Raw genomic sequence first — 104,827 nt, 5'->3', positions numbered from 1 at the left:
ATTGTCAGGGCCCAAGTCTGGCTGTACGACTCCAGCAGGTCCAGGTTCTGCTGTAGACCCTCCTTAGTTGGTGACAGCAGAACCAAGTCGTCTGCATAGAGGAGGAATTTAACCTTGGATTCATATAGGGTGAGGCCGGGTGCTGTAGATTGTTCAAGTAGTTTTGCCAATCCATTAATGTAAATATTAAAGAGTGTCGGTGAGATTGGCGAGCCCTGCGTCACCCCCCGCCCCTGTGGGAAGTATTTTGTTTGTTTGCCTCCAATTTTAACAGCACATTTGTTGTTTGTATACATTGATTTAATTACATCATATGTTTTCCCTCCTACCCCGCTTTCGATAAGTTTCAGGAATAAACCGTCATGCCAGATGGAGTCGAAAGCCTTCTGGAAATCTATAAAGCATGCGTAGATTTTGCTTTTGTTATGGTGAACGTGTTTGTCAATTAGGGTCTGTCGGGTGAAGATATGATCGGATGTTCTATAGTTTGGCAGGAATCCAATTTGGCTTTTACTCAAGACATTGTGCTCCTCAAGGAAGTTTATAAGTCTTTTGTTTATGATGCTACAGAATACCTTCCCCAGGTTACTGTTTACACAGAGGCCTCGATAGTTGTTTGGGTCGATTTTGTCCCCACTTTTGTATATGGGCTTAATGAGTCCTTTGTTCCAGATGTCAGGGAAATAACCGACACTCAGAACCAAGTTGAAGCTTTTAGGATAGCCAGTTTCATTTTGTCGTCTGTGTGTTTAATCATCTCATTTAGTATGCCGTCTGTCCCGGAAGCTTTTCCTGTTCGCAGGTCCTTGAGTTTTTCAAGAAGTTCTTTTTCTGTTATTATGGCGTCTAGCGGGTTTTATTATCTTTTATGGCCATTTCTAGCTTTTCCAGTTTTTTGCATATTTGGTGTTGCTCTGGTCTTAGTGTGTTTTTCTGGTATAATTTTTCAAAGTGGTTTACCCCATGTGTCCCCATTTTGAATGGCCAAATCGTCGTGTTGTTTTTTGTGTAGTGTATTCAAGTTGTCCCAGAAACAATTGGAATCAATGGATTCCTCCATGGAGCTGAGTGTGTTCTTAATATATTGCTCTTTTTTGGTTCTGAGTCTGTTTCTGTATTGTGTTAGTGTCTGACAATAAGTAAGGCATAATTCCTCGTTTTCTGGATGTCTGTGTTTTTTGGTTTGATATTTTTGTAAGTTTTTTCCTCATGTTATGGCAATCTGGGTCAAACCATTTTTTCATAGTTTTTAGTTTTGGGGTTTGTTCTTGCGAGGCTTTCAAGTTTGCACTTGTTGCCAAATTATCAAAAATATTGTTTAGGTTAATAACTGCCCGGTTTACGCCTTCTTTATTGTGAGTGTATATGTTATCCAGAAAGGTGTCTAAGAGAGCTTGAGTTGATGCATTGCTAATTGTTTTCTGGTATTTTTCCGTGTCGTTTTTGGCCCATCTGTACGATTTTTTGGTGTTGTACAGTTTACTGGGTTGTGTTTCTATGTTGTTTGTTTCTGTCTTTTTGAGGTACATAGTAATTTGACTGTGATCTGACAGTGTTGTTTGTGGTTTGACTGTGAATGCTCTGAAAGAGGATGGGTCTAAATCTGTAATCATATAGTCTACTGTGCTGCAGCCAAGAGGTGAGCAATAGGTCGATCTTCCTAGGAGGTCTCCTATGGACCTACCATTGACAATGTACAGACCCAGGTTTCGGCAGAGCTGTAGTAGCTGTTTTCCGTTGGTATTTGACTGCTTGTCGCAGTTATGCCTGTATGAAGGGAAGGGATGTCAAAGTGGTTATTCCCGAATACGTAATTGTTTCCCTGATTATTGGTGAAGTCTGGTTCTCTCTCCACAGTCTCTCTCTCTCTCCTCAGTCTCTCTCTCTATCTCTCTCTCTCTCCACAGTCTCTCTCTCTCTCTCTCTCTCTCTCTCTCTCTCTCCACAGTCTCGCTCTCTCTCTCTCCACAGTCTCTCTCTCTCCACAGTCTCTCTCTCTCTCTCTCTCTCCACAGTCAATTCAATTCAATTCAATTCAAATGCTTTATTGGCATGAAAGTTTACAGGGAACCATATTGCCAAAGCTTACATAACAAAAAGTACAGTTTTCCAACATTTTGTAGGTGTCAAACAATTCTGACCTTCGTTGGGTACATACAATGTTACTTTAAACAATATTAATTTAAACAGTCTTTGTACATCAGTGGGTACATTCAGTATTAATTTTAAACAGTCCTCAGGTTGTGACATGTTGTTACATATTTGGCACCAAGGTATGGTCTGTCTCCTTCTCCCAGGACTAATCTTAATTTTGACAGGTCATCCAATTCCTTGAAATCTGGTGTTGTTTGGCTGAACTTGTCAAATAATATGTTTCTTGATGTGTTGAATTTTTCGCATTTTAGGAGGAAATGCATCTCTGTCTCAACCTCGCCGGCCAGACATTGATCACATATTCTATTCTCTCTAGGCTGCCAGGATTTCTTGTATCTTCCTTTTTCAATTGCCAGTTGGTGGTCGCTTAGTCTGTACCTGGTGAGGGTCTGTCTCTGTTTTGTGTCTCTGATGGTCGAGAGATAGTCTGCCAGTTTATATTCTCTTTTTACCTCTCTCTCCCTCTCTCTCTCTCCACAGTCTCTCTCTCTCTCCACAGTCTCTCTCTGTCTCCACAGTCTATCTCTCTCCACAGTCTCTCTCTCTCCACAGTCTCTCTCTCTCTCTCTCCACAGTCTCTCTCTCTCTCTCTCCACAGTCTCTCTCTCTCCACAGTCTCTCTCTCTCTCCAATTTTTCCAATTCCAATTCAAATGCTTTATTGGCATGAAAGTTTACAGAGAACCATATTGCCAAAGCTTACATAGCAAAAAGGTACAGTTTTCCAACATTCTGTAGGTGTCAATCGATTTGACATTTGGGTACATACAATATTACTTTTCTCTCTCTCTCTCTCCACAGTCTCTCTCTCTCCACAGCCTCTCTCTCTCTCCACAGTCTCTCTCTCTCTCTCTCTCCACAGTCTCTCTCTCTCTCTCTCCACAGTCTCTCTCTCTCTCTCCACAGTCTCTCTCTCTCTGCACAGTCTCTCTCTCTCTCTCCACAGTCTCTCTCTGCACAGTCTCTCCACAGTCTCTCTCTCTCTCCACAGTCTCTCTCTCTCTCCACAGTCTCAGTCTCTCTCTCTCTCTCTCTCTCCACAGTCTCTCTCTCTCTCTCTCTCCACAGTCTCTCTCTCTCTCTCTGCACAGTCTCTCTCTCTCTCTCCACAGTCTCTCTCTGCACAGTCTCTCCACAGTCTCTCTCTCTCTCTCTAGTCTCTCTCCACAGCCTCTCTCTCTCTCCACAGTCTCTCTCTCTCTCCACAGTCTCAGTCTCTCTCTCTCTCTCTCCACAGTCTCTCTCTCTCTCCACAGTCTCTCTCTCTCTCTCTCCACAGTCTCTCTCTCTCTCTCTCCACAGTCTCTCTCTCTCTCTCTCTCTCCACAGTCTCTCTCTCTCTCTCTCTCCACAGTCTATCTCTCTCTCTCCACAGTCTCTCTCTCTCTCTCCGCTGTCTCTCTCCCCCCGGTCTCGATCTCTCCAGACTCTCTCTCTCTCTCTCTCCCCAGTCTCTCCCTCCCTCAGTTACTCTGTCTCCCCTGTCTGTCTCTCTACCAAATAACTCTCTCCCCAATCTCTCTCTCTCCCCATTCTCTCTCCCTCCCCAGGCTTTCTCTCCCCAGTTCTGCTTTCTCCCCAGTCTCTCTCTCCCCAATCCCTCATCTACTCTGTCTCTCCCACTCCACCAGTCTATCCCTGATTCCCCCAGACTCACCCTCTACCACCAATCTGTCTCTCTCCAGTCTCTCAAACTCGCCCAGACTCTCTCTCACCCCAATCTCTCTCTCACAGTATCTCTCTCTTCCACCTCTCTCTCCCCAGGCTATCTCTGGCCAGCCTCTCTCTCCCCAGTTTCTCTCTCCCCAGCATTCTCTCTCTATCTCCCCAGCAGTCTCTCTATCCCCAGTCTCCCTCAGCCATTTTCTCTCTCGCCAGTCTCTCTCTTTTCCCAGATTCTCTCTCACCGTCTCTCTCTACCCAGTCTCTCTTGTCAGAATCTTTCTCCCCAGTCTCTCTCCCTCCACCACTCTCTCTCTGCCTCCTGCAGTTTTTCACTCCCCCCCCGCACTCTGCTCTCTCCCCCAGTCTCTCTCTCTCGCCCAGAATCTCTCAACCACATTATTTCTTTGCCCCCAGTCTCTCTCTCCCCCAGTCTCTGTCTCCCCATTCTCTGTCTCCCCAGTCACTCTCGCTCTCCCCAGACTCTCTCTCTCCAGTTTCTCACTCACTAGTTTCTCTCACCCCTTTCTCTCTCTCCCCAGCCTCTCTTTCCCCTGTCACACTCTGGCCAATCTATCCCCCAGTCACCGCCTCCCCACTCTCTCTCCCCAGCATTCTCTCTCTCACCAGCATTCTCTTTCCCGAGTCTCTCTCTTCCCAGTTTCACTGTACCCAGTCTCTCCTCCCAGGCTCCCGCTCCCCGTCTCTTTCTCCCCAGTATCTCTCTCCCCAGTTTCTCTTTCCCGAGTCTCCGTCTCTCCAGCCTCTCTCTCTCCACCTGTGTCTCTCTTTCCCCAGTACATCTCTCTACCCCAGTCTCTCTCTCTCTCTCACCAGTCTCTCTCTTTCCGCAGTCTCTCTCTTTCTCGCTCTTCCCAGTCCCTCTCCCTCTCCCCCATCTCTCCCTCTCCCCAGTCCCTCCCTCTCTTCTCCCAATCTCGCTCTTTCTCTCCCTCAGTATCTCTCTCTCTCCCCAGTCTCTATCTCTACCCCAGCCTTTACCTCTCTCACCAGGCTCTCATTCTTTCCCCAGTCTCTCTCTTTTTCACTCTCCACAGTCTCTCTCCCTCCCGCATTCTCTCTCTCGCCACAGTCGCTCTCTGCTCAATCTCTCTCTCCCCTATCTCTGTCTCGCACCAGTCTCTTTCTCTCTTTTCCAGAATCTCTATCTCCACCAGTCTCTCTCTCTCTCCCCCAGTCTCGCTCTCTCTCTCTCTCTCACCCAGTATCTATCTCACCAGTCTCTATCTCTACCACAGTATCTCTCTCTCACCAGTCTCTCTCTCTCTCTCTTTCCCCAGTCTCACTCCCCAGTCTCTTTCTCTCTCTCCAGCCACTCTCTTTCTACACAAGTCTCTCCCTCTCCCCCAGCCTCTCTCTCTCTCCCCAGTCTAACTCTCTCAACCAGTCTCTCTCTCTCCCAGTCTCTCTCTCTTTCCTCCAGTCTCGCTCGCTCGCTCACCCAGTATCTCTCTCTACCCAGTCCCTCTCTCCCAAGTCTCTACCTCTCGCCCCAGTCTCTCTCTCGCCCCGTCACTCTCTCCCCAGTATCTTTCTCCATTCTCCCTCACTCTCACCAGTCTCTCTCTCCCTAATTTGTATCACTCCCCAGTCTCACTCTCTCTCCCAGTCTCTTTCTTTCACCAGTTTCTCTCTCTATTCCCCAGCCTCTCTCTCTCCCCAGTCTCTCTCTCTCCATAGTCTCTCTCACTCCCAGTCTCTCTTTCTCCCCAGTCTTGCTCGTTCTCTCCCGCAGCATCTATCTCTCTTCCCAGTCTCTCTCTCTACCACAGTCTCCATCTCCCATCAATCTCTCTCTCTTTCCCCAGTCTCTCTGTGTCCTCAGTCTATTTCACTCTCCACAGTCTCTCTTTCTCTCCACCAGACTTTCTCTCCCCTGCTCTCTCTCCTATTGTCTCTCTCTCCCCTATTGTCTCTCTCTCCCCAGACACTCTCTCACCAGTCTTGCTCACTCCCCAGTCTCTCTCTCTCTCTCTCTCTCACTCCCCATTCTCTCTCTCCCTCTCCCAGTCACATTCTCTGTCTTTCCCAGTCTCTCCCTCTCCTAAAATGCATCCAGGATAATATTTTAGCCAGTATGCAGCTAGCCCAACAATGGAGGGGGCGATTCTTGACTTCGTTTTAGGGAATTAATCTTGGCAATTAGTAGGCGTGTCAGTGGGGAGCAGGTTCGTGCTAGTGATCATAAATATGTTAGATTTAAGGAAGATGTGAAAAAGCACAAGGATAGAAAAGGAATAAAGATTCTAAATTGGGGAAAAGCAAATTTTGCTATGCTGAGAGTGGATTTAGACAGTGGACTGTAAACTGCTCCTTGAAGGTAAATCATTGTCAGAACAATGGGAGGCATTCCAGGTGGAGATCGGAGGGTTCAGTCCAAATATGTGACCTTAAAGAAAAAAGATGGGACTAATAAATCTAGACCCCACTGGATGTCTGGAGACGTACAGTGTAGGATAAAGTAAAAACGTGAGGCGTATGTAAGATACCGAGCACTAAGTACTCCAGAATCTTTAGAGGAGTACAGAAAATGCAGGATTGCAGTTATAAAAGATATTAGGAAAGCAAAGAGAGAGCATGAAAATTTCTTTCGAAGTAAAGTCAAGGAAAATCCAAAGATGTTTTATGTATATATTAAGATTAAGAGGATAACTAAAGAAAGGATGGGGCCTATTAGAGATCATGAGGGTAATCTGCGTGTGGAGGTGGGAGACGTCGGTAGGGTTGCTAATGGAAACTTTGCGTCGGTTTCAAAAAGGAGTTGGGTGAAACAGACATTGCTATCAGGGGTGAGGAGTGTGAAATTTTAGATGAAATTAACATAGTGAGAGAGGAATTATTGAAGAATTTAGCATCTTGAAAAGTGGATCAATCACCAGGTCCGGATGAAATATAACCCAGGCCGTTAAGCGAAGCAAAAGAACAAATTTCAGAGGCCCTGACTATAATTTTTCAATCCTCTCTGGCTTCAGGTGTGGTGCCGGAGGAGTGGAGGACTGCTGATGTGGTAGCCTTGTATAAAAAGGGTGAGAAGTATAGACCAAGTAATTACAGGCCAGTCGGCCTAACGTTGGTGATGGAAAAATTATTGGAAATAATTCTGAAAGTATTTAGAAAGACACGGATTAATCAAGGATAATCAGCATGGATTTGTTAAGGGAAGGTCGAGTCTGACAAATTTCATCGCATTTTTTGAGGCGGTAACAAGGGGGTAGATGAGGGTCGTGCGCGTGATGTAGTGAATATGGACTTTAGCAAGGCTATTGATAAGATTCCACGTGGCAGACTGGTCACGAAGTTAAAAGGCCATGGGTTCCAGGGCAAAGTGTTAAGTTTGATTCAAAAGTGGCTCTGAGACAGGAAGCAGAGGGTAATGATTGATGGGTGTATTTTTGACTGGAAGGCTGTTTCCAGTAGGGTTCCACATGGCTCAATGCTGGGTCCCTTGCTTTTTGTGGTATTTATCAACGGTCTAGGCTTGAATATAAGGGGTATGATTAAGAATGTTGCAGAATATAAAAAATCGGTTGTGCAGTTGATACTGAAGAAGGAAGCTGGAGACTGCAGGAAATAACAAGAAAGAGAAACAAAGAGCAGGGATAAACGGGTCTTTTTCAGGATGGCAGGATGTGACGAGTGGGGTACCAGAAGGATTGGTGCTTGGGCCCCATCTATTCACATTCTATATTCAATGATTTGGATGAAGGGACTAAATGCAACATTTCCAAATCTGCTGATGGTAAAAAGCTAGGTGGCAGTGTCAGATGCGAAGAGGATGTGAAGACGCTTCAAGGGGATCTCGACAGGCTCAGTGAGTGGGCGAGAACATGGCAGATGGAATATATTGTGGATAAGTGTGAAGTACTTTGGTTCAAAAACACAAAAGCAGTGTATTTCCTAAATGGTGAAAGTTTGGGGAATACAGATGCTCAAATGGACCTGGTTGTCTGTGTACATGAGTCACTGAAAGTGAATGTGCAGGTGCAGCAAACCATTAGGAATCAAATGTTATGCTGGCCTTCATTACCAGAGGAGTTGAGTAGAAGAATAAAGAAGTCTTATTCCAATTATATAGGGCCTTGGTGAGACCACACCTGGAGTACTGTGTACAATGTTGGTCTGCTTACCTAAGGAAGGATATACTTGCCATAGAGGGAGTGCAACGAATGTTCACGAGATTGATTCCTGGAATGGTGGGACTGTCGTATGAGAAGAGATTGAGTAAATTAGGCCTGTATTTTCTTGAATTGAGAAGAATAAGAGGGGATCTCATTGAAGCATACAAAATTATTACATGGCTTGATAGGATGGATGCTGGGAGAATGTTTCCCTTGACTAGGGAGTCTAGAACCAGGGGCCACAGCCTCAAGATAAAGGCTAGGCCATTCAGGACTGAGAAGGGAAAAACATCTCCACAGAGGGTGGTGAATCTTTGGAATGCTCTACCCCAGAGGGCTGTGGAGGCTCAGTCATTGGGTATAATCAAAACAGATGTCGATGGATTTCGGACTCGTAAGGGCTTCAAGGGATATGGCGATAGGGCCGGTGAATGGAGTTGATGCAGAAGATCAGGCATAATCTCAATGAATGGCGGAGCAGGCTCGAAGGGCCGAATGGCCGACTCCTGCTCCTATTTCTTACGTTCTTATCAGATTTCTTTCATTACAGGTGGAAGTGGAAATAACTAATTTCTTATGTCAATTAGCTAATGTAAAGTCTGTGGGTTATCTGGTGAATTAATGCACAGACTACAAGAGTAACTTTAACAGGACTTTACTATTTGAAGGTCAGGGCGAATCTGCCCAATAAATCCTTACACAGCACTTATATACTGATGTGGTCACTCCCGGTATTACAGTATACAGCAGCCAAGATAAAGTAGTGCAACACCTAAAATAGTTCTCTTAAAGGTGGACGGTTACATACAATAGTTCTCTTAAAGGTAGAACGGTTACATACACTACAATCCTCCCTTTTTAGCTTACAACATACTTATTCCCCATTAAACATAACATATATCCAACTTCATGTAAAAACAGTTCACAGATGTAGTCTCTGCGGAAACAGTTCACAGATTCAGTCTCTGCAGGAAACAGTTCACAGATTCAGTCTCTGCAGAAAACAGTTCACAGATTCAGTCTCGGTGTAGTCGGTTCACGTTGCTGGAGTGACTCATCCAATAGTCCTTCACTGGACTTAACAGCTTGAACTTCCGTCACTTCTGAACCAGCATTGTTGACTTCTAAAAGCTTGAGTACCTTGGGAAGTTTTTCTACTTCCAAACTGATTTGGCTCCGTACGGAGAGACCACGTGCGTGACCTGGTAGAGGTGATAATGGTTCAGATGGTCATCATCTTCTGCTTCATCTTTTCCTTTTCTGCTTCTTGGAGACTCTCTGGGCTCCACTGTCAGCTGCCAGCTGCATGCACCGTACCTCCTTCTCGTCCTCCTTTTTCCGTAGTAGCGCCACCATCTCCCGATGTTCCTTAGACTTTAGGTGATTCTTCATGCTTTCTGCACTTTGGGAGTTTTCATCACAAGCTGAGCAGAGCAGGTCATCGTAATATTCGGTGTCGTCCAACAGGTCATGGTAATATTCGGTGTCGTCCTGAGCTAGGCCAGCGAGAGGGTCTTCTATTTCCTCCATATCCAGCTCGACGTTAGCCAGCTTTTGTTCCAAATCCAGACATCTTTCCTGAAGAGACTTCTTCATGCGTTCAGTTTCATCCAGCTTTTTCTGGGCTTCCTGCAAGTCTTTTACTAATGACCTCATTCGTGATTTCAATACTTCAACTTCATTGGGAGATTGATTGATTGTATTATTCAATCCCTCTACTGGAGCAGCTGTTTCAGCATTCTGTTGTTCAACATTGACGTGAATCAGCGTACTTTTGGCATCCAAGGGTTGCTCTGCTGCCATCTTCTCAGTCTGTGTTGCAACCTCAGCTATTCCAATAACTTTTGGGAGCTCCAAACCCCTCTCCTTTGAAGATTTAGACTCATGTCCAAATTGTTCCCATTTCAGAGTCTTGTCCCTCAGCATATGAAGGAGTTGACTGACCGTTGACTCTTCTGACCTCATCCGTTTCCCAGTAGCTGCAGGGCTGCTTATAACCTTGCCCTGGGGCTCCTTTGCTGTTTCTACTTCGCCATCATCCGCAGCCTCCACCATTCGAGTTTCCACAAATGAATCGTCCGGTGATGCTGCACCCAACTTCAGTAGGAGCTCGGAATTCATGGCGCTAACTCAGCCTTTTCTGCCTGCAATCTGCTTTCAAGCGCCTTCAGTTGCTGAACATCTTGCTCCACCAGATTAGAGCACGCACCTTCAGAAACCGAATCAGCTTTGATTCATTTGGCCTCCTTGCGCAGACGGTTTGTGTGCTCCTGCTCCCTTTTCTCCCTCAGCTGTTCCTGTTGTCTTTCCAGATTCTCCCACTCTGTCTCTCAAAGAACGTTTTCATTGCTTTTATCTCTTGCTCGAGACGGCAACTCAATTGTTCTAATTGCTGTTGTAATTTGAAATGGAGTTGAATTCGAGCCCGGTGTTCCTCAGACTTGTGCATGTCTGTAAACTGGATAGACTCAGAATTCTCTGCCAAACTATGTTGTTGTTGTTCAGTGGAATTCTGTTCTGAAACTTTGTTCTCCTTTGAAGCATCAGTATTTATGCACTCCTTCGTTTTTCCAACCTTAGTCAGCAAGTCCATTGTAGACTTGTCTTTCGCACCTGGGCTGGTCTTGTCGTCATCCGTTTCAGAGTCTGAGCTGATTGTCTTCACCGAGTTCTCACTCGTTATTGCTTTTAGGTAGTGCCATTCCATGTTTATTTCCCTGATCCACTCCTGTCCCAGAAGTGGTGGACCTCCCTGAGGTAGTACATATATGTCTATTCCTTGGTGTTCCTTGCCCCTGTCTCTCACCTTGACTTGTATCTTTCCCATGGGGTATACTTTATGCCCCGTGTATGTCTGCAATACGATCTTGGTATCTCTCAAGGGTATATGTGAGAATAGCCGGTTGTAATCCCTTCGATTTATGACTGATAGGGCTGATCCTGTGTCCAATTCCATTTTCACTTGGACTCCGGCTACTTTTAGTGTGACCCAGATAGTTTGTAGGTCCGCTTCCTTACTCCCATTGTGAATTCTCAGACTTCCCAGTTCCTGGCCGTTCGGGTCTGAATCCGAATTCTGTTCATCTGAACTCTTCTCAGCCACCTTGTGTACCTTGCTGTACTTTTCCTGCGGTGACTTTTTTCTGTTGTTGGTCTTCTTTCCTGACTGGCATACTTTAGCTATGTGACCAAGCTTGCCACATTTTCTACATTCCTGGTTTTTAAACCAGCATTGGTTCTGGTCGTGTTGTCTTCCCACAACGATAACATTTTGTTGTACCCAAAGTCATTTGATCCACGCTGAGTACCGCTGCATTTCCGCAGTGCCTCTCGCGGCTGCTTCGTGTGATGCTGCAATAAGGACAGCCTTGTCAAGTGTAAGATCGTTCTCTTCGAGCAGTCGCTTTTGTGTTCCTTCCTTCGACAACCCGCACACGAACTTGTCTCTCAATGCCTCGGTCAGATTTTCCCCAAACTGGCAGTATTTCGCTAGTCTACGCAGTTCGACCAAGTATTCCGCGTTGCTTTCCTCTTTCCGTTGCGTTCTCGCATAAAATTTGAATTGTTCCGCCAACATCAGCGGTGTGGGGTTCAAATGATCCTTCAGGACAGCAACAATATCAGCGAAAGTCTGATCCGCCGGTTTAGCTGGTGATAGAAGATGCTTCAATAGCCCGTATGTCTTTGCCCCCATTGCGTTTATTAAGGTGAGAGCTTTATCATCACCTGCTATTTTATTGGCCTCACAATATATCTCGATGCGTTTTACGTACGTGGCCCAATCTTCCACCTCGGAATCGAAGTTGTTGATGTTACCATGCTTAGGCATCTTCACTATCTTTTTGAGAAACCACAACGAATTTGTTCGTTACTTTTTTTTTCTTCAAAAATGGCGGTTTCCCGCGCTTGTCTTCTTCCCCGCCCACTTTCAAAATGGCGGTTTCCCGATTCTGTCTTCTTCCCCGCCTACTGGCGGCTTCCCGCGTTTCTTCCCCTGGCGGAAGGGGTAAGCTTTCCTTCGGCCGACGACCGCTGGCTTTCGGATTTCGCAGCCTGCGCGCCAGCTTCAGTGTGTTCCTTGTTCCCTTTTCTCAGCCGGCAACCGGCGCTGGGGACAACCCATTGGCGGCGAACAGTTCCAGCTGCTGGGCGGAATCTCGTTCGGTCTCCCTCGCTCGGTCCCGTTCCCCCTTCACTCGGGCTCTGTCTCTCCCTCAGCGGCTTCCAATCGCGCCTCCCAGCCCTCTCGCAGTCCGGTCCTTTCCTCCCCCGGCTGCGGCTGAGTTCTCCGCGGTTTTATTTATTTTTATATCTTCCCGCGCCTTACAATCCCGGTCACAGCACCTCGTGGCCTCGGTAGCTGCCCGGCCTTTTGCGCCAGTCGCGGTCTAGCTGCCTCACAACGCTGTTGCGTCTCCCAGCCCACTTGTAGCCCGGTCTCTCTCACCGGCTGCGTTCCCGCTTGTAGCCCGGTCTCTCTCACCGGCTGCGTTCCCGCTTGTACCACGGCTTCCATGCCCTACGCTGCCCAGTCTCAGAGCCTCTGGGCCCGACTTCTGTCTGGCTCCTTTCCCCCGACCGTGGTCGAGTTCACCGCCATTATCCTCCGTTTCTTTTTATTTTCCCCCTACTCACAGTCAACGTGGCCGACTTGCTTCTCTTGGCTGATCGGCTCACTCACTGCCATGGCAGAAGGCACAATAACAGCCTGTTGCTGATGGAAGGCTTCGTGTCTGAATCCTTCCTTCTTCCTTGCTCTGCAGACTCGAGTCTTCTCTCAGCAGAACGACGAGGGCGGGTGCCTCTTCTCGATGCTCGTTAACTGCTTCGGATGTATCGCTGCTGCAGGGTAAGATCAAACCCGTCGCCACTGTAAAGTCTGTGGGTTATATGGTGAATTAATACACAGACTACAAGAGTAACTTTAACAGGACTTTACTATTCGAAGGTCAGGGCGAATCTGCCCAATAAATCCTTACACAGCACTTACATACCGGTGTGGTCACTCCCGGTATTACAGTATATAGCAGCCAAGATAAAGTAGTGCAACACCTAAAATAGTTCTCTTAAAGGTGGACGGTTACATACAATAGTTCTCTTAAAGGTAGAACGGTTACATACACTACAGCTAATTCCATGGGATTTATATATAATTTTGAAACCGGTATCTTCAGAAGAGATTGAGTAAACTAGGCCTGTATTCTCTTGAATTCAGAAGAATGAGAGGTGATCTCATTGAAGCATACACAATTATTACAGGGCTTGATAGGGTGGATGCTGGGAGAATGTTTCCCATGGCTGGGGAGTCTAGAACCAGGGTCGACAGCCTCAGGATAAAGGGTAGGCCATTCAGGACGGAGATGAGAAGAAATTGCTTCACAGAGGGTGGTGATTCTTTGGAATTCTCTAGCCCAGAGGGCTGTGGAGGCTCAGTCATTGGCTATATTCAAAACAGAAGATGATAGATTTCGGACTAGTCAGGGCATCAAGGGATATGGCGATAGGGCTGGTGAATGGAGTTGAGGCAGAAGATCAGGCATAATCTCAATGAATGGCAGAGCGGCCTCGAAGGGCCGAATGGCCGACTCCTGCTCCGATTTCATATTTTCTTATGTGCTCATGTCAGGTGGGCAGATCAGTGGCAAATGCAAATTAATCTGGAGAAGTATGATTTAATGCATTGGGGGAGGTCTACCAAGGAAAGGGAATATATATTAAATGGAAGGACACTGAGAAGTGAAGATGAACAAAGGGACATTGTAGTGCATGTCCACAGATCCCTGAAGGTGGCAGGCCAGGTAGATAAGATGGATAAGAATGAATACGGAATGCTTGCCTTTATCAGCCGTTACATAGAATACAAGAGCAGCGTGGTTATGCTTCAACTGTATAAAACGCTGGTTAGGCCTCAGCTAGAGTACTGCTTGCAGTACTTGTCACGACATTACAGAAAGCATATGATTGCACTAGAGAGCGTACAGAGGCGTTGTACAAGGATGTTGCCAGGAGTAGAGAATCTTACCTATGAGGAAAGACTGCATAGAATGGGCCTATTTTCCTTGGAACAGAGGAGGCTGAGGTGAGGCCTTATTGAGGAGGGATGAATTGTGAGGGGCATAAATAAAGTGGATAGAAAGTACCTATTTACCTCTGCAGAGTGGTCAAAATGCAAGGGGCACAGATTTAATGTAACTGATGGAAGGTTTTGAGGGGATTTGTGTGGGAATTTCTTCACCCACACTTACAAATTCTTGGATGTGCACTTGGGATGTCTAAATTGCAGGGTCACGGACCAAGAGCTGTGAAGTTGGATTAGGCTGGATAGTTCTTTGTTGGCCGGCATGGTCACAATGGGCCGAAATGGCCTCCTTCCGTGCTGTAACTTTCTATGATGCTATGGTTCTATGATTCTCTCCCCATTCTCTCTCTCCCCACCCCCAGTCTCTCTCTCCCCAGTTTCCCTTTTGCACCCCGAGTCTCTTGCTTTACCTCTCTCCCCCATGTCACACTCTGTCTCTACACCAGTCCCTCTCTCTCCCCCGTCTCTCTCTCCCCAAGTCACTCTCTCATTCCACAGTCTCTCTCTCACCCCATTCTCTCTCGCTACCCAATCTCTCTGTCTCTCCCCAGTCACTCTCGCTCTCCCCCATTCTCGCTAGTTCACCCCAGTCACTCTCTCTCCCCAATCTCTCGCTCTCCCCAGTCTCTCTCTCTCTCCCCAGTCTCTCTATATTTGCCCCTGTCTCTGTCTCTCTCCCCAAGTCTCAATCTCTCTGGCCCATCACTCTCTCTGCCTCTCCCAGCCTCTCTCTCTCCCTCGCCAATCTTTCTCTCTCTCCCCGTCTCTCTCCCTCACCAATCTCTCTCTCTTCCCATCTATCGCTCTCCCCAATCTCCCTCTCTCAACCCCAGTCTCTCTCTCACTCTCTATCTCCCCGTCACTCTCTCTCGCCCCCCAATCTCCCTCTTTCTCCCCCAGTCTCTCTGTCTCTCCCCTGCCACTCTCTCTCTCAGGTGTCACTATCTCTCTCTCCCCAGTCACTCTCTTTCTCCCAGTCTCTCTCTCCAGTCTCTCGCTCTCGCCAGTCTCTCTCACGCTCTCCAGGCGCTCTCACTCCCCCAGTCTCTCTCTCCCTCCTCCAGCTTCTCATTTTCTCTCCCCAGTCTCTTTCTCTCCCCAATCTATCTCTCTCTCTCTACCCCAGTATCACTCTCTCCCCAGCACCTCCCACATCCTCAGTCTCTCTCTTCCCCAGTCTCGCTCACTCCCCAGTCTCTTTCTCCCCCAGTCTCTCTCGCCCCCAGTCTCTCTCTCTCACCTCCAGTCTCTCTCTCACCCAGTCTCTCTCTCTCGCCCCCAGTCTCTCTCTCTCGCCCCCAGTCTCTCTCTCTTGCCTCAGTCTCTCTCTCGCCCCCCAGTCTCTCTCTCTCTCCCCCAGTCTCCCTCTCTCCCCAGTCTCTCTCTCTCGCCCCCAGTCTCTCTCTCGCCCCCAGTCTCTCTCTCCCCCAGTCTCTCTCTCACCCCCAGTCTCTCTCTCTCGCCCCCAGTCTCTCTCTCGCCCCCAGTCTCCCTCTCGCCCCCAGCATCTCTCTCGCCCCCAGTCTCCCTCTCTCCCCAGTCTCTCTCTCTCGCCCCCAGTCTCTCTCTCTCCCCCAGTCTCTCTCACCCGCAGTCTCTCTCACCCCCAGTCTCTCTCTCCCCCAGTCTCTCTCTCCCCCAGTCTCTCTCTCCCCCAGTCTCTCTCTCCCCCAGTCTCTCTCTCCCCCAGTCTCTCTCTCCCCCAGTCTCTCTCTCCCCCAGCCTCTCTCTCGCCCCCAGCCTCTCTCCCGCCCCCAGTCTCTCTCTCGCCACCAGTCTCTCTCTCTCCCCCAGCCTCTCTCTCGCCCCCAGTCTCTCTCTCGCCCCCAGTCTCTCTCTCGCCCCCAGTCTCTCTCTCGCCCTCAGTCTCTCTCTCGCCCTCAGTCTCTCTCTCTCCCCCAGTCTCTCTCTCTCTTGCCTCAGTCTCTCTCTCTCCCCAGTCTCTCTCTCTCTCCCCAGTCTCTCTCTCGCCCCCAGTCTCTCTCTCTCGCCCCCAGTCTCTCTCTCGCCCCCAGTCTCTCTCTCGCCCCCGTCTCTCTCTCTCTCCCCCAGTCTCTCTCTCCCCAGTCTCTCTCTCCCCAGTCTCTCTCTCCCCCAGTCTCTCTCTCCTCCAGTCTCTCTCTCGCCCCCAGTCTCTCTCTCGCCCCCAGTCTCTCTCTCGCCCCAGTGTCTCTCTCGCCCCCAGTCTCCCTCTCTCCCCAGTCTCTCTCTTCCCCAGTCTCTCTCTCTCGCCCCCAGTCTCCCTCTCTCCCCAGTCTCCCTCTCTCCCCAGTCTCCCTCTCTCCCCAGTCTCCCTCTCTCCCCAGTCTCTCTCTCTCCCCCAGTCTCTCTCTCGCCCTCAGTCTCTCTCTCCCCCAGTCTCGCTCACTCCCCAGTCTCTCTCTCTCTCCCCAGTCTCGCTCTCCCCCAGTCTCTCTCTCTCGCCCCCAGTCTCCCTCTCTCCACAGTCTCTCTCTCTCACCCCCAGCCTCTCTCTTGCCTCAGTCTCTCTCGCTGACTCCCCAGCCTCTCTCTCCCCCAGCCTCTCTCTCCCCCAGTCTCTCTCTAGCCTCAGTCTCTCTCTTGCCCCCAGTCTCCCTCTCTCCCCAGTCTCTCTCTCTCTCTCCCAGTCTCTCTCTCTCCCCAGTCTCTCTCTCTCCCCAGTCTCTCTCTCGCCCCCAGTCTCCCTCTCTCCCCAGTCTCTCTCTCTCTCCCCCAGTCTCTCTCGCCCCAGTCTCTCTCTCGCCCCAGTCTCTCTCTCGCCCCAGTCTCTCTCTCGCCCCCAGTCTATCTCTCGCCCCCAGTCTCTCTCTCGCCCCCAGTCTCTCTCTCGCCCCCAGTCCAATTCCAATTTTTTTCCAATTAAAATGCTTTATTGGCATGAAAGTTTCCAGAGAACCATATTGCCAAAGCTTACATAGCAAAAAGGTACAGTTTTCCAACATTCTGTAGGTGTCAATCGATTTGACATTTGTTGGGTACATACAATATTATTTTAAACAATATTAATTTTAAACAGTCTTTGTACTTCATTTGGTACGTTCAATATTAATTTTAAACAGTCTTAATTTTAAACAGTCCTCAGGTTGTGACATGTTGTTACATATTTGGCCCCAAGGTATGGTCTGTCTCCTTCTCCTAGGACTAATCTCAATTTTGACAGATCATCCAATTCCTTGAAATCTGGGGTTGTTTGGCTTAGCTTGTTGAATAATATGTTTCTTGATGTGTTGAATTTTTCGCATTTTAGGAGGAAATGCATTTCTCTTTCAACCTCGCCAGCCAGACATTGATCGCATATTCTATTCTCTCTAGGCTGCCAGGATTTCTTGTATCTGCCTTTTTCAATTTCCAGTTGGTGGTCGCTTAGTCTGTACCTGGTGAGGGTCTGTCTCTGTTTTGTGTCTCTGATGGTCGTGAGGTAGTCTGCCATTTTATATTCTCTTTTTAGGGCCCGGTAACATTCTAATCTGCTTTGGCTTTCGGTTATTTTGTTCCAATGTTCCAGGTAGGTTTCTTTGCATTTTTTAATGATTTGGTTCACTCGGATTGGTGTTTGGACGGCTGTGTTGGTCTGGGGCTGGTCAGGGTCCGGCTGAGTACTTAGTTTCCGTAACAGCTGACTCAGGGGACTCTTTTCTGGGTTTAGCTCTTGGGTCTGAAAGGCTTTGAAATGAAGGGTGTCTGGGGAGCTAGATTTGAGGTGATTTAGGAAGTTTAGTGCTCGTTTTTGGATGTTTATTATCAGTGGGTATCTGCCTAGTTCGGCTCTGCATGCATTTGTTGGCGTTTTTCTTTGGGTGCGAAGGATGCTTCGGCAGAATTCTGCATGTAGGGCTTCTATTGTATGTTTTTCCCATTTAGTGTAGCTTTGGTGATTTAGCGGGCCCCATACTTCACTACCGTACAGTGCAATGGGCAGGATTATGCTGTCAAATATTTTGAGCCAGATTTTGATTGGGATTTGGATGTTGTAGAATTTTCTTTTTATTGCATATAGGGCTCTTCGGGCTTTTTCTTTTAGTGCATTCACTGCTATGCTGAAGCTCCCTGATGCTGTAATAGTTAGACCAAGGTAGGTGTAGCTCATAGTGTGTCCTATAGTGATATCACTGAGGGTAAACTGGTATTTGTTTTCCTGACATCTGGGCCTTTTTTGAAAAATCATGATGTTGGTTTTCTTTAGATTTACTGTTAGAGCCCAATTTTGGCATTATTTGTCGAGTAGGTCTAGTTGTTGCTGTAATCCCTGTTCTGTGGGAGACAGCAGAACCAGGTCGTCCGCATAGAACAGGGATTTCACTTCTCCATCCAGGAGACGGAGACCTGGTGACTCGCTTTGCTCCAGCATGTCTGCTAATTCATTTATGTATATGTTGAACAGGGTCGGGCTCAAATTGCAGCCCTGCCGGACGCCTCTTCTCTGGGTGAAGAAATCGGTGCGTTTGTCTCCAATTTTGACCCCGCATTTGTTTTTCAGATACATTGATTTAATAAGGTCTCTCTCTCGCCCCCAGTATCTCTCTCGCCCCCAGTATCTCTCTCGCCCCCAGTCTCTCTCTCCCCAGTCTCTCTCTCTCTCCCCCAGTCTCTCTCTCCCCAGTCTCTCTCTCTCTCCCCAGTCTCTCTCTCGCCCCAGCCTTTCTCTTGCCTCAGTCTCTCTCTTGCCTCAGTCTCTCTCTCTCCCTCAGTCTCTCTCTCTCCCTCAGTCTCTCTCTCTCCCTCAGTCTCTCTCTCGCCCCCAGTCGCTCTGCGCCCCCAGTCTCTCTCTCTCGCCCCCAGTCTCTCTCTCTCGCCCCCAGTCTCTCTGTCGCCCCCAGTCTCTCTCTGTCCCCAGTCTCTCCCTCTCTCCCCCAGTCTCTCTCTCGCCCCCAGTCTCTCTCTCTCGCCCCCAGTCTCTCTCTCTCTCCCCCAGTCTCTCTCTCGCCCCCAGTCTCTCTCTGTCCCCAGTCTCTCTCTCTCTCCCCCAGCCTCTCTCTCGCCCTCAGTCTCTCTCTCTCCCCAGTCTCTCTCTCGCCCCCAGTCTCTCTCTCTCTCCCACAGTCTCTCTCTCTCCCACAGTCTCTCTCTCGCCCCCAGTCTCTCTCTCGCCCCCAGTCTCTCTCTCGCCCCCAGTCTCTCTCTCGCCCCCAGTCTCTCTCTCGCCCAGCTCTCTCTCTCACCCCCAGCCTCTCTCTCTCACCCCCAGTCTCTCTCTCGCCCCCAGTCTCTCTCCGCCCCCAGTCTCTCTCTCGCCCCCAGTCTCTCTCTCGCCCCCAGTCTCTCTCTCGCCCCCAGTCTCTCTCTCTCCCCCAGTCTCTCTCTCTCCCCCAGTCTCTCTCTCTCCCCCAGTCTCTCTCTCTCCCCCAGTCTCTCTCTCACCCCCAGTCTCTCTCTCGCCCCCAGTCTCTCTCTCTCCCCCAGTCTCTCTCTCGCCCCCAGTCTCTCTCTCGCCCCCAGTCTCTCTCTCGCCCCCAGTCTCTCTCTTGCCCCAGTCTCTCTCTCGCCCCAGTCTCTCTCTCGCCCCCAGCCTCTCTCTCTCACCCCCAGTCTCTCTCTCGCCCCCAGTCTCTCTCTCGCCCCCAGTCTCTCTCTCGCCCCCAGTCTCTCTCTCGCCCCCAGTCTCTCTCTCGCCCCCAGTCTCTCTCTCGCCCCCAGTCTCTCTCTCGCCCCCAGTCTCTCTCTCTCCCCCAGTCTCTCTCTCTCCCCCAGTCTCTCTCTCTCCCCCAGTCTCTCTCTCTCCCCCAGTCTCTCTCTCGCCCCCAGTCTCTCTCTCGCCCCCAGTCTCTCTCTCGCCCCCAGTCTCTCTCTCGCCCCCAGTCTCTCTCTCTCGCCCCCAGTCTCTCTCTCGCCCCCAGTCTCTCTCTCGCCCCCAGTCTCTCTCTCGCCCCCAGTCTCTCTCTCGCCCCCAGTCTCTCTCTCGCCCCCAGTCTCTCTCTCGCCCCCAGTCTCTCTCTCGCCCCCAGTCTCTCTCTCGCCCCCAGTCTCTCTCTCGCCCCCAGTCTCTCTCTCGCCCCCAGTCTCTCTCTCGGCCCCAGTCTCTCTCTCGTCCCCAGTCTCTCTCTCGCCCCCAGTCTCTCTCTCGCCCCCTGTCTCTCTCTCCCCCAGTCTCTCTCTCCCCCAGTCTCTCTCTCTCCCCATTCTCTCTCTCTCCCCCAGTCTCTCTCTCGCCCCCAGTCTCTCTCTCCCCAGTCTCTCTCTCGCCCCCAGTCTCTCTCGCCCCCAGTCTCTCTCTCCCCCAGTCTCTCTCTCTCCCCCAGTCTCTCTCTCGCCCCCAGTCTCTCTCTCTCCCCAGTCTCTCTCTCGCCCCCAGCCTCTCTCTCTCGCCCCCAGTCTCTCTCTCTCCCCAGTCTCTCTCTCTCTCCCCCAGTCTCTCTCTCGCCCTCAGTCTCTCTCTCTCCCCAGTCTCTCTCTCTCCCCCAGTCTCTCTCTCGCCCCCAGTCTCTCTCTCCCCCAGTCTCTCTCTCCCCCAGTCTCTCTCTCCCCCAGTCTCTCTCTCTCCCCCAGTCTCTCTCTCTCCCCCAGTCTCTCTCTCCCCCAGTCTCTCTCTCTCCCCCAGTCTCTCTCTCCCCCAGTCTCTCTCTCGCCCCCAGGCTCTCTCTCTCTCCCCCAGTCTCTCTCTCTCCGCCAGTCTCTCTCTCTCCCCCAGTCTCTCTCTCTCCCCCAGTCTCTCTCTCTCCCCCAGTCTCTCTCTCTCCCCCAGTCTCTCTCTCTCCCCAGTCTCTCTCTCTCCCCAGTCTCTCTCTCGCCCCCAGTCTCTCTCTCTCGCCCCCAGTCTCTCTCTCTCGCCCCCAGTCTCTCTCTCTCGCCCCCAGTCTCTCTCTCTCTCCCCAGTCTCTCTCTCTCTCCCTCAGTCTCTCTCTCTCCCCAGTCTCTCTCTCTCCCCAGTCTCTCTCTCCCCCTCAGTCTCTCTCTCTCCCCAGTCTCTCTCTCGCCCCCAGTCTCTCTCTCTCGCCCCCAGTCTCTCTCTCTCGCCCCCAGTCTCTCTCTTGCCCCCAGTCTCTCTCTCGCCCTCAGTCTCTCTCTCGCCCTCAGTCTCTCTCTCTCCCCCAGTCTCTCTCTCCCCCAGTCTCTCTCGCCCCAGCCTCTCTCTCTCCCCCAGTCTCTCTCTCTCCCCCAGTCTCTCTCTCTCGCCCCCAGTCTCTCTCGCCCCCAGTCTCTCTCTCTCTCCCCCAGTCTCTCACTCTCTCTCCCCCAGTCTCTCTCTCTCTCTCCCACCGTCTCTCTCTCTCGCCCCCAGTCTCTCTCTCGCCCCAGTCTCTCTCTCGCCCCAGTCTCTCTCTCGCCCCAGTCTCTCTCTCGCCCCAGTCTCTCTCTCGCCCCAGTCTCTCTCTCGCCCCAATCTCTCTCTCGCCCCCAGTCTCTCTCTCGCCCCCAGTCTCTCTCTCGCCCCCAGTCTCTCTCTCGCCCCCAGTCTCTCTCTCGCCCCCAGTCTCTCTCTCGCCCCCAGTCTCTCTCTCGCCCCCAGTCTCTCTCTCGCCCTCAGTCTCTCTCTCGCCCTCAGTCTCTCTCTCTCCCCCAGTCTCTCTCTCTCTTGCCCCAGTCTCTCTCTTGCCCCCAGTCTCTCTCTCTCGCCCCCAGTCTCTCTCTCGCCCCCGTCTCTCTCTCTCTCCCCCAGTCTCTCTCTCCCCCAGTCTCTCTCTCGCCCCCAGTCTCTCTCTCGCCCCAGTGTCTCTCTCGCCCCCAGTCTCCCTCTCTCCCCAGTCTCTCTCTTCCCCAGTCTCTCTCTCTCGCCCCCAGTCTCACTCTCTCCCCAGTCTCCCTCTCTCCCCAGTCTCTCTCTCTCCCCCAGTCTCTCTCTCTCCCCCAGTCTCTCTCTCGCCCCCAGTCTCTCTCTCGCCCTCAGTCTCTCTCTCCCCCAGTCTCGCTCACTCCCCAGTCTCTCTCTCTCTCCCCAGTCTCGCTCTCCCCCAGTCTCTCTCTCTCGCCCCCAGTCTCCCTCTCTCCGCAGTCTCTCTCTCTCACCCCCAGCCTCTCTCTTGCCTCAGTCTCTCTCGCTGACTCCCCAGCCTCTCTCTCCACCAGCCTCTCTCTCCCCCAGTCTCTCTCTTGCCTCAGTCTCTCTCTTGCCCCCAGTCTCCCTCTCTCCCCAGTCTCTCTCTCTCTGCCCCAGTCTCTCTCTCTCCCCAGTCTCTCTCTCGCCCCCAGTCTCCCTCTCTCCCCAGTCTCTCTCTCTCGCCCCCAGTCTCTCTCTCGCCCCCAGTCTCTCTCTCGCCCCCAGTCTCTCTCTCGCCCCCAGTCTCTCTCTCTCTCGCCCCCAGTCTCTCTCTCGCCCCCAGTCTCTCTCTCGCCCCCAGTCTCTCTCTCGCCCCCAGTCTCTCTCTCGCCCCCAGTCTCTCTCTCGCCCCCAGTCTCTCTCTCGCCCCCAGTCTCTCTCTCGCCCCCAGTCTCTCTCTCGCCCCCAGTCTCTCTCTCGCCCCCAGTCTCTCTCTCGCCCCCAGTCTCTCTCTCGCCCCCAGTCTCTCTCTCGCCCCCAGTCTCTCTCTCGCCCCCAGTCTCTCTCTCGCCCCCAGTCTCTCTCTCGCCCCCAGTCTCTCTCTCGCCCCCAGTCTCTCTCTCGCCCCCAGTCTCTCTCTCGCCCCCAGTCTCTCTCTCTCCCCCAGTCTCTCTCTCTCCCCCAGTCTCTCTCTCCCCCAGTCTCTCTCTCCCCCAGTCTCTCTCTCTTCCCATTCTCTCTCTCTCCCCCAGTCTCTCTCTCTCCCCAGTCTCTCTCTCTCCCCAGTCTCTCTCTCGCCCCCAGCCTCTCTCTCTCGCCCCCAGTCTCTCTCTCTCCCCAGTCTCTCTCTCTCTCCCCCAGTCTCTCTCTCGCCCTCAGTCTCTCTCTCTCCCCAGTCTCTCTCTCTCCCCCAGTCTCTCTCTCGCCCCCAGTCTCTCTCTCCCCCAGTCTCTCTCTCCCCCAGTCTCTCTCTCTCCCCCAGTCTCTCTCTCCCCCAGTCTCTCTCTCGCCCCCAGGCTCTCTCTCTCTCCCCCAGTCTCTCTCTCTCCGCCAGTCTCTCTCTCTCCCCCAGTCTCTCTCTCTCCCCCAGTCTCTCTCTCTCCCCCAGTCTCTCTCTCTCCCCAGTCTCTCTCTCTCCCCAGTCTCTCTCTCTCGCCCCCAGTCTCTCTCTCGCCCCCAGTCTCTCTCTCGCCCCCAGTCTCTCTCTCGCCCCCAGTCTCTCTCTCTCGCCCCCAGTCTCTCTCTCTCGCCCCCAGTCTCTCTCTCTCTCCCCAGTCTCTCTCTCTCTCCCCAGTCTCTCTCTCTATCCCTCAGTCTCTCTCTCTCCCCAGTCTCTCTCTCTCCCCAGTCTCTCTCTCTCCCCCAGTCTCTCTCTCTCCCCCAGTCTCTCTCTCCCCCAGTCTCTCTCTCCCCCTCAGTCTCTCTCTCTCCCCAGTCTCTCTCTCTCCCCCAGTCTCTCTCTCGCCCCCAGTCTCTCTCTCGCCCCCAGTCTCTCTCTCGCCCCCAGTCTCTCTCTCGCCCCCAGTCTCTCTCTCGCCCCCAGTCTCTCTCTCGCCCCCAGTCTCTCTCTCGCCCCCAGTCTCTCTCTCGCCCCCAGTCTATCTCTCGCCCCCAGTCTCTCTCTCCCCCCAGTCTCTCTCTCGCCCCCAGTCTCTCTCTCGCCCCAATCTCTCTCTCGCCCCCAGTCTCTCTCTCGCCCCCAGTCTCTCTCTCGCCCCCAGTCTCTCTCTCGCCCCCAGTCTCTCTCTCGCCCCCAGTCTCTCTCTCGCCCCCAGTCTCTCTCTCGCCCCCAGTCTCTCTCTCGCCCCCAGTCTCTCTCTCGCCCCCAGTCTCTCTCTCGCCCCCAGTCTCTCTCTCGCCCCCAGTCTCTCTCTCGCCCCCAGTCTCTCTCTCGCCCCCAGTCTCTCTCTCGCCCCCAGTCTCTCTCTCGCCCCCAATTCTCTCTCTCTCCCCCAGTCTCTATCTCGCCATCAGTCTCTCTCTCTCCCCAGTCTCTCTCTCGCCCCCAGCCTCTCTCTTGCCTCAGTCTCTCTCTCACCCCAGCCTCTCTCTCAGCCTCAGTCTCTCTCTCCCCCCAGTCTCTCTCTTGCCCCCAGTCTCTCTCTCGCCCCCAGTCTCTCTCTCTCCCCCAGTCTCTCTCTCTCCCCCAGTCTCTCTCTCTCCCCCAGTCTCTCTCTCGCCCCCAGTCTCTCTCTCGCCCCCAGTCTCTCTCTCGCCCCCAGTCTCTCTCTCGCCCCCAGTCTCTCTCTCGCCCCCAGTCTCTCTCTCGCCCCCAGTCTCTCTCTCGCCCCAGTCTCTCTCTCGCCCCAGTCTCTCTCTCGCCCCCAGTCTCTCTCTCGCCCCCAGTCTCTCTCTCTCCATCAGTCTCTCTCTCTCCATCAGTCTCTCTCTCTCCCACAGCCTCTCTCTCCCAGAAATTCTCTCTCTCTCCCAGACTTTCTCTCTCTCGGCAGTCTCTCTCTCTCCCCCAGGCCCTCTCTCTCCCCCTTGCCCTCTCTCTCCCCAGGTCTCTGACTCTCCCCAGTCTCTCTCTCTTTGCCCAGTCTTCCTCACCCCAGTCTCCCTCTCTGTCCCCCATTCTCTCGCTCACTCTCGCACAGTCTCTCTCTCTCCCTGTCTCTGTTAACCACAATCTCTATATCTCCCCAAGTCTCTCCCTCTCAATCAGTCACTCTCTCTCCCCGTCTCTCTCATTCTACCCCAGTATCTCTCTCTCCCAAAAGCTCTCTTTCTCCCCCAGTACCTCCCTCTCTCCTAGCCTCTCATGCTCTGCCTGATTCTCTCTCTACCCCAGTCTCTCTCTCTCTACCTGTAGTTTCGCCTGGCTAGATTGTCTAGAACTGGCGGGCATAGTCTCAGGATAAGGACTAAGCAATTCAAGACTAAGATGAGGAGGATTTTCTTTACCAGTGGGTTGAGAATGCTGAGTCTTTAAGTATATTAAACTCTGAGATAGATATATATGTTGGCTCTGGGGGATTCAAGGGATATGAGGATCGGGCGTGGAAGTGGAGTTGAGGTCGATGATCAGTCATGATCTTATTGAGGCTCGAGGGTTTGTAAGCCCTACTCCTTTTCTTATTACTTATTTTCTTATGTTCTTATATTCTTGTACACCCTCTCTCTCTCTCTGCAGTAAATCTCTCTCTTAGTCTCTCTCTCTCCCCTGAGAGAGCGTGAGAACGTGAATGAGATTGAGAACGATACTGAGAGATAGTGAGACCGAGTCTGAGAGGGAGTGTGACCGAGACTGAGAGTGAGTGAGACCACGACAGAGAGAGAGAGACCGTGACTGTGTGACAGAGACCGAGACAGAGAGAGAGAGACCGAGACATAGAGAGTTAGAAAGAATCTGAGAGTGAGACCGAGACTGAGAGAGAGTGAGATCGAGATTGAGAGTGAGTGAGACCACGACTGAGAGAGTTAGACCGAGACTGAGAGAGAGTGAGACCGAGACTGAGAGAGAGTGAGACAGAGACTGAGTGAGAGACCGAGACGGAGAGAGAGAGAGACCGAAACTGAGTGAGAGTGAGACCGAGACTGAGATAGCGAGAGACCGTGACTGAGAGACAGAGACTGAGACAGGGAGAGAGAGAGACCGGGACTGAGAGAGAGTGAGACCGAAGCTGAGAGAGAGTGAGACCGAGACAGAGTGAGACCGAGACTGAGAGAGAGTGAGACCGAGACTGAGAGAGAGTGAGACCGTGAATGAGAGAGTGAGACCGAGACTGAGAGAGAGTGAGACCGAGACTGAGAGAGAGTGAGACCGAGACTGAGAGAGAGTGAGACCGAGACTGAGAGAGAGTGAGACCGAGACTGAGAGACAGTGACACTGAGACTGAAAGAATGCGACAGAGACAGAGAGAGAGGAAGACGGACAGAGTGACAAAAATAGAGTTGAGAGATAGATGGAGATAGAGCTGGAGATATTAAGAGATAGAGAGGGAGAGGACGGGGTAAAATGAGAGAGGGAAGAATTAGATGGAGATAGAGAGAGAGGAGAGGTTATTAGATGTAGATGTGGGAGTGAGAGGGGCGACAGACATAGAGGAGAGATCGATACAGATAGAGGAAGAGGAGAGATTATTAGACATAGATAGGGAGAGAGAACATAACGGAGATAGAGGACACATAGATAGAGATGGAGAGAGGAGAGATTATTAGATATAGATAGAGAGAAAGAGAGAAAAACGCGGAGTGAGAAGCAGATTATAGACAGAGGGAGATGTGTTTCTCTCTTGTTTCTGTCTACAATTGTGTGTGCTGTGGGCCTTTGAGCTGTTAGTGATCCTTTTGATAGAATGTGTTTTATTACTGGGTGTGATCCCAGATTTGTTATCTGAATAATGGCACAAATCTGATCTGTTGTCAGCTAAACAGAAGCCACTTGTTGCAAGGACAGTAGTGTTATTACAGGAAGAAAGTGGATTAATTTAAACACACTTGGATGACAGAAGCAGGAATTGATACACGACACTGATCCGACAGAGAGACTGGAGCAGAGCATCCCAGGGAAGAGCATTTCTGAGAGTGTTCATTGGGAAGGCCCACGCTCCATCCCCGGCCTGTGCTGAGTAAACCTTATCAAACCCGCTGTGGTATTGTGCCCCACACACAAACACAGAGCAGGAAAGGTCCAAACTCCATTCTCGACCTGTGCTGAGTTAGCCTTATAACACCCGGTGTGGCACTGAGCCCCACACATACAGAGAACAAGCAAGGAACAGGCTCCATCACCGGTCTGTGCAGAATTAGCATGAAATCACACCTCGTGTGGTACACATACGCAGAGAATGGGACAGTTTAGAGGGACTTTTACTCTATATCTAACCCATTCTGTATCTGCCCTAGTAGTGTTTGATGGAGCAGTGTAGAGAGTGCTTCACTATGTATATAACCCGGGCTGTATCTGCCGTGGAAGTGTTTGACAGGACAGTGTAGAGGTAGCTTTACTCTGTATCTAACCCGTGCTGTACCTTCCCTGGGAGTGTTTGTTGGGAGAGTGTAGAGGGAGCTTCACTCTGTATCTAACCCGTGCTGTACCTTCCTTGGGAGTGTTTGATGGGACAGTATAGAGGGAGATTTACTCTTTATCTTATCCGTGCTCTACCTGACCTGGGACTGTTGATGGGAAAGTGTACAGAGAGCTTGACTCTCTATGTAATATATGCTGTACATGCCGTGGGAGTGTTTGACGTGTCGTGTAGAGGCAGATTTACGCTGAATCTAAACGGTGTTTTATCTGCCCTTGGATTGTTTCATGGGACAATGCTTTACTATTTTTCTACACCTTGCTATATCTACCCTGGGAGTGTTAGATGGGATAGAGTAGATGGAGGTTTATTTTCTTTCTAGCCCGTGCTGTTCATGCCCTGTGAGTGTTTGATGCGACAGTGTAGAGGGAGCTTTACTCTATATCTAACCCCGTGCTATACCTGCGCTGGGAGTGTTTTATTTGACAGTGTAGATGAAGCTTTACTCTGTATCTATCCCTTGCTATACCTGCCCAGGGATTGATGGTGGGACAGTGTAAAGGGAGCTTTACTCTGTATCTTACCCTTGCTATACCTGCCCAGGGATTGCAGGTGGGACAGTGTAAATGAAGCTTTACTCTGTGTCTAACCCTTGCTATACCTGCCCAGTGATTGATGGTGGGATAGTGTAAAGGGAGCTTTACTCTGTATCTAATCCATGCTATACCTGCCCAGGGATTGATGGTGGGATAGTGTAAAGGGAGCTTTGCTCTGTATCTAACCCTTGCTATACCTGCCCAGGGATTGATGGTGGGACATTGTAAAGGGAGCTTTACTCTCCATCTAACCCATGCTGCCCCTGCCATGGAAGCAGTTTCAATTAAGATGGTTGTCATTACCCATGCCTCACATTTATGAGCATTAATCAAAGACTGTGTTTGTGTTGGTCAGTCCTGTTATTACAAAACTCCTTCTGTTTACCCTGTAAGGTTCAGTCTATCTCTGTCGTCCGGTTTTCTCCGGCACTGCCTTCATGGGTCAGTGCTGAGTGTTGCTATTGAACGTGGGAGGCGCCATGGTTAGTCTCCAGTGTTATTTCCACTTCCATAACAAAGGCCGCCTCCGCCCCGGCCACAGCTCATCTTCTGCTGAAAACCTCATCTACATCTTGGGTAACTCTAGACATGATATCATGATAATAAATATATATAAATCATGTAAAAGGAATATAATCAATGATTTTAATTCACTTATTGATACCAGCAAGGTCTGCGATCAGAGTGGGGCGTCATGCTCCGCTAAACAAATTACATAGCATGTACAACACAGAAAGAGGCCATTCAGCCCAACTGCTCCATGCCGGTATTTATGCTCTGCAAGAACCTCCTCCCACAACTCTTCATCTTACACTGTCAGCATAACCTTCTATTCCTTTCTCTTTCATGTTTCCATCACGCTTCCCCTTAAATGGATCAATGCCATTCACCTCAACCAATCTCTGTGGGAGCGAGTTCCACATTTTCCCCTCTCTCTGGGTAAGGAGCTTTCTCCTGAATACCTTATTGGATTTATTGATGGCTATCTTACATTCATGGCCCCTATTTTCGGACTTTTAATTATTTCATGAATTCAGTTTGTTTAACCTCTATGATGAATTTGTCAACACACCTTGTCTCACAGGCACATTGTGTTTGCTGTTCCACTATCGCTTTTATCGGAGTAGAAGCAATGATTAGAATCTGGATCAAAAACTGCAGGACGCTGATTCTACATAGAGCTAATCAGTTAATCCTACTCCCCTGTTCATTTCCCGTCGTCCTGCAAAGCCCTCACTTCCAGTATTAATCCCGCTCACTTTTCAAATTAATATTGAATCTGCTTCTAGCACCTTTTCAGCAGCGCAATCCAGATCATAAGAACTCGCTCCGTAGAACAAATTATCCTCATCTTCCCTGTGGTTCCTTTGCCAATTATCTTATATCCTTGTCTGCTGGTTACAGACGCTTGTGCCAGTAGAAACATTTGCTCCTTATTTACGCTATCAAAGCCGTCATAATGTTGAACATCTCCAATATATCTCCCTTTTATATTGCGTGATCCCTGGAGAACAATTCCAGCTTCTCTTGTCTCATCCGATAAATAAGGTCCCTATTTAAAAAAGGTGGTAGAGAGAAAACGTGGAATTATAGACCAGTAAGCCTGACATCTGTAGGGGAAAATGCTGGAGTCCATTTTAAAAGATGTAATAGCAGCGCACTTGGAAAACAGTGACAGGATCGGACAAAGTAAACATGGATTTACAAAAGGTAAATCATGCTTCACAAATCAACTGGAATTTTTTGAGGATGTGACTGGTAGAATAGATAATGGAGAACCAATGGAGGTGGTGTATTTGGTCTTTGAGCAGGCTTTCGATAAGGTCCTGCATAAGAGATTAGCGTGTAAATTTAAAGCACTTGGGATTGGGGGTAAGGTAGTAACTTGAATAGAGAACTGGTTGGCAGACAGGAAGCAAAGAGTTGGAATAAACGGGTCTTTTTCCGACTGGCAGGCAGTGACTGGCGGCGTACCTCAGGAATCAGTGCTCGGACCCCAGTTAATCACAATATATATTAATGATCTAGACGAGGGAACTAGATGCAGACGACACAAAGCTGGGTGGGCGTGTGTGCTGTGAGGAGGATGCCGAGAAACTCCAGGATGATTTGGACATGTTGGGTGATTGGGCAGATGCATGGAAGATGCAGTATAATGTGGATAAATGCGAGGTATCCACTTTGGTTGCAAAAATAGGAAGGCAGATTATTATCTGAAAGGCAACTGATTGGGAAAAGGGGAAATGCAACGAGACCTGGGTGTCCTTGTGCACCAGTCGCTGAATGTAAGCATGCAGGTGCAGCAGGCGGTTCAGAAGGCAAATGGTATGTTGGCATTCGTAGCGAGAGCAGTGGATTACAGGAACAAGGATGTCTTGCTGCAGTTGTACAGGGCCTTGGTGAGACAACACCTTGAGCACTGTGTGCAGTTTTGGTCGCCTTATTTGAGGAAGGATGTTCTTGCCATGGAGGGAGTGCAGCGAAGATTCACCAGACTGATACCAGGGATGGCAGAAGTGACGTATGAAAAGAGATTGGGTCGATTCGGCTTATATTCGCTAGAGTTTAGAAAAATGAGAGGGGATCTCATTGAAACTTATAAAATTTTAACTGGACTAGACAGACTAGATGCAGGAAGGATGTTCCCGATGGCGGTAGAGACCAGAACCAGGGGTCACAGGCCAATGATAAGGGGTAAGCCATTTAGGACAGAGATGAGCAGGAATTTCTTCACCCAGAGTTTGGTGAACCTGTGGAATTCTCTACCACAGAAGGCAGTTGAGGCCAATTCATTAAATATATTCAAGAAGGAGTTAGATATGTTTCTTAAGGCTAAAGGGATCAAGGGATATGGGGAGAAGGCAGGGACAAGGTACTGAATTTGGATGACCAGCCATGATCGCATTAAATGGTGGTGCCGGTTCGAGGGGCCGAACGGCCTACTCCTGCTACTATCTTCTATGTTTCTATGTTTCATCCCTGAAACCGTCGTGGTAAATCTCGTCTGTGCCCATTCCAACACCTTGACATCCTTCCTAAAGCTGCCAAGAATTGGACACAATACGCCAGCCTGGACTTAACCAGTGATTTATAAAGGTTCAGCATATCTCTATTGCTTTTGTGCTCTGCCTCTGTTGATCAAGCTAAGAATCCCATGAGTTGTTTTAACAATCTTGTCATCTTGTCCTCTCATCTTCAAAGGCTTGTGTACGTGAACACTCAGGTGTCTCTTTTTCCAGCACCCCCTTTTAAATTGTACAATTTAGTTTATATTGCCTCTCCTCATTTTCCTCCCAGGTTTATCCTACACATCTCTCTGCATTAAAATTCACCTCTCTTTTTATCATTTTTATTAATTCCAGGGATGTGCCCATGTCTGCCATGGCCAGCAATTATTGCCCATCCCTATTTGCCTTCTTGAAACGCTGCAGTCCGTGAGGCGAGAAGTTTCCCACAGTGCTGTTACGGAGAGGGTTGCAGGATTTTAATCCAGTGACATTGTAGGAACGGCAATATATTTCCAAGTCAGGAAGGTGTGTGGCTTGGAAGGAAAGTTGGAGGTGGTGATGTTTCCATGTGTCTGCTGCCCTTGTCCTTCTAGGTGGTAGATGCCGCTGGTTTGGAAGATGCTGTCGAAGAAGCCTTGCCGAGTTGCTGCAGTACTTTTGTAGATGGTATACACCGCAGCCACTTTGTTACAACGGTCGAGGGGTTGAATGTTTAAGGTGGCAGATGGGGTGCCATTCATTCGTGCTGCTTTGTCCTGGATGAAGTCGAGCTTCTTGTCTGTTGTTGAAGCTGCACTCATCCAGACAAATGGAGAGTATTCCATCACACTCCTGACTTGTGCATTCTTGATTGTGGAAAGGCTATGGGTTGTCAGGAGGTCAGGCACTCACGGCAGAATATCCAGTTCCGAACCCGCTCTTTTAGCCACAGTTTTTATGTGGCTGGTCCAATTATGCATCTGGTGAATGGTGATCCTCAGGATATAGATGGTGGGGAATTTGGCGATGGAAATGCCATTGATTGTCAAGGGGAACTGACTCTTTTTGGAGATCATGATTGGCTGGCACTTGTGTGGAGCGAGTTTTACTTGCCACTTATCAGCCCAAGCCTGAGTGTCACCCACGTCTTGCTGCATGCGGGCACGGAGTGCTTCATTATCTGAGGAGTCGTGAATTGAAGTAAACACTGCAATCTTAAGCGAACATCCCGACTTCTGACCTTATGATGGAGGGAAGGTCATTGATGTAGCAGCTGAAGATTGTTGGGACTCGGACACTGCCCAGAGGAACTCCTGCAGCGATGTTCTGGGACTGTGATGAGTGACATGCAACAACCACAACCATCTTCCTTTGTGATAGGTATGACACGAGCCAGTGGAGAGCTTTCCCCCTGATTAATATTGACTTCAATTTTACTAGGGCCCTTTTATGTCACACTCAGTCAAATACTGCCTTGACTTCAAGGGCAGTCATTCTCACCTCACCTCTGGAAATCAGCTCATTTGTCCATGTTTTGACCAATGCGGTAATGAGGTCTGGAGCTGAGTGGTCCTGTCGAAACTTAAACTGAGCGTCAGTGAGCATGTTATTGGTGAGGAAATGCCAATTAATAGCATTGGCGACGACACAATTTATCACTTTGCTCATTTTACCAGTCTATATCCTCCTGAAGCCTACTACTGTCCCCCTCAGTGTTTACTACATTGCCGATTTTTGGGTCATCTACAAACTTCAAATTATGCCCTTCATCATATACATATAAAACTATATCATTAATATTTATCAAAATAATCAGTGGTCCGAATAGCGACCACTGGGGGACAACACTGTATACTTCCCTCCAGTCTGAACAACATCCATTCACCATTCCTCTTTGTTTTCTGTCGCTTAGCCAATGTCTGATCGCCACTGCAACTGCCCCTTTGGTCCTAACAAGATTAATCAATGAACTTTATTAAATTCAGTTTTAACGTCCATATAAACTACGCCAACCACACTACACTCATAAACCCTCTACCTTACTTCATCAAAAACTCAATAAAGATTGCCAGACACACTTTGCCGTTGTCATTTATTAATCCATGTTTTCTTTTCCAAGTGACAGATAATTATCTCCGAGAATATGGCCTCTAGAAGTTTCCCCACAACCTTCGTTAGCCTGACTGGCCTGTAGTTACAGGGTTAATCTCTCTCTCCTTTTTTAAACAGAGTTTAACATTTGCTTCCCTACTATCATCTGGCACCAGTCCAATATCCAAGGAGGATTGAAAGATTCTGGCCAGATCCTGCGCTACTTCCACCACTCCTTCCCTCAGCAACCCTCATACATCCCATCCGGACTGCGGAAATGTTCTACTTTACTGTGGTACAAAACGTGCTGGATTGAAAGGAGTTAACTGAAGTTGTTTGTTCAGTTACTATAAATAATGCCAGTCTCCATGGGTTAACTGAAGCTGTTTGTTCAGTGACTGTAATTAATGACAGTCTCCATGGACCCTAATTGCATCAGTTCAGGGTTTCCCTCTTCTATTAATAGGGGATTCCTTTCAAAATGTTATCCCGTAGTGAAAGTGAGAGCATCACCTCCTGCACTAACAGGGATCAGCACGCTGCTGCACAGAGAGGTAGTCAGAATATGACAACAGTAGACTGGAATGTTACAACACTGGATCAGAATCTGAGAACAATAGATTGGAATGTTACAACCATGGACAGGATTTACATCTGGGAGTTTCACCACCTTTCTGCATCTTATGATAGACTACCATTAGAATTGCGGATTTATTTCACACTTAAGATTATTCAACACTTTTACTATCCGCTCATTGCTGCTGTTGGTGTTCCTGGTAAGTTTTTCTATCCAGCTAGTATACTAACCATGTTTAACTGCATTACTGTTCTTGTCATGTACTCTCCCCTCCTTGTTGCTGTTGTTCCCGATAAGTCTCTGTATACAACTATTAACTCTGCAAACTGTTGCTAACTGCATTACTGTTCATTTAATTTACTTTCTCATCTTTGCCTTGTTATTTCTCTATATCCAGCAATCAGAACTGTAATCCTCTGAATCACCACCTCCACAGTATCAGCCGTCTCTACCTGTCTCAGACATTCCACTGCAATAACCCAATTTGCTAAATCTAGACTCAACTATCCCTAATCTCTCCTGGCCGGCCTCCCAGTTACAAGCCTCCATAAACTAGAGCTCATCCAAAACTCTGCTGTCCATAACCTAACATGCATCATGAGCCGTTCACACATCTCCCATGTGTTCACTGACCTACATTTACTGCCGATCAGGCAACACCTCGAGCTTAATTTTCTCCTCCTTGTGTTCAAATCCCAACATAGCCTCACCCCTCCTATTAATATCAGTCCCCTAGTCTTTTCCCATTGTCATGCAAATTGTTCCCTTCAAGAGTTGATCCACTTCCCCTTTTAAAGGTAATTTACTTTTTCTCTGTACCTCTCCCAGTCTTTCAGTCTCTTTTATTCTTTCTCTCCTTCTCTCTTTCTCTCTCTTTCTATGTCTCCTTGTCATATAATCTTAAAATGGTTTACCACAGTAGGACGCCATTCGGCCCATTGTGTCCGTGCCATCTTTTTGAAAGAGCTATCTAATTAATCCTAATCTTTAGCCAGAGCCTTGTAAAAATGTCCCCTTCAACTGCTAATCCAATTCCATTTCCAGACTTACTTTTGAATTTGCTGCCATCACGTTCTCAGACAGTTCATTGCAGATCACAACAACTCACTGCATGAAGAAAATTCTCCTCATCTCTCCTCTGGTTCATTTGCCAATTACATACAATCTGTAACTTCTGGTTACCCACCATTCTGCCACTGGAAACAGATTCGACTTATGTACACTATTAAACCCATCATGATTTTGACCATCGTTATTGAAGTTCCCATTATGGAAAAGGACAAAGATAAACCATGTGTATAATTTCTCAATTGGGGAAAGGCTGATTTTACAAAGCCACGATCTGATTTACCAAGAGTGGAATGGAAACAGTTACTTGAAGGAATGTCAGTGCCAGCAGTGGGAAGCATTCGAGGAGGAGGTATTGAGGTTACGGAGCAATTATGCATCCAAAAAAAAAAAGGATGTGACCCCCAATTCTAGAGTCCCCTGGATGTCACGTATCATACACGTTCGGATAAGGAAAAAAAGGGAAGTATTTGACAGATACCGAGAGCTCAATACTAAAGAAACCCTAGAGGAGTATAGGAAGTGCAGGGGCACAATTAACAATGCAATTAGAAAGGCAAAGAAAGGGCATGAAAAAATATTGCCAAGTAAAATTCAGGAAACCGAAAGATGCTTTATAAATATATAACGAGCAAGGGCATAACTAAGGAAAGAGAAGGGCCTATTAGAGACCGAAAAGGTTACCTGTGTATGGAGGTGGAAGACGTGGGTATGGTTCTTAATAAGCACGTTGCCTTTGTCTTCACAGCAGAGAGGAATGCTGCGGACATGATAGTTAAAGAGGTGGAGTGTCAAATATTAGACGAGATAAACATAGTGAGAGAGGAAATATTAAGGGGATTAGCATCTTTGAAAGTAGATAAATCACGAGGAATGTATTAAATGTATTTGAGGCTGTTAGTAGATGTAAGAGAGGCAATAGCAAAGGCTCAGACTATCATTTTCCAATCCTGTCTGGCTACTGGCGTGGTGCCAGAGGACAGGAGGGCTGCTCATGTTGTAACGCTGTTTACAGAGTGAGAAAGGGATAAGACAAATACAGGCCAATCAGCCTAACCTCGGTGTTGGAAAATAATGGAAAAATTCTGACAGCCAGTATAACTCGGCATTTAGAAGGCACTGATCAATCAAGGACAGTCAGCATGAATTTTTTAAGCGAAGGGCATATCTCAGTAAGTTGATTGAATATGTTGATGGGGTAATGAGGAGGTTTGATGAGGGTAGTGCATTTGATGTATTCCACATAGATATCAGCAAGGCCTTTGGGAAGTTCCCACATGATAGGTTAGTCAAAAAAGTAAATGTCCATGGAACCTAAGGGAAAGTTGCAAGTTGGATCCAAAATTGTTTCATTGGCAGGAAGCCAAAGGTAATGGTCGACAGGTGATTTTGTGACTGGAAGGCTGTTTCCAGTGGGGTACCACAGAGCTCCGTAGTAGGTCCCCTGATCTTTGTGGTATATATCAATGAATAATACTTCAATGCTGAGGCCATGTTTAAGAAGTTTGTATATGATACAACAATTGGCCATATGTTTGATAGTGAGGAAGATAGATGCAACCGGCAGGAAAATATCAATGAACTGGTCAGGTTGGAAGAAAAGTGGCAAATGGAATTCAATCCAGAGAAGTGTGAGGTAATGCATTTGGGGAGGGCTAAAAATGCAAGGGAATACGCAATACATGCTAGGGTAATGAGAAGTGTAGAGGATCAGAGGGACCTTGGCGTGCATGTCCACAGATCCATAGAAGTAGCACGACATGTAGCCTAGGCATAGAACATAAGAACAGGGAAGTTATGCTGGAACTGTATAAAACACTAGTTAGGACACAGCTAAGTGCACTGCATATCGTTCTGTTCAGCACATTACAGGAAATATGTGACTGCACTGGATAGTGTACAGAGGAGATTCACGAGGATGTTGCCATGATTGGAGAATGTTAGCTGTGAGGAAAGATTGAATAGGCTGGGGTTGTTACTTTGGAACAGAGGAGGCTGAGGGGATATTTAATTAAGCTGTATTAATTTATAAGCAGCCTCGATAGAGTGGATAGATAGCATCTATTCCCCTTAGCAGAGAGGTCAATAACCAGCGGGCATAGAATTAAATGTAATTTTTAGAAGGATTAGAAGGGAGATGAGTAGATTTTTTCACCCACCCATAGGGCAGAGCGGGAAAGTGGGATTAGGCTGGATAACCTTTTCAGCTGACGCACACAAGATGGAAAAATAGCCTCCTTCTGTTCCACAAATTTCTATGTTTCCATCTTTTTGTTTCTTAATCTTCCCTGCTCTAAAGCAACAATCCATGTTTCGCCAGTCTCTCCACGTAACTGATGTCCCAGAGCCCTGGTACCATTCTGCTAAATCTCTACGCCTTCTCTAATCCTTGACATGCTTGTCAAAGTTTGCTGCGCAGAATTGGACACAATGCTCCAGCAGGAGCTTAACCAGAGATTTGTAAATGGTTAGCATTTATTGCTGGATTTTGTTACACTGTGTCACTGTTTGTAAACCCAATGACTCAGTAAACATAGAAACATAGAGATAGGAACAGGAGTAGGCCATTCGGCCCTTCGAGCCTGCTCCGCCATTCAATGAGATCATGGCTGATCTTCGTCTGAGATCTTAGCTGATCGTACCAGTTCAGTACCCCGTCCCCGCCTTTTCTCCGTAACCCTTAATCCCCTTAGCCTTCAGAAATATATCCAATTCTCTCTTGAAAATATTTATTGAATTAGCCTTCACAGCCCTCTGTGGCAGGGAATTCCACAGGCTCACCACTCTTTGAGTGAAGAAATTCTTCCTCATCTCTGTTTTAAATGATTTGCCCGCTATTTTTAGACTGTGGCCCCTGGTTCTATGCTCCCCTGCCATTGGAAACATTCTCTCTGAATTCAGCCTGTCCAGGCCTGCCATAATTTTATATGTTTCGATGAGATCCCCTCTCAATCTTCTAAACTCCAGTGAGTACAAGCCCAAACTATTCAATCTCTCCTCGTAGGTCATTCCCGCCATTCCAGGTATCAGCCTGGTGAATCGCCGCTGCACTCTTTCCATGGCAAGAACATCCTTCCGCAGATGGGGCGACCAAAACTGTACACAATACTCCAGATGCGGTCTCACCAGCACCTTGTACAGCTGTAGTAAGGTATCCCTATTCCTATACTCGAACCCCCTTGATATGAAGGCCAACATACCATTTGCCTTCTTAATCGCCTGTTGCACCTGCATGCTCTCCTTCAGTGACTGGTGCACAAGAACACCCAGGTCCCTCTGCACTTCCCCATCTCCCAATCTATTGCCATTTAGATAATAATCTACCCTCCTGTTTTTACCCCCAAAGTGGATAACCTCGCATTTATCCACATTATAGTGCATCTGCCACGTATCCGCCCATTCCCCCAACCTGTCCAAATCGCACTGTAGCCTCCTGACATCCTCATCAGAGCCCACCCCTCCTCCTAGTTTAGTGTCGTCAGCGAATTTGGAAATATTGCATCCAATTCCCTGATCCAGATCATTTATATATATTGTGAACAGCTGGGGTCCCAGGACAGATCCTTGCGGCACCCCGCTGGTCACTGCCTGCCACTCCGAAAACGAGCCGTTTATTCCAACTCTCTCTTTTCTATCCGCCAGCCAGTTCTCTATCCACGTTAATACTTTGCCCCCACTCCAATGAGCCTTAATTTTGCATGATAATCTTTTGTGTGGAACCTTATCGAAGGCTTTCTGGAAGTCAAGGTACACCACATCCACTGGTTCTCCCCCATCTATTTTACCAGTTACTTCCTCAAAAAATTCCAGCAGATTAGTCAAACACGATTTACCCTTTGTAAATCCATGTTGACTCTGTCCGATCCTTTCCCCATTTGTCAAGTGCTCCGCTATTTTATCCTTAATAATGGACTCTAGCATTTTGCCCACAACCGATGTAAGGCTTACTGGTCTATAATTCCCTGCTTTCTCTCTACCCCCCTTTTTAAATATTGGGGTAACATTAGCTACCCTCCAATCCACGGGTACTGTTCCCGAGTCAATGGAGTTCTGGAAGATGATCCTTAGAGCATCTGCTATCTCCAGGGCCACCTCCTTAAGTACCCCAGGATGTAGTTTATCAGGCCCCGGGGATTTGTCGGCCTTCAGTCCCCTCAACTTACCCAACACCATATCCCTAGAGATATTAATTTCTGTCAGCTCCTCCCTCTCATTAGTCCCTATGTTTGCCGATATTCCTGGGAGGTTATTTGTGTCCTCCTTTGTGAATACAGAACCAAAGTATGTGTTTAATTGGTCTGCCATTTCCTTATTCTCCTTTATATATTCTCCCGAATCGGACTGCAAGGGACCGACTTGGGATTTTACCAGTCTTTTCCTCCTGATATACCGATAAAAGCTTTTGCAGTCTGTCTTTATGTTTGCTGCAAGTTTACTTTCGTATTCTATTTTCCCCTTCCTGATTAATCCCTTTGTCCTCTTTTGCTGTATCCTGTACTGCCCCCAATCTTCCGGTCTGGTGCTTTTTTTTGCCAGTTGATATGCCCTTTTTTTTGATTTTATGCTGTCCCTAATTTCCCTCGTTATCCACGGTTGAGCCACCTTTTTAGGTTTATTTTTATGCCAAACCGGTATAAACATGTTCTGGAATTCTTCCATTCTATCTTTGAATGCTTGCCATTGTCTATCCACTGTCAATCCCCCCAGAAACACCACCCAATCAATCTTACCCAATTCCCGTCTCATACCCTCATAATTCCCTTTATTTAAGTTCTGGACCTTAGTCTCTGATTCAATTTCCTCACTCTCCATCTCGACTGAGAGCTCGATCATATTATGATCGCTCTGACCCAAGGGGCCTCGTACAAGAAGATTGTTGATAAGTCCCTTCTCATTGCACAATACCCAGTCTAAAATGGCCTGATCTCGAGTCGGCTCCTCGACATATTGGTCCAGATAACCGTCCCGAAAACATTCCAGGAATTCCTCCTCCTCAGAATTTTTACTAATTTGGGTAGTCCAATCAATATGTAAATTAAAGTCACCCATGATGACAGCTGTGCTCTTATCGCACGCTTCTCTAATTTCCCTTATTATGCCTTCCCTCACCTCCATATTACTATTTGGAGGCCTATATATCACACCCACTAACGTTTTCCTCCCCTTGCTATTTCTCATTTCTACCCATACAGATTCCGTTTCATCCGAGTTAATATCCTTCCTTTCCATTGCATTAATCCCCTCCTTTACCAGCAATGCTACCCCACCTCCCCTACCTTTTTGCCGATCCTTCCTAAATATTGTATATCCCTGGATGTTAAGTTCCTTTAACAGACGTCGCAACTTGTCCTGCCAGCATCACAGATTTGTGTAAGTACAGCCGAGGTCTCTCTGATCGTACATCCGTTTTAAATTGGTACCTTTTAGCTTACATTGCCTCTACTCATACCAGCTACCAAAATGTATCACTTCACCCTCCTCTGTGTAAAATGGTATCTGCCATATATCTGCCCATCTCACCAGGCTGTCTGTGTCCTCCTCACGTCTGTTGCTACTCTTCTGATTGTTTATTAACATTGCTGACTTTGCTGACATCTGCAAACTTTGAAATTATGCATTGTATACTCAAGTCTATCGCATTGATGTACATGGAAAGAGCAATGCCCCCAACACCGAACCATGGGGAACACCACTGTGTATTTCCTTCCAGTCTGAAAAACAACCGGGTAGTACTACTCTCTGTTTTCTGTCTCTTAGCCAAAATCCGAAACATGTTGCCACTGCTACTTTAATCACATGGACTTCAATTTTGTTATCATGTGATACTTCATCAAAAGCTTTTTGAAAGGATAGCGAAATCGGGAAAATGTGGGCAGTAGCAATCTTAGAATCATAGAATTGGTGAACCAAGTTGTATTGACGCCCTGCCCTGATCATAGGCCACGCCTGGTTTCAAACAATGAATTACAAAATCATTAATTTTAATCCCATTTTCTTATTTATATTAATTTATTCTCAGGATAAAATAATGCTGTCAAGGCAGGTATTACTTGCCCATCCCTAGTTAACCATGAGAAAGTGCTGGACCTACATCTTGAGCCGCTGCAGTCCGTGTGGGAAGGTGCTCCCACAAAACTGTTACAGAAGGAATTTCAGGCGTTTGATCCAGTGACGATGAAGGAACAGCGGTTTGTTTGAAGGGTATGGTAGCATAGTGGTTATGATGCTGGACAAGTAATCTACAGATGCCTGGACAAATGATCCTGAGTTCAAATCCCACCAGCTGGGGAATTTAAATTCAATTAATTAAACAATTCAGGAAGAAAAAGCATTGTGACCATGACAATACCAGATTGTTGTCAAACACATCTGGTTCACTAATGTCCTTTAGGGAAGAAAATATGCCGTCCTTACACATTCTGGACGATGTGTGACTCCAGACCCACAGCAATGTACTTGAGTATTAGCTGCTCTTCTGAAATGGCCTAGCAGGCCTCCCAGTTGTATACACCCGCTCACCATAACCTTCACAATGGCAGTTAGGGAAGGGCAATCAATACTGGCCTTGCCAGCGATTCCCACACCCCAAGAATGACTTTTTTAAAGTCAATTTCTGGAAGCTGTTTGAGTTGAAGAGAGACATTGGAGGTGCTGATCATTTGAGCTACAGTCCGATCCGAATTCTACCCCCTTGCCTGTGCCTTGACCCCTGATGCCAATTGTAGGAATCCAGCTGCAGCTCTGGGGTGAAAGGTACTTACGGTAAAATACTAAACAGAAACAATCTAACGTTTGGCATTTTCAGGATACAACTCCTTTACTGGACACTTGCCAAAGCTTTGGGGCTGAATACGTGGATGAGAATTTTAAAATCGAGGCATTGCCGAACCGGGAGACAATGTAAGTCAGCCAGCACAGGGGAGATGGGTGAATGGGACTTGGTGCGAATTAGGACACGGAGAGCAGAGTTTTGGATCAGAATGAAATTATTGTTATTAATTTTGGATATAACCTTGTATCTCCATACCCCTGGTGCAATCTGTCATGGAAGGTAACAAATGACTCTGAATGGGTTCATGCCGAACCTTTCAGAGGCAAAGTTGAAGCCCAATTCGTCAGCACGCTGTGACAGTTAATATGTGCCGATTTCGGCAGACAAGGACCGAGAAATTCATCTCAGGCGGTGGCGCTAAATATGCAGTGGCGTTAAACGGGCGGTAGAGCATCATAACAACATAAGGAATAGGAGCAGCAGTAAACCATTCGAACCTGCTCCGCCATTCAATTTGATCAAGGCTGATCTTGTAGCTCATCTCCACTTTCCTGCACTATCCCCATATCCCTTGATTCCCTTTATATTCAAAAATCTATCGATCTCTGTCTTGTATATACTCAACGACTGAGCCTCCACAGCCATCTGGGGTAGAGAATTCCAAAGATTCATCATCCTCTGAGTGAATAAATGTCTCCACATCTCAGCCCTAATTGGCTGACCACTCATTCTGAGGCTGTGACCCCTGGGTTTAAATTCCCCAGCCAGGGGAAACATCCTCCCTGCATCTACCCTGTCAAGTCCTCTAAGAATGGTGTATCTTTCAATGAGATCACCTCTAACTCTTCTGAACTCTAGGGAATATAGGCCTAGTTTATTCTATCGCTCCTCATTGGTCAGTGTCCAATCCCAGGAGCCAGTCTGGTGAACCTTCATTGAACTCCATCGATGTCAATTATGTCCTTCCTTAGGTAAGGAGGCCAAAACTGTCCACAACTTTCCAGGTATGGTCTCACCGGGGCCCGATATAATTGCAGCAAGACGTCTTTACTCTTATACTTGAATCCACAGAAACCACAGAAACCCCACAGTGCAGATAGAGGCCATTGCGGCCCATCGAGCCTGCACCGACACATATCCCACCCTATCCCCGTAACCCCACGTATTTAATCCCCCTAACACTAAGGGTCAATTTATCATAGCCAATCATCCTAACCCGCACATCTTTGGACTGTGGGAGGAAACCGGAGCACCCGGAGGAAACCCACGCAAACACGGGGAGAATGTGCAAACTCCACACAGACAGTCACCCGAGGCTGGATTTGAACCCGGGTCCCTGGCACTGTGAGGCAACAGTGCTAACCACTATGCCACCATGCTGCCCTCTTGCTATAAAGGCCAACGTACCATTTGCTTTCCTTAATTGTTGATGTACTTTCATATAAACTTTCAGTGATTCATGTACTAGGATGCCCAGGTCCCTCTGAACACCAACATTTCCCAATCCCTCGCCATTTTAAAAATGCTCTGCTTTTCTATTTTTCATACCAAAGTGGACAACATCACATTTCTCCACGTTATATTACATGTGTCATGTTATTCCCCACTCACATAGCCTATCTCCATCCCCTTGAAGCATCCTTGCATGCTCCTCACAACTTGCATTCCCACCCAGCTTTGAATCATCTGCAAAATTGGATATATTACATTTGGTCTCCTCATCCAAATCATTGACGCAGATTGTAAATAGACGAGGCCCCAGCACTAATCCTTGCGGTCCCCCACTACTTACAGCCTGCCAAACCGAAAATGACCCGTTTATTCCTACTCTTTGTTTTCTGTCCGTTAACCAATCCTCAATCCATGCTGGTATATTATCCCCAATCCAATCAGCCCTAATTTTGTTTATTTACCACTTGTGTGGCACATTATCGACTGCCTTCTGAAAATCCAAATACACCACATCCATGGTCCCCTTATCTATACTGCTAGTTACAATGTAAAGATTTGTCAAATACAATTTCCCTTTTACAAATCCGTGTTGACGCTGCCCAATTCTATTATCATTTTCTAAGTGCCCTGTTATGACGCCCTTAATAATAGACTCAAGCATTTCCCTACTACTGATGTCATGCTAACTGGGCAGTAGTTCCCCATTTTCTCTCTCCCTCCTCTCTTAAATAGTGGGGTTACATTTGCTACCTGCGTTACACGGAGCACCTGATATTCAGTTCCACCACAGTCAATGACGGATTTCTAGGCCTATGTCTTCAATTCTTAATACTAATTTTCCAGCAAAGGTTTCACCGTGACTCTTTGAAGCCACTTCTGTGTCAAAGAACTAGTCTCAGTAATCCTGCAGCATCAAAACCCGTGTCTCTCAAAATGCATGGTTCCCTCTTTAAAAAAACAAAATCCATTCCGGCTCTTCGTAACTTTCAATGAACACCTAAGCAAGAGGGAGGAGCCACAGCCAGTGTCTCAGAACCATTCATAATGTCTTTTTTAAGAGACTAGCAGTAAAACAGACTTTCTAAAGAAACGAAGCCAGTCCGAAAAGCTTTTTGAAGAGAAATGACTAGTCACTCAAGCTACTTAAAGAGACAGGACCAGTCACATAAGCTTTTCAAAGAGACAGGCCCTATCTAACAGGATTTTCAAAGAGGACCATTCACACATGCTTTTTAAAGAGACTAGACCTAACATTCAAGAATTTGAGAGAAAAGACCAGTCACACATTGTTTAAAGAGAAACGACCGTTGACACAGGCTTTCATAGAATCATAGCATGGTTACAGCAGGGAAGAAGACCTTTCGGCCTGTCGAGCCCACATCAGCTCTCTGCAAGTTCATCTCAGCTAGTCCCACTGCCCCACTGTTTCCACGTGCATTGTTTTCTTTCAGTTACTTATCTAACTCCCTTTCGAAAGTCGTGATTGAGTCTGCCTCCACCAGCATTTCAGCCAGTGCGTTACAGATCCTAACCACTCGCTGTGTAAAAAAGTGTTTTTCTTATGTCGCCTATGGTTCTTTTGTCAATCACCTTACATCTGTGTCCTCTGGCCCAAGATCCATCTGCCAATGGGAACAGTTTATTTCTATCTGCTCTGTCCAGAACCATCATGATTTGAACCCCGCCATCAAATCTCCTCTCAATCGTCTCTGCTCCAAGGAGAACAACCCCAGTTTCTCCAGTCTATCTACATATCTGAAGGTCCCCATCCCTGGAATCATTCTCGTAAATCTTTTCTGCACCCTCTCTAAGGTATTCACATCCATCCTGACGTGCGGTGCCAAGAATTGGACACAATATTCCAGTTCAGGCCAGACCAGTGTTTTATACAGATTCATCATAATTTCCACACTTTTGTACTCTATACCTCCATTCAGGAAGCACAGAATCATGTAAGCTTGTTTACCCACTTTCTCAAACTGCCCTGCCACCTTCAATGATTTCTGCACATATACCCCGTAGGTCTACCTGTTCATGCACCACCTTTTGTGAATGTATTCTTTAGTTTATATTTTCTCTCCTCAATCTTTCTACCAAGATCTATCACTTCGCTTTTTACTGCGTTAAACTTCATGTACCACGTGTCCGCCCATTCCACCAGCCTGTCTATTTCCTCTTGAAATCTATCGCTATCCTACTCACGGTTTACTACATTTTTAAAGACACAGGACCAGTCACACAGATTTTGTCAGGAGACATACTCAGTCATACAGGCTTATTAAACAGACAGAACCAGTCGCACATGCTTTTTAAAGAACCAGGACTAGTCAGACAGTCTTTTTAAAGACACAGGACCAGTCACTCAGGCTTTTTAAAGTGAAAGGAACACTCACAAAGGCTTTTTCAAGGAACATGATCAGACACACAGGCTTTTTAAAGAGGCAGCACTATTCACACAGTCTTTTAAAAGAGACAGGACCTGTCACACAGGCTTTTTAAAGAGACAGAACCAGTAACACAGGCTTTTTAAAGAGACAGAACCAGTCACACAGGCTTTTGAAAGAGACAGGACCAGGCACACAGGCTTTTAAAAGAGAAAGAATGGTGTAAGCAAAAGGGCCCAGAAATTCCTTCTCGGTCGTCGACACGAAACAGATGGTTTTGTATCGGAAATTCCAGGCCCCCATATCTGTCCTTACAGATTATTAGACCATTGCTGTTCGTTCACAAATTCTAATCTGGTCCTGAATATGACCCCTTAGAACCTGCTTAGTTTGCAGACTATTAATTTTAATAGTTCAGACCAAGAAACGAGGTGAGGCGGAACCCGGTATAAAAACTGGCGCGAGCAACGAGGCCTGACGAATTCGGACCAGGGAGCGAGGTGAGGCAGAGCCCGGTATAAAAACCAGTGCGAGCACCGAGGCCCGACCAGTTCAGAACACGGAGCGAGGTGAGGCAGAGCCCGGTATAAAAACCAGCGCGAGCACCGAGGCCCGACCAGTTCAGAACACGGATCGAGGTGAGGCGGAGCCCGGTAGAAAAACCGGCATGAGCACCGAGGCCAGACCAGTTCAGACCCGGGAGCGAGGTGAGGCGGAGCCAGGTATAAAAACCGGCGCGAGCACCGATGCCCAACCAGTTCGGACCAGGGAGCGAGGTGAGGCAGAGCCCGGTATAAAAACCGGCACGAGCGCCGAGGCCCGACCAGTTCGGACCAGGGAGCGAGGTGAGGCGGAGACCGGTATAAAAACTGGCGCGAGCACCGAGGCCTGACCAGTTCGACCAGGGAGCGAGGTGAGGCGTAGCCCGGTATAAAAACCGGCGCGAGCACCGAGGCCTGACCAGTTTGAACCAGGGAGCGAGGTGAGGCGGAGCCCGGTATAAAAACCAGCGCGAGCGCCGAGGCACGACCAGTTCGGACCAGAGAGCGAGGTCAGCTGGAGACGGTATAAAAACTGGAGCGAGCACCGAGGCCTGAGCAGTCCAGACCAGGGAGCAAGGTGACGCATACCAACTCAGCAGCGGGGAGAGAGGTAAAAAGTAATCAGAGTGTGACGTCAGCAGGGAGCAGGTAAGTGATTGGTTGGTGAGCATTTCTCTTTTTTAAATTTTTAACTCTGTGGTTTATAGATGCTAAGATCTTTCTGATGTAGCGGGGACTGTTGGTAAACCATACAAGCGCCTTAGAGTTATCTTTAATTTGTGATTGTGAATTAATTTAAATTAATTAAAGGGTAAGTCATGCCAGGAGAACCCAGCCCCGTGTTATGCTCCTCCTGCTCTCTGTGGGAATTCAGGGACACTGCCGGTGTCCCTGATGACCACCTGTGCCAGAAATGCATCCAGCTGTGGCTACTATCAGACCGCATTGTGGTGCTGGAGCTGCGGACAGATGGGCTTTGGAGCATTCACGATGCTGAGAGGGTCGTGGATAACACGTTTGATGAGGTGGTCACACCGCAGGTAAGGGCTGCACAGGCAGAATGGAAATAGGTGACCATCAGGCAGTGCAGTAGAGGCAGGCAGGTAGAGCAGGGGACCCCTGTGGCCATCCCTCTCTCAAACAAGTATATCGATTTCGATACCATTGAGGGGGATGACTTACCAGAGGAAGGCAGCAGCAGCCACCTTCCCGGCACCAGGGGTGGTTCTGCTGCTCAGGAAGGGAGGAAAAAGAGTGGGAGTACAATAGTGGTAGGGGATTCTATCTTAAGGGGAACAGATAGGCGTTCCTGTGGCCATAGACATGACTCCAGGATGGTTTGTTGCCTCCCTGGTGCCAGGGTCAAGAATGTCACTGAACGGCTGCAGGGCATTCTGAAGGGGTCGTGGTTCACATTGGGAACAATGTCATGGGTAGGAAGAGGGATGAGGTCCTGCAGCAAGAATTTGGGGAGCTAGGTAGCAGATTAAAGAGCAGGACCTCAAAGGTTGTAATCTCTGGATTATTCACGGTGCCACGTGCTAGTGAGTATAGGAATAGGAGGATAGAGCAGATGAATGCGTGGCTAAAGAGTTGGTGCAGCAGGGAGGGCTTTAGTTTCCTGGATCACTGGGCCTGCTTCTGGGGAAGGTGGGACTTGTACAAGTCAGACGGATTGCACCTGAACCAGAGCGTGACAAATATCCTTGCGGGGAGGTTTGCTAGCACTGTTCTGGGGGGTTTAAACTAAAATGGCAGGGGTTGGAAACCTGAGCAGGGAAACAGAGGAAAGGGAAACAGGGATGAAAGCAAAAGATCGGAAGGAGATAAACAAAAGTGGCAGTCAGAGAAATCAACGGTTTAAATCAAACGTGGCCACAGTAAACAATAATTCTAATAGGTCTAAGAGCGTTCAAAAAAAAGCCTGAAGGCTTTGTGTCTTAATGCAAGGAGCATTTGTAATATGGTGGACGAATTGGCTGTGCAAATAGAGGTAAACGAATATGATTTGGTTGGGATTACGGAAACGTGGCTCAAGGATGGCCAAGACTGTGAATTCAACATCCAGGGGTATTCGATATTCAGGAAAGATAGGCAAAAAGGAAAGGGAGGTGGGGCAGCATTACTGGTTAGAGAAGGGATTAGTACAATCGTAATGAAGGACATTAGCTCTGATCATGTGGAATCTGTATGGGTAGAATTGAGAAATACTAAGGGGAAAAAACATTAGTGGGAGTGGTATGTAGACCTCCCAACACTAAGGCAGAGGTTGGGGGTGGCATTAAAAGGGAAATTAAAGAGGCGTGCAATAAGGGCACAGCAGTCATCATGGGGGACTTTGATCTACTTATAGATTGGGTCAACCAAATTAGTAACAACACCGTGGAGGAGGAATTCCTGGAGTGTGTACGGGATGGTTTCCTGGAACAATATGTCGAGGAACCAACCAGAGATCAGGCCATCTTAGACTGGGTTTTATGTAACGAGAAAGGATTAATTAGCAATCTTGTTGTACGAGGCCCCTTGAGTCTGAGCGATCATAATATGATCGAATTCTTCATTAAGATGGAGAATGAAGTAGTTGACTCAGAGACCAGGGTCCTCAATTTAAATAAAGGAAACTACAATGGCCTGAGGAGCGAGTTGGGTAGGATTGACTGGGGAATGGCACTCAAAGGGTTGACGGTGGATAGGCAATGGCAAACATTCAAAGACCGAATGGATGAGTTACAGGATTTGTTCATCCCAGTTTGGCATAAAAATAAAACAAAAAAGGTGACTCAACCGTGGCTAACAAGGGAAATTAGGGATAGCATAAGATTCAAGGAGACGACATATAAATTGGCCAGAAAAAGCAATAATCCTGAGGATTGGGAGCAGTTTAGGATTCAACAAAGGAGGACAAAGAGATTAATTAAGAAAGGGAAAATAGAATATGAGAGTAAGCTAGCTGGGAACATAAAAACTGACTGTAAAAGCTTTTATAGATATGTGAAGAGAAAAAGATTGGTGAAGTCAAGCGTAGGTCCCTTAAGTCAGAATCAGGGGAATTTATAATGGGAAACAAAGAAATGACAGACCAACTAAATTCATACTTTGGTTCTGTCTTCACAAAGGAGGACACAAATAACTTCCCAGAGCTGCCGGGGAACATAGGGCCTGATGAAAGTGTGGAACTGAAAGAAATCAGTATTTGTAGGGAAATGGTGTTAGGAAAATTGATGGGACTGAAGACCGATAAATCCCCAGGGCCTGATAATCTACATCCCAGGGTATTTAAGGAAGTGGCCCTAGAAATAATAGATGCATTGCTGGTCATCTTCCAGAACTCGATAGACTCTGGAACAGTACCCATGGATTGGAGGGTAGCTAATGTTACCCCACTATTCAAAAAAGTTGGCAGAGAAAACGCGGCAAATTATAGACCGGTAAGACTGACATCGGCAGTGGGGAAAATGCTAGAATCTATTACAAAGGATGTAATAGCAGTGCACTTGGTAAGCAGTGACAGGATCGGACAAAGTCAACATGGATTTACAAAAGATAAATCATGCTTGACTAATCTACTGGAATTTTTTCAGGATGTAACTGGTAAAATAGATCAGGGAGAACCAGTGGATGTGGTGTATTTGGACTTTCAGAAGGCTTTCGATAAGGTCCCACTTAAGAGAGTAGCGTGCAAAATTAAGGCACATGGGATGGGGGCAAGGTATTGACTTGGATACAGAACTGGTTGGCGGACAGAAAGCAAAGAGTTGGAATAAATGCGTCATTTTCTGAGTGGCAGGCAGTGACGAGTGGGGTACCGCAAGGATTGGTCCTAGGACCCCAGCTGTTCACAATATATATTAATGATCTGGACGTGGTAATTGGATGTAATATCTCCACATTTGCAGACGAAACAAAGCTGGGTTGGAGGGTAAGGTGTGAGGAGGATGTCGTGAAACTCCAGTACGATTTGGACAGATTGGGTGATTGGGCAGAAACATGGCAAATGCACTTTAATGTGGATAAATGTGAGGTTATCCACTTTGGTGGCAGAAACAGGAAGGAAGTTAATTATTTGAATGGCAATAGATTGGGAGAAGGGGAAGTGCAAAGAGACCTGGGTGTTCTTGTGCACCAGTCGCTGAAGGTAAGCATGCAGGTGCAGCAGGCGGTTAAGAAGGCAAATGGTATGTTGGCCTTCGTAGCAAGAGGGTTCGAGTACAGGATCAAGGATATCTCGCTACAGTTGTACAGGGCCTTGGTGAGACCGCACCTTGAGTATTGTGTGCAGTTTTGGTCGCCTTACCTGAGGAAGGACGTTCTTGCCATGGAAGGAGTGCAGCGAAGATTCACCAGGCTGATACCTGGGATGGCAGGAATGACGTATGAGGAGAGATTGTGTCGATTGGGATTATATTCACTGGAGTTTAGAAGATTGAGAGGGGATCTCATCGAAACGTATAAAATTCTGTCAGGCCTGGACAGATTAGATGCAGGAAGGATGTTTATGATGGCCGGGGAGTCCAGAACCAGGGGTCATAGTCTAAGGATAAGGGGTAAGCCATTTAGGACTGAAATGAGGAGGAATTTCTTCACCCAGTGAGTGGTGAACCTGTGGAATTCACTGCCACAGAGGGCGGTGGAGGCCAGTTCATTAAATATATTCAAAAAAGAGTTGGATATATTTCTTAAGTCTAAAGGGATCAAGGGATATGGGGAGAATGCAGGGACAGGGTACTGAATTTGGATGATCAGCCATGATCTCATTGAATGGCGGAGCAGGCTCGAAGGGCCGAATGGCCTACTCCTGCTCCTATCTTCTATGTTTCTTTATATGTATAATTCATGGTTTGTGGGTATCGCTGGCAATGTCAGCCAATCCCTAATTGTCCTTGAGAAGCTGGTGTGAACCACTGCCTCGAACCGCTGCAGTCCTTGTGGTGAAGATACCGCCCAGTGTCTGGCTATGGTAAAGCTGAATGTCCTGCTCGGCCATGTCAGACAGCAGTTAAGATCAACTGGATATGGGCAGCCCAAGTAAGGGAGGCAGGTTTCCATCCTTAAAGGACGTTATCGAACCAGTTGTGTTTTCCGGACAATCCTGTGCTTTACTGATACTAGATTTTTAACTCTAAATATATTTAGTTAACTGAATTTAAATTCCCCAGCTGTCGAGGTTGGATTGAACTCACGTCTCAAAGTTTATTGGTCCAGGCCTCTAGATTACTAGTCCAGTAACATAACCACCATGCTGATGTACTCGGTGTCTACAGATAGTAGTCCGTAACATTATTGACTTCTAGATGTTGGAGATGCTTTGGGGAATCAGGAGATGAGTTACTCACCGCAGAATACCCAGCCTCTGACCTGCTGTAGCAGACGAGGCATTTATGTGGCTGGTCCAGTTGATTTTCTGATCAATGGCGACCCCTAGGATTTCGATGGTGGAGGATTCGGTGATTGCAGTGCCAATGACTGTCAAGTTTAGACTATGTCTTTTTGGAGGCGGTCATCGTCTGGCGCTTGTGCGGAGATAATTTATCTTTTATGACACCAGGGATGTGGGATTTCAATTATGTGGGGAAACTGGAGAAGCAGGCATTCTTTGCCATGGAGGAGAGAAGTCTAGGGATCAATGCGATCATGGCTGAACATCCAAATTCATTACCCAGTCCCTGCTCTTTCCCCATACCCGTTGATCCCTTTAGCCTTAAGAAAAATATCCAACTCATTCTTGAATATATTTAATGAACTGGCCTCCACCGCCTTCTGTTTTAGACAGTTCCACAGGATCCCCAATCTCTGGGTGAAGAAATTCCTCCTCATTACTGCCCAAAATGGACTACCCTTTATCCTTAGACTGTATCCCCTGGTTCTGGACTCCCCGACCATCGGGAGCTTCCTTCCTGCATCTAGTCTGTCCAGTCCTGACAGAATTTTGTAAGTTTCAATGAGGTCACCTCTCATTCATCTAATCTCCAGCGAGTACGAGCACAATCGACCCAATCTCTCCTCATACGTCATTCCTGCCATCCCAGGTATCAGCCTGGTGAATCTTCGCTGAACTCCTTCCATCGCAAGAGCATCCTTCCTCAGATAAGGCAACAAAAACTGCACACAATACTCAAGATGTGATGTCACCAAGGCCCTGTACAACTGCAGCAACACATCCTTGTTCCTGTACTCAAATCCTCTTGCTACGAAGACCAACGTACCATTTGCCTTCTTAACAGCCTGCTGCACCTGCATGCTTACCTTCAGCGACTGGTGCACAAGGACACCCAGGTCTTGTTGCACTTCCCTTTCTCCAAATCTTTTGCCATTTAGATAATAATCTGCCTTCCTGTTTTTGCCACCAAATTGGACAACCTCACATTTATCCATGTTATATTGCATTTGCCATGTTTGTGCCCAATCACCCAACATGTCATAATATCCTGGAGTTTCTCGACATCCGCCTCACAGCACACATGCCCACCCACCTTTGTGCCCCCTGCAAATTTGGAGATATTACATCCAGTTCTCTTGTCTAGATCATTAATATATATTGTGAATAGCTGGGGTCCAAGGACCGATTGCTGCGGTACCCCACTAGTCACTGCCTGCCACTCGGAAATAGACCCATTTATTCCAGCTCCTTGCTTTCTGTCTGCCAACCAGTTCTCTAGCCAAGTAAATACCTTGCCCCCAATCCCATGTGCCTTAACCTTATACGCTAATCTCTTATGCGGAACCTTATCGAAGGCATTCTGAAAGTCCAGATACACCACATCCACTGGTTCTCCCTGATTTTTTGACCAGTTACATCCTCAAAAAATTCCAGTAGATTAGTCATGCACGATTAACATCTTGTGAAATGATAGCAAAATACTGCAGATGTTGGAAATCCGAAATAACAACAGAAAATGCTGGAAAAACTCAGCAAGTCAGGCAACATCCGTGGAGAGAAATTTGAGTTGACGTTTCGGGTTTGACCCTTCTTCAAAACTGGAGAGAAAAGGAACTAGATCGAAGGCAGGGCTGCGATCGGACAAAAGAATTAAAGATCCAAAAGAAGTAAAAGAGATTAGAAGCTGGACGAGATGGTAATAGGCTGTGATTAGGTGTAAAGTGTACTGGCAGGGCAAAAGATAGCTGCCAGGTGTGAGAGAGAAACAAAAGGAAAGGGGGGGGGGAAAGGAAAGGAGTGGAAAAATATAAGTGAAAATGAAATAGGGGCCGAGGTTATGATCTGAAATTGTTGAACTCGATATTGAGACCGGAAGGCTGCAGACTGCCTAATCGGAAGATGAGGTGCTGTTCCTCGAGTTTACGTTGAGCTTCCGTGGAACAGTACAAGAGGCCAAGGACGGTGAGGTCCGAGTGGGAATGGAGCGGTGAATTGAAATGACAGGCGACCGGAAGCTCGGGGTCACCCTTACGGACTGAACGGAGGTGTTCCGCAAAGCGATCACCCAATCTGCGTTTGGTCTCCCCAATGTAGAGGAGACCGCATCGTGAGCAGCGAATACAGTATACTAGATTGCGAGAAGTACAAGTAAATCGCTGTTTCACCTGGAAGGGGTGTTTGGGGCCCTGGACAGTGGGGAGGGGGGAGGTATAGGGGCAGGTGTTACATCTCCTCCGCTTGCACGGGAAGGTGCCAGGCGAAGGGGAAGGGCTGTTTGGGGTGATAGAGGAGTGGACTAGGGTGTCTCGGAGAGAGCGGTCCCTGCAGAATGCTGAAAGGGGAGGGGAGGGGAAGATACGTTTGGTGGTGGGATCACTTTGGAGGTAGTGGAAATGCCGGAGGATGATCCGTTGAATGTGGAGGCTGGTGGGGTGAAAGGTGAGGACAAGGGGAACCCTATCGTGGTTCCGGGAGGGAGGGGCAGGGGTGAGGGCAGAGGTGCGGGAGATAGAACTGACACGGTCGAGGGCAGTGTCAACCACGGTAGAGGGGAATCCTCGGTTGCGGAAAAAGGAAGACATGTCTGAAGCACTCGTGTGGAAGGTGGCATCGTCGGAGCAGATACGGCGGATGCGGAGAAACTGGGAGAATGGAATAGAGTCCTTACAGGAAGCGGGGTGGGAGGAAGTGTAGTCCAGGTAGCTGTGGGAGTCAGTGGGCTTGTAGTAAATATTGGTCGATAACCTATCCCCAGAGATGGAGATGGAGAAGTCGAGGAAGGGAAGGGAAGAGTCAGAGATGGACCATGTGAAGGTGAGGGAAGGGTGGAAATTGGAGGCAAAGTGAATGAAATTGTCAAGTTCGGGGCGAGAGCAGGAAACGGCACTGATACAGTCATCAATGTATCGGAAAAAGAGGTGAGGGAGGGGACCCGAGTAGGACTGGAACAAAGATTGTTCCACATAGCCCACGAAAAGGCAGGCATAGCTAGGACCCATGCGGGTACCCATGGCAACACCTTTGATTTGGAGGAAATGAGTGGAGTTAAAGGAGAAGTTGTTCAATGTGAGAACAAGTTCAGCCAGGCGGAGGAGGGTCGTGGTGGATGGGGTCTGGTCGGGCCTCTGTTCGAGGAAGAAGCGGAGTGCCCTCAGGCCATCCGGGTGGGGGATGGAGGTGTAGAGGGATTGTACGTCCATGGTGAAAAGGAAGCGGTTGGGGCCAGGAAACTGGAAACTGTTAAAGTGGCGGAGGGCGTCCGAAGAGTCGCGGATGTAGGTGGGAAGAGACTGGACAAGGGTAGAAAAGATAGAGTCAAGATAGGAAGAGATAAGTTCCATAGGGCAAGAACAGGCTGAAACGATCCGTGTTGACTTTGTCCGATCCTGTCACTCGTTTTTCAAGTGCTCTGCTATTACGTCTTATATAATGCACTCCTACATTTTCCCCACTACCGATGTCAGGCTTACTGGTCTGTAATTCCCCGTTTTCTCTCTACCACCTTTTTTGAATAGTGGGGTAACATTAGCTACCCTCCAATCCATGGGTACTGTTCCAGATTCCATCAAATGTTGGAAGATGTTCAGCAATGCATCGACTATTTCTAGGGCCACTTCCTTAAGTACCCTAGGATGTAGATTATCAGGCCCTGGGGGTTTATCGGCCTTCAATCCCATCAATTCATCAATTTCCCGAACACCATTTCCCTACAAATACTGATTTCTTTCAGTTTATCCCTTTCATCAGACCCTATGTTCCCCGGCATCTCTGGGAGGTTATTTGTGTCCTCCTCTGTGAAGACAGAACCAAAATATGTATTTAATTGGTCTGCCATTTCTTTGTTCCCCAATATAATTTCCCCTGTTTCTGACTGCAATGGACCTACGCATGACTTCACCAATATTTCTCTCTTCACATATCTATAAAAGCTTTTACAGTCAGTTTTTATGTTCCCTGCAATTTATTCTCATATTCTACTCTCCCCTTCTTAATTAATCCCTTTGTCCTCCTTTGTTGAATCCTAAATTGCTGCCAATCCTCATTATTTTTGCTTTAGCTGGCCAATTTATATGTCCTCTCCTTGGATCTTATGCTATCCCTAATTTCCCTTGTTAGCCACTGTTGAGTCACCTTTTTTGTTTTATTTTTATGCCACTCTGGGATGAACAAATTCTGCTGTTCATCCTTGCGGTCTTTGAATGTTTGCAATTGCCTATCCACCGTCAACCCTTTGAGTGACATTCCCCAATCAATCCTACCCAACTCGCGCCTCAGAACTTCGTAGATTCCTTTATTTAAATTTTGGACCTTAGTTTCTGAGTCAACTACTTCATTCTCCATCTTAATGAAGAATTCGATCATATTATGCTTTCTCGGACCCAAGGGGCCTCGTACAACAAGATTGCTAGTTAATCCTTTCTCGTTACATAATACCCAGTCTAAGATGGCCTGATCTCTGGTTGCTTCCTCAACTTATTGGTCCAGGAAACCATCACGTAAAGACTCCAGGAATTCCTCCTCCACAGTATTGTTACTAGTTTGGTTAGCCTAATCTATATGTAGATTAAAGTCACCCATGATGACTGCTGTGCCCTTATTGCACGCTTCTTTAAGTTCCCTTTTAATGCCATCCCAACCTCCGCCTTACTGTTTGGAGGTCGGTATACCACTCCCACTAACGTTTTCTGCCCCGTGGTATTTCTCAATTCTACCCATACAGATTCCACATCATCAGAGCAAATATCCTTACTTACAATTGTGTTAATCCCTTCTTTAATGAGTAATGCTACCCCATCTCCCTTTCCTTTTTGCCTATCTTTCCTGAATATCGAATACCCCTGGATGTTGAGTTCCCAGCCTTGGCCATCCTTTAGCCACGTTTCCGTAATCCCAAACAAATCATATTTGTTTACCTCTATTTGTGCATCCAATTCATCCAACTTATTACGAATGATCCTCGCATTAAGAGACAAAGCCTTCAGGCTTTTTTTTTAACGCTCTTAGATCTATTAGAATTATTACGTACTGTGGCCATGTTTGATTTAAACCGTTGATTTCTCTGAGTGCCACTTCTGTTTTTCTCCTTCTTTTCTTTTGCTTTTATCCGTTTTTCCTTTTCCTCTGTCCCCCTGCTCTGATTCCCAACCCCCTGCCATCTTAGTTTAAACCCTCCCCCAGAGCACTGGCAAACACATCCTCTAGGGCATCGGTTCCAGCCCTGCACAGGTGCAAACCGTTCGGTTTGCATTCGTCCCACCTCCCCCAGAACCGGTTCCAAAATCCCATGAACTTGAATCCCTCCCCCTGGCACCATTCCTCTAGCCACGAATTCATCTGAAATAAGAACATAAGAACATAAGAAGTAGGAGCAGCTGTAGGCCATACAGCCCTTCGGGCCTGCTCCGCCATTCAATAGGATCATGGCTGATCCGAATCTAGACTCACGTCCACTTCCCTGCCCTCTCCCCGTAACCCCTAATTCCCTTATCTGCTAGGAAACTGTCTATCTCCATTTTAAATTTATTTAATGTTGCAGCTTCCACAGCTCTCTGGGGTAGCAAATTCCATAGATTTACTACCCTCTGAGTGAAGAAGTGTCTCCTCATATCAGTTTTGAAAGCGCAGCCCCTTATTCTTAGATTATGCCCCCTTGTTCTAGTCTCACCCATCAGTGGAAACATCCTCACCGCATCCACCCGATCAAGCCCCCTCACAATCTTATATGTTTCGATAAGATCGCCTCTCATTCTTCTGAACTCCAATGAGTAGAGTCCCAATCTACTCAACCTTTCCTCATACGTCAACCCCCTCATCTCCGGAATCAACCGAGTGAACCTTCTCTGAACTGCCTCGAGAGCAAGTATATCTTTTCTTAAATATGGAAACCAAAACTGCACGCAGTATTCAAGGTGTGGCCTCACCAATACCCTGTATAACTGAAGCAAGACTTCCCTGTTTTTTTACTCCATCCCCCTGCAATAAAAGCCAAGATTCCATTGGCCTTCCTGATCACCTGCTGCACCTGCATACTAACTTTTTGTGTTTCATGCACCAGGACCCCCAGGTCCCTTTGTATTGTAGCACTTTGCAGTTTCTCTCCATTTAGATAATAACTTGCTTTGATTTTTTCTGCCAAAGTGCATAATTTCACACTTTCCAACATTATATTGCATCTGCCAAATCTCTGCCCACTCACTTAGCCTGTCTATGTCCTTTTGCAGGTTTTTTATGTCCTCCTCACTCATTGCTTTCCCTCCCATCTTTTTTATCATCAGCAAACTTGGATATGTTGCACTCGGTTCCTTCCTCCAAATCGTTACTATAACTCTGACTAGCAGCAAAAGAGATGAACTGGTCGTTATTGCAATGCTGTTTGTGGGAACTTGCTGTGCACAAACTGGATGCCGTGTTTCCTAAAGTACAACACTGACTTCACTTCAAAAGTACTTCTTTGGCTGTGATGTGCTTTTGGGACATCCCAAGTTGGTGAAAGGCGCTCTTTCTAAGTAGTAAGATTCAAAAGGTAATTCGATATATACTTGAAAAGGAGATATTTTCAGGGAGGAGCAAAGAGCGGCGGGACAGTGAGTATTTAAACTCACTTTCGCGGGCTTTATTACAGAGGCCAATGTCAGGAACCGAGAGAGCATCAGTACAGTGAGTACTTAATCTCACTTTCGCGAGCTTTATTACAGAGGCCAGTGTCAGGAGCGGAGGGAGCGTTGGTAGAGTGAGTACTTAAACTCACTTTCGCGGGCTTTTTTTACAGAGGCCAGTGTCAGGAGCGGAGAGAGCGTCGGTACAGTGAGTACTTAAACTCAATTTCGCGGGCTCTGTTAGAGGCTTACCAATCTCAGAGCAGCAGTAGTTCCAGAGCCACGTCATGATTCAAAAAGTGATGCGGACAAAAGGAAGCAGCTGATTGTGTGAGTATGTCCAGGTGAGTATTTATACTACTTTATAGTTTGACAGTTAAGATTAATAATTTTAAAAATTCAGAAGGTCTTAATTTTTATGGTTATAGTTTCTAATGTCCCTGTTGCGTATCAGGGAGTGCGAGCAAGCAAGGGTCCTTGAGATTATCTTTAATTGCAGTGTAATTAGTGGTATTGAATTAATTTAAACTAATTGAAAGTTAAGTCCTGGCAGGACCGCTCGGCCCCATGGCATGCTCCTCCTGCGCTATGTGGGAAATCAGGGACACTTCCTGTGTTCCTGACGACCATGTGTGTGGGAAGTGTATCCAACTGCAGCTACTGACAGACCACATTGTGGCGCTGGAGCTGCGAATGGATACATACTGGAGCATACCCAATGCTGAGGACATCGTGGATAGAATTGTTAGGGAGGTGGTCTCACTGCAGGTAAAGGCTGCACAGGCAGGAAGGGAATGGGTGAGCAACAGGCAGAATCGTCGACACAGGCAGGTAGTGCAGGGTTCCCCTGTGGCCAGCTCCCTTTCAAACAGTTATGCCACTTTGGATATTGTTGAGGGAGATGGCTTATCGGGTGAAGGCAGCAGCAGCCAACTTCCTGGCAGCATGGGTGGTCCTGCTGTGCAGGACGGGAGGCAAAAGAGCAGGAGAGCTGTAGTGATATGGGGTTCGATTATAAGGGGAATAGATAGGCGTTTCTGCAGCCACAAACGAGACACCAGGATGTTATGTTGCCTCCCTGGTGCAAGGGTCAAGGATGTCTCGGAGCAGCTGCAGGGCATTCTGGAGGGGGAGGGTGAACAGCCAGTCTTCGTGGTGCATACAGCTACCAACGATATAGGTAAAAAAACAGGATGAGGACCTAAAAGCTGAATATAGGGAGTTAGGAGGTAAATTAAAAATTAGGACCTCAAAGTATTAATCTCAGGATTGCTACCAGTGCCACGTGCTAGTCAGAGTTGAAATGGAAGGATATTTCAGCTGAATATGTGGCTAGAGGAATGGTGCATGAGGGAGGGATTCAAATTCCTGGGACATTGGAACCGGTTCTGGGGGAGGTGGGACTTGTAGGGAAACGTTGCTTGGGAATTGACGGGATTGAAGGCCGATAAATCTCCAGGGCCAGATAATGTACATCGTAGGGTATTAAGGAAGTGGACCTAGAAATAGTAGATGCATTGCTGGTCATCTTCCAAAATTCTATAGACTCTGGAACAGTTCGCATGGATTGGAGGATAGCTAATGTAATCCCACTATTTAAGAAGTGTGGTAGAGAGAAAACGGGGAATTATAGACCATTAAGCCTGACATCTATAGTGGGGAAAATGCTGGAGTCCATTATAAAAGATGTAATAGCAGCGCACTTGGAAAACAGTGACAGGATTGGACAAATTCAACATGGATTTACAAAAGGTAGATCATGCTTGTCTAATCTACTGGAGTTTTTTGAGGCTGAAACTAGTAGAATACATAAGAGAGAACCAGGGGATGTGGTGTGATTGGACGTTCAGAAGGCTTTCGATAAGGTCCCGCATAAGAGATTAGCGTGTAAAGTTAAAGCACATGGGATTGGGGGTAAGGTATTGTCTTGGATGGAGAACTAGTTGGCAGACAGGTAGCAAAGAATTGGAATAAATGGGTCTTTATCTGAGTGGCTGGCAGTGACTTGTGTGTTACCACAGGGATCGGTGCTAGGACCCCAGCTATTCACAATATATATTAATGATCTAGACGAGGGAACTAGATGTAATATCTCCAAGTTTGCAGACGACACAATGCTGTGTGCTGTGAGGAAGATGCAGATAAACTCCAGTACGATTTGGACAGGTTGGGTGATTGGGCAGATGCATAGCAAATGCAGTATAATGTGGATAAATGCAAGGTTATCCACTTCGGTGGCAGAAACAGGAAGACAGGTTATTATCTGAATGGCAATAGATTGGGAAAACGGGAAGTGCAACGAGACCTGGTTGTCCTTTAATCACCAGTCACTGAAGGTAAGAATGCAGGTGCAGCAGGTGGTCAAGAAGGCAAATGGTATGTTGGCCTTCGTAGAGAGAGGATTCGAGTACAGGAACAAGGAAGTCTTGCGGCAGTTGTACAGGGCCTTGTTGAGACCACTCCTTGGGTGTTGTGTGCAGTTTTCGTCGCCTTACCTGAGGAAGGACGTTCTTGCCATGGAGGGAGTGCAGCGAAGATTCACCAGACTGAAACTTGGAATGGCAGGAATGACGGAGGAGGAGAGATTGGGTAGATTAGGCTCATATTCACTAGAGTTTAGAAGAATGAGAGGGTCTCTCATCGAAAGCTATAAAATTCTGTCAGGTCTGGACAGACTAGATGCAGAAAGGCTGTTTCTGATGGCCGGGGAGTCCAGAACCAAGGGTCATAGTCTAAGGATAAGGGGTAAGCCATTTAGGACTGAAATGAGGTGGAATTGCTTCACCCAGAGAGTGGTGAACCTGTGGAATTCTCTGCCACAGAGGGCGGTGGAGGCCAGTTTATTAAATATATTCAAGAAAGTGTTGGATATATTTCTTGAGGCTGAAGGGATCAAGGGATATGGGGAGGAGGCAGGGACAGGGTACTGAATTTGAATGATCAGCCATGATCTCATTGAATGGCGGAGCGGGCTCGAAGGGCCGAATGGCCTAATCCTGTCCGATCTTCTATTGTTTCTATGTTTCAGTGGCTCTCTCAGTGAGACCCAGAGTGATTCTCTATTGCCTCCTGCTGTACTGCAGGATAAATAATCCCAGCTGATTGTGACTGAAGGACTGAGGATAAGAAAATCCTTTCATATTTTCTCGACTAATGTACTCTGCACAAGTTGGAAACAACAGATGAAAAGTACAAGGATAAATCTCTTCCAATTGTGTTCAGATACTTTACAAAAGCATTCCGCGTGTCATTGCCTGTGAGATAAGTCGCGTGATTATGAAGATAAAAATTAGATTTAATGGGATATTATCTGGTCAATGATAACTCTTTTGTATTAGAATCCAATCTTTGCAAAGTTATTTGGAAAATCTTCCTTTCAATGAGCTACAATTTGAGTATTTCCAAAAAACTGCTTACATCCCAGTTATTTTTTTAACTGCAGTGCACTTGTATTTATTATCTTACATTTGCATATTACTGCTGTTCATTTTAAATACAATTGCCTGTAATTATTGCACGCTAATATTTCAGTTTCTCTATTTTGCCGTGCATTCATTTTCAGTTCTAACTATAATGGCTATTCTAACCAGGACCAGGAATCCAATCGGGAGTTTCCCCTCCCTAACACAGGGGCACAGAGGGAATGGCACCGCTCCAAATGCTGACTGATCCCGGGACACAAAGGCTTCCTGAGAGGTTCTGGTCCTTTATGTCCCTGGTACCTCGGGCGGTGCTTTTGTCTGCTGGGCCAAAGGTAGATCTACCATTTAATCTCTCATTGAACAAACATCTGTAATTTTCATGTTATTTTAATCACCATTACATTTATTAATTCCACAGTGTATAACCAAATACTCGAACAATAAACCCTGTATTCAACTCCACGGGTATTAGAATTAAATTACATCAGTGAATGTCACCATTGAGTTGCAGATTTCTCCCCGAATTCCTTCAAACTGCTGCTCTTGCTCCGAACCTGATGTATAATCGCCCTTTTTTTCTCTTCCTCACAGTGAACTTAGTGACGATTGTGATCCTGTTTCAGGGAAAGTGCGGTCTCTCCAAATGTGTCACTCGCTACCTGGTGGCCATGGCAGCGGCGGATCTACTGGTCGTTATACTCGACCTGATGTTGAAGCAGATTCCAATTGTTTATATGGAACAGTTTCTTTTCTTGCCGTCACTCCCCGTGTGTAATATCCACGCCATCCTGCTTTATGCAGTCACAGACTGTTCTGTCTGGTTCACCGTCACTTTCACCTTTGATCGATTTGTGGCCATTTGTTGCCAGAAGCTGAAAGCAAAATATTGCACTGAGAAAATGGCGGCTGTGGTGCTGGGAACAGTGAATGCACTGAGTGGGTTAAAGAACATTTTCTGGTATTTTAAGTTCACAGGTCGGTATCGGCTTCTGAACCTCCCCTGGTTTTGTTTTGAAACAATGGATGTGTTGTCACCGGTCTGGCGAAAAATCGAGCTTCTTCATTATATATTCACCCCGTTTGTCCCATTCGATCTGATTCTGCTGCTCAATGCTCTCACTGTCAGACACATACTAGAGGCCAGGAGAGCCCGCAGGAGACTCCGGGGTCCCAGCAGTGGGGAGAGTCCCAGAGACCCAGAGATGGAGAGCCGCAGGAAATCCATCATTTTACTGCTTGTTTTCTCCGGCAATTTCATCCTGTTATGGGCAGCGTTTATGGTGTTTGCTCTATGGAACTGGATGTGGTTTGTGGGGTTTAGGTCTGTAGCTCCACCACTTTATATGCAGGAATTGGGATTGATGCTGCAGATGCTGAGTTGCTGCACAAACACTGGGATTTATGCCGTCACCCAAACTAAGTTCAGAGAGCAGTTGAAGAATTTGGGGAAATATCCCTTCACTCTGATTGTAAAACACATTAAAGGATGATGTGAAGCAGAGACTTTGCAGCCTGAGAGCTCCTTGGGCCTGATATTGTGGCGAGCAGCTCTTCCCCGGGCCGGGCCACACGCCTGCGGGAAAATTCACATTTTAAAGATGGGACCCAGGCGCCCCGCACAAAGATGGCGGTCCCGGTTCAATGCACAAAGATGGCGGCCCCGCTGCACTGCACAAATGTGGCGGCCCCGGTGCCCAGCACAAAAATGGCGGCCACGGCATCAGCACAAAGATGGCGAACCCAGCGCCCCACACAAAGAAGGCCCCCCCCCCGGGGTCCCGAGCAATGATGGTGGCGCCGTTGCCCCGCACAAAGATGGCCGAACCAACGTCCCGCACAAAGATGGCAACTCCGGTGCCCCTAACAATGATGGTAGCTCTAGCGTCCCTTACAATGATGGCGGCTCTGGTGGCCCGCACAAAGATGGCGGCTCTGGTACATCATTATAACCCTTTTATAAATCATTATGAAATCATTCTTTTATTCATTCTTGGAATATGGACGTCGCAGGCTATTCCAGCATTTATTGTCCAACACTAATTGCCCTGCAGAAGGTGGTTATGAGCCACCTCAGACAACAGAATGGATGGCTAGGCCATTTCAGAGGGTCGTTATTAGCTAACCACATTGCTGTGGGATTGGAGTCAGATTTCGTCCAGAATGGGTAACAATGGCAGATTTCCTTCCCTGAAGGACATTAGTGAACCAGATGTGTTTTAAACAACAATCCGGTAATTTCATGGTCATCGTTACTTACAATAACTTTTTATTCCAGATTTGTTTAATTAAATTATTTTAAATTCCCCAGCTGGTGGGATTTGAACTCAGAATCATTCATCCCGGCATCTGGTTTACTAGTCTAGCAAAACAACCACTATCCCACTGAACACTTCAAATATATCGCCGTTCCTTCACCATCATTGGGTCAAAAGCCTGAAATTCCTTCCGTAATGGTATCGTGGGAGCACCTTCACCACACGGACTGCAGCGGTTCAAGTTGAAAGCTCACCATTTTTTCATGGGTAACTGGGAATTGGCAAGTAATACTGGCCTTGCCAGCACCACCCATATCCTGAGAACAAATACATATAAATATTAAAATGGGAATAAAATCACTGATTTTGAAATTCACTGATTGAAACCAGGCGAGGTCTGTGGTCAGAGTGAGCATTCATGTTCCGCTAAACAAATTGTCACCAATTCTATGATTTTATGATTGATATTACTCACATTTTCACAATTTCCCTGTACCTTGAAAAGCTGCTTGATAAAGTAAAGCATATCAAAATTGAAGCCCATAGGATTAAAGTGGAAGTGGCAACAGTGAGTGGTGCGAGATAAATTAGTATTATAGTGACTGGTGTGGGTGTAACACTCCAGAGTGTGGTATGTATCAAAGAGTTAACGTGAATGTTGTGAGGTAAAGCAAATTGTTACATTGAGGGTTGTGGGGTATATCAGAGTGTTACAGTGAGGGGTGTGGTGTTTATCAGAGTGTTACAATGTGTGGTGTGGGATATACCAAATTGTGAAGGGTGTGTGGGATATTTAAGAGTGTTAAAGTGATTGGTGTGGGGTGTATCAGAGAGTGGTAATGTGAGTGGTAAGTGATATAACAGAGACACAGAGTAAAGCTCCATCTACACCGTACCATCAAACACGTCCAGGGCACATGCTGCACTGGTGACACACAGAGTATATTCTCCTCTGGACTGTCCCACCAAACAATGCCAAGAAAGGTACATCATGAGTCAGATAGCGAATGAACCGCACTCTACACTGTCCCATCAAACACTCCCAGGGTAGGTAGAGCATTGTTTAGATACAGAGTAAAGCTCTCTCTGCACTGTCCCATTAAACCTCCCAAAGCAGTTAAACCACTGGTGCCATTAAGAGTAAACCTCCCTCTACACTGTACTATCAAAGACTCCCAGGGCTGACACAGAACGGGTTAGATACAGAATAAAGCTTCCTCTGCACTGTCCCAGCAACCACACCGGTGATAGGTACAGCATGAGTTAGATACAGAATAAATCTCACTCTACATTTTCCCATCAAACATTCCAGGACAGGTACAGAAAGTGTGAGATAAAAAGTGAAGCTCCCCCTATGTTGCCCCATCTAAAACTACCAGGGCAGGTACAGCACAGTTTAGATACAAAGTAAAGCTCCCTCGACAAAGTCCCATCACACACACCCAGGGCAGATACAGCACAGGTTACATACGGAGTAAAGCTCCCTCTACATTGAACCATTAAACACTCCCAGGGCACGTGCTGCTCTGGTGAAACACAGATATATCTTCATCTGCACTGTCCCATCACACACTCCCACGGTATTTACAGCACAGCTTAGATACAAAGTAAATCTCCCTCTATTCTGTCCCATCAAGCACGCCCAGTGCATGTAAAGCAATGGGTGGATAAAGTGTATGCTCCCTCCACATTTTCCGATCATCACTCCCAGGGCAGGTTACAGCACGGGTTCGGTACAGAATAAATCTCCCTCTGCACTGTCCCATCACGCAATCCCAGGGCAGGAACAGCACGAGTTCGATACAGAATAAATCTCCCTCTGCACTTTCCCATCAAGCAAACCAAATATAAGTAATGCACTGGTAAGATACAGATTCAAGCTTCCTCTACATTCACCCATCAAACATTCCCAGGGCTGCTCCAGCACGTGTTAGAAACAATGTAAAGCTCCCTCAAATCAATCAAATCAAATCAAATCAACATTTATTGTCATTGTTAGTGCACAAGTGCAGTACAACGAAATGTAGGCTTGCGGCTCCAGAGAGTGTACATTTAGATTAAGACATTTAAACATTCAACATACTTTTGGCTTGTAATACATTAACATAAACATAACCATAATAAAGTGCATTGGCAGATGTGCAGGCTTTAGAGTTTATTTGTGGAGTTCAGTAGGATGACAGCCCTGGGAAAGAAGCTGCTCCTAAATCCGGTCGTACGGGTGCGAATGCATCTGTAGCGTTCCCCAGATGGCAGGAGGGTGAACAGACTGTGGCTGGGGTGGGTAGGGTCTTTGATGATGGTCCGTGACCTCCGTAAACAGCGTTTCTGGTATAAGTGCTCTATGGTCGGTAGCCGGGTGCCGGTAATGTGTTGGGCAGTTTTGACTACACGCTGCAGGGCTTTCCGGTCATAGTAGCTACATCTGCCATACCAAACTGTGATACAGTTCGTCAGGATGCTCTCTATTGTGCAGCGGTTAAAGTTAGAGAGGATCAGGGGTTACAGGTTACATCCCTTCAGCATCATTAGGAAATATAGGCGCTGCTGGGCCTTCTTCACCAAAGAGGAGGTATTGAAGGACCAGGAGAGGTCTTCCGTGATTTGGACTCCGAGGAACTTAAAGCTGTCCACTCTTTCCACCACAGCCCCATTGATGTGGATGGGGGTGTGACTTCCGCCTTTAGACTTCCTGAAGTCCACAATGATTTCTTTGGTTTTCTTGATGTTAAGGGCCAGATTGTTATCGACGCACCACTTCACGAGATGCTGGACCTCCTCCCTGTAGGCTGACTCATCGTTGCTGGTGATCTGGCCTACTACCGTGGTATCATCCGCAAACATGATGATGGTGTTGGAACCATGAACAGCCACACAATCGTGGGTGAAGAGAGCGTAGAGGAGGGGGCTCAGCACACATCCTTGTGTGGCCCCCGTGTTCAGGATCGGGGGGGGGAGGTGTGGTTACCTAGTTTGACAGACTGGGTTCTGTTTGTTAGGAAGTCCAGGGGCCAGTTGCAGAGGGAAGTGCTCAGGCCAAGAGTTTGGAGTTTGGTGGCCAGCTTTTTGGGGACGATAGTGTTGAATGCTGAGCTGTAGTCTATGAACAGTACACTGTCCCAGCAAACACTACCAGGGCAGGTACAGCACGTGTTAGATAAATATTGAAGCTCCCTCTACACTGTCCCAACAAACACTCGCAGGGCAGGTACAGCACGGGTTAGTGACAGAGTAAAGCAACCTCCGCACTATCACATCACACACTCCCAGAGTCGGTACAGCACGGGTTAGATACAGAGTGAAGCTCAATCTGCACTGTCCCATCGAACACTCCCAGGGCTGTTAAAACATTTGTTACATAGAGCTTAAATCTCACTTTGCACTCTCCCATCCATCACTTCCAGGTCACATATAACACTGGTAAGATACAGAGTACAGCTCCCTCTACACTGTCCCAGCAAACACTCCCTGGGCAGAGTCAGCACCGGTTAGGGACAGAGTAAATCTTCCTCTGCACAGACCTATCAGACATTCCCTGGTCAGATACAGGACGAATAAGATATAGAGTGATTCTTCCTCTACCCATCAAGGCCGGATTTGATCGAGTGTGCCATGAAGGTGCACTGGTAAAACTGAAGTAACTGGGAATCGGGGGGAAAGTTCTTCACCACTGCCTGGATCCATACATAGCACAAAGGACTATGGTTATGGTGATTGAAAGTCAATTATCACAGCCCCAGGACATCGCTGCAGGAGCTCCTCAAGGCAGTGTCCTAGGCCCAACCATCTTCAGTTGCTTCATCAATGATCTTCCCTCCATCACAAGGTCTGAAATGGGGATATACACTGATGCCTGCACTGTGTTCAGTGCCATTCACAACTGCTCAGATAATGAAGTATTCCATGCCCACATGCAACACAGCCTGGACGATGTTCAGGCTTGCGATGATAAGTTGCAGGTAACATTCGGGCCAAAGAAGTTCCTGTCATTGACTATCTCCAACAATGAGAGTTGCGTTACCGCCCCTTGACATTCAATGGCATTACCATCGCTGAGGCCCTCACCATCAACATCCTGGGGGCACCATTGGCAAGTAATCTAATTGACCAGCCACATAAATACTATAGCAACATGAGCAGGTCAGAGGCTTTTCATTCTTCGGCGAGTGTCTCACCTCCTGACTCCCCAAAGCCTCCCCACCATCTACAAGGCACAAATAAGGATTACGATGGAATATTTTCCACTTGACTGGATGAGTTGTAATTTACAGGGTTCTCAAAATGTCTGCACTCCCCAAGTTACGGATCAAGCGACCCTGTTTTTGGACATGTTATTAACACAGGGCTACCCAAACTGGCTTGTGTATACCTCGTGACCGATATTGACAGGATTTTTTTAAGCAAGGCTTTGCCAGCAAGCAGACCTGCAGACGAAACATTAAAATGCAGGAATTTGTGATCAGAGAATCGTTGCAGCCCAGCCAGACAAAGTGAACACAGAATACGCATTTATTTGAATCGAATCGAATCAAACTAGATGGGCCCATAATGGTGGCCATTAGCTTCCTGCATGTTTAATCGATAACAGCTCACAGTAGCCATCAAGGTAGGATGGGCACAATCAAATCTCATCATTGAAAAAGCAACCAGGACATCGGGGCCATTAGATCCGGGGACAACCACTCCTAAAGTCGTTAATACAAATGGTTGCAATCATTGAAAACAGCTCGCCAAAAGTTAAACAATGGACTGACCTGATTTGGTGCGCAGATAAGGAGTGGAAGAACGGGTATAATTGTAGGCCCATCAGTAGCAATCGCTCTCTTGACTCTGACCTCTTGTTTGACCTTGGGCTGCAGCCACTCGTACTCATGCCCTGGCCTCATGGCGGGTTCTCTTCTCACTCCTCGCATTTTGTAACAACCAAGGACATCCATACCAACCACGGGTGGGGAACGAGACCCGAGTTCAATGTCAAACGGGACACATGGTTCACGAAACACGACAAGAGGAGACGAAGAAGAAGGTAAAAACCGACAAGAAGAGAGAAGTGCAGCAAAAGACTCATTTCCCTCGTAAAGTTAAGGCACATAGGATTGGGGGCAAGGTATTGACTTGGATAGAGAACTGGTTGGCAGACAGAAAGCAAAGAGTTGGAATAAACGGCTCTTTTTCCGAGTGGCAGGCAGTGATTAGTGGGGCACCGCAGGGATCGGTCCTTAGACCCCAGCTATTCACTATATATATTAATGATCTAGAAAAGGGAACTAGATGTAATATCTCCAAATTTGCAGATGACACAAAGCTGGGTGGGCCTGTCTGCTGTGAGGAGGATGTCAAGAAAATCGAGGATGATTTGGACATGTTGGGTGATTGGGCAGAAACATGGCAGATGCAATATAACGTGGATAAATGTGAGGTTATCCACTTTGGTGTACAAAACAGGAAGGCAGATTATTATCCGAATGGCAAAAGATTGGAAGAAGGGGAAGTGCAACGAGACCTGGGTGTCCTTGTGCAGCAGTCGCTGAAGGTAAGCATGCAGGTGCAGCAGGAGGTTTAGAAGGCAAATGGTATGTTGGTCTTCGTAGCGAGAGGGTTTGAGTACAGGAACAAGGATGTCTTGCTGCAGTTGTACAGGGCCTTGGCGAGACCACATCTTGAATATTGTGTGCAGTTTTTTCGCCTTATCTGAGGAAGTATGTTCTTGCCATGGAAGGAGTTCAGCGAAGATTCACCAGGCGGACACCTGTGATGGCACGAATGAAGTATGAGGAAAGATAGGGTCGATTGGGCTTATACTCGCTGGAGTTTAGAAGAATGAGAGCTGATCTCATTGAAACTTATAAAATTCTGACAGGATCGAACAAACTTGGTGCAGGAACGATGTTCCCGATGGACGCGGAGTCCAGAACCAGGGGACACAGACTAAGGGTAAATGGTAGGCCATTTAGGACAGAAATGAGGAGGAATTTCTTCACCCAGAGAGTGGTAAACCTGTGGAACTCTCTACCACAGAAGGCGGTGGAGGCCAGTTCATTAAATATATTCAAGAAGGGGTTGGATATATTTCTTAAGGCAAAAGGGATCAAGGGGTATGGGGAGAAAGCAGGGACTGGGTACTGAATTTGGATGATCAGCCATGATCGCATTGGATGGGGAACAGGCTCGAGGGGCCGAATGGCCGACTCCTGCTCCATTTTCTATGTTTCTATGTGCTGTGTGCTCCCCATTCCCTGTTTTAGTGTAATTGTTTATGCCTGTATTTTATTCCAGTAATTCTCTTAAGAATGTGTTTTATTTCTGTTTTAATAAAATCTTGGTTTTCTTACACCAAACCACTTGTGTATCGCCGCCTGTACTTAAGTCCAGTGTCTAGAACCCACGGGTGTGGGAACGATTCGAAATGCTCACGGGACGGTCAGAGGCGAAGCTGACTGGGTGCACGCGCCACACGCCACCCCCTACAGTGTGCAACTCCAACAACACTCAAGAAGCTCGATACCATATAGGACAAAGCAGCCCACTTGTTTGGCACCCCATCCACCACCTTAAACAATCACTCCACCACCACCGCCGTACCGGGGCTGCAGTGTGTACCATCTAAAAGATGCAATGCAACAACTCACCAAGGCTTCTTCGGCAGCACCTCCCAAACCCACGACCTCTTCCACCTAGAAAGACAAGGACAGCAGGCGCATGGGAACACCACGACCTCCAAGTTCCCCTTCAAGTCACACACCATCCTTACTTAGAGGTACATCTCCGGTCATTCATCATCGCTGGGTCAATATCCTGGAACTCACTACCTAACAGCACTTTGGGAGTAACTTCAGAACACGGACGGCAGGGTTTCAAGAAGGTGGCAGACAACCATTTTCAAGGGCAATTAGAGATGGGCAATAAATGCCGCCATTGCCAGCGATGCCCACGTCCCATAAGTAAATGAGTAGAAAATAAACTCTTTCCCATCAAACAGTTCCAGGGCAGGTACAGCACAGGTTAGATACAGAGTAAAGCTTGCACTTCACTCTACTGTCAATCACTCCCAGCGCACATTCAGCACTGGTTCGATACAGAGTAAAGCTCCCTCTATGCTGTCGCATGTAACACTCCCAGGGCAGGCACAGCATGGGTTAGATAAAGAGTAAATCTCCTTTCACACTGTCCCATCTAACTGTCCTAGGACTTGCAACGCAATGGTTAGATTAAGTGTAAAACTTCCACTACATTGTACCATCAAACACTCCCAGGGCATGAACAGCACCGGTTAGATACAAAGCAAAGATCCGTCTGCACTGTCCCAACAAGCACTCCCAGGGCAGGTACAACAAGGGTTAGATACAGAATGAAGCTCCCTCTACGCTACCCCATCAAACACTCTCAGTGCAGTTAGAGAACGGGTTAGGTACAGAGTAAAGCTCCCTCGAATCTTTCTCATCAAACATTACCAGGGATGGTACAGCACGGGTTAGATACAGAGTAAATCACCCTCTGCACTGTTTCATCAAACACTACCAGTGCATGTGCAGCGCTGGTGAAATGCAGAGTAAAGCTTCAACTGCACTGTTCCATCAAACAATCCCAGTATAGATACAGCATGAGTTGCTGGAGAGGAAAGCTCCTTGTACACTGTCCATTCTAACACTCGCAAAGCAGATAAAGCACTGGTTAGATACAGAGTAATGTTTCATCTACACTGTCCCGTCCAGCAGTCCCTGGGCAGGTACAGCACTGGTTAGACACAGAGTAAAGTTCCCTGTAAACTGTCACTTCAGACACTCCCAGGGCAGGTGCAGCTCGGGTTAGATACAGAGTAAGTCGCCCTCTGCACTACCCCAACAATCACTCCCAGTGAAGCGAAAGCAACTTTGACTCCGGACCACATGAAAACACATAGCTTCAGTTCAAGCATGGACAAGGAAATAACCTGCTGATTTCCACATACCGCCTTACCTCAGCTGATGGATCAGTACTCCTCCATGTTGAACACCACTTGGAAGAAGCTCTGAGAGTAGCAAGGGCACAGAATGAATGCTGCTTGGGGGAGTTCAATGTCTATCACCAGGAGTGGCTCAGTAGCTCCACTACTGACTGAGCTGACCAAATCCTGAAGGACATAGCAGTCTGGGCCTGTGACAGGAAGTCAGAGAACCAACATGAAGCAAAAGATACTTCACCTCGTCCTCACCAATCTATCTGTCGCAGTTGCTCCTATCCACGACAGCCTTGGTAGATGTGACCATCGCCCAGTCATTGTGGAGAAGAAATCCCGTCTGCCACTGAGGACACCCTCCATAGTGTTGTGTGTCACTACCACCGTGCTAAATGGGATAGATTCAGAACAGCTCTAGCATCTCTAAACTGGCCATCCATGAGGCAGCAGCAGAATTGCAATCCACCAAAATCTGTAAACTTATGGCCCGGCATATCTCTCACTCCACCATTACCATCAAACCAGGGGATCAATCCTCGTTCAATAAGGAATGTAGCAGAAGATGCTGTGTGCATCACCAGGCATACGTAAAAGTGAGATGCCAACTGTAGTGTATGTACCCGTCTACCTTTAAGGGAACTATTGAATGTAACCGTTCACCTTTAAGAGAACTACTTTAGGTGTGGCACTATTTGTTTGGCTTCTGTATACTGTAATACCGATAGTGACCACACCAGTATATAAGTGTTGTGGCCGGATTGCTGGGGCAGATTCGCCTTGACCATCGAATAGTAAAGACCTGTTTGTTTGTTATTCCTGAAGTCTGTGTCGTTATTAACTGTACAACCCACAGACTTTACAGTGGCGACGAGTCCGATCGTACCCTGCGGCAAGACTACCAAAGCAATGAAGAGCGTCGAAGAGAGGCAACCGCCCTCGGCGTGCTGCTGAAAGAAAACACGAGGCTGCAGCAGGAGGAAGGAGGAAGACTTTAGCAACAGAAGCTTCCATTAGCAACAGGCACTGACTACCCTTCTACCACGGTGCGGAGTGAGCCGATCAGCAGGGAACAAGGCGGCCACGGAGACTGTGAGTAGGGGAAGGTGTAGAGAATATCCGGAGGATACGGGCTGTGCACTCGACCACGGTCGAGGGGGAACGGAGTCGGTCAGGAAGTCGGGTCCAATGGCGTCGTGAGACAGTCGGACCTCGATCGGCGGGAAAAGCCGGGCAGCGACCGAAGCCACGAAGCGCTGAGACTGGGAGTAGGCGCGGGAAGAGAGAAACTCAGCCGCAGCCGGGGAGGGAAACACCGGTCTGCGAGAGGGCTGGGAGGCGAACAGGAACCATGCGGGTGGGAGAGAGAGACAGAGCCGACCAAAGGAGGCTGCGCGAGAGCCAGTCCAGCGGCTGAGCTGTTCTCCACCAACGGGGTACCCAGAGCCGGTAGAACCGAACGTGCGGGAGAGGGAGAGACAGAGCCGAGCAAGGGGAGAGAGACTGTGCGAGAGCCAGTCCAGCGGCTGAACTGTTCTCCACCAAAGGGGTACCGAGGGCCGGTAGAACCGAACGTGCAGGAGAGAGAGCGACAGAGCCGGGTATGGAGAGAGAGACTGCACGAGAGCCAGTCCAGCGGCTGAACTGTCCTCCGTTAACGGGGTGTACCCAGCGCCGGTAGAGCCGTGCGGGCAGGAGAAAAGACAGAGCCGAGTAAGGGGAGCTGTGCGAGAGCCAGCCCAGCGGCTGAACCTGTCCGCTGTGGGGAAAGCGTACCCCTTCCACCAGGAAGAAATGCGGGAAGCCGCCATTAGGCGGAGGAGACGACAGAAGCGGGAAACTGCCATTGAAGTGGGCGGGGAGAGAAGGAAAGAGCGGGAAACCGCCGATTTTGCGGGGAAACCGCCATCTTAGAAATAAACAAATAAATAAGAATACTTAAAGAAATACTGGTGCTGCTCCCAAGGGAAGAAAGATGCCTAAGCGAGGGAATATTAACGACTTTAATTCTGAAATAGAAGACTGGGCCACGTACGTGGAACGCATAGAGATCTTTTGTGAAGCCAACAAAATAGAGGAAGACGACAAGGCGATAACATTGCTAAACTCGATGGGGGCAAAAACATACGGGCTCTTGAAGCATCTAATAGCACCAGATAAACCAGCGGATCAGACCTTCGAAGAGATTGTGGCTGTGCTGAAGGACCACTTGAACCCCACACCGTTGATGCTGGCTGAACGATTAAAATTCTACGCAAGAAAGCAGAGGAAAGACGAAAGCAATGCGGAGTACTTGGTCGAACTGCGTAGGCTAGCGAAATACTGCCAGTTCGGAGGGAATCTGACAGAAGCACTGCGGGACAAGTTCGTATGCGGATTGTCCAAAGAAGGGACGCAGAAGCGACTACCGGAAGAGAACGACCTCACACTGGACAGGGCTGTCCTTATAGCTGCATCGCACGAAGCCGCAGCGAAAGGAACGGCGGAAATGCAACTAAAGGCGGCGGCACTCGGGGTGGACCACATTACTTCAAGCACAACAAAATGCTACCGTTGTGGGACGACAACGCATGACCAGAATCAATGCTGGTTTAAGAACCAAGAGTGTAGGAAATGTGGCAAACTGGGTCACATCGCGAAGGTATGCCGGTCAGGGAAGAAGACCAACAATCAAAGGAAGCCACCACAAGAAAAGTACAACAAGGTACACAAGGTGGCTGAGAAGAGTTCAGACGAACAGAATTCAGACTCAGACCCAAACAACCAGGAGCTGGGTAGTCTGAGAATCCACAATGTGGGTAAAGAAACGGATCTACAAACCATCGGGGTCATACTAAAAATAGCTGGAGTCCAAGTAAGGATGGAGCTGGACACTGGATCAGCTCTATCAGTCATCAACCGAAGGGACTACCATCGGCTATTCTCTCACATACCTTTAAGAAATACCAAGTTCGTATTACAGACATACACGGGGCATAACGTATACCCCATGGGGAAAATAAGAGTCAAGGTGAGAGATAGGGGTAAAGAACACCCAAGAATGACCTTGTACGTATTACCTGAAGGAGGACCACCACTTCTAGGACGGGAGTGGATTAAGAAAATAGACATGGAATGGCATTACCTAAAAGCCATAATGAGGGAGGACTCGGTGCAAGCTATTAGCTCAGATTCTGAAATGGATGATGATAAGACCAATTCGAATATGGAAGAAAAGGCTAAAAGGGACTTGCCGACGATGGGGAAGAAAACGAAGACATGCAGAAGGACTTATGGTACCAAGAATAATAAAGCTGCAGAGCAGAACTCCAGGTTGACAGAGAATTCTGAGCCTGTTCAAGCAAAGGATTCATCCACGACGGAAGAACACCGAGCTCGGACGCAAACTTATGTCAAAGTACGACAACAATTAGCACAGTTGAGTGACCATCTCGTACAAGAGATGGAAAATATGGAAAAGTTCTGGGACACCGAATGGGAGAACCTGGAAAGACAACAGAGACAGCTAGCTCAAGCAGAGAGCGACCATAGAGCCATCGTGGCCAAATACCAATCACATTCCCCTGATGTTGTTCAGGAACTAGAATATTTACAGAACGAACCAAAGGAAGAGGAATCTTCAGGAAGCCAGGATTTTATTCCAGTTCTTCTCTACGACTCCTTACAAGCAGAGTGTGAGATGTTGAAAGAACAGTATGAACAGGCCCAGGCTACAATTCTGGAGGGGGTTAACTCGGCAACCTCCGAAAAGCTAGTTTCAGTAGAAGCATATGAACAACTAAAGGTTGAACATGAGCAAGAAGTCCAAAGGCTGCAGGAAATTCTTGATGAGCTCAAGGCCAAGACAGACTCATCGGTAGAAGTTCCATCCATAGATGAGAAATTAGAGGTGAAAAACATGGCAGAGCATGAAAGACAGGATGTCCAAGAACTCATAAAAACATTGAAGGACACACAAGACAAATATGAGGCGGCAATGACCGAGGTTCAACAACTTGAAGAACAGATTCAACTGGGAATCCTTTCAGTGGAAGAAAAGGAAACTGTAAGAAACTCAGAGACTGTAAGAATGGTCCCTGAACATGAACTAGAGAGCATCAGGGCGCAACTTTTCCGAGCGCTGAAAGCCAAAGTTCAAGAGGAACAGAAGGTGGAAGTATTGGAGGACAAGGTGGATGAAATGGAGAAGACTCTGATCCACCGTGTTCCCAGGGAAGAGTTAACGGTCAGCCAACTCCTTCATATGCTGAAGGACAAGACTCTGCAAGGGGAACACTCTGAACACGAGCTTCAATCTTCAGGGGGAACGAGTTCGGAGCTCTCAAAAGTCACGGAGATAGCTGAGGTGGCAACACAAATTTTACAAGGATTCCAAAAGTACGTTGAATCACGTCAAGGTGAACAGAAGAATGTGGAAACCGTTACTTCAGTAGAAGGATTAAATAGCCTGATAACGCAATTCCCGATGGAAGGGAAGGTATTGAACTCACAAATGAGGTCCGTCATGAAGGAATGGCAGATAACCCAGGAAGAGCGGGATGAATATGAATTCATGAAGAAGTCTTTTCAAGAAAGATGTCTAGGGAAGGAACCACCGTCAGCTAACGTCCAGACGGGTGAGGAGGAAGAAGAAGGCTCTCTCGCTGGCCTAACTCAGGACGAACCCGAATATTACCATGATCTGTTGAGTGACACTGAATATTACGAGGATGTGGTCTGCCCAGCTTGTGATGAAAACTCCCAAAGTGCTGAAATCCGGATGAAGCACTTAAGGTCTAAGGAACATAGAGAGTTGGTGGTGCTACAGCTGGCAGCCGAGAAAGAAGCTCTGAGAGTTTCAAAAAGGCAGAAAAGAAAAAGAAGAAGCAGAAGATAATAATTGTCTAAAATATTAGCACTTCTACCATCTCAGGCGGGACACTACGAAAGGAGCTAAATTAGTTGAAAAACTGGAAAATGTCAAGACAGCCAGTTGGTTGTAAAAGTCCGCACTGCTGGTTCAACAGGACGAAAGTTCAAGCTGTTACGTCAAGAAAAAGGCTATGGAGGAGTCACGCTAGCCAGGTGAACCGGCTACACCAAAGAAATGTTGTTCGGAACGAGTCAAGATCAGAGACTGAATCTATGAACTGTTTCTGCAGAGACTGAACCTGTGAACTGTTCCCACCGAGATTATATCTGTAAATTGTTTTATATGACATTGACTCCACCGAGATTATATCTGTAATTTGTTTTATAGGAAGTTGAAGATATGTATGTTTAACGGGGACTCTGTAAGGAATAAGCTAAAAAGGGAGGATTGTAGTATATGAACCCGTCTACCTTTAAGGGAACTATTGAATGTAACCGTTCACCTTTAAGAGAACTACTTTAGGTGTGGCACTATTTCTTTGGCTTCTGTATACTGTAATACCGATAGTGACCACACCAGTATATAAGTGTTGTGGCCGGATTGCTGGGGCAGATTCGCCATGACCTTCGAATAGTAAAGACCTGTTTGTTTGTTACTTCTGAAGTCTGTGTATTTATTAACTGCACAACCCACAGACTTTACACCAACCTGGGGAAGCTGCAACACAGGAAAAAAAACTTGCTAAAAAGCTGAAATAGCATGCCATAGACAGGGCAAAACGATCGCACAATCAACGGATCAGATCAAAGCTCTGCAGTCCTTCCATATCCAGCCGTGAATGGTGGTGGATTAAGCAATAATGGGAGGTGGAGGCTCCATGAATATCCCCTTCCTCAATTTTGGTGGTGTAAGATTCGCAAAATTCCCACATTATTACTGAAAGGGACCCTATGGACAATTTAAAAAAAAGGGTACCCAAAAGATGGCGTCCGCACCTCGTGACCAAAAGCCTGCAAGATTTTTAAAAGCTTGGACTCTGTGGCAGCACAAGCAGCTTTGGTAAATCGAAACTTAAAATGCACTTCTGTGAAAAGGAATTTTGTGTTTGGAGGACCAGACAGCTAGGCAAACATTTGAATATGCATTTCGTCAGATCGGAGGCAGATAAAAAACAGTTAGGACATTGCTTGAGGCCATTAGGTTGTCCACATAAATGATTGAAAACAGCTTATGGGAGCCATCAGGGCTGGACAGGCCGATAAAAATGCAATAATGCAAATACAGCCCGGACATCAGTCCATCAGTTGCGATGACCGGTCATCTAAATCCAGTTAAATTGCTATCATGATTTAAAACAGCCCATCAAAATTGAAACGATGAACTAACCTGATTTGGCGCGCAGATAAGGGCCATCCAAAGGAGTATAATTGTAGGCACTTGGTAGCAATCGCTCTCTTGCCTTCTTTTCTCTGGTCGCTCTTGTCAGGCTAGCGGCTGCCGCTGCTCGCACTCGTGCTCTGGCCTCGCGGCGGGTTCTCTCCTCATTGCCCACGGTGAGCGTCCAGCAGTCTAGGATACCATATCAACTGCAGGGGAGGGGAACGAGACCCGAGTCCATAGTCATCCAGGACGCCCAGGCCAAAAAAAGGGGAGAGACAAAACTGAGTAGGCAGCCCAGGACTTTTATAGTAACCGAATGAGACGAGGAGAAAAGAGATGAAGAAGAGGGTGACAACTCGATAAGAGCAGAGCAGAGTAGCGAAAAACGTATTGATGAGGCCAAGCGGCAAGTTGTAAGCTGACGCTTGGTGAGATGAACATCTTGCTGAATACAGCGATAACGCAGGTGTCCACGCCACAACGAATATACTGGCGTTCGAAGAATGGGTAGGCAAATCTAAGCAGTTACGATCGCCGACTGCCCCATTGGCATAATGTTCCCGCCGACGACCGCCCGAGGGAGAAGAAGAGAACCCATCATGACAAGACAACGATGGCAGCTGAGGAGAAGAAACGTGTTTTGCAGTAGCAGCTCCAGCACCGCGCCCTGAGACCACGTGGCGACGGGGTACCTAGAAGGACCAAAGACTAAACCTCAAAAATCTGCATCCGCTAAAAATAGCTGGCTTTATTTTGGATTGGTGAGCATGAATTCTGGCCCATCATAGCTTAATCTAGTTAGGTATAGGGGTGGGATAAGGAAAAGGGGATTGTTAAAGTAATTGTTTTTCCCTTGATGTGCCGTGTGTTCCCCATTCCCTCTTTAAGTATAATTGTAGTGTTATATGCCCGTAACTGTGTTTTATACAAGTAATTTTCTCGCAAGACTGTGTTCTCGTTTCTGTTTTAATAAAATCTTGGTTTGCTTACTCCGAACCACCTGTCTACTCGAGTCTTTCTGTATCGCCGCATGTACGTAAGTCCAGTGTCTAGAACCCAGGGGTGTGGGTGGGATTCAAACCGCTCACAAACAGTCAGGGGCATAACTGACTGGGCGCACGCCACACACCTGCCACACCCTACAGAAAATGGTGACCGTGGCAGGACACCGGCAACAGGGTTGTGATACAGTAGACAATAGTTAGGATGAGCAAACCATGACTGAGGAAATGATTTCTGATTATGTGTTTAGCAAGGTGATTATCACTAAGAAGTGGATTACCACCCTGTTAAGGGCTGGGCATCCGGTAGATGCAGCACCTAAGTGGACAGAGGGAAAGGAACACAAGAGGCCCTTAGAGAAGGCAGTTTTGCTGATGTGTTTCAAAAAGCAGGTCCTGCTTTTGGACAGGCTCGTTGCAGCACAGGCAGCCGAGTTAAGGAAGTCAGCCCTGGAGATCCAGGATAAGGCTCTAGCAGGGGAAAAGTTATTGGTAGCTTTGCAGGCCCTAAATCAGGAGAGGGTGCTATTAATGGGAGAACACAAGGCCCAGTTGGAATACCTATGTTGCCAAGTCACCAACGCCAAGGGAAATGAGTTAAGGTTGCGGGAAAAGAATACCCACTTGGCAAGGCAGATTAGGGAACAGGAAGAGAAATTACAGGAGGTAAATGCCGCTTACAAGCTAGCGAGCGAGCAGGGGTTTGAGGAGGCAGACCACGGCCCCTGTAAAGAGTGGGTAGAAAATCTGAGCTGGGCCCTCTGGAAGGCAAAAGGCATGGTACGCCTCATAAGCCCAAAGTCAGGTCAGGCAGATTTTATGGGGGTAGAGGGGAGGACAGATCCAACGTCACCGGTAGTGCCCAGGGACTACCCGGTTGAGGGAGAGGATATCTTACCACCACCACCCGTAGCGCCAAGTTTCAGCGAGGTCTGGCAGCGTGGGGGAGTTGAGCCAGAGGTGGAAGTCAGCCCTGGAGATCCAGGATAAGGCTATGGTCAAACATAACCCGAAGCTGTCCGAAAAGGGATACCATTTGATCTAATTCAGCAACATAAAGCAGGCAGCCAGCGTCAACGACTGCGATGGTGCTGAGCAGGCCAAAATGCTGCTATTCTCCCTGGACAGTAGTCTCCTCCAATCCCTCTCTGACGAGTGTAAGAGGGAGCATAGCGGGTATGAGGAGTTCAGAGATGCAGTTCTGGAGGCCGTGTGGAGAAGAAGGTCCAGCTCCCAGGGGAAACCCTGCAGCCTTTCGCGGACCGGCTATGGCTGGTTTACCGGAGGGCCTGCCTGGCGGCGCCGAACCGGGTGTTCCTGAATGGGGATTCCCTGGCCCATTGGCTCCATTGCCTGGTGGGAAAAAGCTTGCCACAGGTCCGGGCCAAGGCAGAAGTGTGGTCCGACCCTAAAAATCCCCATGACCAATTAAATTACGGTGATCAGGCAGCTGACTCTAGCCTATTAAAACGCTAGGGGAAACCATGCACACTCACCCAAGGGGAAGGTGCACGAGGTAAAACCCGGACCGAGTCAGAAAGAGTGGCACCAGGAAGGGAGTAACCCTCCCAACAGAAAGACGAATTGTTATGTGTGCGGGAAGGATGGTCACTGGCGGAAGGAGTGCAAAAACCATTGTAAAGATAACAAGGGAAAGCATTCCACAGCCCCAGCCCAAAGGGCTGGGATAGGAATTCCTTCCGCAGATGTCGAGTCACTTTTGGACACCATGAGGTCATTATTGACTGGCCAGGGGAGAGAAGCAGCCGCTACCGGTGCTCTGATCCCATCAGCCCCATACAACCCATAGCCATGACTAGAGCCACCGCAGCCTGTTTACCTGTGTTCTCTCCAGTATGATGAATGGAAAAGACCCCTTTTGGAGATGGAGGTAGAAAAGGTGATGGGGACCTATCTTTTGGACATGGGGGCATCATGAACCGTGGTCTACTCAGCTAACCCCAGCACCTTGCCTCTATCTAACGGGGACCCATTCAGTCCGTCGGGGTTCACAGGAAAAGAACAGGCTGGCTCGTTTTCCATCCCGCTTGCCATTCGGTTTGGACCTCTCTGCTCCAAGTTGACCTGTGTCCTGATGAAATGGGAAGTGGAGGGTGGAAGAGGGGTCCTGGGATCTGACTTTATTGTAGGCCACGGGGTCCTAGTAGATTTGAGAAGTCATTGCTTATCGGGGGCAGGTAAAGTAAAGAACGGCGAGATCGTAGCAATCCCGGGTAAGGAAGGGAAGGGGTCCCTACGCACCATGAAGCCCAAAGATGATTACAACCTCGAGGTTATGGTCAGTAACACCCAACAGGATTTCCAGGCAATGTGCAGGCCCACCTGGCCACATTTGCCACACACAAACACGACTGCGGGAGCGTCACCGGGTTTGAGGTCAGCGTAGATGGGGACCCCATGGCCCGACCACAGAAACAGTAAAACTTCCCCAGGGAAGCAGAGCCAGACATGGAAGCAGCCATGTTCTCGTTAGTACAGCAGGGAGTTCTGAGGCCAATAGCCACCCACGTAAACTTTCCATTGTGGCCGGTTAGAAAGCCGAACAATTCCTGGAGGGTCACGGTGGACGATTGAGTGCTCAATAGTAACTCACAGCCTGTGCACCCAAGGTATCAGCAGTTGCCGACATGATAGGAAGTACTCCAGCATCCGCGACCACTTTCATGGTGCTGGATATATCCAATGGGTTTTGGTCCATCCCTTTAGGAGGGAGGATCAGTACAAGTTTGCCTTTACATTTAAATAGCAACAGTACACGTGGAACTGCTTGCCGCAGGGCTTCCACAACAGCCCCAGCATTTCCATCAGTGCATGACAAACAGTTTAAAGGAGTTCAGCCAGCCCAGACAGTTGGTACAATATGTGAATGACCTGCTCCTGTTCACGGATTCGAAGGAGCATGGCCCACTATTGCCCGAACTGCTACAGCTTCTAGGCAGAAGGGTTTTAAGGTAAACCCAAAGAAAGCGCAAATCGGCCAGCAGGAGGTAAAATTCCTATGCCTGACCACCCGCACTGGAGAAAGGGTCTTAGATAAGGATAGGAGGGAAGCGGTACAAGAGTTACCGGTCCCCAACGCATTAACGGGTGTGAGGTCGTTTCTAGGGCTAACCGGCTACTGCAGGGACTTTATTGAGGACTATGCAGCCACGCAGCCCCTCTGCTCCGACTCCTACACAAGGGAGTGGAGTGGCTTTCGGATGAGGTTTGCCAGGCAGTATTTGTCAGGCTCAAAAAGGACTTGCAGACCGCACCAGCTCTAGGGGCCATAGATGTGGGGAAAGAGTTTTTCCTGGAGGTAGCAGCCAGCGGGGACAGCCTGAGTGCTGTGCTGCTCCAAGAGCGGCACGGCGGGCTGAGGCCGGTGGTCTACTCCTCCAGGATACTCACGGATGAGGAGAGGAGCTCCTCCAACTGGGAGCGGCACCTCTTGGCCACACATTGTGCTGTGAAGAGATCACTAACCTTCCCAGGCACCTCTCCCATCACCCTCCTCACCCATCACACACCCACCCAGATGCTTCTGAATGGGAAGATCAAGGATTGAAGAGTGAGCAGTGCCCGCATTGTCCGCTGGACCTTGCTCCTCTCACAGATGGATCTTAGAGTGAAGGGTCTCTGTGAGCCAAAGCTCGCAGCCAACCTGGTATATCCTGGAACAGCCCACTCATGTTCCATTGAAGGGGTTTGGGATGTGAACATATGTTTACACTGGGATACATCCTACGGGCCGCGAGATCTATAGAGAAGGTTACAGCATGTTATCTGCTGGTGAGCGTCTCATGGAATGTGGCATTTATGACCCAGTGGCAAACATTGCCCTGGCGATTAAGCTCCCCAGCACCATGAGCGCCCAGCAGGCTGAACTGTCCACGGTGGTGTACATCGTTACACACCCTGAAATCTTCCCCACACCCTACACGATTTGCTAGGGCAGCATGTTCATGTGCAATTCGTGTACGGAGTACCTGGACATTTGGGTCCACTGTGGATACACCTCCACCGACGGGAGACCACTCACAGCAAAACCTCTGCTGGAAAAGATCCTAGCCATAGTGGGGGAGGAATGGGAGGTTTTCATCCACAAGGTGAAGGCCCATTCCTCCACGGCGCCCCGCAGTCAAGGCAAACAGCAGGCTGACCAGCTCGCCAAGGAGGGGGCCCGTACAGGCACTTTCTGGGACCCATTTGGGTCCAGGCCCATGGCGGCGGTCTGAGGTAGGAACAGGAGCCAAGGGAGTGTAGGGATAGTGTTAGCGCCGGACCTAAAGATGGTCCAAGCCCAAGAACCCGTCCTCAAAGCAGTCCTGCATGCCATAACTGAGGGAAAAAGGTTAGAGGGTACGTATGGCACAGCAACCCTCTCCGTAAAAGAGGGCATGCTGTTCCAGGGGGAACAGTGGGTTATGCCGTTGCAACACCGGAGGGAATTCCTTCAACTGGCCCATGAGGGTCGAGCAGAGTGTCACCCCGGGCCTGAGACTACCTGGCAGCGGGTGGAACAGGCAGGATGGTGGTCAGGACTCAGGGAAGATGTTCGCGATTTCTGTGCAGGCTGTCTTGTGTGTGCTGCTAATGACCTTGACCCACACAAAAGGAAGGTACCTATGGGACACATCAGTTGGGTAGTGGGACCATGGCAGTCGATACAGGTCGACTACATTGGGCCCCGGCCCACCACCCATGAAGGCTATAATACTGCCTATTCCTGGTGGATGTGTTCAGCAAATGGGTAGAGCCCTTCCCCTGCAGAACAGCCACAGCTCTGGGTGCTATCAGGATCCTGGTCCAGGAAGTGTTCTCGCGGTGGGGACTAGCTCTGTATGTGGAGACCGACCAAGGGAGACACTTCACCGGACAGGTGATGCAGAATACCCTTATGCTGCTAGGCACGTGGCCCACAACCCGCATTCATCGGGGCTTGTGGAAAGAATGAATTGGACCCTGAAAGAAAGGTTGAGGAAGGAGACGGTGGACTCGCCCTGCAAATGGGCCGAGTCCATTATAAAAGATGTAATAGCAGAGCACTTGGAAATCAGTGACAGGATCGGACAAAGTCAACATGGATTTACAAAAGGTAAATCGTGCTTGAATCATCTACTGGAATTTTTTGAGGATGTAACTGGTAAAATAGATAAGGGAGAACCAGTCGATGTGGTGTATTTGGACATTCAGAAGGCTTTCGATAAGTTCCAGCATAAGAGATTAGCATGTAAAGTTAAGGCACATGGGATTCGGGGCAAGGTATTGATTTGGATAGAGAACTGGTTGGCAGACAGAAAGCAAAGAGTTGGAATAAACGGGCCTTTTTCCGAGTGGCAGGCAGTGACTCGTGGGGTAGCGCAGGGATCGGCCCATGGGCCCCAGCTATTCACAATATATATTAATGATCTAGACAAGAGAACTAGATGTAATATCTCCAAATTTGCAGATGACACAAAGCTGGGTGGCCGTGCGTGCTGTGAGGAGGATGCTGAGAAACTCCAGCATGATTTGGTCAGGTTGTGTGATTGGGCAAAAGCGAGGATAAATGCGAGGTTATCCACTTTGGTGGCAAAAACAGGAAGGCAGATTATTATCTGAATGGCAATAGATTGGGAAAAGCGGAAGTGCAACGAGACCTGGGTTTCATTGTGCACCAGTCGCTGAAGTTAAACATGCAGGTGCAGCAGGCGGTTAAGAAGGGAAATGGCATGTTGGCCTTCGTAGTGAGAGGGTTTGAGTAAAGGAACAAGGATGTCTTGCTGCAGTTATACAGGGCCTTGGTGAGACCACGTCTTGAGAATTGTGTGCAGTTTTGGTCGCCTTATCTGTGGAAGGATGTTCTTGACATGGAAGGAGTTCAGCGAAAATTCACGAGGCTGAAACCTGGGATGGCAGGAATGATGTATGAGGAGAGATTGGCTCGATTGATCTAAGGATATTTAGGACAGAAATGAGGAGGAATTTCTTCACCCAAGGAGTGCTGAACCTGTGGAATTCTCTACCGCAGAAGGCAGTAGAGGCCAATACATTAAATATATTCAAGAAGGATTTCGATATATTTCTTAAGACTAAAGGGATCAAGGGGCATGGGGAGAAAGCAGAGACCGGGTTCTGAATTTGGATGATCAGCCATGATCGCATTGAATGGTGTAGCAGGCTCGAGGGGCCGAATGGCCTACTCCTGCTCCTATCTTCTATGTTTCTATGTTTCTATGTCCTACCATTGTTTCTGATGGGGATCCGGGCCATCCAGTCAAAAAGCACGGTACTCCCCGTACGAGCTAATGACCGGCAGTATTTGCGGACCCCCACCCATGTACTTGCCCCGTTGCTTACGGAGCATCAGCTCAGGGCAGGAAACCGGGCCAGGTTCGCCCGAAACCTCCTTGAGCACGTTGAGCAGATCCACGAGCATGCGGCTGGGAACATGGTAAGACAGCATCGGAGTAACCGTTTGCTGTTGGAACCCAGAAAGCACCACGAGTGGGAGGTAGGATATCGGCTCATGGTGAGGAACTATGCCCGAGTAAGAAGTTTGGAACCATTGTACATGGCGCCCTACAGCATTGAAAACAAGGCCAGCCCCATGGTATGCGCTGTTAAGATGCCTCGGCGTACCAAATGGTTTCATATTAACCAGTGCAAACTCTTTACACCTGAAAAGGGAAAACAGCTATTTGGGGTAGTGTCTGAGGATAGAAATCCTCAGCCTGCAGCAGGAGTGAGATCACAGACTGCATAGGCAGGCGCTGTGGCTTGCTTAAGGGGAGGGTCCATCCCGCCCACGGATTGGGACATTCCCCGCTCTTTGGGGATCTAGATGAGGAGGCACCCAAGGGCAAAAACCCCACCCCTAAACCCAGGTGTAGAGGAGGAGGGACCCGAAGGTTAAGACCCCGCCCCTGACCCAAGTGTAGAGGAGGAGGGACCCGAGGTCGAAACCCCTCCCCCGACCCAGGTTCGGGACCTGGGGGCGGAGACTCTCAGCCTGCAGCAACTGGCTGAGAAGATTTACCTGCCCCTAGCCCAGGTTCGGGAGAGGTCAACCCTGAGGGAGCAATGGTTTGGGTTAACGGCCCACCGGCCAAGAATGCCTCACCCGCCAAGGTCCCTTGAAGGTCCCCACGGACGCCCCAGCCGAGAAAACCATGGTCACCAGTCCCCCAGTTACCAAGGGCCGCCCCTCGAGATAGGGGGAATCCAGTGACAGAGATCCCCAGCCTGCAGCCACAGGAAGAGAGGGACCGACTGTGCAGGACAGTGCGGCCACACGGGAGGAAGTGGTGTGCCGCAGCCCAACCAGAAGTTAGCCTGGCCACCTGGAGACAGGCGGCAGATGTATATAGTTTAGGTAATGTAAGTTTATAATTTTAGGATTCGGCATTTAATTTAAGTTTGGTTGTTTTAGCTTAAGTTAAGTAAGGTGATGGTAGTTTTAATTAAGTAGTAATCTGCTAAGAGTGTGTGTATTTGAGTCGAGGTCGTGTGACCCGACTCTACTTCACCCAAGCCAGAGAATCTCTTGGGGACCTGGTTGCATTGTTTTGTATCTGTTGCAGAAACCCTTTCAGTATGAAGGGGAGCATAATCCTATACGCCCTGATAGGGATGAGCATCGGAAAGTGAGGCGATGTGGAGGACTCCTACATCAATGGGTGCTCGGGAGAAAAGGCTCCAGTGCTGACTGCTGGAAGCAGCGAACAAGGCATGGAGGGACCTGCCTTCTACGCCCACGAGGGAAGATGGCCCGGGTGATTGGGATCCAACTCCACCTGGTACTCCAGCCAGAACGGATTCAACTACGGGGAGGCTTCCCTCCCCTGCCCCAGTGTATTTGTTGTGGCCTCATGGATCGGGTTCACTGAGGGGAAACGCGTGTGCCTGACTTACACAGGACAGATTCCCCTGGGAAGATGGTTGTGGCTCAGGAAGCTGAGCACGAACATGGGGGATCGTACAGCCGACTGGGAATGGATGGGCAACGACACCCACCGAACGGTCACCAGGACCCAGGAAGGGACTACTGTATGTTGGGACCAGTGGTGGGAATCGGAACAGGGGATCTATGTCTGTATGTGGGGGCCGAAAATGGCCTGCCCTAGAGGCATATCTATCATCTTCTCCGCATCATGGCAGGATAAGGGGAAGGGGGTAGAATGGGATTCCCACCTACACACATGCATAATCCCATGGTACCCAGCCCCAGTTAAAGCCACTCAGCTAGTGGCACGTGACCGAAAGCCCTTGCAACCGACTCTGGTAGCGAGGTCACGCCAAGGGGTGTGCCCCACCACCACCAAGGGGCCAGGGAATGGGCTGGTGCTAGTGGCTACTGACCAGGTGCATTACATGGGGTTACACTACGCGGTAGCCTCCGTGATTTTAAATCTCACCGAAGTACATTTGCCTGAGTGGTGTCCCAAAGTAACAGAGCAGCTATATCAGGCCCTATTAAAGGACATGTTCAGGAAGTTATTTGAGTACGATTTCGCCAATGTGGAGAAAACCAAACTGTACACCACGCACCGCGAGTTTTTGAGCAATGCAGGGAGACAATGAAGGGGAGTACGGAATGATATTTCTACTGCATTTAATACTGGGTCCTCTGTCACCAACAGTTTGGATGACATAGAGCTGCAGACCCAGATAAACGGCTTCAAAACACAGTAAAGGAAGATATTAATGGATGACAACACGGTAGTGGGCTTGGAGTTACATGAGGACCAGGCCATGATGGTCCATTTAAAAGAGATTGTAGCGGAGTTGGAGAAGCACGCAAATATGGTAAATGCCCTCATAAGGGAGGACAGAAACGCTTCTAACCAGGCTGCGCAGAACGAGGTGTGCGTGCTATATGTGGCATTGTTGCTGGTCTAGGGCCGCAGTAATCTGGATGATTTAAAAAAGGGTTTAGTCCACTCCTGGATCAGCAACAAGCACCTCGCAGCCCTCCATCCGTTTGAGAAAGCATTAAACCCGTGCCAACTCTGGCTAGCTTCCGAAGCCTACCCACTCCCAGCGGATTGTGGACGGTCCAACCACACGATCATGGGAGTAGTAGTTAGGATGCCGTTCATGGGTAGGACAGCCTGACCCGCACCGGTATACAGGATTGAGAACATCGGATTCATTCAACATTCGTTTATCAGCGGTCCCACCTTACATCATAAAGTGGGAGCACACTATGACCTCTTAGGGTGCCGGAACCGGGGAGCACACATAATCCTGTGTCCCGAGCAATTGAATGCCTATTCAAAACTGCAGTGCGGGTTTAGAGCTGTGGGCGCGAAACCTATAAATTGCACCATGGAGGCTTAGGCACAAGGTCATGTTCCCCCGCAGATAGCATATATAGGAGGTGGGACATATTGTGTCACCACAGGCATGTTGCACTACCAGCATGGACAGAATAGCTGGTGTCCGGTAAGTGACGGCAGTTTCTGCTTTAAACCCGAGGCAGAAGTTCAAGTGGCCCAGGAATGAAGTGTCCCCATTCCTGAACCCTCCACGGTTCACCTCACTGTGAAGGAGAATTTTACCGATTAACAAAATTACGTGGCACACTTTGGCAATGAAATTCCCCCTCACCCAGAACACCTTAACGAAATACTTAAGGCCGTTATATTTTCACAAGAACATTTTTACACTGTAGAGCAGAAAACAGTAAAGATATCAGATATTGTGATTCCACCCTAGTGGGACATTTTCAATAACATAGAGGTCCCTTCGTGGATCAGACTGGCTTCCCACATTCTCGTGGTTTGCCAGTTAGGGATAACGTTGTATCTGGTCTGCATTCAGTGCAAGGGAAAAGGTCAGATATTAGAATTCCGAAACCAGAGGATCTGGAAGGAGCATTATGTGAAGATGGAGGGAGATACACCTGTTTGAGCTTTTTGTATATTTGTTTAAAGATTGTTGTTTTTTTGTGTCTGTTGTTTTTAATATAGATTTTGCGACATGTTAATAAATATGTATGTGTACCAAGTGATGCAGGGCTGTTGGACCCCCTCCATGCTTGGATGTGTGTAAAGGACTGTAATTATTCTATGTATGCTTATGTACACTACATATTCGCGGAATGGGAAGTGCATGTGTCTTGGGTATATTGGATAGGTAAATACAGGGGAAGGTTGACTATGCATGGCCAGAAATTTTGTTCACCTTGTAAGGATGATATTTCAAGCAATTTTTAGTATCACGGGGGACGTGTAAGGTTCTCAAAGTTTCCACATACCCCCAAGGTTATTAAGAAAAGTGATCCTGTATGGACAATTTAAAAAGGGTACCAAAAAGATGGCGTCCGCACCTCGTGACCAAAAGCCTGAAGATTTTAAAAGCTTGGACTCTGCAGCAGGACAGGCAGCTTTGGGAAATCGAAACTTAAAAGCATTTCTGTGAAAAGGACTTTGTGTTTTAAAAGCCAGACAGCTAGGCAAACACTGAATATGCATTGCATCAGGTCGTTACAGATCGAACCCAGTTAGGCCTAAACATAGGGCCATTAGTTTGTCCGCATAAATAATCGGAAACAGCTCAAGGGAGCCACCAAGGCTGGACAGGCCAATTAAAATGCATTAATGACAATACAATCCGGACATTGAGGCCATCAGGTACGATCAACGGCCATCTATAGCCAGTTAACTTAGATTGGTATTAACATGTTAAACAGCCCGCCAAAATTTAAAACAATGGACTGACCTGATTTCATGCGCAGATAGGAGATGAAGGAATGGGTATAATTGTAAGCCCTCAGTAGCAATCGCTGTCTTATTCTTGCCCTGTTCTCTTGACTCTGGCACTTGGGCTGCTGCCACTCATACTCGTGCCCTGGCCTCGTGACGGGTTCTCTTCTCGCTCCCCGCATTAATTATAACAAACAAGGACATCCATACCAATCGCGGGTAGGGGAACAAGACTCGAGTCTAAAGTCATGCAGGAGACACAGCCCAAAAGAGGGTGCAGACGAAACAAGATGAGACAAGGTGAGACGAAGAAGAAGATAAAACCCGATAAGAGAAGAGAAGGGCAGCAGAAGGCGCATTGGTAAAAGAAACCAAACACCTAGTTATAAGCTGACGCTTGGGGAAGAAAGTATATGTATGGACTGTGAGAATTAGTTGGATATTGAACACTGCGAATAAGTTGGCGTTAAACGCAGGTGTCATGCCACTACGAATATGCTGGCATTCGAAGGATGGGTAGTAAAATCAAACAAGCAGTAAACCGCCAACCACCCCATAATCGCAACATTACCGCCGACGACCACCCGAGGGTGAAGAAGAAGAAAACCCATCGCGAAGAGACAACGACGGTAGCTGAGGAGAGGGAAGGTGTGTCACAGCAACAGCTCCAGCACAGCGCCTTGAGACAATGTGGCGACAGAGCATCCCAGAGGACAGGAGACCAAACCTCAAAGCTCGCGACTGTTATAGCAACAGGCTTTGGATTGGTGAGCATGAATTCTGGCCCCTCATAGCTTAATCTAGTTAGGTATAGTGGGTGGGGTATGGATAAGTGGATTGTTAATGTAGTTGTTTTTCCCTCGATGTGCCGTGTGTTCCCCATTCCCTGTATAAGTATAATTTTTGTATTTTGCCTATATTTTATACCAGTGAGCTCTCATAAGACTGTGTTTTACTCTGTTTAAATAAAATCTTGGTATTCTTACACCAAACCACTTGTCTAACCGATTTTCTGTATCGCCGCCTGTACCTATGTCTGGTGTCTAGAACCCGGGGTGTGAAGCGATTCGAACCGCTCACAGGCAGTCAGGGGCATGACTGACTGTGCAGACGCGCCAAACGCCACTCCCTACACACGGGAACAGTCCTCCAGTCATCTGGCACCACGCCAGTAGTCAGAGAGGATTGGAAAATGATGGTCTGTGACTGTTTTTGTCTCTCTTACCACTCTTAGCAGCCTGAGATACATTTCATCCAGGCCTCGTGAATTATCTATTTTCAAAGATGCTAAACCCCTTAATATTTCTTCTCCCACTATGTTAATCTCAACTATTATTTGACACTCCTCCTCCTTAACTACAAAGTCAGCATCGTCCCGCTCCGATGTGAAGACAAATGCAAGATACTTAGAAGAATCAAACCCTCGTTTCCCACCTCCATAACCGCATTACCTTCTTGGTCTCTAATAGGCCCTATTCTATCCTAAGTTATCCGTTTGCTCTTTATATATTTATAAAGTATCTTTGGTTTTTCCTTGATTTTAATTGCCAATATTTTTTCATGTTTTTTCGTTGCCTTCCTAATTTCATTTTTAATTCCACCCTTGCACTTTTTATACTCCTATAGGCTTTCTGCAGTATTGAGCTCTCGGTATCTGCCAAAAGCTTCCCTTTTTCCCTTATGCTAGACTGTATGTTTTATGATATCCAGGGGACTCTAGAATTGTGGGTCACATCCTCATTCTTAGCGGCAACATATTTTCTACGAACCCTCAACATCTCCTCCTTGAATGCTTCCCACTGCTCTGGCACTGATTTCCCTTCAATTAGCTGCTCAAGTCCACTTTTGCTGAATCACATCTCTGCTTATTAAAATTAGCCTTTCCACAATTGAGAATTTTTACACCTGGTCTATCCCTGTCGTTTTTCAAAAGGGGAGATTTAATATAGATGTTCAAATTCTTAACGGGTTTTGACAGATTGCATAATCTGTTTCCAATGGCAGATTGGTGGGTAACAAGAGGTCACAGATTGAAGATAATGGGGAAAAGAACCAGAGGAGAGATGAGGAGAATTTTCTTTCGGCAGTGAGTTGTTGTGATCTGGAATGCACTGTCTGAGAACGTGGTGGAAGCAGCTTCAACAGTAAGTTTCAACAGGGAATTGGATTATTAGTTGAAGTGGAAATTTTTACGGGGCTCTGGCTTAAGATTTCGACTGCCTCGATAGCACTTTCTAAGAGACGACATGGACACATTGGGCCGAATGGCCTCCTTCTGTGCTGTGCCATTCTATGATTCTATGAGCAAGATACTGATAGAGGTAGATAAGTGGGAAAGAGAAATTGAAAAATAAAAAGTAAATTAGGGACAGATATACTAGTGGAGTGATACAGAGGAAAATACATTAACTTTAAAAGAGGAATTGCATAAATCCTTGAAGGGGAACAATTTGCAGGACTATGGGAAAAGAGCAGCGGAATGGGACTAATTGGAGGGGTGTGGTCAAGGAGGGAATTGAACACAAGGAGAAGAATGTTAAGCTTGAGGTGTTGCCGGATCGGGAGCAAATGCAGATCAGCGAACACATGGGTGATGTGCAAACGGGTCATGATGCATGTTAGGATATGGACAGCAGTGATTTGGATGAGCTCTAGTTTATTGAGGCTTTTAACTGGGAGGCCGACCAGGAGAGATTTGGGATAGTCGAGTCTAGATTTAGCAAATGGGGTTAATTCTGCAGAATGGCTGAGATGGGCCGAAGACGGGGGATATTGGGGAGGTGGTGATTTAGAGGTATACAGACCTAATTGCTGGATATGAAGACTTTACAGGACAAAGAGCCAACTCCCTTGACATTCAATGCATTATCATCGCAAAATCCACCACCATCAATATCCTGAGGGTTACCATTGAAAAGAAACTTAACTGGACTAGCCACATAAAAACTGTGGCTAGAAGGGCAGCTGAGAAGCTCGGTATTCTGCGGCGAGTATCTCACCTCCTGACACCCCAAAGCCTTTCCATTATCTACAAGACACAAGTCACGAGTGTGATGGAATAATCTCCACCTTACTGGATGAGTGCAGCTCCATCAACACTGAAGAAGTTCGCCATCATCCACGACAAAGCTGCATGCTTGATTGTCACCACATCCACCACTTTAATATTCACTCACTCCACCGCTGGTGCACCGTGGCCGCAGTGTGTAGCATCTACAAGGCTTCTCCGCCAGCAACTCCCAACCCGTGAACTCTCCTCCGAGAAGGACAAGGGCAGCAGGCGCACGGAAACATCACCACCTGTAATTGCCCTTCCAAGTCATACATCTTCCTGACTTGGAAGTATTTCGCCATTCCTTCATCGTTGCTGGATAAAAATCCCGCAACTCCCTCTGAAAAAGCGAGGTTGGAGTATCTTCAGCTCACGGACTGCAGCGGTTCAAGAAGGTGGCTAACTCCACCTTCTCAAGGACAATTAGGGATGGGCAATAAATGCTGGCCGCGCCAGCCATGGGAACAGCCCATGAATTAATGAAAATGAATTAAAGACAAATGAAATTTAAAATGCAGAGAATGTGAAAGATAAATCTGGAGGAAAATGAGTTGAGGCAATATGAATAAACTCTACATTTTTAAAGGGAATGGAGGAAAAGTGGCTTTGGGGTGTTTACTTACACAAGCATTTGAAGATGGCAGGACAAGTTGAAAGATTGTTTAAAAAAACATGGGATCCTTAGCTTTATAAATAAAGGCAGAGTACAAGAGCAAGGATGTTATGCCGAAAATTTATAAATCACTGGTTAGGCCTCGGCTCGAGCTTTGTGTCCAATTCTTGGCAGCAAACTTTAGGAAAGATGTCAAGGTCTTGGAGTGGACACAGAGGAGATTTAGTAAAATGGTACCAAGGATGAGGGACTTAATTTATAAAGAGAGACAAGAGAAGCTGGAATTGTTCTCCAGAGAGCACGCAATATAAAAGGGAGATATACTGGAGATGTTCAAAAATTATGACGGGTTCGATAGAGTTAAATAGGAGAAAATATTTCTACTGGCAGAGAGGTCAGTAACCAGAAGACAAAGCTATAAGACAACTGGGGGAAGAACCAGAGGGATGATGAGGAGAATCTGTTCTAAGATTCTAGTTGCTCTGATCTGGAATGCACTGCCTTAAAAGGTGATAGAAACACATTCAATAATATTTTTCGAAAGTGAACGGGATCAATACTGGAAGTGAGGGAGCTGCAGGACTGAGGGTAAAGAACAGGGGCGTGGCACTAATTGGATAGCTCTGTCAAAGAGCCGACACAGGCTCGATAGACTGAATGGCCTCGTCTGTGATATATGGTTCTGTGATTCTGTGATAACAGAAAGCATTGAGTCCTTGTCTCATGTGTATAATCGGAGTCTTGCAGTTTTTGAGCTGAATTCTAATCGTTGCTTGTACTCTGATAAAGTCGACAGCAGAAAAACAAACACAATGTGCTGGTGAGACAAGGTGTGTTGACAAATTTATTATGGCGTTGAAAAAAACTGAAATCATGAAATAATTGTGACACCAAAAATAGGGGCCATGAATATAAGATAGTCACCAATAAATCCAATCAGGCATTCAGGAGAAACCTCTTTATCCAGAGAGAGGTGAGAATGTGGAACTCGCTACAACAGAGAGTGGTTGAGGTGAATGGAATTCATCCTTTTAAGGGGAAGCGTGATAAACACGTGGAGGAGAAAGTAATAGAAGGTTATGCTGATAGTGTAAGATGAGGAGGGGTGCGAGGAGGTTCATGTGGAGCATAAGCACAGGCTTGGAGCATTTGGGCTGATTGGCCTATTTCTGTGCTGTACATTCTATGTAATTTGTTTAGCGGAGGATAACGCACCGCTCTGATCGCAGGCCTTGCCTGGTTTCAATCAGTGAATTAAAAATCATTGATTATATTCTTATTACATTATTTTTATCCATTTGTTCTCAGGATATCAAAATTAGAGGTAATCAAGATATGGATGAGGGTTGAGCTGAAGATGAGCTGAAGCAGGGGCAGAGACGGCCGATGTTATGGAAGCCAAAATCACGCTGGAGATTGATCGTGACTATGACGCCTCCCACAGTTCAAGAGCAACACTCAGCCCTGACCCATGAAGGAACTGCGTGAATATCCTAGACCCCAGCGATAGACAAAACCTTACAGAAGGAGTTTTTTAATAACAGGACTGAACAACACAAACACAGCTCAGGAATGTGAGGCGTGGTAATGACAAACATCATAGTTTAAACTGCTACCCTGTCAGGTACAGCAAGGAGTTGGAGATAGAGTAAAAATCCCTCTACACTGTCCCATCTAAAACTCCGAGGGTAGCTATAACAATGGTTAGATATAGAGTAAAGCACCCTCTACACTGTCCCATCAAACAATCCCAGGGCATGTACAGCACGGTTTAGATACGGAGTAAAGCTCCCTGTGCACTGACAAATCAGAAACCCCCAGCGGCAGGTACAGCACGTGGTTAGATACAAAGTAAATCTCTCGCTACACTCTCGCTTCAAACACTCTCAGGGCATGAACAGCACGGGTAGATCAAATGTAAAATTCTATCTAAACTGTTCCATCAAACATTCCCAGGGCAGGTATAGCAACGGTTAGAAAAAGGGTAAAGCTGCTCTACACTTTCCCATGAAACATTCCAAGGGCAGATAAAGAACGGGTTAGATACAGAGTAAATCTTCCTCTACACGCCCATCAAACACTCCCAGGGCAGGTACAGCACGTATCAGATAGAGAGTAAAGCTCCCACTGCACTGTCCCATCAAACACTCCCAGGGCAAGTAAAGCACATATTAGATGCAGAGTAAAACTCTCTCTAAACTGTCGCATCAGACTCTCTCAGGCAGGTTAGATACAGAGTAAAGCTCAATTTACACTGTCTCATGAAACACTCCCATGGCATGCACAGCACGTATTAGATACAGCGTGAAACTCTGTTCCATTATTGGTGATAAAAAATCTGCCATCACACCCATTAATACAGCACCTTTGTCAAAGGATCATGAACAGCTCAAAGGGCCCACAGCACACCGAATTTCAAAGCACCAAGAGGGAAATACATCTCCCTCTGTCTGTAATCTGCTTCCCACTCCATGTTTGTCTGCTAGCATGCTCACCTCCTACTCTGTTAGCCTCCCTCTCTCTCCCTATCTATATCTAATAATGTCACATCGCTCTATCTCCATCTATCTCACCTCTATTTCCTTTACACTCTCCCAATATATATCTAATAATCTCTCCTCTCTATATCTCAATCTATTGCTACCCTATCTTTCATCCTCTCTCTCTCGCTATCGATATCTAATAATCTCTCCTCTCCCAGCTCCATTTGTCTCTCCTCTCTATTTCTATCACTCTGTCAATCGACCTCTCTCTCAGTCTCGGTCTCACTCTCTCTCAGTCTCGGTTTCACTCTCTCTCTCTGAGTATTGCTCTCAATCTCAGTCTCGGTCTCACACTCTCATTCTCTCTCAGTTTCTGTCTCACTCTCTCTGTCTCTGTCTCACTCTCTCATTCTCTGTCTCACTCTCTCTCTCATTCTCTGTCTCACTCTATCTCAGTTTCTGTCTCACTTTATCTCAGGCGAGAGAGAGAGAGAGATGGGGAGAGCGAAAGACTGGGGGAGAGAGAGAGATTGGGGGAGAAATAGAGAGACGGGGAGAGAGAGAGAGACTGGTAGAGAGAGAAAGATCGGGGGAGCGAGAGAGATTGGGGAGAAAGAGAGAGACTGGGGAAAGAGAGAGAGACTGGAGAGAGAGAGAGAGAGACAGGGGATAGAGAGAGAGAGACTGGGGGAGAGAGAGAGAGATTGGGGGAGAAAGAGAGAGACTGGGGAGAGAGAGAGACTGGGGAGAGAGAGAGGGAGAGACTGGAGAGAGAGAGCGAAAGCATAAGAACATAAGAATATAAGTAAATAAGTAATAATACCACGAGAAGGCCATACGGCCCCTGGAGGATGGTCCACCGTTCAATAAGTTCATGGCTGATCATCGATCTCAATTCTACATTCCCACCCCATCGCCAGATCCCTTGCTTCCTCTAGAGTCCAAAAACCTATCTATCTCAGCCTTGAATATACGCAAAGACTCAGCAATCCCAGCCCTCTGGGGCAGCGAATTCCAAAGATTCAAAACCCTCTCAGTGAAGAAATTCCCCCTCAAATCAGTCTTAAATTTCCTACCCCTAATCCTGAGACAAGGCCACCTAGTTCTACACACTCTAGGGGAACCAACTGGTCGAGAGAGAGACTGGAGGAGAGAGAGTGTATGTCAGAGAGAGAGAGGAGAGATTAGGTGAGAGTGTGAGACTGGGGAGAGAGAGAATCTGTAGATAGAGAGAGAGACTGGGCAGAGAGAGATGTAGGGTGTGGTGTGTGTGCAGTCAGTTTTGCCCCTGACTGTTTTTGAGCGGTTCGAATCGCTCCCACACCCCTGGGCTCCAGACACCGGACTTAGGTACAGGCGGCGTTACAGAATTGGAGTAGTCAACTTGTTTGCAGCAAGAGAACTATTTTATTTAGAGTCACACTTAAAAATTACACACTTAAATTACTGGAGTGATTGCAGGCTTACAAGTGTACACTTAATTAACAATGGGGAACACATGGCACAAGGGAAAATCACATTAACAACCCCCTACACTTGTCCCACCCAAATAACTAACTAATTGCACTGCAAGAGCCAGGGATTATGCTCACCAATAGGGGTTTCTTGACAGTTCGAATCCTGTCAGTTGAGCCAGTTGCGGGTTTGGGGTTTGCTCTTTGTGTCCTTTGGGGCCTGCCGTCGCCACGTGGTCCCAGTCTTAGAATCTGTGAAGATTCTTCATTTGGGTGGAGTCCGCAGATGCGGTAAGGGCGTGGTTATGGATTTGTCTGAGTAAGTACCTTCTTTTCTCCGTTAGAGATAGGGAGTAAATTCTTTGTTGGTACTTTAGCTTGTAGAGTGGAAAACTTCGGGTTTTGTTCTTCTGGTGGTGGTCTGGTCATCGAGTTTTGTTTCGATTGGGGTTCGGTTGGCGGTCATTGGTGACAGCTCGCTCGCGGTGGCCTAGATCATTACCTGTGTAGTGGTAATGATCTGAAGGTATGGTTTACCCGGCACTTTTGTTACAGCGGTGCTCGTGGTTGGTCTTCGTGTAAGGCTGCGGTTGTGGCCTAGTCATCTTTGGTCGAGCCTGCCCCAACGTGCCTCCTCGCCGTGACGTTCCATAAAAATTGGCAAAAATAAAACAAAAAAGGTGACTCAACCGTGGCTAACAAGGGAAATTAGTGATAGCATAAGATCCAAGGAGAGGACATATAAATTGGCCGGAAAAAGCAGTAATCCTGAGGATAGGGAGCAGTTTAGGATTCAACAAAGGAGGGCAAAGGGATTAATTAAGAGGTGGAAAATAGAATATGAGAGTAAGCTTGCAGGGAACATAAAAACTGACCGTAAAAATTTTATAGATATGTCAAGAGAAAAAGATTGGTGAAGTCAAGCGTAGTTCCCCTGCAGTCAGAATCAGGGGAATTTATAATGGGGAACAAAGAAATGGCAGCCCAATTAAATACACACTTTGGTACTGTCTTCACAAAGGAGGACACAAATAACCTCCCAAAGATGTTGGGGAACACAGGGTCTAATGACAGGGAGGAACAGACACCGGGTGTCGGCGGGAGGTGCGAGCGGGAAGATTAAAAAGGTTTCAGAGACCCAGGTAAGGCCTCAGACCGCGGGTGTCGGTGGGAGGCGCGAGCGGGGAGCTTAAAAAGGCTTCAGAGATCAAGGTAAGGACTCAGACCGCGGGTATCAGCGCGAGGCGCGAGCGGGAACCTTAAAAAGGCTTCAGAGACCCAGGTAAGTCCTCAGACCGCGGGTGTCGGCGGGAGGCGCGAGCGGGAAGCTTAAAAAGGCTTCAGAGACCCAGGTAGGCCCTCAAGCTGCGGGTGTCGGTGGGAGGCGCGAGTGGGAAGCTTAAAAAGGCTTCAGAGACCCAGGTAAGGCCTCAGACCGCGGGTGTTGGTGGGAGGCGCGAGCAGGAAGCTTAAAAATGCTTCAGACACCCAGGTAAGTTATCAGCCTGCTGAATTTTCGCTGAACTCCCTCCATGGCAAGGACATCCTTCCTCAGATAAGGTGACCAAAATTGCACACAATACTCAAGATGTGGTCTCAACAAGGCCCTGTACAACTGCAGCAAGATATCTTTATTCCTGTACTCAAACCCTCTCGCTACGAAGGTGAACATATCATTTGCCTTCTTAACCGTCTGCTGCACCTGCATGCTTACCTTCAGCGACTGGTGCACAAGGACACCCAGGTCTCGTTGCACTTCCCCTTCTCCCAATCTATTGCCATTCCGATAATAATCTGCCATCCTTTTTTTGCCAGCAAAGTGGATAAACTCACATTTATCCACGTTATATTACATCTGCCATGCTTCTGCCCAATCACCCAACCTGTCGAAATCATCCTGGAGTTTCGCAGCATCCTCCTCACAGCACACACGCCCACCCAGCTTTGTGTCATCTGCATTGCCTAGAACATTAATATATATTGTGAATAGCTGGGGTCGAAGGACCGATCCCTGCGGTACCCCACTTGTCACTGCCTGCTACTCGGAAAAAGACTTGTTTATTCCAACTCTTTGCTTTCTGTCTGCCAACCAATTCTCTATCCAAGTCAATACCTTGGCCCCAAGCCCATGTGCCTTAAATTTACACGCTAATCTCTTATGTGGGACCTTTTCGAAAGCCTTCTGAAAATCCAAATACACCACATCGACTGGTTCTCCCTTATCTATTTTACCAGTTACGTCCTCAAAAAATTCCAGTACATTAGTCAAGCACGATTTACCTTTTGTAAATCCATATTGACTTTGTCCGATCCTGTCACTGTTTTCAAGGTGCCCTGCTATTACAATGAATCAGTCACAGCCCTCTGGTGCGGAGAAGTTTCATCATTCACGGCCCTCTGAGTGAAGAAATTCCTTCTCATCTCATTCATAAATGGCCGACCCCTTATTCTGAGAATATGGCCCCTAGTTCTGGACACTCCAGCCAGGGGAAGCAACATCTTAGCATTTATCCTGTCGTTCCCTTCTGAATCGTGTGTTTCAACGAGATCACCTCTCATTCTTCTAAACTCCAGAAAGAATAGGCCCATTCTGCACAATCTCTCATCATAGGACAGCCCTCTCATCCCAGGAATCAATCTGAATAACTTAACTTGCAGTGCCTCCAAGGCAAGTATATCCTTCATTAGATAAGGAGACCAAAACTGTGCACAGTGCTCCAGGTGCGGTCTCACCAAGGCCCTGTACAATTGCAGCAATACTTCCTTACACTTATACTCCAACCCCCTTGCAATAAAGGCCACCATGCCATTTGCCTTCCTTATTGCTAGCTGTACCTGGATGCTAGCTTGCTGTATTTCTTGCACGAGGACACACAAATCTCTCTGAACACCAGCATTTGAAAGTTTCTAAACATTTAAAAAATGTTCTGTTTTCCTATTCTTCCTACCAAAGTGAATAACTTCACATTTCCCGACATTATACTCCATCTGCCGCCTTACTGCCCACTCACTTATTCTATCTATATACCTTTGCAAACCCTTTGTGTTCTCCTTACTGTTACTGCCCCATCTAGATTTGTATCATCAGCAAACATTGGATACATTACACTCGGTTCCTTTATCTAGCTCATTAATATAGATTGTAAATAGCTGAGACCCCAAAACTGGTCCTTGCGGCACCCCACTAGTTACAGCCTGCGAACAAGAATAAGATCAGTTTATCCCTACACTCTGTTTTCTGTCCATTAACCAATCCTCTATCCATGCTAATATATTACCCCCAACCCCATGAGCCCTAGTGTAATAATCTTTTGTGTGGCACTTTATCGAATGCATTTTGGAAATCGAGATGTAATACATCCACTGGTTCCCCTTTATTTGCCCTGCTAGTCAAATCTTTAAAAAACACTAATAAATTTGTCAAACACGATTTCCCTTTCATAAAACCATGTTGACGCAGCATAATCATGTTATGATTTTCTAAGTGACTTGATACCACTTCCCTAACAATGGATTCCAACATTTTCCCGACGACTGACGTCAGGCTAACTGGCCTGTAGTTCCCTGTTTTTTTCTCCCCCTCCTTTCTTGATTACTGGTGTTACATTTGCGACCCTCCAATCCGCTGGGATCATTCCGGAAGCTAGGGAATTTAGGAAGATCTTCACCAATGTGTCCACTATCTCATCAGCCCCCTATTTTAAAACCCTAGGCTGTAGGCCGTCAGGTCCAGGGGATTTGTCGGCTTTTAGTCCCATAAGTTACTCTAGTACTTATTATCAACTTTTATTAATTATATTAAGTTCCTCACCCGCTTTAGACCTTTGTTTCCCCACCATTTTTGATAAGCTTTTTGTGTCTTCTACTGTGAAGACCGTTACAAAAGATTTGTTTAACGTTTCAGCCATTTCCTTATTCTACATAATAAGTTCTCCTGTCTCAGCCTCTAATGGACCAACGTTTACTTTTGCTACTCTTTTCCCTTTTACATACTTGTGGAAACTCTTACATTCTGTTTTTATATATCTTTCCAGTTTCATCTCATATTCTCTATTTTGCCATTTTATCAAATTTTAGCCAACCTTTGCTGCTTGCTGAACTCTTCCAATCCTCAGGCTTACTATTATTCTTTGGAACATTATAAGCTTCTTCTTTCAATCTAATTCTATCCTTAACTTCTTCAGTTATCCACGGTTGGATCACTTTGACCGTGGAGTTTTTGTTTCTCAATGGAATGTATTTTTTTGAGAATTATGAAATATTTCTTTAAATGCTGGCCACTGCTTATCTACCACTATAAGTTTTAATCCTTTATCCAATTGACCTTAGCCAACTCGCCAGATTACCTTTGCCAATTTGATTTGTCCAATCTATATGAAGATTAATGGCCCCCAAGATTATTGCAATACCTTTGTTGCAAGCTCCTACTATTGCATAGATTCTTACAGCAAAGGAGGAGGCCATTCAGCCCATCGTGGCTGTGCCTGCTTTGGAAGGAGCTGTCCGATTAATCCCACTCTCCATCTGACTGGAGTGGATTCAAACACAGGCCCAGAAAGTTGACTAAGCCATGGGTTCTCCACCAGGTTAGAAAATGCCATGGGGCCCACCGCCTGCAAGCTTTGTCTCCCGAAACCATCAATCTAGCCCTTAGATCGGTTCAGATCTCACCATCTGCTGATCAGCAGCCATCACAGTCAGCACCATTCCAGCCCTGTAATCCGTCTGACCTCTCTCTCATGAGCCAGAACTTAGTTTACGCGGTTCAACTTTAAAACCAAACTGCCGACAATAATTTTAATACATTTTTCACCGTTTAGATCCAGTAATTAAATGTTTCTTATGACTGCGTGATGTACGATTTATTACCATTCACTCCCAATGCCCCATCGCCGTGCTTCCGGATAGAGCGAGTCGACCGTTCTGTTCGAAATATCGGGGCTAGCTTTCCATAAATATAAGGTATACAGAGGGCCCCTGGGAGCAGAGGTGGCGGGACCGGCCGCGGGCCTCAGTGGGGCAGGGGGTCTCCGTGCACTGCAGGCAGGGCGGGGAGGAGCTCTGCGCACTGCAGGCATTGGGAGGGGGGCTCCGGGCACTGCAGGCAGTGCGTGTGGGGGCTCCAGGTACTGCAGGCAGTGCGAGGGGGCGGTCCAAACACTGCAGGCAGTGTGAGTGGGGGGGGCTCCACGCACTGCAGGCAGTGCAAGGCGGGGGGGCGGCTCTGGTCACCGCAGGCAGTGCGTGTGGGGGCTCCGGGCGCTGCAGGCAGTGCGAGGGGGTGCTCCAGGCACCGCAGGCAGTGGGAGCGGGGGCTCCACGCACCGCAGGCAGTGCGTGTGGAGGCTCCACGCACCACAGGCAGTGCAAGGCGGGGGAGCGGCTCTGGTCACCGCAGGCAGTGAGTGTGGGGGCTCCGGGCACTGCAGGCAGTGCGTGTGGGGGCTCCGGGCACTGCAGGCAGTGCGAGGGGGGGCTCCGGGCACCGCAGGCAGTGCGGGGGTGGGCTCCGCGCACCACAGGCAGTGCAAGGGTGGGCTCCGGGCACCGCAGGCAGTGCGAGAGGGGCTCCAGGCACCACAGGCAGTGCGGGGGTGGACTCCGGGCACAGCAGGCAGTGCGCGAGGGGCTCCGGCCACAGCAGGCAGTGCGCGAGGGGCTCCGGCCACAGCAGGCAGTGCGAGAGGGGCTCCGGCCACCGCAGGCAGGGCGGGGGGACCTTCTGGACCCCGCAGGCAGCACAAAACAAATTACTGAATCAGGATGAACATTGACTGTGACTTGCGTGTGTGCTTGTCGAAGATAGCTCCATGTCTTGACAGAATTGTTGCCCAGCACCAGGTTTCACGTAAAGTAAATAAAACAATAATAATAAAAAATATATGTTTCATTGTATAACTAATTTTTATACGTGAGTAAATACTCGTGTTGTGTTACAGGGGGTCGGTGGAATTTTAATAACAGAGGAGGGAGCCTCAGGAATAAAATGTTTGAGAAGCCAGGCTCCAAGCCACATCTCTCCGTTCGCTCGATTTAATGTGCTATTCCTACTGTGACCAGTAGCAGGTGTGGTTGGTTCCTTACTGTATCGAGCCTGCACTTTAGATGGTAGGCAAGCAGGTTCTCGGATTAGAATGGGGCAAACTGGATTTGTCTCCTTCAGTGGGGCGTAGTGCTGCTGATGAAATCCCATTTTAAACCCAATCACCGGCAGTAACTCCACAGTTTCATACATTAATAGAATGATATAGCTCAGGAGGCCATTCGGCCCATCGCGCCTGTGCTGGCTCTTTGAAAGAGCTGTCCAATCAGTCCCACTCCCCCCCCCGCTCTTTCCCTATAACTCTGCACATTTCCCCGCTTAAAGTATTTATCCAATTCCCTTCTGAAAGTTTTTACTGAATCTGCTTCCACTACCCATTAAGGCAGTGCATTCCAGCAACTACTTGTATTGTAATAGCGCCTTTAACGTCCCAAGGCGCTTCACAGGAGTGTACAAAGACAATAAAATATTCCCGATCATAACAACACGCTGCATAATTTCCCCCCTGCTGTTGCCCCAGGTTCTTTTGTCAATAACGTTACATCTGTGTCCTCTGGTTACCAACATTCTGACACTGGAAATTGTTTTGCCTTATTTTGTCTCTCAAAACCATTATGTTGTAAATGCAATCAATGTTCCTGGACGGACTGAACTGCAGGGTAACATCAGCACTGTCAGCTTCTTTTAGAATTGAGCCGCCGAATGCCTGCGATTTACCTCACATATTTTTGTTAAATGCTCAGGGTGTGGGCCTCACTGGCAAGGCTGGGATTTACTCCCTATTCCTAGTTGCCTCGAGATGGTGGTGCTGGTGGGCCTTCTTATTGAAAGCTTTCTAGGTCACTTCAGAGAACAGTGAAGAATCAAACACGTTGGTGGGGGGCAGGAGTCACATATACGCCCAGGCCGGGTCGGGCTTCCTTTCCTGGCCCCCTTCTTGAATAAATATTCTGTCCAAAGATATAGCTACTGTTATGGGGCCTATATATAACTCCTACTCGTGATTTCTGCCGCTTGTCCTTCCTTAACTCCACCCATACTGATTCTACTTCGTGCTCCTCCGAGCCGAGATCCTTTCTCGCTACTGTCCTTATATCATCCTTTATTTTCAGGGCTACTCCCCCTCCTTTACCATCCTGCCTGTCTTTTTGAAACGTCAATCACCCTGGAACATTTAGTTGCCAACCTTGGTCACCTTGTAACCATGTCTCTGTAATGGCTATTAGATCAAAACCATTTATCTCTCTTTGTGCCAAGAGTTCGTCAGCCTTGTTACGAATGCTTCATGCATTCAGATAAAGTGCCTTTAATTTAATGTTTTTAACATTATTCCCTGCTTTGACCGTATACTCTGCTGCATTGCTACCATTAAACTCACTGTCCCTTCCTGTCACACTCTGCTTATTTTTACCCAAATCGCTACACTGCTCTATTAGTTTGACCTTTCTCTTTAGATTTTTATATTTCCCCTCACCTGACCCCTCCCCCCTTTATTAGTTTAAATCCCTATCTACAGCCCTAGTTATTCGATTCGCCAGGACGCTGATCCCAGACTGATTTAAGAGGAGTCCATCCCGAAGGAACAGTTCCCTCGTTCCCCAGTACTGGTGCCAGTGCCCCATGAATTGAGACCCCTTTTTCCCACAGCGCTCTTTGAGGCACCCATTTCACTCTCTGATCTGCTTGACCCGATGCCCTTGGGTGCGTGGCTCAGGTAGTAATGCAGAGATTATTGCCCTTGTGGTTCAGCTTATTACTTTACACCCTAACTCCTCAAACTTCCTCAGCAGAACCTCATTCATAGTTCTACCTATGTCGTTGATACATGGTGAAGCAGGCTCCAAGGGGCCAAATGGCCTAGTCCTGCTTCAATTTCTTCTATTTCTTATGTTCTTATGATATTAAGGGCGGGTTCAGAGCAAATGGCTCTTTGTGTAAGTGTAAGAAATGCAGAGTGAAGGAAGCGAGGGAATAGCCAGCGGTTTCTACTGAGAGCTGCCAGTGAGAACACTGCTGCCCAGGGAGGAGCCGCTTGGGCAAACCATGCTGGCAGTGAGTCTCAGGCTGTTCCTCCACCGCAAACCCAGCTCCCAGTAGCCGATTTTAAAACTGCAACAAATTTTGCTTTGTTGAAGCGTTGCAGGGTTTCAAGTGAATTCTGATTTTTGTAGTGAGGAGAAAGGATTGTTTAAAATGCCACATTCCCAAACAAAGTTTAAAGGAATAAATACATGCTTTTATTTAACCAGTCGGGCAGTGTGTTGGTGAGAATCTCCATTGAAATGCAGCAGCGGTGCTGATTTCTG

General features: G+C 47.7%; 1 pseudogene; it reads left to right on the top strand.

The window, feature by feature from the left end:
• The first annotated feature begins 32,981 nt into the window (after positions 1-32,981).
• On the top strand, positions 32,982-93,907 carry LOC147092043 (uncharacterized; annotated as a pseudogene).
• The last annotated feature ends 10,920 nt before the right edge of the window (positions 93,908-104,827 follow it).

Source organism: Somniosus microcephalus, unplaced genomic scaffold (assembly GCF_052327205.1).
Source record: "Somniosus microcephalus isolate GS21.2 unplaced genomic scaffold, FLI_Smic_1.0 unresolved_chr2, whole genome shotgun sequence".
NCBI classification, from domain to species: Eukaryota; Metazoa; Chordata; class Chondrichthyes; order Squaliformes; family Somniosidae; genus Somniosus; species Somniosus microcephalus.
This window is presented reverse-complemented; position numbering and strand designations above follow the sequence as displayed.